Source organism: Rhinolophus ferrumequinum, chromosome 10 (genome assembly GCF_004115265.2).
Source record: "Rhinolophus ferrumequinum isolate MPI-CBG mRhiFer1 chromosome 10, mRhiFer1_v1.p, whole genome shotgun sequence".
In the NCBI taxonomy this organism is placed as follows: domain Eukaryota; kingdom Metazoa; phylum Chordata; class Mammalia; order Chiroptera; family Rhinolophidae; genus Rhinolophus; species Rhinolophus ferrumequinum.
Window position 1 is genome coordinate 88,155,412 of NC_046293.1, and position 117,403 is coordinate 88,272,814.

Here is a 117,403-nt window from a genome sequence, read left to right on the forward strand (position 1 = left end):
AAAAGATCTATACTCAGAAAATTATAAGACACTGATGAAAGGAATGAAGGAAGATATAAATAGATGGAAACACATATCATGTTCATGGATAGGAAGAATTAATATAATTAAAATGTCCATACTGCCTAAGGCAATATACATATTCAATGCAATTCCTATCAAACTGCCAACGTCGTTTTTCACAGAAATAGAACATATAATCCTAAAATTTATATGGGACCATAAAAGACCCCGAATAGCAAAGGCAATCTTGAGAAATAAGAACAAAGTGGGAGGTATAACAATACCTGACTTCAAATTATACTACAAGGCTACAGTAATCAAAACAGCATGGTACTGGCATAAAAACAGACACATAGATCAATGGAACAGAATAGAGAGTCCAGAAATAAATCCACGCCTATATGGCCATTTAATCTACGACAAGGGAAGCAAGAATGTACGATGGAGTAATGACAGTCTATTCAATAAATGGTGCTGGGAAACCTGGACAGACACATGCAAAAAAATGAAGTTGGACCACCTCCTTACACCATATACAAAAATAAATTCAAAATGGCTTAAAGACTTAAATGTAAGGTCTGAAACCATAAAATACCTAGAAGAAAATATAGGAAGAAACTTCTCAGACATTACCCGGAGTAAGATTTTTACTGATATACACCCTCGCGCGAGGGAACTAAGAGAAAGAATAAACATGTGGGATTATATCAAACTAAAAAGTTTTTTCACAGCAAAGGAAACCATCAATAAAACAAGAAGGGATCCTACTGAATGGGAAAAGATATTTGCCAGTGATATATCTGATAAGGGATTAATATCACAAATCTATGGAAAACTTACTCAACCCAACTCCAAAAAAACAAACGATCCAATTAAAAAATGGGCAGAGGACTTGAAGAGACATTTTTCTGAAAAGGACATTCAGATGGCAAACAGACATATGAAGAAATGCTCAACCTCACTAACCATCAGAGAAATGCAAATAAAAACCACAATGAGATACCACCTCACCCCAGTCAGAATGGCTATCATCAATAAATCAACAAACAACAAGTGCTGGCGCGGATGTGGAGAAAAGGGAACGCTTGTGCACTGTTGGTGGGATTGCAGACTGGTGCAGCCGCTATGGAAAACAGTATGGAGGTATCTCAAAATTCTGAAAATGGAACTACCTTATGATCCAGTAATTCCACTCCTAGGTATCTATCCGGAGAAATCCAGAACTTCAATTCAAAAATCTCTATGCACTCCTATGTTTATTGCAGCACTATACACAATAGCTAAGACATGGAAACAACCAAAATGCCCATCGGTAGATGATTGGATTAAGAAACTGTGGTACATTTATACAATGGAGTATTATGCAGCCATAAGGAAGAAAGAAATCTTACCATTTGCAACAACATGGATGGATCTAGAGAACATTATGTTAAGTGAAATAAGTCAGACAGAGAAAGATAAGTTCCATATGATCTCACTTATTTGCGGATTCTAAAGAAAAGAATAAGTGAATGAACTAATCAGAAACTGGGAGACAATGAGGAAAAACTGAGGGTTGCTAGATGGGCGGGGGGAGTGGGGGGTGGGGGGGAGGGTGAGGGGATTGGAGGGCAGTCGGTGACCACAGGATGGCCACGGGGTTTGAAAATTAATCTGGGGAACGTAATTTGGTGGTTACCAGAGCGTAAGGGGGTTGGGGGGTGGGGGATGAGGGTGAGGGGGATCAAATGTACGGTGATGGAAGGGGAGCTGTCTCTGGGTGGTGAACACACAGTGTGATTTATGGATGATGTGATTCAGAATTGCACAACTGAAATCTATGTAATTCTACTAACAATTGTCACCCCAATAAATTAAAAAAATAAAAAAAAAAAAATAAAAAAAAAAAAAATAAATAAATAAATAAATAAATAAAAAAAAAAGAAAGAGGAGAAACCACTACACAGCCTACAGACATTAAAAGGCTAATAGAAAAATATTATGAACAACTTCATGCCAACAAGTTTAACAACTCGGATGAAACAGATACATTTATGAAAGATGTATCAATTTCCTATTGCTGCTATTAAATTACCATAAACTTAGTGACTTAAAAACAACACAAATGTATTATCTTACAGTTCCAGAAATCAGAAATCCAAAATGGATTTCACCTGGCAAAAATCAAGGTATTGGCGGGACTATATTGTTTTCTCTGCACTTGTTATGCTAGTATTGACAGGATTATATTGGTTTCTCTGCATTTCTGGAGGCTCTGTTGGAGGATCTGTTTCCCTCCGTTTTCTAGCTTCTGTAGGCTACCTAGATTCCTGGCTTCTGTTTCCCAGATGGCAATTACTTCACTCTGACCTCTGTTCTGTTGTCACATCTCCTCTCTGACACTCTCGCTTCACTCATAGACTCTTGTGATTACATTAGAACCATCCAGATAATTCAGGATAATCTTCCCATTTTAAGACCCTTAATTTAATCACACATTTAAAGTTGCTTTTGCCATGTAAGGTAATATATGCACAGGTTTTGGAGATTAGGACATAGACATCTTTGGAAGGTCATTCTGCTTACCAGAGATACAAATTACCAAAATGGATACACAAAGAAATACAATATGTAAATAGCCCCGTATTTGTGGGGTTTTTAAAAAATTTTTATTGAGGAATATTGGGGAACAGTGTGTTTTTCTAGGACCTATGAGCTCCAAGTCAAGTCATTGTTTTCGATCTAGTTGTGGAGGGCGCAGCTCACTGGCCCATGGGGGAATCGAACTGGTAACCTTGGAGTTGTGAGCACTGCACTCTAACCCACTGAGCCAACTGGCCGGCCCTAGCTCTGCATTTGTTAAAGAATTTGTAGTTAAAAATCTTCCCACAAAGAAAACTCCAGGCTGATGTGGCTTGAATGATGAATTTTGTCAAAGATTTAGGAAAGAAGTGAACTTTTTATACCAGACACAAAAATTAACCCCAAATGAATCATAGACCTAAACATAAAAACAAAAACTATAAAACTTCTAGAAGAAAACATAGGAGTATATGTTTTTAGCTTTGGAAAAGGCAAATAATTTTTGGATAGGACACAAAAAGCATAAAATATAAAAAGAAAAAATTGGTAAGTTTTTCTTTATCAGAATAAAAGCCTTTACTCTTCAAAAGACAATGTTAAGAAAATGAAAAAGCAAGCCACTGACTGGAGAAAATATTTGCAACACCTGACCAAAACTGCTTTCTAGAATATGTAAAGAACTCTTAAAGCTCAATAAGAAGACAAGCAGTTCAATAGAAACAGTGAGCAAAGAAGATCTACAAATAGCCAATCAGCGCATGAGAAGATGTTCAACAGCATTAGTCACCAGGGAAACACTTATTAAACCATATTAATATACTACTACTTATTCATTTGAGTTAATAAAATAAAAAAAAGTTTAAAAATACTAAGTGTTAGCACGGATAAGAAACACGTGAACCTCTCATACATTGATGATGAGAATAAAAAATAGTACAACCACTTTAGAAAACAATTTGGCAGTTTGTTATTAAGTTAAATATTTGCTTCGTATATGACTCAGCAATTCCAATTCTAGATTTTTCCTCCAGGTAAAACATATGGAAATATATGCCCATATAAAACATACGAAACAACATATTAGAACATATGTTCACACAAAAATCTTCTCCATTAATGATCATAGCAGCTTTATTCAAAATAACCAAAATGTGGAAACAATCAAAATGTCCATCAACTGGTGAAGAGATAAATTATGGTATATCCATCCATACCATAGAATACTACTCAGAAATAAAAAGGAACACACTATTTACACCTATACCAGAATAGACGAACTCAAGAGCATTATGCTGAGCGAAAAAGAAAGACACAAAAGAGTATATAGTGTATGGTTGCTGTTTATATAAAATTCTAAAATGGGCAGAACTAATTTATCTTGACAAAAAGTAGATCAGCAGTTGACTGGGGCTGAGGAGGAGAGTAATGGACTGCAAAATGGCATGAGGTTACCTTTTTTTAAACTTTGTTATTTATTTAAATGTGTTTTTCCAGGACCCATCAGCTCCAAGTCAAGTAATTGTTTCAATCTAGTTGTGGAGAGCGCAGCTCACAGTGGCCCATGCGAGGATTGAACCGGCAACCTGGTTGCGCTCTAACCAACTGAGCTAACCGGGGGCTCCATGAAGTTACTTTTTGTGGTAATGATAATTTTGACTACATGGGTGTATATATTTGTCAAAATTCACTGAACTGTGCTCACAAAGTGGGTGCATTTTATGACATGTACATTGTAATTCAATAAAGTTGATGTTTTTTAAATAAAAGAAAAAAGAGTTAGAAACGAAAACATTTGGGCCCCATTCCTAGTGATTCTATCACAATAGGACTTATATGGGGCCCAAGTATCTGCAATGTAAAGAAGCCCCATGGATAATTACGCTGCAGGTTGTTTCACTTACAGGAATATTACTGGTCTCTATGAGCATCCAACTCTTGGACAACTCAACCAAGCAAGCAAAGAACATTCAGAAGAAAAGTTTGATTTTTTTGTGTGCCCTCATTCCATCCCTCCAACCTCCACTCTTCAGCTGATTGTTATAAAGTATCCTCCTGGGTGCTCTGTTCTCCCAACTGGTGGCTCAGCTGTGGATAAGCTTTCTTCACTCATTCTTTACAAAAGGAAGACTGCTAGGAAAATAAATGGGAGAAAAGTAAAATAAAAACACATAACAAGTGCAGAGAAACCAATATATTTGCAGAGCACAGATCTCTTTCCCATAAGGTCATTCAAGTCTGGCACCAAATGGGTTTGTTTGGCTGGCCTCGCTCACTGGACACATGGTATTCACAGATATGCCAGCCATGGGGGAACAGCAGGTAGCCAGGGAGCCTAAAGGACCACCTGTGTGGAGAATGGAACAGTACAATAGATATGCTAAAAGCAGTCATAGCCCAGAGGAAAGGCTCATTTCCCTGTCAAATTAGATTAAACTAAGATGCTCTCTTTCCATTCCTTAATCTTTACCTGGTGTCTGACATATCTTCGCGATCTTCTGGCCCCTTTCTACTTGTTGAAATCCTCCCTATCCTTCATGGCCCAGCTTGGATAACACCTCCTCCTTATCAGATTGCCATAGTCAAACACAACTTCTACCCTCCACCCCAGAACTTCTATAGCACTTGGCTTGAAGAGCTCTTACAGAAATTTTGATTTGTATTTTAGTTATTTTTGTGCACACAATATCTACTCTACTAAATTGTAATCTTGTTGATTATAGAAACTATAATTTATTATCTATACTAGATGTAGCCTGCATAGTTCCTAGTACATAGCACTTAGTGGGTATTTTACATACATTTATTGTAGAAATTATTGAGTGCTTCAGTCCATGCTAATTCATGGCTCTGAGCTTTTGCTTATACTGCTCCCCTTTTCGGGAAAATCCTTCCCACTTCAAGTGTTATTTCCTCCAATAAGCCTCCCCAGATCCCCACGCTGTTGGGCCCCTACAGCACTCTGGGCGTATCCCTATTTTACCATTTACAACCACCACTGTATATTGAAATTAAATATTTATTACCTGTTTCACATACTTAATCATAAGCTTCAAGAAGCCAAAGATTCCATCCTAGTCATCCTTATCTTGCCACTACCTAGTCTGGTGTTTGGCAGTAGTATGAATTTTATAAACGTTTTTTTTCAAACAGAATGATCCCTTCAGAAGTTTCTGGAAGCAGTAGCCTCTGACACAGAAGGCCTGGTTTATTTACTTCGCGTTCCTATTAGAGTGGCCCCAACTGTCTTGAGCTCTAATTTCCAGAGAACACCCGGCATAAATGACGTTCCAATTCTAAGTTTCCTCTTCGCTGAACGAAGGAGGAGGACTAGGTGTTCTCTAAGGTCCCTTATAGTCTTATGACCCTTGTGTTCCAGAGAATTCCCCAGCAGAATAGATTGTTGAGTACAAAAGAGGCAAGGGCGGCCTCTCCTCAGAAGGACTTTAAGATGAGCTCCCCAGCCTCTGGACATAGGGAAAATAATTCGTGACCCTTTCAGAGCCCGTGACTTCCTCCTTTTAAATATATCTCTCTCTCCTTTTGCCACCTTCCTTTCTTCTGCTTCCTCGTTCTCCCAGCCTCTCCCTCTTCTTTCCCTCTTTCCTTATCTGCTTCTCTTCTTCTACCCGTCCCACAGCACTTCCCCAGTACCTCTACTTCCGCCTCGCCCGCTTTCCTTTTCTCTCTGGATTTATCTTATCCACCCCAGCTCTTCTTCGTTTATCCTGCTCCCCTGCCCACTCTCTCACTCGCCCCCCTCCTCTTCTGTCAGCCCTGCAGGAAGCCGAGACTCCTCACGAAGCCGGGAAGTGGGAGGACGAAGCCTGGAGTTGGGAGGGTGGGTAGGTGGGCCGTGGCGCCGCGGTCCCGCCCCTCAGTGCGTGTGTGAATGTGTGGCGGTGACGCGGCGCCGGCGGCGGGGAGGGCGGCTGGGCCCGCAGGAGAGGGAAGCGAGCGGATCGCTGGGGCTGCTCGGCTCCTGCGCGCCCTCGCGCTCCCCGCCGCCCGCCGAGGCGCAGGCAGGGCGCAGGAGGCGGCGGGCGGCATGGAGAGCCTGCTGGAGAATCCGGTGCGTGCCGTGCTCTACCTCAAGGAGCTCACGGCCATCGTGCAGAACCAGCAGAGCCTCATCCACACCCAGCGCCAGCGCATCGACGAGCTGGAGCGGCGGCTGGACGAGCTAAGCGCCGAGAACCGAAGCCTGTGGGAGCACCAGCAGCTGCTGCAAGCCCAGCCTCCGCCCGGGCTCGTCCCCCCGTCGCCAGCCCCGCTGCCGGCTATCCCAGTCACTGCTGCCACCGCCGCCGCCGGGGCCCAGGAACCGCTCCAGAACCACGGACAGCTCCTACCCGCTTCGCCACAGCCTGCGCCGGAGCAGCCACAGCTTCAGCACCACGGACAGATCCTGGTGCAACCCCCGCCGGGCCCCAGCAGCAGGGCTCACGCACCCCAGTCGCCCCACCAGCACCCGGTGGCGCCTGGGGCGGTCGCCGACAAGGAGAAGGAGCGTCCCCCGAGTTGTTGCGCTGCCACTGGAACCCTCCTTCAGCACAAATCCTCCGCTGCCCTCAGCAAGGGCGTCCTGAGCAGGAGACCCGAGTGAGTGGGGAAGAAGGGATGGGAACTGTTGTGGTAGGAGAAAGGGAAGCAGATGGGTATGACGAGGCAAGGGGGAGGTCGGGTGAACCTAAGAGTCTGCAGGACTAGGGTGATGTGGAGATGTCTGGGGTAGAAGTGTGTCAAGGAGATTTGGGGGCACGAAGGAAATGATATCCGTGTTTCAGGGTTTAGGGGGTGCTGGGGCAAAGTATCCAGACCATCTTTGGGGACAAAGGAGGAAATACATGGGGTTTAAGTGATTGGGGGTATTGGAAACTGGCCGTTTTTAAAGGAGACGAGATTGGGAGGAAGTTGGGGTGAAGATTAAACTGAAGAAAAGAGAACTGTTGAAGAATGCTTTTAAGTTAGGAAAATTTTGGAAGGGAGTTTGGGTAGTAAAATTATTTGAATGAAAAGTGAGATATGAAAAAGATGAATGCTTGGCAAAGAGGTATGTTAAGAGCGTTAGAAGGGCTATGGCCCAGGAAGAGTAGAATTGGGTTCCGAGGGAATTGAGGAGGCAGAGGAAGAGTCTGAAAAGCAGGAATGATGTGAGATGTCAGGGGGGCCTGGATGTAGAGAAAGATGAAGGGTGGGAGAAAGCATTTCCCAGAGGAACAAGCTGGCGCTTTAGTTGATGCAGTGGGAGTCAAGGGGGGGGGGCTCATTTAGGGACACTTACTCTGCTCTGACCTGAGTGGTGACTTTCTCATGAATCCACATAGAACCAAAGGGTGCAAGGTAACAACCCACCAAGACAATGGGAGACTCAGTTATCGTGTGAGGACTCAGTCTGGTCGGAGCCTTTTCCTCTGACTCAAGGAGGGTTTCTGTGCAGGGTGTTTGGCAGTCGTGGAAAGGGAACAATGATGACAGAGATAGCTGGCAAATGGAGTTGGTATTTGAACGTAATTCCTTTTTAAATCTCTCTATTATGGCTGGTGATTGCAAACCTTGTTTCCTTTTGGTTCTTTGGTGATAACTGGAGTCTCATGTTGAGTCCTGAGAGAAATATGCTAATTAACCTCCCTTAAGGGACTCTAGGACTGGAAGCTCTTTCTTCATTCCCAACGTCCCTGAACTAAGAATAAGGGAAGAAGAGATGAAAGGGGACTAGAATATTCTCTCCTCTGTATTGGGAAGGCGGTGACATGTCGGCTTCCTTTCTTTGGTTGGACAGGTGATGGGAGAGCTGCATGGAAGAGCAGCTCAGGGGAAATCAGTACCTGGTCAGCATCTGACCCTATCGATGCTGCTGCTGAAGGAGTTGGGTTAGAGGGGAGGACAGAGCGAGGAGAGTCAAGAATCTCAATTTCACCCATTCTTGGCGTGTGTTAGGTCTGGGGATACTTGTGAAGATTTGATGTACTTCTTAAAAACTCATTTTCTCCTCACATCTACTGTAGAGTTAGAGAAGTTGGGTCAGGACATGTTAGCTTCCTTGTTACCATGGGATCCTAGGGGGAAAGATCTAGGATGATCTGACTTAGCAGACCTAAAGCATTTCATTTAAGCCCCCAAAAGATGCAGTTTTCTCCCCCAGCTCCCTCAATGGCTCATTTACTCTTCCTTGAATTTCACCATTTTCTTTCCTTATCTAGCATAAAAGGCAGAAAGACAGTTTTCCCTCGTGCCCATAGCTCATCAAAAGGTCCAAGATACCATGTGGCTTTTTCCCCAGATAAGGGGAAAGAACTATGCCATTCCATTTCCCTGGGGGCAGCCACAGCTTCCTGGTAATGATGGTTCTTCACTTGATTCCTCTCTTCATGGTCTTTGGTGTCTCCTTTTCTTCCACTGCATCCCGCATTGTTTGCATCCCTTCAGAGGACTGTGCAGGCAAGAAGGGTTGAAGAAAGATTTTTTTCTTGGATAAGGACTTTGCTGTGACCCCCCCCCCAAGTGGCTTAGAGAGCCCCAACTCTCTTGCCCAAGTGCTCTTGCTAGGAATTCAGGGATTTAGGAATTACCTGGATTCCTATCCAGCCTCACATGGCAAAACCAGAAAGGAACCATCATCTTTCCTTCCCCCTTGTCCTGCTTCTGCTTCCCAAGAGAGAACAAAAATAAGAAATAATTAGAATGGTGGAGGAGAGTGGAAGTTGTTGGAAATCTCTCACTTAGGAAGTTGTACCAGGAACTAAGCAGTTAATACCACCAGTAGCTCCTTCATTTCTCCAGATTCTCCAGCTTTTTCTCCTGCTTCCCAAGTCTGGACACCCAGAGATTTAGAGCTTGGGCCTGGACATGCATGCCTCATTTCCTCCCTGCAGCTCTCTCTCCTCTTGGATGTGAAATTATGGGCATCTTGGCTTGCCCAATGCCTTTTGTGCCTTTTGGACCACCCATTTCTCCCCACTGTTTTGCCTAACTTCAACCCAAGTTTCCCCCACAGAACCTCAGGATGGAATCATCGTTGCTGACTACGTTTGGCCCCACCCTGCTCTCTACTGATGACCCCCATTTTGTATGTCTGTCCTTCTCTGCCCAGGCCTTTCAGTGGTGCAGGGCTAGATGCAGCCAGCAGGCAGGGAGAGCTCTCCATCGACAGGGTGAGGTGAGGAGAAGAGCAGAGGCAGCAGCCCTCTCCCTGGTGTTTCTCCTGGGGAACTCTGTGCTGAATCAGTTCTCTACTGGGGGGGCTGAAGTCGAAGGAAGAGATGGCAGAGGGGGTCTTCGGATTATAATTTCACTGAAATCTTTTCTCATTCCTTATTTTTCCTTCTCCAGCCTCATTATAGGGAGAACGCTACCCCGGTGAGATTGCTGAGGGGTGGTGAGAGTCCCAGGGGCCAGGCATGGTGTTACAGGGTTTGTCTCTCATCCCCAGAACTCTTCTTCCTGTCCAAATCCAGGAAAGGCAGGAACCCTGGGGAGCCAGGGACTGGGAAATAAAGGATTGTTTAATTGTCATCAGATCTGCATTACTATGCAGGCTGGCCTCTCTCCCTCCTTCAGCTGAGGGAGACAGAAAGGCCTTGGGGGTCAGGCCAAGGAAGCAACGGTGTGGAGATGGGTGAGTGCAGAGATACTACAGAAAAAAGACACTCGAGGGGTTAAAATTCTCTTTCTACATGCTTAGTGGCTCTTGCTAAGCTCCAGCCCCCACTGCTTTTCCCTCTTAATGAAAGCAGCAATCTTAGCTTCCTCCTCTTTATTTTTTCAATCAAGGCTCACAGCATCTACAGAATTGATGATCCCTTTCCTGGCTGGAGCCAGAGCCTCAGCTCGACCTGGCAAAGTCTCCTCCTTACCACGGAAGCACATGAGCCTACCTGAAGCTACTGGCTTCAGTGTGACCACAGCTTCTCTGTTTGAGCCCACCCAGCCAGCCATGCATTTAGAGCCTGCGGATACCAGGGCTTGCCCGTGTCCCCGAGCCCATGGGCAGAGCATTACTGGAGGCTGGGCAACATTCTTGCATCATAATACAAAGTTAGTTCCTACCTCAGACTCCTCACCTCCAAGTGGCCATGACGTCTGACCGGCTCAGTAACTCCTGTGCTCTTTTCTCTTCCTTCCTCTCTTGTTGCCTTCTATACACTTCCTCTTCCTCACTGTTTCCCCCTTTCCCTTTTTCCTGCCTTTTCCCTTCCCTTTCTCTTCCCTCTCCCCACACAATTTCTTGCTCCCATATTTTCTTCTTTCTGTCCTTTGCTTCTACATAAGCTGCATAAGGAAGTCTCCTCCTCTTTATCCTTTCAGCATAAAATAAATCTTGGGTCATCTTTTGAGCTTCATGGTCTCATAGTGACCGGGGCCTAGAAGATGGCTAGAAGATCATTGCATGTGCTTTTTACCCTGTTATCTAAGATGCTAATTGGAGTAGGTGTCTTTGCTTGGAAGTGCAGCTCATGACTGGGCCATCCTGGGAGCTGCGGAAAGAGTATGAAGGGTCTGTCGGTCAGTCAAGTCTATTGTATCAAGTGTCCAGCCCATTCAAGCCCCTGCACTCTGTGCTGTGGAAGGACAGAAAAGAAGCAAACAGTCCCGGCTTAACATATGGGAAACACATATCTGGAAACATCTAAACAGGTATAAGCAGATGGCAGTTGCCTAGAGCTACCCTCTATCAGAAAAGAACAGGCTGACAAGGGTGAGCATACAAATCACGTTCAGAGCACACACAGAAGGTTTTCTTGGTTGGAGTCAAGGGTTTCTGTCAAGAACAGTAAGAGCCCAGGTGAGCTGGACAGGGGACAGAGCCCGGAAGGTTCAATGCACAGAGATCCATGTGCATTTCATCCCACCTTCTGACTGCATAGCCCCCCATTACCCTAACCCAGCCCACCAGGCAAAACCCTATCAACAGGGTAAGGAGAGCCTCTGTCCTCAGGATCCTTTGCTACCTCGTGCCTGGAAAGCCTGGCTGCTGAAGAGACAGCATTATGGCCAATGCTCACCAACCCGCCTGTCCTTGCCTGCCCCTGTCCCCAGCAAAGAGAGGACTTTTAGCTGGGAAGCTGGAAAATGGGGCCAGAATGAAGGCTCACTGAGAGAAGGGCATGTGTGTCTTTTTGCTCACCTGGAAGCTCGCGTGGAGTAGGCACTTGTAAAGGTTTGCTGTCCCCTGCCTTTCCAAGGGCCCAAACTGCTGCTCTCCCCTCCCTTTCACCCAAAAAGAACACAATTCAAGAGAAACAAGTCACTCTTGGCTTTGGGGAAACTCTGGTCTTCCCCAACCAGCCCCTTGGCCATGCTCCAGCCCCACTCTCCTTCCTTACTCCGGAGCCCTTCCTAGACCCCCGGGCTGGCCTGAAACCAAGCAAGAGGAACAGCAGCTGGTCCTGCTGATTCAGCAAATCTCTGTGCAGCCTGAGTTTCAAAGGTCACTCATGAAAAAAAGGCAGATGGGGTCAGGTCTGGGTGGAGAGCCAATGAAAGATAGAGCGACATGAAAACGGAGGGGAGAGCTGGGCTACACAGCTCCACCCATGGTCTGGAAAGACACTTGGGTCCTGAATTTAAATCCTGTGTAAAGCTTTTTAGACAGATTGGTTCTGTTGGGGAGCCTGAACATTTCTTCACTGGGGCTCAAACATACTCTCAGTGACCCTGGACATAGGGCAGCAGCAGCTTAGTAAGAGGTTTCTTAGTAAGAGGTCCTGGGGACACTCTCATCGCAACTGGCAGATCCCCAAATGCAAAGCCATCTGGCAGGATTTTTGAGACTTGGGCCACTGCAGCTCCTTCCTCTGCTTCTGGAAAAGCACAAAGTGCAGGTTCCCACACAGGCTGCAAAGGGTTTCTTGTTTCCACGGAGGAAAAGGGTAGTCGTCTCCATTTCAAGCAATGAGGGAATTAACACACAAACATAAACAAAAAAGAATCAGGAGCACAGTGAGGGAGAAATTAGATTTTTAGGAACTTCAGGAAACCATAGAATCACAGAATTTTCCTGATCTGGGTGGTTAAGAACATGGGCTGGGTATGAGTCCTGTTCTACCAGCGACCGGCATGAGGTCTCACAGTCATTATTTATCTACTGTGAGCCTCTGTTTATTCTTTTATAAAATGAGAGGTAATATATACTTTGAAGGGTCATTGTCAAGTTTAAAAGTTAGACAGTATCATTTGCTTAGTACTGTTCCAGGCATAAAGAACGTGCTCAGTAGACTGCAGTATTTCTACAGGTAGCGAACCCAGGGCCCGGGGCTCCAACAGTCAGACCACAGCAATAGACAGGGATCCAGGTTCAGGATTCATTCGCTGCTTCCAGACCAGCTTTCTACCTGTGCCCTTTCCACAGCTGCCCCCTTCCTCAGGACAATGCGCATCTAGGCTATTCCACATACCTGAATGTGGAGCTCACACTGAAATGCAGCCAGGCAGGACAAATCCACCGTCCACTAGAGATCTGTGATGAGGGCTCACAACTTGATAGCTGGGGAATTTCTCCGAAGCCCAACTTAAATCTCATCTGTTGCATTTTAAGATGACTTGTACTCTTCTTAAGGACATCGAAAGGATCTGAGTTCCCAGGACTCCAGTGCCCCACAGTGATAAGCAAGATCTTCCCCATTTTCTAAATGGTGAAACTACAGTGTCATCTAGTAAATGGACTTGTCAAGGACAGAAGGGGAGGATGGGAGGAACGGAGCCTGAACCAGGAGAATGCCTCCCACTTGAAAAGAATGAAAGCTAAATCCATTTCCCCAAATTCTTCCATCCTGAGGACGGAAGGGTAGGCCTGCTGTGTGCGGGACTCTGAGGTCAGAAAGCTAGAAAGGACAGCAGAGAGGGACCAAGGAAAGAAGAGGCCTGATGCATGTTGTGGGGGTGTTGGTGTAGCTGGTGGGGCGCGTTAGGGGAAGACTCTGCTCTGTGTGGTCAAGCCTAGAGCACAGAAGGACTTTCTCAGATGAAACACCTTGTAGGAAAAACATAACAAATGGAAAAGAAAAGATGGGGGCTTCCAAACTTCTCTCCCAGGGCGTCTGTGGCTGTGAGACCACCGTAGGGAGACTGCGGTGTGCGCACATGTTGGGGCACGGGGAGTGTGGGGGAGGCGGGTTGTGTCGCTGTTGCTCTTTGGAATATCCCATCCGGAGGCTTATGTAACTGCACGGGGCCGGTGCTTGTGCTAAGCAGGGCCTCTTGTCCCCGGCAGGCGGGCGGCCTGTCCCAGTCCCTGTCCCTTTCTGTGCTGCCATCAAGCCATTTCCTCTAGGCTGCAGCTGCAGGGGCTGCAGGGCTTTAGGAGGTGGACTGTGGTCCCGCAGCCCCTCTGGGGAGTCAGGCAAAGGTCAAGACTGGAAAGGTCCTGTAGAAGGTCATTTGGTCCAAACTTCTCCTTTAGCAAATGAGAAAACTATGGCCTGAGACAGAAGTGACTGGTACTTCCAAACTAGTTAATGGCAGAACTAGAACTAGAATTCTTCACCCAGGGCGCTTAACAATCTACAGTGACAAACCAAGAGAACCAGTCAGGATGGCTCCATGGACGTGCAGGGCCAAACACACAACTAGCTATGGGGGTTCAGGGGACCCAGTCTCTCTGCCTTCCTTCTAGAATATCTTGCCTATGCCAGATATTCCACAATTAGGGATTCCTTTGGGTACTTCAAGGTTATCCCCTTGTTAAAATGCAAATTATCCCAGGACAGGAGGAAAACAACACATTTAGCTATATCATCCTCTTATATTTCAGCATGGAAGAGTTTATCTGAGCCATGTCTAAGAGCGGGTTTGCTAAACGGGGGAAGGGTGCCATGGAGACACTGGTGGACTAAGGGCAGAGCCCCCCAGGAAGACTGTCAAGAGCCTAAATGATCGTTATCTCTGCTATATGTACAGGGAATTGGAACTGCCTTGCCTGGATCTGGCAAGTAAAGCGGGGGGACCCAGGGCACTGTCATATTGGCTTCTTTTGGAAAAGTAATTATCTGGACTGTAGAAGGGACACTTTCCCAATGAGCTTCCTGTGTAAAAGGAATTTAGGGAGCATTCTGGTGCTTGGTAAGCTCTTTTGATCCTTTCTAGGATCTTAAAGTAATTTTCGGGGTGGAAAATTTCACACAACTCTCTTGGGGTTTGCTATGGGGCCGGAAGTTGTGGGCAGGAAGGGATAGCAGGCAGTAGAGGCTGGTGTTGCACGGGCCTCATCTCCCGATGAGACACTAACTCAACGTCTGGGAGGTGTTTGATAAATACTGCTTGTATGAATAGACTCTTAGGACGTAGGGCCCAGGCCAGCTCATCCGGGTGGAGGGAGAGGAGAGTGTCAGGGCTGAAGACGATCTCAGCTGACAGGGGGCCCCACCAGGCAGGTAGGGTGTGCTTAGGCCCCGCAGCACAGTTTCTGCAGCGGAGCCTGTGTGAAACCTGGATCAGAAGCTCAGCTCTAAGGCTGCTTGGGCAGTGAGGGTGATCCTCCCAGCTAACAGATCTGACCTCAACTCTATCCGTGAGCACGGACAGCCCTTCTCTCCCTCTGTGCTTGCCTCTGACCAGTCCAGTCTTCCTCCTGGGAAGCTATATTATTAAGCATGAAAAAGCACTCTGCGTGTTTCATCCCAGTCTCCCCCACCACACACACACACACACACACACACACACACACACACACACACGGCCTTGTCAGCGATTTGAACTAGAAATGGGCAATGGGTCTACGAGGATGGGAGGGAAAGGGAACGTAAATTGTGGCCATGTCTCCAGGTGGAAAGACACAGAGGAGAGAGAGCTGGATCCTGGGGTCACCATCTGGCCTGGATACTCTCCAGGAACCAACACCCAGGCTTCAGGTCTTTTCTTCCTATTTCTCTCCTAGGCAGTGTCAGCTCTGTTCAAGGAAATGTTAGGACACTGACAGGAGGGTGAGTAGGGTGTGTATGGTTTGGATGTGTGAGGGGGACCGAGTGGGTACGGCTGCGTATGGGTGAGTGCGTTCCTGACAGGTTGGGGGGGATGGATGACAACCCACACCACACAAAAGATGCGTGGGCCTCACAGCAAATCTCAGCATAGGCCTCCCCATGACACCCCGGTCTGTCACCCTGTCAGGACTCGGGATTCCCTTTTTCTGCATGGCTTGTTTCATCTTTCTTGGCTGGCCAGTTTCTCCCGAGTCTTCCCCTCTTTAAATGAGGTGAGTCTACAATGTCTGTACTCCAGGCTTTCTATCCCTTACTCTGTCTCAAGCAAGAAGGAGATGGGTTTCTGAAGGCTGTGAGCTCCTGGGAAGAAGGCTGCCTGGAGGCTGGGAGGGTGCAGGGGTGGGGCATCTGGGATTCTCTATTGAGCGATGGCCTTTGGAAGCTCGGCTACCTGACAGCAGGGAGATGCACTAGGTGTACCGCACACTGCAGTGTGGTGTCCCTGCACCTGACCTGGCCTAAATGTGGCCAGAGCCTGGCGCCACATGACCTCTCAGCACTCTGGACGATTCAGGTTAAACCAGCTGTCTCCCTGCCTCCAATCAGAAATGCACCCCTACCCCAGGCAGAAGCAAGGGAATTCCGTAATTTCTTCCTTGATAAATGAGACAATCGACCACAATTTTCATTATGTAAAAACAGCAACAGCAACAAAAAGTCTACAAAGCAGTTGGGACTCTCTTGCCTACGTCTAGTTTCAGTGATTCCTGTGTACAGCCTGGTCTTTACAGACAGATGCCCTGGAAGCTTCCAAACGGGCTCATGTGCATCTTTCACAGTCTTGGAGCTACTTAACTCATAAAAGCCCATCAAGGAAGGCCAGAGGGAATTCCACAGGCAGGGAAGGCACTCTTATCATTCCAAGCAGCTGGACGCCACCAAGAAGCCAGTTCTCCAGAGTCCCGTGCCACCCTCACAGACCCCAAAGTGTAAGCTTGGAGCAAACCCCTTCCCTTCTCTGGCCCAACGGGAATAAGCACTTTTTGCCTCTCTCTTCCCTCAGCTCACCAAGTCTGTGGCAAAGCAGAGCTGTTAAGAGGTTGCTGCAGCACGAAGGACCAAGCTTAGATGTGAAAAGTGACTTCCAAATGATGAGTCTCAGAAAGGAAGCTCAGGATGGGGGACCGAGGGAGATTTAATTTACTCTTTCTTTCAAGAAAAAAAAGAAAAAGACAGATCCCTGTGGGTCCGGTACTGGGTGGCGCTGCCCTGCAGGTCCAGGAAGGATGAGGTGAATTCTGCAGGGTCTTCCAACTCTAAATACTCTAGAGATTTCCACTGGGCTCCCTCGGGCCATTAATGAGTAAAATCCAGGAGCAGCTGGAAGGCAGAGCTCAGGATCCAGCCCCCTCCCGCCTCGAGTCTCCCCCCCCCCGCCCCGCCCTTTGCCCCCCAGACTCGCACAGAAAGCCTGGGGAAAGCCCTTCCTCCTCCGGCCGCGTCCCCGGGGGCTTCTCGGTGGGGAGGGATCGCGGAGTCAGGCTTGCGGCTGTGTGGGCGGGCTGGCGAGCCGCTGACAACCAGGATGGAATCTCCCGGCCCACGCGCCCCTCCGCACATCCCCGCGGGGCGGCCCCCAGCGCGGGGAAGCCTCACGCCACGGCCGCCCCGCCGCCCGGCGCTCGCGCTCCCGCACCCCCGCCGAGCGAGGCGGTGCTGAGTCACACGCTCTCAAGGCGCAGTCTTGGCGCGGTCCCCGCCTCGCGCCACACCTGGCCGTTCAGGCTCTGGTGGGGCTCCCGCGGCGCCTGTCGAGGGGGGTGCGGGGGCGGGAGGGAGAGGAGGGGCTGCGGCGCCCCTGCCTGGTCTGCGGCGCCCCTGCGCCCGGCGCGCTCCCTCCTCCCGCCGTTCCCCTGTGTCCCCCGCCCCCTCTCCCACCCGCGCGGCCGCGGACCCCGCACCCAGCCGGTCTCCGGAGTGTGGCTGTTCCCTCGGTCTTTTCCCGCCCCCGCGCCCTTGCAGGTTCAGCCTGGCGCGCACCCGCATACCCGCCCACGGCGTCTGGGAGCACCCCCGGCGCCGCCGCCCGCCCTCGCCCAGGAACGAGGGGAGGGGAGGAGGCTTCGGGGCTGTGTCACCAACCGGTCCTGTTGCTCCTGCCGCCGCTTGGCACCCTGGCGTCATCCCGGGCCCCAAACCAAGACCCTCTCACCCTCCTTTCAGGTTGCGGGCCTTCGGGGCTGATGTGCGCTTCTTTCCCAGGCCTTGCTCGGTCTCAGCCCTGGCTGCCTTTGAGGAAGAAAGGGAGAAGAAGGGGTCTGGGGGGGTCGTGACTAAGGATCAGGGATTAGGACGGTGTCACCGAGGTCCAGTTTTTACTCAGCATCCACCTCCCCTAGCCTTCCTTGTCCCAGGACACCTCAGCAAGAGGTGCCTTCCCATATTTGTATTCGTGTTTTATAGGATCACATAATCTTAGAATTCTGGGCCAACCTATGATGAAGCATAAGAGTTCAGAGTGTGGCACTGGGTTTGAATCCTGACTCGGTCATGCATTTGCTGTGTGATCTTGAGCAGGGACAGTGCCAACCTTGGTTTTCCCATCTGTAAAATGGGGATACAATTAGTACTAACTTCATAGGATTGCTGTGTAAACTAAGAGGTAATGCCAAAAAAATCACCAACCCAGCCAAGTGCCTGGTGCACAGTGAGGTCTGGAGTAGTTGCTGTTATTTTGGGAACCCTCTGGCAAAAACTGGGCCCCACAGTGCTTTTTGAAGGCAGAGTGCATCCTTACCTTCCTCTGTCTTCCAGAGGACTTAGAACAGGACTTCTCCTTCTCTCTTTGGCAGCCCCTTAAGTATCTGAAGACAGTCCTACCTCCTTCCCTGGCCTTTCTGTCCACTATTTCCCCCTCTCCCAGTCTTCTTGTCTTTCAGGGGAACACACCTACGCCTTGCTGCTCCACGTGGCTTTGTGGGTCTCTGATCTCATCTCATCACCGCTCTCTTAGGATCCAGGAGTGAGCTATGGGGTATGGCCAGGGGGTATGGCCAGATCCCTGCCCCCAAACTCCCTGCCCCAACCATGCAAATGCTGACCCTGCCTGGCTCTGGAGAGCAACTGGGAACCCAATGGTTTTCTCAGCCCTGGGCCACAGACAGGACAGATAGCTAATGCCCCTGGGCTCTTTCTACTTGAAGGATTCTGTCCTCTGACTTCAGGCCATGTGTACTTGGGCAGGTGGCCTTTGTTTTAACACCAAAAATGCCAAACTGTTCCCATGACCCTATTGGTTTTATTTTGTCAGCCTGGTTGTGTTCTTTTTTTCTTTTTCTTTTTTTTAACTCAGTGTACTCTTTTCAAATAGGTAGTACATTGACATAGTACAACATTTAAAAGATATAAGAGTTTACAGTGAAAAGTGTCTTCCCACCCATTTCCAACCCACTCACCCCCACTGCCACCCCACCAGCAACGACTGTTAGCAATTTTTCATGTATCCTTCCAGGGAATTCTGTGTACATTCAAGTGTGTGTGTGGGGGTGGGGGTGGGGCGTATGTGTGTGTATATATAATACATATTATATATATATATATTTTTTCTTTTTTCATTTTACACAAATGGTAGCATACTATATGCTGTTCTGCACCTTGCTTTTTTCCCCTAATAATCTACCTTGGTGATCTTTCCATCGTTAGTAGAAAAAATTGTCTCATTCTTTTTAATAGCTGCAAAATATTCCATTGTATGGCTGTGAATCTAGTTCCTTTCTTCTTGTCTGCTGAGAGTTTGGAAGGAAAGCTCTGGACAGCCTGCCTCTGTATGACCAGGGGTAGGAGTGGGCAAACATTATCGAGAGGCTCTATTTGAACTTGGCCGTGCAGGTGCTGACTTGCTGCTGTAGTACCCTACACATGTGTAAATTACAGTAGAAATAAGATTCATCCACTGTGCTTCCCAGCCTGAAAACCTTTCACCAATCTTCTAGCGTGGCTTACTTTTGTTCCCTTACTTAGGGGAGCTGGCAGGGTGTTATAATCTGGTGCAAAATGAGCTGAAGGTGAGTCCTAAAATCCCATCTCCTTCAGGAAGTCTTCCTGGTCTGAGAAATAAATTGAGATTCTCATGGCTTCTTCCCTTACTTAACCACCCCAGGCGGAGCATACGCCAGTCCTCGCTAAGAATGAGATTAATTCTTTATTGCCATGATTCAAAAGTGCTTGTTTTCTTCTCTGTTCAAATTTATGTTCATGGCATCTGTATCTTTTCTTTCACTTAGCAAATGTTGATTATCTACTGTGTACCAGTTACTATTTCAGGCACTGGGGTACAGCAATGAATCAAAACCCCCAAAACTCTTCATGAAGCATACAGACAAAAAATAAACAAGGTTAATAATTAATACATATAGAGCACCTGATGGGATAAGCGCTCTGGAGAAAACTAAAACAGAGAAGGGGGACTGGCAGTAAAGGGGTTTAAACAGTTTCAAACAGGATGCCCTGGGACGGCCTCACTGAGAAGGTAACACCTGAGCACAGATGGGAGGAGGCGGTGCTCTGCAAGGTGGAGGGCCTTCCTGGCAGAGCCAGCACCGGGGCCCAGTGAGGGGTGTGCAGGGAGAGTCGTCTGAGATCTGATGAAAGCCAACATGGGGGGTAGGCAGGGCAGGAGAGTGCAGGGATGCAGCAAATCTTGTAAGAGATTCTTAGCTGAGATTTCCAAACCCACCAGGTGGTGTGTGGAAATGTGTGGGGACGTTTTACTTTTCACAATGGCTGGCAGGGTTGAGGGGAGGTTCTAGGTACTTTCGTGGTAGCGAAACCACACGGACACGGGAGGGACAGTGTTGCTCCACTGGCATTGGGGTGGGGAGCAAGGACTGTGTCAGACATCCTATAATGCACGGGACAGTCCTGTGCCCAAATACCAGTGTTTCTTTTTGAGAGCCACTGAAGGGCCCTTGAGTCTGTTGTGAAGAGTTCGGCCTTTACTTAAGAAAAACGGAGAACAAATTGGATGGTTTTGAGCACAGAATGCTTAAAGGGACCTTCAGTGGCTCGATTGAATTTAAGTTGAGAATAGACTGAAGGTGGAAGAAAGCCAGAATCAGGTAGGAGGTTGTTGCAATGTCTAGGTAAGAGATAAAGCAGCAGCAAAAGTGGGGATAAGCAGTCAAAGCAACAGTACTTCTTGAGGGATTAATGTGGGGTGTGAGAGAAAGGCGAGCTGGGGGTGAGTCCTAGAGTTTGGGCCAAAGTTACTGGAAGGGTGAGATGGAGAAATCTGGGGGTGGGAGGTAAGATGACGGGTGGAGTTTTAGACATGTTAACTTTGAGATGCCTGTTAGACGTTCAAGTGGAGACGACCAGTAGGCATTTGGAAGGGACTGGAGTTATAAATTTGGGATGATTTTTAAAGCCTTGAGACCGAATGACATCACCTAGCAGTGAGTAAAAAAGACGGAAGAGGAACGGGGTGGAGCTTTGGAGCACACCAGTGTCAAGAGGTGGGGATGGAAGGTGAGAAGGAACCACCAGAGAAGGAGGGGCGAAGCTGGAGGACCACTCTGGCGTTTTAGCAAAGAGGTGTTTCAGCAAGGAGGGCAGGAACACGGAGTCAGACACTGGAGCAAGATGAGCAATGAGAACTGTCCATTCGCGTTAGCAGCACTGAAGTAATTGGTGACCTTGAAAAGCGTAGTTTTGGTAGAGCGATGGGGGTGGAAGCTTGGTTAGTGTGGGTTTAAGGGAGAAGGGAAAAGAGACTTAGGAGACAAATCAACCAAACACAATGATTAGGTCCTGATTCAGAAGCAACTGTAAAAGGCATTTACAAGGCAATCAGGGAAATTGGAACACAGATGATGTATTAGCTGATGTTGGCGAATGAAGGTGAGTTTCTGTAGTGGGTCACATCAGTCCCCTGCTCAAAGGTCTCACCCCCATGGCCTCCCATTATTATGCTATTGCTTCTCCCATCTTAACCAACAATCTTCAGTCTTGAACCCACTTCCCGCTGTAGCTATCATCCAATTTCTTTACTCCTTTTTGTAGCAAAACTCACCAAAGAGTTTTCTATACTCACTTTATACACTACCTCTCATTCTCTCATTTTTTAAACTTTTTATTAGAGAAATTTCAAACATACATTTTGCCAGTCTTCTACCCCCAACTTTTTTGCTGGAATATTTGAAAGCATACCCCAGAAATAACATAATTTCACCCAGAATGTATCTCTAACAAGTAGGAACTTTAAAAGGATATAACAGTATCATTATTACACCTAACTAAATGAACAATAATTCGGGTATGTTCATGAAGTGAGGTGTTCATGTTCGTGTGTGCGTGTGCCAAGGTGCATGTGTGTGCTCGTGTATGAATCTTTGCACACACCCAAGCAGGTGTACACAAATATGTTGAGTGTAGTTGGTTTACCAGAAGCAATAGGTGTTTCTGTAGGTGTGAGAGGTTGGTGGGCACACATGAGCAGATGGCTAGGAGTCAAATGAAGCTGTGGGATTGGCTGGATGAGATTTTATGATTCTATCCAACTCCAAGAGTCTGCCTGTGCTATAAGGGCAAGCTCAGGCTGTGTCTCCCTCGGCCCAGTGGCAGCGCCCTGCAGAGGCCTGCGTGAGGCTGAGCTGCAGTGAGAGGGCCGGGGGCTGTGAGCAGCAGCGGAAGGGCCTGGGGCTGGAGTCTCGGCTGTGGGTTACAGGAGGTACTCCACCCTCTCTTAGCCTAAGTTTACTCAGAAGTCAAATGGCGTTAATATTCACATTAGTTACAATTATATTATATAATACTGTTGTTCCTACTACCATCATCCACTGGGATTATTCTTAGGGCATCCAAAGTGTTTCATAAATCAGAACCACTGCACAGAGGCAGTTACTGTTATCGATTGGGATTTATCTTCACTATCCCTGGAAAAACAATGCATGCCCACGACTGATTAGCGTGGGAGAGTACGGCCACGAAGGCACGCTGCTCCAGCATTGTGAGGTAGGACGCAGCGCGAAGCAGCTCTGAGGCGGGCTTGGGCCGGATGGCCTTGATCCGTCCTCTCTAGCTGGCTTTGCCCAGCAGCCAGGCACCCGTCTGCCAGGTAATAAAATCTCCTGTGAGGGAGGCTGGCACTGTGCAGCCCAGCTCCCGGCTCTGTCATTCACACAGACTCCCTGCCTAGCTCTGGGCGCCCTCCTGGCTCCCTACAAAGGAGACTGGGCTTCACAGAAATAGACTCTGAGCTAGGCAACTGAATGGCTCTGGGGTTGCTGTCAGTACCACCGTATTGGGCAGGAAGCAGAGAGGGCAGCGTGCAGCTTGGGGACGGACAGGAAACCTGACAGTCTGGGACTGGGCTGGATGGTGAGCGTGGAGGAGGGGAGCTGGGGGCCTCTGGGCACACTCAAGTTACAGGCTGTTTCCCGGTCTGAGTTAGGCATCCCCAGACTGCTAAGGCGAAGCCAAGGCTGTGTGATGTTAAGCAAGTATCTTAGTCTCTCTGAGCCTCCTCATCTGTCAAATGAGGATTAGAATGAGGGAACATATGGAAAGGGCTTGCATATGGCCTTGCACAGATGATGGTGGTGGTGTCTCCGTGGTGCGTACGTGGACTTTTGTCTCCGTGCATGTGCACATTTCATGTATGTACAATTCCCCGTTTCACTCTAGCATCCTCAGTAACAGAGCCTTATTCACGTGTTTAGTCAATAAAAGGTATCTACTACATGCTACGAGCCAGGCTACATCCTGTATTGGATGTAGATACGAATTGGTCACAGTCGTGTGCTCTGTCCTGGAAAGTTCACTCTAGAATAGGGAGATGCAACATGTATGTACACACTGGCAATACAATGTGGAAAATGTCCATGTTGCAGCGTGCTAGTGTCACAAGGAGGCTGCTGTAGGAGTCCAGAAGTGAGTGCCACAGCCCAGGCAGGGGCAGAGGCCAGCAGGGGTGGGGGGCGGGCACGGGGATGAGCTAGGGAAGACTTTGCGGGGGAAATGTCTTTGGCGCTGGGCCCTGAAGGCCGGGTAGAATCTGGAGCTTGGCACTGCCTGGGGTATCCGGCTGAGGCTTCCATCCACTTCCGTCTGTTTCCTAATCACAAAACTCAGATATAGGTAGAAGCTATGCCACCCCCACGGTATGTTGTGAGGCTTTGAGGGTTCGGCTCCAGGGCTGAGGGTGAGGAACTCCGGGTCTAGGAGCAACAGGAGTGTCCTAACTGGGCCAGGTACAGTTTTCAGCACGTTAGAGATAGTCGCTCATTTACTCACAACACACTGAGGTGGTAGCCTATCTTACAGGTAAGGAAAGTGAGGCTTGGGCAGGCCAAACTGTTAACTGGAAAGTGGCAGAATGGGACTCTGAACACTGGCCTCCTGTATGGTCCAGGTACACATGTTCTAGGCTGCCCCTGCTACATGCTAAGCATTGCACGCTAAGCATGGCATGTGTTATCTTGTTTGACCTTCACACAACCCTGTGAAGTTGCTTCTTGTATGACCTTCCCTTCACAGCTGGGGAAACTGAGGCTGAAGAAGGTCAGATAATCTGCCTGAGATACCAGAGCCATTCTGGTGGCCCAACCTATAGCCTGCCGGCTTTCCATGGAACCATGCTACCTCCTGTGGTTTTAGAAAAGGCCTCGATGAGATTCCTCCTCCGAGTATTTGTGCCTTTCTCACTGTTCCACGTGGGAGCACTCCTAGGAACAGAGGACCTCAGCGCAATACTGGTTCCGTCCCTTACCAGCTGTGTGACCTCAGGAAAAGTAGGTCATATCTCTGTTTCTCATCTGCAAAGGAGAATAACTAGGCGTAACTCACAAGGTGGTGCAAAGATGAAAAGAAAATATGTGAGAAAATGCTGTATAAAGTGGGCAGTACCGTGACGAAAGAAAGAGGCAGCAGCACTGTGTGCCCACCGCTGCGGTAAATGTGATAAAGAAAGCACCAGGCAACAAAAGCAAAACTCAACCAGTGGGACTACAGTAAACTGAAAAGCTTCTGCGCAGCGAAGGAAACCATCAACAAAATAAGAAGGCAACTGAAGGAATGGGAGAAAATATTTGCAAATCATTAATTTTGGATGTGATAAGGGCTTCCTATCCAAAATATATAAAGAAATTAGATAACTCATTAGCAAGAAACAGTCCAATTAAAAAAATGTTTTTCCAAAGACATACAGATGGCCAACAGGTACATGAAAAGGTGCTCAGCATCACATAGGAAAATGCAAGTCAAAACCACAGTGAAGTACCACCTCACACCTGTTAGAATGGCTGTTATCGAAGACAAGAAATAACAAGTGTTGGCAACAGTGTAGAGAAAAGGGAACCCTTGGGCACTGTTGGTGGGAATGTAAATTGGTGCAGGCACAATGGAAAACAGTATGAAGTTCCTCAAAAACTTAAAAAATAGAACTACCAAGCAATCCCACTTCTGGATATACATCAAAGGCAATGAACACAGGATCCTGAAGGGATATCTGCACCCCCATGTTTATTGTGACGTTATTCACAATAGCCAAGACATGGAAACAACCTGAGCATTCATCAGTGGATGAACGGATAGAAGAAAATGTCATATATATATATATATATATATATATATATATATATATATATATATATATGCAATGGAATATTATGCAGCCACAAGAAGGAAAGAAATCCTGCTATTTGTGACAACATGGATGGACCTAGAGGGCATTATGTTAAGTCAAATAAGCCAGACAGAGAAAGACAAATACTGCATGATATCGGTTATATGTGGAATCTAAAAGAAAAAAAAAGTCAAACTCAGAAACAGAGAGTAGAAAATTGGTTGCCAGTGCCTGAGGGATGGTGGAATAGGGAAAGGTTTTGTAGAAGGGTACAGACTTTCAGCTATGAGATAAAAGGTCTGAGAATCTAATGTAAAACGTGGTGAGTATAGCTAAAACACTATACTGTGTAAGTGAAATTTTAAAAAGGAATGCACTTGACCCAGGCAGACTCTGCCCTTAGTTCAGCAACTGTTGACCAGGTAATTGGTGGCTGGCCTGGAGTTTGCCATTTGATTGGGAAGTATAGCAAGTAATTTAAGAACGGAGTGACTACCATTTATTATACACTGTTGTGGGCTGTGGGCTGAAGACCTAAGACACATTTCCTCATTTAATTTTTTAACTATCCGATTAAGGACTATAATCATTATGCCTATTTGAGAGATAATTGAAGAGCTCAGAGTGGTTAAGAAACTTTCCCAAAGTCACACAGCTATAAATGGCAAAGGTGCTACGTACATTCAGATCGGCCTGATTCCAAGCCAAGGTCATTCTGTGCCTGCCACCTCCATGAAATAAAATCACACTTTCAGAAGGGCATGGTGGAGATCCATGAGATGGGCTGGGAAGTAGGGGAGTCTGGGCTCAGGACTTGCAGTCAGGAGGCTACCGCAGTAACCACCAGCAATCCCATGCTGCCTCCACTCTGCATCGTCTACACAGAGTTTTTGTGCTGGTTACCTCTTATGACACAAAGCAACCTGGTGTGATGGTGGATTTCCAGACAAGGGAAAAAGCTCAGAGAGCTCGAGTGACTAGCCCCAAACCACTCAGCTGGATGCCGCTCTAGAACTGGCACCCAGGCTTCCTGTTCGGCCCACTGTACCCCGCAGCCTCCTCTGTGGAGTAGAATAATGCAGGGGGCTGGGACCAGGCCTGGGTACAAAGCCACCTTCAGCCTCTTCCTAGCACTGTGGCTTCAACCTTGTTACTAAACTTCTCTACTCATCTGTGAAATGGGCATGATAATATCTACCTCTTCAGTCTCTTGTTTTATAGTTACTGTGTGTTAAGTTCCTGGCAGGCAATATGTACTCAGTGAATAAATAAATGGACAAGTTATGGAGTGTTCATTGTCTTCTGAGCTCTGTGGGGAGACGCTGAGGAGAGGGGATCCTTTCTGTTGGGGAGAGGTTGGCTTGATAACTTCTTAAAGAAGTGTGAAAAGGGGGTGGGGTCCTCTGTTTGTAGTTTGAATTGCAAAATCTGCATATAAGTAAGTACAAGCCACTTCCTTTCTCTCAGCGCCAACTTTCTTATCTGTAAAATGGGAATCATGCAACAGTAGTGCCCATCTCACAGGACTAGCAGGTGTGAAGTTCTGTATTAATCCAATCAATACCTGATGCAGAGATGTGGTCTCTCCCGAAAGCAGCTTGTGAGGAGATGGGGAAGCCAACCATCAGAATCTGCTATGAGATACATAATAAATCACCCCAAACTTACTGTCTTGTAACCACCCCAAAACATGCAACACCTGTTTTGCTCACAAATCTGCTCGTTGGGGACAACTCTTTTCTGCCCATAGGACATCAGTTGGAGAGGCTTGACTAAGGCTGGAAGATTTGTTTTCAGGATGGTCATCACGTGGCTGGTGGGCTGGTGGTGGTTGTCGGATCCTTCCCACATGGGCCTCTCCAGCACGTCTGGGCTCTGTCCAGCACGGTGGCTGGTTTCCTCTTATGACCATGAAGACAAGGTGGTAGGAGTAGGAAGAGCAGCAGACCACTTCCCTGGAAGTTGAGGGAGGAGGGTATTTCTAGAAGGAGGGTTTGGCCAACAAATACTGCAGAAAAGCCAAGTAGGAACTGAGAAATTCCCAGTGGATTGGCCAACCAGGTCCTGGTCTCCCTGGTGAGAGTTCCTCTAGGAGGCTCTGGGGGGAGAACCACAGTCTAGCAAGTTGGCAGGAGATCCAGATGAAAGGCAGGCCCTGTAAGCAGACAGCTCTTCCTGGAAGGCTGGCTGTAGGAGGAAGAGGAGGAGTTGCAGGGGGGAAAATGTTTTTAGGACGAGAGATTTGAGCACGTTTATATGCCGAAGAGAAAAGGCCCATGAACATGACAGCATGAAGACTGGCAGGGTGGGGGGACAGAGGATGGAGAGCTGCAGGGCTGGTGGGGCTTGCAGAGGAGGGGACACCTCTCCCGAGATCAAAGGGAGAGAGGTGAGGGTGGCAGAAGGAGGGTGCATGAATGACAGCTGACACTTATTAAGTATTTACTTCAGTTCTAGTAAGTGCTTTACATGTTTTAACCCATTTCATCCTCCAAACAATGCTTTAAAGATATTCTGTTATTAACCCCATTTGACAGATGAGGAATCCAAGGCAAAGTTTGTGCAGAGGAGTTAGGGAGGATTACTCAGGACCTCTTCCTCCAGCAAGAAAGGGAGGGCCAAGAAGGGCCATTGCAGGGAGGGTGGCAAGCTGTTCCTCTCCCAGAGGATCTGCCACTGGACGAGACCAGCCAGCTGCAGTAGTTGCAGCAGGAGGGCTTTGGGTTAGATGAATGCTATCCTGGCTGTTTTTTTTAAATGAGGAAACTTTAAACTTAACGGGCCTCCCTAATATGTAAAGGAGACCAAAGCAGAGCTGCACGGGTTGCAGTGTAAGGTCCTATGCTCTCTGCCTTCTCCACTTTCCTCTGATCTCAGTGTGGCCCCCCGAGGCAGCCGGCAGGCGCTGAAGCTCCTTAGAACACAGGAGAGAAACAAAGGGCTGCCGAAGACCAAGCTCATTTTCTGCATATGAACATCTGAAGAGTCTGCAGCGTGTTTTCAGGGGAAGCTCTCTGCAAAGGAGAGGCAGACAGCTCTCTCTAGGACTCTGGAACCTTCTATTCCTTAGAGGAGTGGGGGACGGAGTAGATGACCTTTAAAACGCTCCCAATGGAAAGTGAGCAGAGAATGAAAGAGAAGCAAATCCTGGTGAGTGGGAGGTCCACACAGAGAGCTCAGACTTTGTCGGGACTGAACAGTGAACACCTAACCTGGTTGTACTTCCCAGACCTGGATGCCGCCAAGGTGGTACTTTTCGTAGCCCTTTGCCCCTCGCTGCTGGAATGTCTGTAATCACTTGCCTTATTAACAGCTTCCCAAAGCTTTCTGTGGGAGACTTTGCAGTGACACATTCTGCCAACGAGCAAAGGACATCTACCCCCATAAGCCCCAGGCCTGGAGGAGGGGGTAGGGGACTAGGGAGAAGGAAGTCAACATGGCATCCTGGGCGTTCTCTGCTTACGACAGAGCTGTGGTTGCTGAGTTCCTTGGTGGCAAAGACGAATAATATCAAAAATAGTCATTATAAGATTTTGCATCTGTGCATGGTTTATTATGTTTCTCCCACGGCAGTTTCACATCCAAAGTCTTACTGAATTCCCACAGCTCAGTGAGATACACCAGGCAGGAATAAGAGCCTCATTTACCATGCCTGCCCCTCTGAAGGAGTGGAGTCTGGCCCATCTGCCTCTCTGCACTGGTACTACTGCACTTCCAGGGATTCTCAGCCCCTGGGCCCAGGTCCACAATTTTCCCCATTCAACCATCCCCACCCCCGATTCTCTCATTGTCCTAGTTTCTGGCCCCCTGGACTCCTTTGGCTCAGTCACGAACCATCTGGTCTCTGAAAATCCAATCTAGCAGTTGAAAGGAGGGGAAAATACAGTGGTATTTTCCTGCTGCTTGGGGGGTGGGGGTGTTAATAATTAGGTTATCTGTGGGTAATGGGAGGAGGGAAATTAGAAAAGAAATGATTCTAAAGCCTGTTGATGAAGTGTCAAGAAGTGAGAAGGAAAACAAAAAGATTTTGGTTTTCATAAAATATCAGCTGTATTAAGGTATTCTTATACATAGTAAAATTGAACCAATTTTAAGTGTGTAATTTGATAAGTTTTGACAGACGTCTACTGTTGTATAACCACAATCTCAATCAAGCTATAGAAATTTTCCATCACCCTAAATGACCCCTTGCTCCGTTTTATAGTTTAACCTCCCCTGCCACATTGCTGAAACTGGTCTGCTTTCTGTCACTATATATAGTTTTGCCTTTTTCTGAATGTCATATACATGGAATCATACAGTGTGTAGACTTTTGTGTCTAGCTTCCTTCACTTAGTATAATGCTTTTGAAATTCATCCACGTTGGTGCATGTATGAATAAGCTCGTTCCTTTGTATTATTTGAATAGTATTCCATTTAGATTATTTTGCTTAGGATGTCTTCAAATGTCATCCATACGGTGACATATTGCAGGACTTCCTTCTTTCTTTAAGGCTGAATAATATTCCATAGCATTCGTGTATGTTTTCTTCATTCATTCATCCGTCACTGGATGTTTATTTGGTTTGTGAACCTTGGTTATTGTGAACAGTGCAGCAACGATATTGGGATGCTAACATCTTGAGATCCCGATTTCAATTATTTTGGATAAATACCCAGAAGTGGGATTTCTGGATCATATGGTAGCTTTATTTTTAATTTTTGAGGATCTCTATACTGTTTTTCAGAGCACCACTTTGCATTCCCCTCAACAGTGTGTAAGGGTTCCAATTTCTCCACCTCCTTGCCAATACTTGTCTTTTTTTTTTTTTTGATACTAGCATCCTAACAGGTGATCCCTCATTGTGATTTTGATTTGCATTTCCCTGATCAGTAGTGACTTTGAGCACCTTTCATATAACTGTTCACCGTTTGTGTATCTTCTTTGGAGAAATGTTTATTCAAATCTTTTAGCCCAGTTTTAATTATGTTATTAGTTTTTTTGCTATTGAGTTGAGGGAGTTTATGTATTTTTGAAATTAACCTCTCATCTGATATATAATCTTGTGAACATTTTCTCCCGTTCCATCGATTGTCTCCTCACTCTGTTGATTGTTTCCTTTGCTGTGTAAGAGCTTTTTAGCTTAATGTAGCCTCACTTATCTATTTTTTGCTTATGTTGCCTGTGTTTTTGGTGTCACATCCATGAAATCATTGCCAAGACCAATGTCATGAAACTTTTCCTCTAGGTTTTCTTTTAGGAGTTTTATAGTTTCAGGTCTGATGTTTAAGTCTTTATTCCATTTTGAGTTGCTCTTTGTGTGTAGTAAGACATGGGCCCCCAATTCTTCTTCATGTGAGTATAGTTTCCCCAGCACCATTTGTTGAAGAGACTATCTTTTCCCCCTTGTGCACTGTTGGCATCCTTTTCAAAGACCAATTGACAGTATGTATGTAGAGTTGCTGTTCTCTGACTGCTATGAACATTTGCTGCTATGAATAGTTTTGTTTCAATATTTTTATTTATCTTGGGTAAATGCCTAGGAATGCAATTGCAGGGGCATATGGTAAGAGTATGTTTAACTTTATAAGAAACTGTCATATTGCTTTCCAAAGTATTGCAACATTCTACATTCCCACCAAAAGGGTATGCGAGTTTCAAATGCTCCACATCTTTTTCAGCACTTGGTGTTGTCAGACTTTTTAATTTCAGTCATTCCAGTGGTTGTGTAGTGGTATCAGTGGTGATTTTAATTTACATTTCCCTAATGACTAATAATGTCATTAGTATATTTTCTTTGGTGAAGTACCTGTTCAAATCTTTTGTACATCTTTCTATAAAGCTTTGTCGTTTTCTTAGTGAGTCTTCAGAATTATCTATTTTTCTTAATAGTCTTTCAAAGAGAACATTTTAAAAATCTATGATGAAGTCTAATTTATGATTTATTTTCTTTTATGGTTTGTGCATTTTGTGTCCTATCTAGGAAATCTCTGCGTATTCTAGAGTCACGGATTTTCTCCTACGTTTTCTTTGAGAAGTTCTATCTGTTATTTTTGACCTATGATCTATTTTGTATTAATTTTTATATACGGTGTAAACTGTGGATTAAAGTCCTTTTTTGCCTATGGGTATTATCTAGTTGTTAAAGCACTGTCTGTTAAAAAGGCTATCGTTTTCTATTGAACTCTCTTGGTTCCTTTTCCAAGAATCAATACAAGTTTGATTCTATTTCCGGTCCCTCTATTTGATCCAATCAATCTGTATGTCTATCCTTACGCCAACACCAAACTGTCGTAATTCTGGTAGCTTTATTTTAAGTCTTGAAAGCATACATTGTAAGTCCTACAACTTGTTCTTGTGTTTCAAAGTGGTTTTGGATATTCAGCCTCCACCCACGTCCCTGCCCACTCCCAGGGATAGGAATGACTTTTGAGGAAATAAGGGTATCTTTTCCTACTATTCATCACATTTAGATAAAGAAGCCTTCCTGTAAGAGGTGAGAAAGTTAAGAGAAAGTGGGAAAAAAAAGAAAAAGGAAGCTAGTCTTCCGGCTGTATGAGCACTAGTGATGGTGGTACCGGGTTGAGTGGGGGTAGGGGAGATTCCTGGAAATGATTTTATGATTTCTTCCTTTTCTTGCAGCTCAAAACAGCTCCCTTAGAGGGGTTCCCTGGCTGCTTCCTTCCAAATACTGGGGGTTAAATCTGCTGTATTCAGCTTGGTGAAGGGGAGGGGGATTTCTCCCTTCAAAGTTGCCACTCGAGATCCTGGCTTTTCCTTCTTGATTCTTCTGCTGGGAGTCCTGCTTCTTCATCCGTCCGCCAGCTTCCTGCACTGCAGAACTGCACATATCAGTTACTCTAAACCACTCAACTATTTTTATGGCCTTGCAGTGGAATCCTGAGTCTGAAACTAAATATAGATGTGGGAAGTTATAGGTGCACAACCTCCCATAATTTCAAGTGCCTGGCCCTGGCTGAAGCTTTAATTAGTTCCTTGCAGCACTTGATGTTTTCTTCTCCTTCCAGCCAGCCAGCTGGCCCCTTGGGTCTCTGTTTTTTCTCTGGCAGCACCACCACTCACTTCTTGGCTTCCTAGTTAAGAAACCAGGTCCTTTTCTGGCTAAGCCCTAGGTTCCTCTTCCTTCAGGTCCACACTGTCTTCTTTGATGACCCTTAACCCCTATCTTGCTTGGGTGATGCCTGAAATTCCCTGAGCTAGCTGCTCCTCTCGTTCCCCAGAACCCCAAGCTCCTTCTCAGCCCTGCCTCCCAGCATGACCAGGGATAAGCAACACATCAAAACCCTCATTCTGGGTCCAGACTGCCTCACATTTAGGTTTTCTCACATCCACCCACAATCCGGCTATCCCTCAATACTCATCAATTTGGGGCACTTGGGAATCGCTAAAGCCAGGAAGGGCTGAGTTCTGCCTGAAGTCATGGGCCCTGGAATTAAGAATCCAAGAAATGAGATTTGGCCTGGATACCACAAACTTCCCTCTTGGAATTTCAAGAGCCAACGACTGAGAATGGGTCATGTTCCCTTTTCAGATGGGCCCTTCCCATTGCCAATTCCCTAGGATCCCCTCTAGCTCCAGAACTCGTAGGGCCACAGCATTAGGCTCTGAAACCCACAGACTGAAATGTGAATGATGCCTCCGGGACGTGCTGACATGGAGGCTCTGAGAAAGGCCTTCCCAGGCTCACACTCCAGGGTGAGTTTGCGGCTGTTTGATTCCAAAGCCTGACTGGGCTTTAGGCTCTCCTACTAACCAGCTGTGTGACGTTGGGCAGCTCACTTACCTCCTCTGAGTCTTGGTTTTCTTATTTGTTAGAAAAAGGGGGGATGATAAAACACACCATAAGAGTTGTCATAAGGAATGAGGGATATGTCGAATGCATATTTCATCAGCGGTTCACACACTCACTCTGCCTCAGTTTCCTCTTCTGGAGAGTGATGAGAAAGTTTTGTTGGATGTTTTATGAGAATTAACAAGTTAATACGTGGCGTGCTTAGAACAGAATTACCACATAGTAAACACTATAAAGTACTAACACAATTATTAGTATTTTGCTGCCCCGATTTTATCGTCTGTCATCTATCTGCTATCTAACTATCTATCATCTATCATCTCTATCTACAAAACTCAAGCCTTTATTTGTATTTTACTAGTTTCCCACTAATCTCCTCTTCTTATTCCAGGATCCCATTCAGGTTACCACACAACAGTTGCCATGTCTCCTTAGTTTTTCTCTGATCTGTGACAGTTCTATCTTTTTGGTTTTCATGACCTTGACCCTTTTGAGCAGTACTGGTCAGATATTTTGTAGAATGTGCTCAATTTGGGTTGGTCTGATATTTTTCTCAGTTAGACAGGGGTTAAACGTTTTACGAAGGATACTACAGAGATGAGGTACCCGTCTCATCACGTCTCCAGTTTTATTTTTAATGGGAATGAATTCTTTGGGCCCCTTTGTTCGGATTCTCCTTTGAAGCAGAGGGAAGGGAAGTCTGGGAGGCTGAAAGCAGCATTCAGCCAATGTAAGCTAAGACCTGCCCAGGTCAGAGGCCTTGGACCAGGCCTGTGGGCAGGGGAGGTGGCCAGGCTGGTTAGAGGCGGGCGGAGCAGGACTTATGATTCATTGTGAACTAAAGCCCCAGAGAAAACAAGAAGGGAGGTTCTAATGGGGAGCCCCCGGGCCAGGCTTAGGAGGCCCGTGGGGTTGGAGGTGGACAGAAGGGGTAGGGGAGAAGGGCTAAAGGCAAGCTTCCCCTCTCAGCTGGACTGTCCTGAGGGACCCCATCAGCAGGAACCCCGAAAGAGACTGCAACCCCAGTAGCACTGCCATCCCGAGCCTGAGGTGTAGAAGGACTTGGGAACATGCAGGCTTATGCTGCCCATTGCATGGGCCAATGCAACTGAGACTGGGGACTTGGGAAAACCCCCGGGAGCCTGCCTCGGCGCGGGTCAGAGGAGCAGCTCCCAGCCCTGCGAGGCCGCCTCTGGGAAACAGAGGCCCCAGGTAACACAGGCAGCCGGTGACTGTGTCTGGGTACACTCTCCTTCCTGAAATGCGAGTGCCGCCTGTGGTGAACCAGCTGTGGCTCTTTGCCTAGGCTCTCGGGGCTTTTGTCAGAATTCTGAACCAGCACTAGGGCACAGGCGCACCTGGTGGCAGGAACTGGGGGGTAAGTTCCCTGCTTTATTGACACACCTGGGTCCACCTGCTCCTCCATTGTTTGGGCTCTGAGGTCTTCTGCCTTGCCTCCTCCTCCCTTCTTCCCCTTCTTCTCCTGCCAGGCAGCCCTAGGGGCTATCACAAGACGTTGAGATCGAGACAATTCTCTAAGGGCTCTGATTTGCCCGTAGAAACCTGGGTCTGGGGTGAGGACGATGGGGATGACGGGAAGACTGACCTGGGACTTTGGTCAGAGAACAACTCTAGACAAAGCTCTTCCCCACTCTAGGCTCAGCTTTCTCATCTGTAAAATGAGGGGTCAGATTCAATTATTTGCTTCATTGCCCTTTAAAAATGCTGTATTAGTTGCATTAAATATTAATCTATAATCTGTAGATTATACTTAATCAATAATCTATTAAATTAATAAAAATCCAACACAAAAATTGACCATGATCCATCCTGAAATGACATTAATATTGGTGTAGGTTCCTGACATGATCTAGTCCTTCCAGGTACATATTCAATTTTAATGTATTGAATAAGTAGGGATTTATATTTAACATTTTCAGTTAACATTACATCAAACCTATTTATTCCTTTTCCTGTTCTTACCTATCTCTCTTTTTTCCCATTCTCATCTTGCTGAGGTAACTAATGTTAACTGCTTAGTTATGTATGCTTTCATATAGGAATATAGTATGATACAATGTATAGAATTTGCATTGGGGGAGAGAGGTCATTGTTTATTTTACAAAACTATATACATTTCTCTGCAACTAGCTTTTCTCGTTTAGCCCTATGATGTAGAAATCCAACCAGGCCAAGAGCAGCAGTACATAACTTCATTTTAAGAACCAAGGACTGAGAATGGGTCCTATATAGAGGCATAGCACATAATTCCATATAGAGACATAGTGCATAATTCTGTGGTATGAATAAAGCTATCACAGTTTACTCTTTCTTACCCCTCACCAGCACTTGTGGTTACTAGTCTTTTTAATGTTTGCCATCTGGTGGACGCGCAGTGGCGTCTCAGCGATGCTTCAATCTGCATTTTCCTGTTTAGTACAAGGTGGAGCATCTTTCCATATATTTATCTGCTCTTTGGATTTCCTTTTCTGTCAGCTGGAATTCATATGCTCTGCCCATTTTTTCTATTGGGTTTGTCTTTGTGGGAGTTCAATGTAGGATATTAATGTGCCTTCTGTCATATATGTTGCAAATATCTTTTCCCATTCTATCATTTGTGTTTTGACTTAATAGGGTATCTTTTTCCATACTAAATGTTTTTCTTTTATGTCTTCAGATATGTTTATTTTTTTTCCTACTGGCTTTTCAGTTTCCTATTTTGTTTTGTCTCAACGACACATAGGCTACATTCCTAAGTTTCCATCTATATTTTCCCTCATTTTATTTTTCTCATTTAAACATGCAATCTCTCTGGAATTTATTTTTCTCAAATTAAGGTAGGCTCCAATGTAATTTTCTTCCATGGAGATAGTCAAACTCAGCAGCTTCCAGTAAATATTGGGTTTGAACAAAGTGTTCTGAAGCTAAAGAAGTTAATAGTCCCTTTCAGGTGATCTTTGGGGGCCCTTCCAGATCTGACACTCTCTGACTCCATAATGCCCAGTATGGCGACTGCTTGCTAAGGGAGAGAAGGCAACAGACAGCATTGCTTTGTGCAAAAGTAATTTCAATATTAAATCCCAAGTTGGCTCAAAGTGGATATTAGAATTGCAGCGTTTTAGAGGTGGAAGGGACCTTGGAAATTATCTAGTCTAATTGCTCTCAATGCTGGCTGCCTTTAGAATCACCTGGGAGCATATAAAAAGTCCTGGTGCCTCCGAGCCAAGTCAGACCAAGTGAATCAGTCCCTGAGGGTAAGGGCCCAGGCAGGGCTAGTTTGGAAAATCTCCTGGTGATTCTAATAAGCACCTACCGTGTTTCCCGAAAATAAGACCTAGCTGGGCCGTCAGCTCTAATGCATCTTTTGGAGCAAAAATTAATATAAGACCCGGTATTATTACTCCAAAAGCCGCATTACAGTTGATGGTCCGGCTTGGTCGTATTTTCGGGAAACATGGTAGGGTTAAGAACCAACCACTTCTGTAGTTCAACTCCCTCATTTCATCAGTCAGTAAGTTGAGACCCAGAAAAGGTGAGCTGGGTATCACAGAGCTGGCTGGCTGGCTGGCTGGCACAGGAACCCAGATGTCTGCTTCCTGGATTGGCTTTTTCCTCTGCATCAAACAAATCCATCGCGCACCATGCCTTGGATTTTCAGCTGGCCACACTCAAGTCTCTGTATGAGCGCTTTGTGTCTTTGTATCTGATCAGCTTTATGTTTCCTGCGTGCAATTCTCACCAAGGAATAGATCTAGTTCTGTTTTGCCAGGACTTAGGGAGGTACAGGGTTATAAAGAACTGTCATAATGATGAAACGTGAGGGGATCGATGGTCCATACATGTAGAGGAGCCTGCTGAGGGTGGGGTGCAGACGTAGGACTAGAACCGTTGACGGGAGGTGGTGTTTGCCTTGGGCTACATTGGATCAGTGCTGGCCACTTCGGTGACACAGGGGCAAGGTTTCAGGGCAGAAGTGCCTTGGTGTCAGCCTGCCTCCCCGCGCCCTGACCTTCTCCCTCTGCTCTGCCCTCAGGAATGAGACCGTGCTGCACCAGTTCTGCTGCCCAGCCGCGGACACCGAGCAGAAGCCCGCCTGCTCTGACCTGGCCTCCCAAAGGTGGGAAGTGACTGGTGGATGCTCCTCCTTTCCCCACCCCCACTGTCCTTCCCCCAGAGCAAAGCACACTCCGCTGTGCCATTTGGCCTCTTGCTCTTAGTCTTGTGTTTTTGTTTTTATCTCCTTCCTCATACTTCCAGTTCTCTTTCCTTCCTCTGAACCCCAGATGAGCCATTCCCAACTTTTGAGGTCATTATGCAGTTTCGTTCAAATGCCAAACCTATCTTCCTCCCCTGTAAACGGCCTATATGAAATACATTTTTAAACATTAAGGGAAATTAACACACACATATATATATATATTCACACACATGTACATGCATGGCACGTAGTAGGTTGTCTGGCACTCAGTAGTTGCACAACCAATGACAGTGCCCCCCCTTCCTCTTATATCAAATATTTACGTTTTTCTTTCTAATCTTTCTCCTTCGATAAAGTAGCCAAGATGACGGACTTTAATTTTAGGGGCTTTTTAACCTTTGTTGAGTTAGCTGACAACCTGGGAAGGAAAGGCAGCGTTTGGTGTTAGTGTCTCAGGCTTCCTTATTTCTCTTGTTTTGGGTTATTCATATGCCCTTTTTCTTCCTGTCTCCTTTCCCTGTAGTCTCTCTCCATCATGTTTTCATCTTTCTCCTTCCACATTCATCTGTCTCTCTGCCCTTCTGTTCCTCCATTTCTCCTCTTCCTCGCCCACATCAATTTCCTCTCCCTCTCCAGCAAACTGTGTGTGCTGTCAGTTTCTGTCTCTTACTACACTTTGCTTTCTTCTCTTTTCCACCAATTTTTCTCACAGTTCTGCACATTTCTCTTGTTCTTTACTTCACTTGGAGTAAGATACTCTGGTTCTGGACTGAAATTTGCCCCATCCACATTCTCCTGTTGTCAGAATGAATTTGGTCAAGTTACTTCATGCCCCTGGCCTCAGTTTCCCTGTCTGTATGTGAAGGGATTGGTCTATCTAGAAAATAACATTTACATATAACCTCACTGAGCCTCTCGACTGCTTAGGGAAATAAGACCAGGCAGGTTTTATAATCCCTGTCTTCCGAGAGACAAGTGGGTTTCAGGGCCCTCAAGGGACTTGCTCACAGCCACACAGCCAGTTAGTGTCCACGCTCAGAAGCACACGGGGGTGTTTGACTCCCATTGCTCGCCACTTCCAGGTTTAAGATTTAACAATTCCCTTAATGATCTTTCCCTCTCGTTCTTGGAAAATAACTAGATAGTAATCAGAGATGGTGGCTATCGAGCTTGGGGACAGAAAACCACCCCCGAAATGCACTACTATTGGTTTTCCCTTAAAGGGAAGTTGGAGGGGGTCTGGGACGAGGTAGGACGCTGAGGAGGAAGCAATGAGAGTTGGGCCACAATAACACCTCCAGACCCTGAATTCAGTCAAGAGCTGTGGGAGGCATGGTTGTTCCCTGCAGCTGACCAGGTTGGAGGATGGAAGGCAAAGGGAAGGCACAAGCTCTGTGCGATGCCCTGAGAGGTGTTTGGGTCAAGTTCTGTGTCAGGACATAAGGACAATTAGGACCCTGGATCCTTGAGGAGCTCCCCATCGAGTGGGGCATAGCGATGCCTCCAAATTGAAAATGGCTCACCTGGAAACTGGAAGGAAAGAAAGGCATGGGAGCATGAGACAGCGGGAGAGAAGGGAGAGAGGACAGATTGTGGAGTAACATGAGGGTGGTCTGAGAGGAAAGAGACGGGGGCCTGGCTCCTCCCATGAGCTGTCCCTGTTCAGACACATGGCTGTCTTCCTCCTAAAAATGTCCTCCCTGCCAGGGGATGAGAAGCAAGGAAAACTGTCTACCCTGCCTCCCACCCCATCAATCCAACTCAATTCAGTGAACATTTAATAGCTGCCACCCAAGCACCAGGCACTGGTGAGAATAGGTAACATTGTGCCCTCACAGAGCTCAGTCCTGGGGGGCCCAGCAACAGAAACCCTCTCTTGTGTTTTCCTCGGTCTTTTTGCTCTGTCATACCCACCCCTCCCACTCTTTCACCTGCCAACACTCCTCTGGCAACCCTGCAGCCTGGCTCCTGGTGGGATGGGGTGGGAGAGAGGTGGGTGTAGGAAGGGTGCTGCTCTCTCGTGCGAGCCGGGCTCCAAGGGAATAGGGTTCTTTTCCAAGATTCAGGGTGGGATGGTAGGAAACCTGTTATCTCAGTTTCCCTTTGAAGGGCAGGTGCCAAGGTTGGTGCAGAGGTGCTCTGGGGAGGGAGGAGGGTGGGGTGGGTGGTTTCCTTTAACTGGTTCATGGAGGGACCTGTAAGCCCTGCCAACTGCAGCGCTCCCCTTTGGGGAGGCAGGGAGACTTGCACCCGAGTTTGCAAGCTGTTGTCCAGCTGTTGTCTGTGTCTGTTCCCAGTTATTCCAAGTTGTCCTATCTGTCTGGTTTGTAGTTTTCTAGAGTGTGTTTCTGTCTGTCTATCTATCTGTCTGTCTGTTTTTCTGATGACAGTTTCTCTGCTTCTCTGGGAGGAGACCATGTGGATGTTTTCTGACAGTGTATGTGTGTCGGTCGGTCTGTCTATTCGTGGCCTCTTGGGGGAATTCCATCCTGAGATACCTTTTCTCCCATCAGACTCCCAACAGCCCTGCTCCCAACCCTACATGTGGCCCCTTCATAACCTTTAATCCCTTCCCTTTAGCCAGGTTTCCCGCCTCCAGAGAATGTAGCCCAAACCTTCCCTGTGGGTTTCTCTCCGAGGATGTAGGGGTGAGAGACCAGCACAAGGTGGGTGACACAGAGCCCTGTACGACAGGCCAGGCTCCTTCCCACTGCTCAGTCTAGTTTCCCCCCAGCTCAGCCGGGCTCCAGCCGGATCAGCCTCCTCTGAAGCTTTCTAGGCATAAGCCAATGGGTCTCTATAGGTGACCCCAATAAGATCCAAATTAATCCATCCGCTCTCAGGATCGATTACTGGGGCAGTTGGTGTGTGATCTCAGAGCTGGCTGCAGAGGCCCCTCACCTTCTCTCTCTGCACCACAGCTGAAGCCAATGGTGACCAAGGTCAGCACAAGTTTGAGGGGCCTGTCCCCTCCCTACTCCCATCCCAAACTGTGGGGCTGAGCAAGAATCCCTTTCCTTGAGCCTCTGGGCTCATCCTTGGGGGCTGCAGTGGCAGCTGATCTGTATAAGCGGATTACCAGTGGTCCCCACTGATCACACGAGTGACAGGAGCTGCTGCTGCAGCCTGAGGCAAAGCCTCAGCCCAGGGGAGAGCCCCGGGGGACCAAGAGAGAGCCTGAACCCCTCCCAAAGAGACAAGGAAGCCTCAGCCCTGTGAGTGTGTGCTAGGACAGCCTTCCCCGGCCACTTGGGAGGGAGAGGGGGTCAGGAGAAATCTGTCTCGGAACCTGGAGCCTGCCCGAGAGGATGCGCCCAGAAATGGGAAATCCTGAAGTGAAGCAAATCTGGAAACTGCGTACCTGTGAGAGAAGAGGCTGCGTGGTAGGCATTAGGGACGGAACAGCAGTGGGGCTGGCAGAGGGTTGTCACCGCCTCCGTTGTCCCTGGGTTCACATATCCCTACGCTTACCAGGGTAACAGGCCTTTAGGTGAGAGCTGGGAGCGGGGGCTCAGAGCCAGCCAGGGGACAGCAGGTGTGTGCCAGGCCCGTCCCCACCCCCCCGCTGCTAATGGCAGGGCTTTATTCTGGGCAGCTGAATAGGCCAGTAATTGCAGCCCTATTTCCAATGCCATGGGCTCCCCTCCCTCTCAGGCTCTCAGTGACATTTGGAACAATGACCCTGGCGCTGGCCAGCTGCTCCCCAGCATCCAGTAGAATGGCAGCCCATTTGTCTCCATGGGTGGCACTGGGGTAAGATGAGGAAGATTGGCTTCTGTTAGGGTAATGACAGGAGGCTGGGGTGGAGGGGTGTCCGGGAAGGGGGGGCAGTAGGGAGGAAACAGGATAATCTCCAGCTCTGGGGAGGAAGAAGGGATGGGGGTGAGGGTGGGGGTCACCCCCAATATTTGGTCCTTCCTCCTCAACCGCCCTGCCCTACTCCAGGATGGAAGAGACACTAATATTTATTGGACACAACACTTACTGAACACTCCAGGGATGTTGCATTAAGTACTCTCAATATTATATCTCACTTAATTCTGTGAGATGGCCGCTACGTACTCCCGTTGGCAGCTAAGGCGTCGGGGTGGAGAGAAGTTCAGTATCTTGATAGAGGGACCCCTGCTAATCAGTTTGGAGCTGGCAGGTAGGCCCAGGTCTAACTCCCAAACACAACCTCTTTCCATGGAGCTGCTGCTATGACTTTTTTATTAGTAGCACAGGAGAAATCCTTTGAGACATTTCATTTAATCTTAAGTAACATTATTTTCTCTGATTATAAGTTATGCTTGCTAGTTGTTGGAAATGTGGAAAATACAAGACTATAAAGAAGAAAATAAAAATTGAATCCAGTCATTTAGAATTAATCATTGTTATTATGTTAGTGTGCAAACTTCTGGGGTTTTATTTTTCTATGAACTGGGTTTTACATGTTCCCCCACTTTAAAAAAGGATGCTGTAGCCTGTATTTCCCACCGCGTGCATTGAGAGCGCCTCCTGCCTTAACCAGACCCTCCTAGTGCCTCCACCGCTCTTGTGGGACACGCAGCTCTCTGTCACCCGCAAACCAGCCCGCAGGTGTGTATGGCAGTGGCTGCGGGCTCTGCTGGACGCTGCACTCCTGGATGCCCTAGAGGAAGGGACACCCTTCCAAGAATGGCTGTCCAGGAGAGCCCTGCCTCAGCACTGCCCCTGCACCCGGCTCTCCTTTCCTCTCTCCCCACCGGCATGAGGCATGATCAATGGACCAGCCAGTGTTTACTCAGCAATTATGGAGCAATTAAATTCTCAATCAATACAGTTTAGTCTTCAAACCGCTGGGCTTGGGAGCTTTGGCGTCAGTGCTTACTCCATTTGTCACGTCCGAGGCTCAGAGGCTGCTGGGAAACCTGCTTCACCCACCAGTGGACCGGGTGGGGGCATTCTGGGGCTGCAGAACTGCATCCAAGAATGGAAAAGCCTCAGCTTCCCTCACAGGCCTGGGGGTGTGTGTGTGGGGTGGGGGACAGGTCCACCCAGCCTGCCCTGCTCCCAGGCTCTGGGGTCTCTGCATCTTCACCCCAGGAAGGCAGTAGGTGACAGGTGAGGCCAAGGGGCGAGTTGTCTGGTCGCCTTCAGGGTCCAGTGGTTAGTTCCTGGAGGCCTTTGCAAGAGTTGGGATCACGTGACCTGGCCCAGGGCTGTAAAAATCCCCACAGTGCCCTGCCCTGGAGTGGAGCATCCTGCCTGCCGTCTTTGCCCAGGTGAGACTCCTGGCACTGAGGACCGTTTGGTGTGGGCACAGCCAACTTGCACCGAAGTGCAGAGCAGCAGGCAGAGGGGCAGGCTGCTCCTTCCTGTGTGGGCTTTGTGAGCAGGTTTGCTCACTGGTCTTCTGAGGGTCTTGCGTAGTTACAGCAGGGTCCACCTCGACTGGGTTCCACACCTGAGGCTGACCACAACAAGATGGCAGGAGAATTTGGTCCTGGAGCCAGTGACATCTGGCCCCTGATGAACGTGTAGCCTGTCACCTTTCCTCTCTGTGATTGTTGCTCCGCCTGTGTCTTCCCTGCCAGACTCAGTAGGCACAAAAACAAAATAGATGTCAAATTACTGTGCTACCTTGGCAGTGGGTATCCCCCACTAATTCCAGAAAGTGTTAGGAAAGCTTTGTCTTGTCATGACGTTTGACTTTCTGCTCAGAGGACTTTCCTCAGCTGGGATGTGAAACTCATGTTTGGAGTCCAGTATTTGTCCAGGTCAATTTCCTTGTGTATTTGCCCCCCAGGCCTTGAGCCGTCCTTTTATACTGGTCTCTTCATGAGACCGTCCTATCCTATCACCAGAGGGTACGTAGGAAACTTACCTGTCCATGGAGCTGTGCTGGGGGCTGCGCCGTGAGTGAGGCCAGGCGGGGGCCCACCTCCAAAGAGCTGCTCATTGAGACCGACAGCTTCCTGTCAGCAGCCTTTAGAGATGATCAGAGAATTCCTCCTCACTCAGGGTTTCTATTTTATGTCCCCCGCCCATGAGAGACGGAAGGAATACTAGTTGTCATGTACTGAGCACTGGCTATGTATTACACAAGTATTACTTATTTAATTCTTACTAAAAGCTTATAAAATGTTGTTAATCCCATGTTACAACAAAGAAAATAAGGAGCAGAGATGATGAATGACTTGTTCAAGGTCCGCATAGCTGGTAAATGGCAGAGCAAGGCTTTGAACGAAGCATCTGTTGCAGCTTTTACCACTGAAGTCAGATAACAAAAAGGATGTGTGTTCAAGTACAGGAAGTGAAAATGTGGCCGGGGGAGTGAACAGCCAGCTCCCACTGCCCAGCCGCAGGCAGCCGTCTGCTTCGGGTCAGCTCCTCTCAGAGGACCTGGCTTGTAGTTCAAGGACTGAGAAGGCGGCACCTCCCTTTCTGCCCCTACACCTTATGCGTGAGGCTGTTTGCAGATTCCAGGCAGATTCGGTAAACACATCGGGGCAACCAAGCTGAAGAGAGAGATGACCCAGAGAATATTTTTAGGGGTGGAAAAAGCACTAGGCTGTATTATTTAAAGAGGTAAACATAACTAAAGATAACACTTCCAGAACAACAAAATTAAATATACCACAAGGAATGTCTGGCCATTTCTGTTCAGTTGGCATTCATTAATGCAGAGTTTTGTCCAATTTTCTGGGAAATACATTGTTGTTTCATTTACCGAAAACTTCTCGATTGAGTCTTTTGGATGTTGTTTTTTCCATTCCCAGAAAGAGTCACCTCTCTTAGCAGGCCTAGAGATTTTTCTAACCTCACTATCTCCTGTGCTTTTTGTTTTGTTTTGTTTCTCCTCTGAAAGGACATCTTTACCTATTCATTTATCTTTTGACCAATAATATGACCGTGAAAATAATTTATAATTCCAATGTGTTTCTGATGGATGACAAAAAGGGTTTTAAATTGGTTTTATAAAATCAAAAAAGGAAATAATCTTAATCTGTAGCAAGAGTGACTTAATCAGGTCATTAAAAATTTTGAGAGGCCTTGGGATGACTCAAGAAAGGAGATTTTTAGAGATTTCTTTTGTGACAATTAAAAAACAAAACGGGAAAGACAGCGTCTGTGAAGGAAGATTGGCACGAGCTGCAGTCTCCAGCAGGGACAAGTGTCAGCGGGAGCTAAGAGAAAGGGTCTGTTGATTTAGAACCACAGGATGTCATGGCTGGAAGCAAGCCAAGGCATGCATACATCGGCCTTGATTGAACAGACAGGAGACTGAGCATGGGATGAAGGTGCCTTGCCCAGGGTTTCCCAGCTGGTGAAATGCAGAACAAGGAGAGGTCAGGCTTCCCGAAGAAGCTGGTGCTCGCAACCCCTGACTCAGACCAGGCACTGCCCTGCTCCCGGCCTCAGTGTCCTCAGCTGTAACGGGGAGGGGGGGGGGGAGCTGTCGAACCCTAAGGGCCTCTAGCAGTGAGCCTGTAAGAAGGCACTCGGCCTTGGTCAGGGATGGACGTGCACCTGGAAAGACCAGGAGCATTCACAAAGCAAAACAAATGGACAGTGGACCCAAGAGGAGGAGGGAAAGGCAATGTTTGAACTAGTATGAGCATATGTAAGACAAAGAAGCTTTGGACAGGCCAGTGCACATGTTTTTTCTTTCTCCATTTCTCTTATTGTTAAAACACAACAGGAAGTTCTAACACGGAGAAAACCCTCACCTCACGCATAATCCTACAGTCTGCCCAGCCACGCCCTCTCCTTTTCCTGTTCCCCATGCATCTGGGCAGTGCTGTGTGCGGGGAATGCTACAGGGAAGAGCCGGAGCCCCGCTTCCCTTCCTCCACGCTGGCAGGCTCCAGCACTGCTGCTAGACTTGGATGCAGTTTTGACAGTCCAAGGACAGCAATGATGGGAAATGAAGGAGGCTTAAGTGGAAAGTCAGCCATAACCTTAACTCATGTGTGTACAGCCTTTTCCAGGTTACAGAACTCCTTCCCAACTTTTTACTCATTTGATCCTCATCACACACACCTGTTAAAGGTCACAGGGCAAGAATGATTGTGTCCATTTTACAGCCGAGGAAATACTCAGAGAAGAGGAGCAGCTTGCTCAGGGTCCGAAGGTGGAAGCTGGCAGAGCTTAAGATGAGCGCCTACACCAAGAACAGGCCGCCTGAGCCGTGATGTTGAGGCTTGCTTCCTCCTTGTCACGGCTGGAATGTGTCATGCCCCACGTGCCACCACCCACACAAACTAGAGGGATCTTGGTTCGTCACCATGTTCTAAGTCTAGGCCGCAGTTTTGCAGCTTTGGAGATCAACTGGGCTAGCCCAAGGTCCTCTGATTCCAGGGGAACGGACTCCCCAGAAACCAATTCATAAGAGAATGATAGATCATATTAGTATGAATTTACTAATTTATAATGAGAAATGATCCTGGTGAACAGGATACTCTTAATTACTGATCAATAAAGAACTTAAAAGTATAAAAGTCCTGTTTTTTCTCCAATGGCGGAGAGAGGGCTGAGCACCAGATGATTTTTGTGGATTTCCTTCCAGGTTGGAAAGGAAGAGAGAGGTGAGGAAGGTGAGAAAGGAGAGCCCTGGGCTAGAAGACCCATTTGCGAAGACTTCAAGGAAGCACTGGGATGCGAAGCAGTTGAGAGCATAGACAGAGCAATTCAAATCCAGATTCAAGTCCTGGCTTGGCCACTTACAAATTCTGTGACCTTGGTTAAATTACTTAAGTGTTCTAATCCTCAATTTACTTATCTGTAAAATGGGGGTCACAATGCACTTTCCTCTTAGGGTGGTTGGGAGGATTACATGAGATGATGCAACGGCAAGGTGTCTGGTATAGAGTAAGCACCCCAGAAATGCTAGCGATTTTAAAGCTGGATTTTTCAAGAGCAGGAAGAGAGGAATCAGTCAAGATCCAGGAGTCCCAGGAGAAGGGGTCTAGAAACGCAGGTATGACTGGGAATTGTTTAGAAAGAATGGACTGACCCCTTCAGGGAATGGGGTCCTAGTGGCAGAGCCTCTGGTGTGGCAAGCAGCAGGGGATACACCACCTTGCATTTGTTCCAGGTCATTGAGCCGTGTCCTTCAGGGAGAGGGTCCATCTCTCCTTTGGACGGCAGGTGATGGGCATGGAGCAGGAGGCAGTCTTTCAGATGTTTCTATTCAATCCTAGCCCCTGACATGCAGAGTGTTGGCTGGAAAGTGCCTGATATGGGTGGGGGGAGCGGAGGGGGATGGGGAGGAGGGAGAGAGAGAGACAGACAGACAGACTGTGAGAACTGAGGTACAAATTTGGGGGGAAATGTTAAAGAAGCTGTGGGGACAGAGCCCCAAAAAGCAGTTTCCAGGCTCTCGGCCTCACATAGAAAGGTGCTGGCTCAGGTAGTAAATGGCCGTCGACTGTGATCAAATGGCCATCAGCTGTGGCTAGTTGGCCGTCAGCTGTAACCCGTGAGCCATTGGCCACTAATATAACTGCCGTGGCTAGGCTAGCAGAAAATGGGGGCTAGCAAGAAGATGGTGGCTGAGCCTGCAAGCGGCGCAGTGAGGGTTTAGAATTGTGTGGCTCCTGGTTCCTGTGTCTCCAACCCAGCCGCCAGCGAGAGTATAGTGGTGTGACTCCCCTACCTATGGCTCCGTGGGTGTTCATTTTTGGCCTCACCATGTCCTGCGTTCTTGTGTGGGGAGCGGGAGCAGAGACCCCGCAGGCCGCCCCGTGTGACAGAAGCTAAAGGCCCAGATGAATGCCAACCAAGGAAGTGATTTAACCCAGCGCCAGGCTGTAACAGCACAGGCTAGCTTGAGATTAAGAGCAGAGGCATCTCATCAGGAAAATCTTGCCAGTTTGACTGCCTGTTCTCCTAAGAGGAGGAACAGTTTAAGCCCCTCAGGGAAAGTTTTATGGCCTGGCACTGACTCCTGGCCTGCCTGTGGGGGGCTTCCCAAGCTGGGCTTTCTGAGGTTTCTTCCCAAAGCCGGTGTGTGCTGCGTTGTCCCTTCCTCCTAAATACTTTGGTAGATGACTCATGAAACCCACAGACATGTGGGAAACGGCATGGCCATTCTGATACTATAAGCTTGTGAGTGGTTTCTACTGCAGCAAGGAAGACTGAAGGTAGACATTAAGAAGGACTTCCAATAGGAAAGGTGAAGATAAGGAAGGTGACTATAGGGAAACAGGTAGGGACTCTTCCTCCATAGTGATGTGATGGATGTCCAGAGCAATGTCCTACGCTACTGTAAATCTGCCATTTCCATCTCTTGTGTCACAATACTCCTGTTTTGGCAAGCACACCCCTGACTGCCATAGCACCTGAGAGCCATCAGAGACCTTTTCCTTGGCAGGTGGTGAAGTTGAACCTGTGAGGAGCTGGAAGAATATCCTTCCCTGGAAATGGCTCAGGACCAAAGAAACATCTGCTCTGCTGGGGTGAGGTAGGGCTGGTCTGAGTTGGACCAGGAGGAGGAAATGAAGGGACTTTAGAGTCACAAGAACACAAAACCCAGGCAGGCATGGTCTCATGCCCTGCCGCTGGGATGGGCTGTGTGCACACATGGTTTGTGTAGGTCACATCGCAGGGCTGCCCGAGGGGTCCAAGAAGAACAAAAGGAGATCTTTGTTCCCCAGTGAGCAATTGCTCATGAGCCAGGACCTGGGGAAGCACAAAAGGTCCAGATTAGGGTAAATGGAGAAAGAGAGAGACTCTGAGAACTGAGGTACAAATTGGGGGATTAGGGTAAATGTAGAAACCTACATTTACTGAGCATCAAGTAGGTGCCAGAGGCTTATTGGACATTATTTCCTTAACTCTTCCCCCAAAAAATCATGGAGTTGTTATGCTCACTTTACATATGAGGAAATAGGCTCAGAGAAGTTAAGAAACTAGCCCAACACCACATAGCTAGTGAGTAGCTGGATTTTCACCATGGTCAGTGTCTGGTTCTCCATCTCACACTTGTTACAGGCTGCTGCCTCCCACCCCTTACTTTTCTGGTAAGCTTTTCTTGGTATCATCTCTTACACAGATCTTCAGAAATTACACCATACAGAAAAGCCCAATACTTCTCTGTTTAAAGAATTCTAGCACAAGAAACCAAAAACATTAAAAAATGATAGTTAAGTTAAAGGACTATTCTTTATCCTGAAATCACATCTTTCCTATGTTTCATAGTCTTTTATAATGTTAAAGGGAAACTGAAGGGTGCTTTGGAATTTAAATTTTACTGGGGAATACTGGGGGACAGTGTGTTTCTCCAGGGAGTTGTCCTTCAATCTAGTTGTGGAGGGTGCAGCTCAGCTCCAAGTCCAGTCGCCGTTTTCAATCTTAGTTGCAGGGGGTGCAGCCCACCCTCCCATGCGGGAATTGAACCGGCAACCTTGTTAAGAGCTCATGCTCTAACCAACTGAGCCATCCGGCTGCCCTGGAATTTTTTTCTTATCTGGCAAAATAGCATGTTGGAAATCCTAAAAAGGAAAAAAGAAAAAAGACAGTTGCTACATATCTAGGGCTTACTGAGCGTTTGACATATATCACTACCTAATTCTTTCGTGGAGTGGGAAGTGAGGCACAAGGACCTTAAGCAACTTGCCCAGGCCACGCGGCAGGGGCAAGGCAGGGCAGACCGCGTGCAGACCCAGGCACTCAGGCCCTGAGCCCACACTTGTACCTGCCACATGCTGCCCGATTATGAGTTGGCCGACCCGGCCTGCAGCCTCGTGTGCCCCCTCCTCTCAGGGACCCCGAAGGCACCCACACCCTGGGCCTGGCTCCCAGCTGGCACACAGGCTGTCTTGAGTACACCTCTCCCAGCATCACCTGTGTGGCTTCTGACAGTCACCATGTTCCATCTGGAGATTATCACACATGCAGGCCACAAAGGGCCATAGGGGGTGGTCCTCAAGGGACACGTCCATTCTCTCTCCTAAAAGTCTCCTTGCTGAAATAATGGGCACACTCAGCTGCGGTCAGACCCCTTGCCATCTGTGCAGCCCTGCCAGCATCGCCCTTGGAGGGGCTTCCTGACCCCTCTGGGGTCTGCAAGACCTTGAGTGTTGCTGAGCCTGTCCATCAAGCATGCTCTGCAGACTTGGTGCTCCAGCCAGGCAGACACCATTGCTTATGTAAAGACAGGAGGAAATTCGCCCCCAAGGAGGAGGTGGGGAGTGATAAGCACAAATTCAGGACGGGGTTCCCTCTGAGGAGGGAAGGAAGAATACAAAGTATTAAAAGCTTCTGATGTGCTGTTTCTTGAGCTGGGTACAAGGTGTGTGGTTTTCTTTATACCCCACATGTTATTCATATCTGCATAGATAAAATAGTTCATAATAAAAGGGAAAAATTAAATACAAACCAGAGTTCACTGGGCCGTAAACAGTAATTGCTATCTGTATGGTGGGATGACTTCAGGTTGTGTGTTGGGGGTGGTTTGCAGGGGAGGTTTTGAGCTTGTTCTTCAGGTTGGTGACATGAGAACATTAAAGGGACGAAATACTTTCTCTTAGGGGTAATAATGCAAGCAGACATAAAAGGGGAGAAAATCCAAGGTGTATTCAGGCGCACAGTTAGTTCTACCTGCCGGGCGTAAGGGAGCACGCACTTGTGAAATTGTGTGCTGTGTGTTGGGGAGGAGCAGGGGACAGGAAACTCCTAGAGCTTGATCTTGCTACGAGCTCCACGCCTCTCTGTGAGAAAATAAAATGCTCAAAAATATTCGGGTAGATGGCATTAGTCAGTGTGGCCCGCTTGGGAACCTATGAGGGAGGAAGCTTCTAGATAAGGCCTCTCTGGAGCGCAACAGGTTCTGACACGCCCAGGTGCTAACGTTCCCTGTGGGCTGGGCCAAGCAGGGGAGTTTTACACATGGGACATCTGGGGGCAGGCAGGCTGAGTTGCTCCTATGCCCCGTCTTGAGCCAGTGTCCTGGGGAGTGTGGGCCTAGGTGTGGGGAGGGCGCAACCCAGAGAAGTGCTGTATCCCTGTTACAGGAAACCCTTGCAGACAAACCAAACTGGCCAGCACCTTTTGGAACAGCTGTGAGACCGAAGTCTGGAGCCTCCAAGGAGCCGGCAGGAGAGAGAATAACTTACTCTCTCAGGGCCCTTGGGAGATGGGAGGGAGAAGCATCTGTCACAACCAATGAAGTCAGGGCAGCGTCTGCAAGTGGATGAGCCTGGAAAGCCACAGCTGCCCTCCTCCAGGGGTTTCTATTCTGAGACTTGGCTTCCAGCTTGGATAATGGAGGTCAAGGAGCCACGGCTGGGGGAGGTGCTTGCCGTGGATTAAATGACGTAAGGGAGGCAAGGGGAGGCTTATGCTGTGTCCTTGGGTGTTGAGAGCTGACTGGTGGGTGTAAGCAGCGATGGTGCAGTGTGGGCCTTGGGCTCATGCAGAAAGAAGGGGAGAGGGAGGAGGCTGGGCCTCTCCTTCCTTCCAGACGTCACAGCATCTTGCGTGAATTGTTCATTTCATGATGAGAAAACAGAGGTCCAGAAAGAAGCAACGTGCCTGAGGTTATACCAAACGCTGCAGACAGGGGTAAAATGGGGCCCTGACTCCCAGTGCTCTTCCTACCACCTCGAGCAGCTTTCCAGCCTGTTCTTTGAATCAGCACTGAGTGAATTTTTCTAACACTGGCCCTCTGTTCACCTCAACCCTCCCCAGTACTACTTGGAACCCCAAAGGATGCTTGGCTTTCCTTGTTCGGTGACTTTACTTTGACCATCTAAGATCCCTTTATTGATTCAGACGAGGGAGGGAAAGAAGAGTTTTAGTAAAGGCTGAAAAATCTTGAGATGTAAGGTGTATTGTTAGCTTTTGTCTGGAAAATGCCTCGTTGTCTTTGTCCCAGAAGAGCTTTAAGAAAGGCCGGCAGAGTCGGGGGTAATCTAGTGCGATTGGTCAGGCCCTGGCGGGGAATCTTCCAGCCTGAGGAGTCCCGCAGTCTTCAAAACACTCCAGCAAGCTTTCTAGTAATTACTGTTCTCGCCACCGCACACATGGGGAGACAGCCCCCCCTTTACCTCCACCCCACCCCACAAGCCACCCACCACCACCAGCACCAACAAGCTCAGGGACTGGGCCTCTACCTTTCTCTACTTTTGTGCCCAGGGCCAGCTCCCACGCCAGCCTACAGTATGGGGGCGTGAGGCTGGGTGCCCCCCCCCGTAGTCCTCTCCTCTCCCAGAGGAGCCCACAGCCTCTCCCCATCCTCACACAGCTCTTCTGTTGCTCCTGTCCCCTCCGGGTCCTCACAGGGACTCAGCTTCCTGGCAGGGCCTGCATGACACAGGTGCCTCGGTCCTGTCACGTGCCCTCTCTGCTCACTCATTCCTCCCGTGGAAAGGCTGAATTTCCTATGGTGGCCAGCACACCAGTCTATGAGGTCGTTTCATCTTCACCATTCCCTGGGGAGGATATATGCACACCCCCATTTTGCTAATGAGGAAACTGAGGTGCAGGAAAGTTAGGTATCGTGCTCACGATCACCTGACTCATAAGTTGCAGAGCCAGGGGCCTCGCTCCATTCCAGCTTTGCTACTGGTGAATGAAGATGCCATCAGTGTGGAGGACAACAGTGGCCGGTGTCAGAAAGCCCTGTCGTGTGTGGTACCCAAACGTTTTCTGTGACCAGAGCTGTCTACAGCCCTTGGTGCTGTCCTCAGCATATGGAAATAACCCGTGATCATTTCTCCAGAATAGTGTTTTTAACCTGGGTCCATGGAGTCTGTAAAGCCTCTGAACGCGGAAGTAGAATTTGGCATGTATGATATAACATGCATTTTTCTGGGAAGAGAGCCTGGAGCTCTTACCAAAGGTGCTAGCACCCAGAAAGGTTCTACAGGTCTGGGGGGTAGGGAGACCAGGGTAATGCTGGCTGGCAAGAAAAAGGAAGGAAAAAGAAAAGTTCGGTATCCATCGCTGATTGCGTTCTCCGGGGAGCAGACTCTGAGTTCAGGGCGCTGAATGTTTACTAGGGGATGCACTTGGAGTGAACACCCATGGAAGGGAGGGCAGGAGCACAGCATGAGGCAGAGGGAGACGTCAAATGCAATGGAGGTAAACAAAAGCCTTGGCCAATCCCATGGCGAGCTCTGACCTGAGAATGACCTGTCAGCTCACCCCATGTTGGGTCAAAATGACTGAGCCTTTATATCACCACCTCAATTAGTCACTGGATGCGGACAGCCCTGGGAAGGCTGTGAGTTTGGGCCGAGTCGCTGTCTGCAGCTGAGACAGTCCCTGAAGTGGCTGATGGGGCTGACCACTAATGGCAGCCTCCAACAGCATTCCCAGAGCGAGGCGAGTCAGTCCCGGAGGGAGGGGCTGGGTGTACATCACCAAACCCACCCCAGTATTTCTGCCCTTGAGGAAGCTCTACAGATTAAATGATACCCACCCACCCTGCCCTCTGCCCACATGTCCATCCATCCATCCATCCATCTGTCCATTGAACAGTTATTAAACATGCTTCATGAGCCAGCCCACTGTCATAGGCACCTGTGAGAAGAAGGTGTACATGGAACAATCTGGTGGAGAAGAGAAACACATCCGTGAATAATTCGAGCACAAAGTGGTCATTGCTGAAATAGAGGCAAGTGCCCAGAATTATTAGAGCACATAGGAGGCTGGGACTGACTTCCTGGGGGCAATGAATGAGTCTTGGAAGTGTTGACAAGATAGAAAGGAGTGGGTAGAAGAGTAGGGGCATGGAAAGGAGAAGGCAGCGCAGCCAGAAGGAAGTCATGTGACCGGCATCGTGGTCTGAGAGGCAGTTTTGGTGTGGACAGAGTGGTTAGATCAATCAGAGGAGAGGAGGCTGGAAAGGGAGTACGATCGTGGGGTACGGTCACGAAGGGTCTTGAGTGCCACACTGGTGGACTTTATCCCCACAGTACTGGACAGTCACTGATGGGTTTTGAACAGAGAACGGGCATTAAAGCATCTACATTTTAGGAAGTCAACTCTAACAGCACACATGATAGTCTGGAGTGGTCACTGGAACCCCCAAGGGGCATATATGTGCCAGGCCCAGGTGTGCTCAGGAGGCACCTAGCATCCTTCTGAGCGCAAGCTGCTTTCCACCTGAGTGACCCTCCCCTGGTGAGATGTGCAGTCCCAGCACACTGGTCATTCTGCTCCTGGGCGCATGTAATACTCCTCTGAGCAACTCTTGTTCCCTCAACTTCTAAAAGACTTTCATTTCTCATACTCACACCCTGTGTTCTTGTGTGTGGAGTAACTTCCGTGGACGGCCTGCGCCCATATGTGTATCAGCCCAATGTCTTGTGGGCACAACCAAGCCTTCTAAGAACCTCTCCCTTTGATGCCACCCACACCCTTATTTTTACCTTCTCAACCCAGGGAAGACTCTTGTGGCTAGCATTTCCCGTATGTCAGCCGTGGCCCCAAGTTTTTCCAGGCTAGTGGGCTGCCATTTAAGGAATCGTTTTTGTAGCTGGATATCAAGCCCAGGACAGCTAAGATCACCAGAATCCCTCTCCAGGAGCTCAAGGGAGGGGCTTACAAGAAGCTCAGCAGGTCACACAGGGGACCCATCCACATGATTCCTGTCCCAACACCAGGCTGCCTGAACTCTCACTAAGGACGGCAGCTTCATGATGTGAGGTGAGCCCAGCAAACTCTGGAAACTTAAGCAACACAGACTGTGTCTTGGAAGGAGTCATGTTCCAAGCGCTGGGACAATGGGCCTCTAGTTATATAAGAGACTGTGGATTGAAAGAGATGGTCCTTCCAGCTATGACACCTAGGCTGAAGAGTTGAACCTCTTTCCTCGGACCATTTTTATAGATGGAGTGCAGAGAGGGAAACAGGTTGGGAACATTCTGTTGATGCTCAGCCACCAAATAGAGGTGCTGAGCTCTCAGGCCTCTGTCGCTCCCTGACAAAGTGCCCAAAGCACAAATCTGCACAACGGGCCCTGGACAAATGCCTCCCTAGAGATGCCCACATTGCAGTGGCTACAGTTAAAGGCATTTCCTGTAGGTAGTGAATACACACAGATTCCTCAGAGGCCATGGATTCCGTGACTTGGTGATACCATAGACCAAGGCCCTTCGCTGTGTTCTTGCTCCTCCAGATGGAGAACTGGGGTGGGAGGAAGCCTCAAGGAAATCAATCCATCTTTAGTCTTCTCCCTAAAGACCTTGGCAGTTAGTCTGGAGGGCTGGGAAAGGCCAGGAGGTATGATGAAAAAAACCCTATTTTTTCTGTTTTGTGAAGGTTGACAGGAAGGCTAAATGTTAGAACAATTTCCACTTAGGAAGTCTCCGTGCTATTTTCTGGAGATTCCTTTATGACTCCTTGCTGTGCGGTTCCAGCTCAGAATATAGCCACCAGTGCCATCACCATTTATCAAGGACCATTGTGTGCCAGGCAATGTACTAGGTGCTTTGCAAGCTATAGGCACCGTGCAAAGGAGTTACTAGGACGCCTGTTTTGTAAATGAGGAAATAGAGCTACAAGGAGGCTAGGTAACTTCCCCAAGGTCACGTAGTATGTAGCAGAACCGTGCTTCTACCCAGGTCTTCCCAAAATGAAGCCCCATGTTCTGTGCCCTATACTATATGACCTTGAACTTCGCCGTAGTGATGGCAGCAGTCCTGGGTTTCCACAACCACCTTCTACCACACAAGTCTGCAGCAAACTCTAAAGCAGGAAGGCAGGGACAGGGTTCCTCTTTCCAACACTTCCACTTTTAATCATATACCTGGAAGGGCTGCAGTCTCGCAGGTCCCCACATACAGAGGTGGGCAAAGGTAGAGTTGACTCCAACAGCCAGAGAGCCTGGAAACTTGGGGTTGGTGGGCTTTGGTGGACTGGCATTGGCACTGCCATCCAAGCTCCCAGAACATTTGAGTTGGAAGGGTCCTTAAAGATGAGTAAGCTCCTGCCATGTGACCAGTGACGAAACTGACCAGGTAGAGGACATGAATTACCCAATGCCATACAGTGATTTAGAAGCATTGTATATATGTGCGTGTGTGAGAAAGAGAGAGATCGCCCATGTACACACACACACATGCATGTATGTGCACGTGCTGGAGATGGCAGTGGGGCCTCCTGACTCACGAGCCTTCTGAATAAGTTCAGGTGAGAAGGCCGTGGAGCTTTTGTCTGTATCCAGAGGGGTGGTCCACAAAGAATGCTCTTTTGAAATTTTGTTTTGTTTTAACACAAGTAGTTTATTTGGGATGGTGGGATGGTAAGAAGCGTCGGTGAGGAGTTGGGAATGAGATACCGAAGAGAAGGAAGTGGATACAGCTTCATTAGCAATCAGGTCACTGCTACGGCCGACTGCGGCTCCATTCTACTGGGCGCTTGTGGCAGAGGGTGGAGAAGGCACGTCGGCGTTGTTCTGCCCAAGGGACGAGGGAGCTGGTACCTATCCTCCAGCCTCCGTTGTCGCTGGTTGGGCACTGCTATGGGGCAGCATCAACTCCCCAGGACCTCTTTCCAAACACCCTCCGGCCATCAAAGAAAACAAGGGGCTAGTTAAAAGGTGTTTGTAGCCCTGAGTAGCCACCAGTTCCCTAACGAGTCTTGAAAGCTTTTGGGGTGGAGAGGCCTTGGGCGTCTGTACCAAGGACGGTTGGAGAGGAGATGGGTGAGACTGAATATCAGCCTGAACGCCAGGGCTGGGAGGCAAGCTGTGCTCACAGAGGGTAGTAAGGGCTTATTCCAAGTGCCCTGCCGGAAGAATGCGCATGTACTTTAGCAAGAGGAGTTGAAGTTAGAGTTCAGAAAGAACCTCCTGGTGATACTGGTTAAAAGCATATCAGATATCCAGAGCTCATCCAGCTCTGCAGCTTCATTGGTGGCTGCACAAGAAATGATGGAGCAAAGGAATATGCGGCAGCAAGGAGGGTCGCCTTAGGCAACTTGAGGCCCCTGGTTCTAAGGCTGACCAGTGAGCTCTCCTTTATCTGGTGCGGAGGGGGCAGGGGGTGAGGGAGCCAGGGGAATGCTGGGAGGACAGGTGGAGGTTTAGTGAAGAGAGAATCCTTCACCCTGCCCTTGTTTATTCTAGCACCAGGAGGCTCCAAACTTGGGTGGAAGCAATAGGAAGAGGTCTCCTCTCTGGTACAATTTGGGGCATCTTATGTGGAGGCAAAGCCTTGGAAGAAATAAGTTAAGTCCCGAGGTTGCCCAGCTCTCTGATTAGGTCCACCCCACCTCCCTGGGCTCCTGCTTCTCATCTGTAAGAAAGGGAGATTGGAAGGCTGAACCAGATGACCCCAGGGTCCCTTCCAGTCTTGACCGTCTGTCACTGTCCACTGAAGAGGTTATCCTCTGGCCCTTGAGTCCTCTTTGATTTTTTTCGTTCTGTCATCAGCAAGTATTTATTGAGCACTCATCTTTGCCCAGCACTCAGTGAGGAGAAGGGAATCAAATGGAATATACGTCCTGGCCTCTAGGAGGGGACAGACAGAAGAAACAAGAATTAAGGTTAACTGAGCACTTTGTGTCAGACACTGTGCTAAACACCTTACATATACTGACTCCTTTACCCGCGCCCCCACCCAATAACCCTGTAGGGTGGGTACTAGTACCTTCACTATACAGATGAGGAAACCAGGACTCAGAGAAATAGCATTGACCAAAGCCACACAGTGGCAGAGCTTGGACTTGAGACCACACTGTGAGACTTGATGCTTCTCCTCCTATGTGGAATAGCCACTGACTCTCTAAGCACAGCTCCTAGTATCCCAGCAGAGAGAGCAATGAAAGCTGGAGTCATCTGGGAAGGCTTCATGGAGGAGGCGGCTTATCACCGGGCCTTGAGGGAAGGGTAGAACTTGGAGCTGACAGGAGTAACCTGAATGCACTAATGTCCCAGGGCAGGCTGGATTGTATAGTAGGCAGGTGAGCAGCAGCTACAACACAGCCTCCTGGTGGCTCCATGGGAGAAGAGAAGGGGCCAGGGAAAAACAGGTGTTTCCCTAAACCTATCAGGGCAAGAACCTTCCTCTTCACAGACCCATACCCAAAAAAACTGGGGTTCACCCACCCTGGACGGGCTTTATGCTTAAGCCAGACCTATAAGCATCACTCTTTCCCCCAGATTCATTTGGGCAGTCTAAAGATGGAGCTGGTTCAGTGTGCTTCAGCTTCCTCCCAGCTAGCCCACTGATAATTATGATAGTTAATGCTTATACATAGCAGTGACCATGAACCAGACACTGGTTGAAGAACTTTAACTAACTTAAGCCTGCCAATGTCTATGAGGTATTATAGATACTATTATTATGCCCATTTTATAGATGGGGAAACAGAGGTACAGTTAGGTTAAGCAACCTGCTCAGAGTCCAGAGCTAATAAGAAGCAGAGCCTAGATTTTAACCCAGTCTACTCTTAACCACTCTGCTCTAGTGCTTCTAACCAGAGTTTCATAAGCTCTAGCCATAGTTGCCTCTTCCCTCTGCGTGGGATAAGTTCAGGTTCTCCTTACCAGAGGCTATTCCCTGCCAAGATAGCCCCTCCCTAGAGGGGACTGTAGGAGATAGACCCGCCAGCCCCACCACTAGGAAGGCCCAGCACTGCCAGAGTGCCTAGTTTCTCCCCACCCCACACCCACACGCACCCTGTCCCCTTTTCCCCCAACCAAGCACCGAGCACCGTTACCTTTTGTTTACAGTGACGGCTCCTGCGCCCAGGCCGGTGGGGGCATGGAGGACTCCATGGTAGCAGCGGCGGTGGTGGCAGCCTGCAGACCCAGTGCCCATGCCCCGAAGGCTCAAGCCCAGGAGATGCAGGAGGAGGAGGTGCGGCTGGGGGCAGGGGGTGCCTCCCCGCGGGCTGGCCCCCACCGCGAGGCCTCCCCAGGCCAGCAGCAGCCTGCCCTGGCGACGGCGCTCTGCTCCCACGCCCCTGCCGCCTCCGATTACGAACTCTCCCTTGACCTAAAGAATAAACAGGTACCCTGGGCCTCTAATGGGGGGTGGGAAGGGTGGTGAAGGGACCCTGCCTTTGGGAGCTGTCCAGGGTACCAGGTATCTCCCCATCTGAGCCCATCTCTGCTATAGCAATAATTCTCCCAAAATTAGCTAAGTAATCTGCCCTTCGCTGCAGCCTAGTCCCTCAGGCAACCAGCCCCTACATGGAAGGGTCACACTCTTTCGATACCAGGCCCTTAGGCAATGGGTTCAGGGCTCTGCTCCTCTCACCACGTGCAGGAAACCTAAACTGCCCCACAAAGCTCTAGGCAAACGGTCCATTGTTCTCTGGGGAAGTCCCACCACCACTCATTACTTAGAAAAGATAGCCCAGCTTACATGCCCACTCAAGGGACAAACCCATGTCTAGGCACACACAAGCTCAAACGAGCTTCAAAGATAGTGGTCTCCTCCCAGTAGACTGAGGAGTCCCAAGAATGACCGGAATTGGGGAAATTCAAAGCTCCCCTATTGGAAAACAAGTACCATTGAGAGGTTCTAGGCCTCCATCTTCTATTCTGTGATGCCTTAGGAAAAGTGGTCAGTCATGGGTTTCCCATTGAAACCCCTCCGCCCCAAGGATAATGCCACAGTTTGTCTTGGTGGACAATTAAGAGACTTGAAGGAAGTCTGTGAGTGTGTGTGTATGTGTGTGTGTGTGTGTGTGTGTGTGTGTGTGTCACTGTCAATGTGCTTCGAGAAAGACATTTGACTTGACGCTGTTAAGAAAGAACATTGAACACTGAGCCAGAGACAGAGCACCCAATCTTTGTTCTTCCTCTAGTTAACTCTGGACTTTGGGAATGCCATTGAAGCACTCTGGGCATTGATTTCTCATCAACAAAATTGGGAATCAGAGCTTGAAGCATCTCCTAGGTCCCTTTTGCTCTGAAATGCGTAGGTTCTAAAGAACCAATCTTTAACCCAGTAAAGAAGGTTAGTCTTGGGAAGGGTGGGTGGTAGAAGGGTCACTAAGACTCACCCAATCTAAGCCAACCTCCTCGCTTTCTTCAGACATCAATGCCAAGCTAGTATCCTGGGTCAGGGGCCCGCTGCTGTTCGGTGTGTCTGGCTCTAGAAAAGTACTTGACATAGATACTCTCTCTCATGGTAGCTTGTAGACAGGATTAGATCACATCATAGTCAGGTGGGTTGTTCTCAAACAGAATTCTCAAAAAGGTTTGTTTTTCTACCAGTGCTAATTCCAGGGTCATTGAGTGGGTCGCTATCCTTGGTGCTGTCCAGTTCAGTCATTTTAACTGCTTTCTGATGACACAGCTAATAGTGGACAGCTAATACCTTGATGATAGAATCCAAGATTTTAAAAATATCTCATCAGGATAGAAAGATGGTATAAATGAAAAGAGTCAAATGAAATAGGGAAAAATCTAAAGTTCTGCTCTTAACTTTGAAAAGCCCATGGCACTAGTATAAGACGGGAAGGCTTGGTCCTGGGAGAAAGGCCTTAGGGCTTCAGTTCATTATAAGCTTAAGATGAATCAACAGCCAGTGAAGCGGCTGCCAGAGAAGCCAGCGCCGCAGGCTCCACAGAAGGCTAGACAAGGCCCCAGAATAAGGGAACAGCCAACCAGAGCCCTACACTAGCTACTGGCCAGGCCTGTCTGGAGCCTGTGCTTTGTTCTGGGAGCTCCGTTTAAGGGTGGAGATGAGAATCCTGAGGTTCTGAGTTTCTCCTAAGAGGGAAAACAGGATTGGCTGGTGTCATATAGAGAAACTGTACACATGAAAGCAAGCTCTAAATACAGAAGAGCTGGCATGTGAAAAAGGGATTAGATGTATTTTCTATCATTCCAGGCAACAATAGTGGTTCTAATGTATGAAAGCTATAGGACAGGAAGACTTTAGCTCAATTAACAATTAGAGCTGTTCAAAATATAGACTGTCCTGCTTGTGAGGTAGTAAGTTCTGCATTGCTGGGAATGGCCATGCAGGGGCTAGACCACAGCCTGTCTGGACACTTGTCCCAGGTGAAAGCGGTCCCTCAATTCCCCATGACTCTGCTCCTTGAGGACAGAGACTGTCTCTTACTCATCTTTGTATCCTTCCCCCAGCATCTAGCAGAGTGTCTTGGACAGGGTAAGAGCTCATTAAGTGAATACTTTTTGAATAACTCTGATGTGCAAAGCAGCAAGGCATGGTCCCTACCTGCTCCTCACAGAGATTACGTTCAATTTAAGGAGGATCCAGTTAGTAACAGCAAAGGAAACTCATGCTTCGCCTTGGGCAGGAGAATTACTTTAATTCTGACTTACTAGGTGGGATATGGAGAGTTGTATAGGATTCTGATTAACACATGGACCTTTTTTTTATAGTGGACATAATTCTAATAGATGGGTTTACATGTAAGGTCAGCAGGAGTGGGGCGGGAAAGGTGAGAGTTAGTGGAGGGTGGTGCGGCCCTCATGCTGAGTGGATCCAGCCCTGCAGAGGAGCTCCCCTCGCCTGCCTCATGTACCTCTCTGCGCCAAATGTAGGTTGCGGGTGGGAGGAAGGAGGAAGGGGAAAAGAGGGTTGAGGGGCTGGAGAAAAGTGATTAAAATGGCACACATATATAGGAGGCTAAACTCTGCTCCTCTCTTCTGCAAATGAACTGTGTGACCTTGGGTAAGTTGCTTAACTTCCCTGGGCCTCATTGTGGCATATCTTTTTGGGTCTTTGTACATACTATTCCCTTTGCCTCCATTACTGATGTTCCTACTCCTTCACTTGCTTTGGGATGCACTTTTGGTGCTCTTTCCTCCCCCTTGGCAGCTTCCCATGCCCTTCCATGGCCACACGTGAATGAATGAATGAATGAATGAATGAATGAATGAATGAATAAATGAATAAGTGAATGAATGAATGAAGCCTGCCTGTTCTCTGTGACCCCAGTCTCCTCCCTGCAGTCTCACAGTGAGGAGGTCCTCCTGCACAGCTTCTCTCGCCCTCTGCTCCCTTTGTCCTCAACTCTCACTTCACCTCAGTGATCCTTGGGGTTAAAACCTTGGGGAACAGGGAGGGAACATGCAGGTCCCTTTGGGAGCCCCTTCAGGAAAGTGGCTGTGGCAAGGACACAGAGAGCACAGGAGGGATTTCCCAATTCATTCAGGCTCTCTAGGGAGGTGTGTCCTGTTCTCTGTCACCATGGAGGAGCAGCCCATGTGAGCCCATGGGCTATGGAGCTGCGGACAGTGGCATCCACGTCCTTCTCCTCAAGTGAGGATCCTGGGTGGAAGCCATGTTCTCCTTCTGGAGAGCCGCCCCTTCTCCGACCGATCTCCCATACCCAAGCCTCAGGGTCCAGCCTCACCATGGGGTACCTCTCAAGGGGAGAAGTGGTGGCTGTGTTTCCAACTCTCTGGGCCTCCGTATCCTCATTTGCGAAACAAGGGGTTGTAGCAGAGGTGTCTGTGGACCTGCCCACTCTGAAGGTGAGAGCTCCACGTGGCACAGAGGGCCCCAGGGACCAGCCGCCAGGACGGTGGTGGAGGCACAGCTGCTCTGTCGGGCCCTGTGTGAAACCTGAGGCCTCCATGATGTAAAAGACACAGCCTCAGTCCTCAGGGAGCCTACATTCCAGCGGCGGGGGCCGACGTGTGACCAGTACTAGGGGACACAAACAGCACTCTGTGTCGGCACAGTCCTGGACATCTTCCATGCATTAGCTCCTCAGATCTGCACCATATCCCAGCGAGCTGGGTCCTGCTACTGTCCCCATGGAAGAGTGAGAAGACTGAGGCTCAGGAATATGAGGTAACCTGCCCCAGGGCAGGTCCCAGGTGTGCATCCCCCATGTAGCCAACACTTGGACTCCACAGTCCAAGACTTTAACCCAGCGCCTGCCACCATCTCCTCCATTACACTGAAGGGTAGTTCCATGAAGCGGTGCCCAGGGCACAGGGGGGACCCCAAAGAGGGCAGCAGCCCGACCTGCGGTTCAAAGTAGGCTTCTTGGAGCAGCTCCCCTGAGGGAGCGTCTGTGACCTCAGAGCAGCTGAGCTGCAGCACCCCAGCCCTACCTGGCTGTGGGCAGGGAAGGTTGCCGGGGCGTCCCTGCTCCCAGCCAGACCTCAGTGCCCTGCCGTCTTGAGCTTTTCTGTATCTCGGACAATGGACAGGGAGGTGGACACACAGAGAAGACACAGGGTACACGCTTCCCAGTCGGGCCGAGCTCTCCTGCGGGCTGCCCCGAGCATCTCCTAAGCTCCTCTGCTCTCCCACACTCTGCTCCTCAGCCTCGTGTGAGGTTTGCTTTGCCTCGTCCTGCAGGCTCCTACCATGTCATGCTTTAATGTTCTCAGTTGAGAATCCTTGGATCAGAGGAAATCCTCGCTCACATGTGAAAGCCCTGCATGCTTACCCAGGCCTGGCTCCCCCACGTTTTCCAGCACTGTGGCCCCCAGCTAGCTGCTCTCCCTCCCCGACCCTGCCATGGCAGCCGTCTCTCAGTGGCAACCTGAAAAGAGGGAGCACGTTCTAATTAACACTGAGAGGCTCATTAGAGAGACAGAGCCCCCGAGCCTCCCTCCACTGCTTCTTCTGGCAGAAGCTGAGAGATTGCTCTCTTGGGAGGAGGCGAGGCCACAATTACCCATCATTCATGGGGTTTAGAGGGAAGTGAGCAGAGCGGCTCCTTGGCCAGTGGGCCCAGAAGCTTCTCCCTCCCTGGGGCCGGCCCTGCCTTCCACATCCATCTCTCTCAGTTCTCTGACCTGGCCCTGGTTAAGAACAGGGTTACAGTGGCTAGGGGGGCCTGGCTGGAGAGGGAGCTGACCTGGGGCACTGCCAAGTCCCCAAGCCCTACGGGAAGTGGGGCGGGGGGTGGGGGCAGTGGGTGTGCAGCCTTTGACTCTAAGCCCGGATCCAGAAGAGAGCCTGCATTGTTATTTCTCCGGGACATAGGAGAGAGTTCAGTTTAGTTCGTGTCTGCAAACAGTATTATGCCCCCACCATGGCTCTGGCTCAGCGCTGGGCACCAGGGATACAGAGACAGGTAATACTGTAGGTATGGTCTGTGTGTGTGAAAGCATTGAGGGTGGGAAGAAAGCAATGGGCACACGCAGGCTCAGGGTGGAAGCAGCAGCAGGCAAGGCTGGAATAAATGGGGGGTGCTTGCATTAAACGCACTGCAACCAATGGAGAAGATCCAGCAACTGAATTCACATACCACCGGGAGCAGCGGCTCTGTGCCAGGCTCTGTGCTGGGTGCTATACATGGATGTCTACGACATACTGAGGCCTTGAATATCGTATGCTCTGTGGGAGTCCGGGGAGGGAAGGGGGGCTAGGTCAATATCACAAAGAGTAGTGGAGAAAGCTGAGTGTCAAAGAGATATGTGAAACAACATTGTACACGAGGGCCCAAGACAGGGAGACCTGGTCTGATTGAGGGACTGAGAAGGCTTCATGGATGAAGCACAGTTGAGACAAGTCATTTTTTTGAGATTTTTTTTTTTTAATTGTGGAAGGGGAAAAGTGTGTATTTCCAGGACTTTATCGGGGAACAGTGTGTTTCTCCAGGGCCCATCAGCTCCAAGTCGTTGTCCTTCAATCTAGTTGTGGAGGGCGCAGCTCAGCTCCAAGTCCAGTCGCCGTTTTCAATCTAGTTGCAGGGGGTGCAGCCCACCCTCCCATGAGGGAGTTGAACCTGGCAACTTTATTGTTAAGAGCACGCGTTCCAACTGAGCCATTCGGCCGCCCACTGGGAGCTCAGCGACCACTCAGCTCAAGTCGTTGTTTTCAGTCTAGTTGCAGAGCGTGCAGCTCACTGGCCCATGTGGGGATCGAACCAGCAACCCTGCTGCTCAGAGCTCACGCTCTAACCAACTGAACCATCGTCGCCCCCAAGACAGGTCTTGAAGAAAGGAGACAAGTTTTACCTGGAGGGAAGGGGATAAGAGCAGGAGTTGAGGGTGGGGAGAACACTGCAGGCTGAGCAAGTGCTCGAAGTGAGAGAGCCCCGGGTGGGGGTGGGGGGGAAGAGCAGACTAGGGCTGGTGTGTTCACGGACTTTGTGTAGCAGAGGCTGGAGGCAGACTGCTCAGCATCAGAGTGTCAGGAGGAAGCATTGCTTCTTCTTTTGGGCACTGGTCTCACGCAGCAGAGGGCCTCTGCTCTCATCTGCTCCTGGAGAGCACTGATCGGGGTCATAACGTGTAAGGTGGGGGGGGGGGAAGGTGAGATGGAAGCAGGAGGCCATGAGGCAGCTGGAATGGTCCAGGTGGGAGTCAAAGAGCCCCATGTGGCAACAATCTGGTGGAAAGGTCAGCATGATGGCAAAAGGCCTGGGGGGGTGTGACTATAGGACTTTGAGGTTGAATATGTGGAGGATGGGGCAAAGGGGGACCGAGGACAAATGAAAGGTTCCCAGATTGGATGGTAAAACACTGTAAGGCAAATAAGGAAGTCAGTGAGAGCTGGTTTGGGAGAGGTGGGGAAAGACAATAGCTCTGCGTAGGTGGACGGGGAACCTGATTTAAGGTCTGTTGGAAACGCAGGATCAAGGCTCCGAATGGAGATCTGAGAGTTATTGATAATCATCATTGTCGTTATCAATTAGGTACCACTTATTGATCACCTTCAATGTGCCACATGCTATGTGAAATAATTTAAGCCTCACAACCAGCCACAGAGTCAGCAGGATTAGCCTCATTTAACAGATAAGAAAACTGAGAGTGAGAGATGTTAAAAAACTGTCCAGGGTCAACCTGCAGGGAAGAAGCAGATCTGGGACTGGATATGTGCCCTAAGGCTTGTTCATCCTTAAGCATTAAAGTGGAGTGAAGTTAGAACACTGTGGTCAAGGTTCTCAGACAAGAGGTAAGAACACCTTTAGAGTTGCCACAAAGACTCTGCCTGAGACGGTTTCCCTCTTAATTACTTGCTAATTGTCAGCTACCAGAGGCTGCTCTAATGACTTCCAACAAGAAGTCATGGAAGATGTCCAGAAATGCATAGAAAAATAATTAAAATGTGTCTGGAGAATGGAAGACGGCGCACATGTGACTTGTAACTAGCATGCTTAGGAATTTGGTGGTCAAAATATAGGATTAAGGAGCTGTACGGAGGTGGGAGAACCGAGGACAGAGTTTCAAGGTGATAAAAATATCAAGAGCTGCAGAAAAGAGGGAGGAGGAAGGTTGAGGATGGGCCACTGGATTTAGTGATTAAACATCATTGGCGATCTTCCTGGGAGTCATTTTAGAAGATTGGTAAGAGCAGGCGGCAGGCTGAAAGACATCTGGGCATGTGGGCTTGGGTCAGCCTTTTGGCATTTGCCCGTGGAGTGAGGCAGAGGGTGTAGACTGCCCCTCCAAAGAGTTCAGTGGAATTAGAAAGTGCTCCAGAGCAGGGGAGATGAGCAGAGTTGTGTTTTAGCCTGGGGAGATCTGGGAGAATCTACAGGCAGGTGAAAATGGGCCAATGGAAGGGCTAGTGTTGGAAATGCAAGTCAAAAGAAGAGTAGAGAAGCAAGTGAACTTACAAAAGAGGCAAGAGAGGGTGAGATCACCAGCTCCAGGAGAGGAAAGTTACACGTCAGATTAGGAAGGGTTTTGAGAGTCACAAAGATACCTTTGGAATTAATTCTTTAATTTATTCAAAAAATATTCATTGAAGGATACTTCCTATGTGCTAAGCATTGGAGATAGAGCAGTGAACATGGCAGGCAAAGTCTCTGCCTTCATGGGGCTTATAGTCTAGTGGAGGACTTGATGGAACAGATTCGAGAATTTAAAATCTGGTTTTCTTCTCTGCTCAGAGGAAGCATGGACAGTGGGTAGAAGACGTCTCCTAGGCTGATCTCAGCCAGCCTTCTGCCTCATAGCAGGATGGTACCGTGACAGGGGGATGGACCCCTGTACTGTTTTGGAAACATTTCAGACAATGGGATTCATAGTTTCCCTCTGTTGCCAATAGCATCTCATAACCTGAAAAGAATGCTCTTGGGCCTGGGGTTTCCCTAGAAGTATGACTAGGCCAGGTAGGAACGAGGTATGAATTCCTGCCTGATGTCAGTTTCTCATGGTGTTTGGGGAGGGGTAAGACGGAAACAGAAATTGAGAGAGAAGGAGGACGTTTATTGGTTAGTTCCCCTCACTCCACACTTCCCCTTGGAGGATTTTCCTGCGTAAGCCACGCCCATCTCCATGCCAGGCCTGGGGACCCCTCCAGAGTTCCGCAGGGAGAACGCCTGAGCTGCAGTGCTCTCTCCCTTCTGGCATGATTTCCACAAAAGCAGGAACGGAATGCCTGGAAGGCAGGTACAGGAGCCCATACCTAGACAAAGACCCAGTAGGCGACTGTCCAGTTGGTATGGTGGCAGAATTCTCAGCGGGCTCCCGAGGTGCCTGCCCCTTTGTGTAAACGTCCTGCATAACACCCCCTCCCACTTGGGCAGGACTGGAGAATGTGAAGAGAGGTCACTCCCATGATTACGTTACCAATCAGTTGACCGAGTTCATCAAAAAGGAGGTCACCCGGGATGGCCTGACCTGATCAGGTGAATCCTTTAAAAGAAGATCAAGTATCTGAGAGACACTGTCCTAGTGGCCTTGAGGGGCCAAACTACCCCGTTGTGAAGAGGGCCATGTGGCTGAGAACAGCAGGCAGCTTCTAGAAACTGAGGCCCTCAGTCTTACAATCTCAAGGAACTGAATTCTGCCAACAGCAGTGCACTTGGAAGAGGACCCCAAGCCTTATGTGAGATTGCCACCTTGATTTCAGCCTGGTGAGACCCCAAGGAGAGAACTGTGCGCAGACCACTGACCTACAGAATTGTGAGGGCATGAATGGGTGTTGCTGTAAGCTGCTACGTTTGGGGTAACTTGCTAGGCAGCAAGAGATACGTGACACACTTGGTATGGTTTTCTCAGAGCAGCTTGCAGGTCCCTGCAATATGGTGACCGTGAGGACTGGGAGAGCTTCCTGCCTTCTGCTTAACACCTTGTACCTTGTGAAATGCAAATACTTTTGGGAGGAGTCATGTAGGAAGCCATTTGGGCCATCCAAACCTTAATATGAATAAGTTTTCCAACTATCTTCAGAGAGGAGGGTTGGGTGTGGGGAGAGAGACACCATAACGCCACAAGGTGTGAAGATGGGGAAGGATACCGAATGGTGAGACTAGGAGAACTGAAGTCAGGATTGAAGAGGACACTTGATTTACCAGGGATTGTCGCTGGGGACTGGGATTGTGTCAGTGAGGTCTCCTGGGCGAGGAGGGTGCCTCTGCTGGTCCAGCTGTGGGGCACCCACGGGGAGGGAATTGCTGGGGTTGTGAGGAGGCAGTCACTCCAGCTGCAGTCCCTGCTGGGACAAGTGGGACAGGAAGTGGGCAGACGGGTTCGTTCTATTTCAGAATGAAATGTGGCCTTCCTATCTGTACCCCTTCCCACCCATGATCCTAGGGGTAAGGGAGGGATGATGTTCTTGCCTTTAGTTGTTTATCTCAGCCCACTTATCCTGATGGTTAGTTCCGGAATGACACCATGTGTAAATGGAGTGTACGGCTGTGAATAGGACATCAGTGCAGGAATGCTTTCTCACATGCCAAACTTCCCCAAGGACTGAGCAGAGCCCACAATGCGATTATTTCTCGATCCCCTCAGCACAAGATTTGTCCCTTATTTAAATGAAAAAAAATCTCCAGAAAGGGGCATGGTTAAATGTTATTGGCCATTCACATTTCAGGAGGAATATCTTTCTAGTCCTTTCCCGAGAGGTTCAGATAAGAGAGAAAAAGTAAAAGCGTAGTAACCTGAGGGGCAGAAAGGACCGTAGACACCGGACAGAGCTGAGAGGAGGTGACTAGAGGCCTTGAAGACAAACTGGGGCCACGCCAGACATTTTCCTGGGTTCAGATCTCCCTGGTGAGGCAGCACGCCTGCACCAGTCAGCCCCACCAAGCTGGGCCCTGGTTGTACAGCTCCCACTATTGAGAAGAAAGGCGACTTGAATTGTAGAGCATGGTAACCTGGAGGATTCCCACTCTTGAAACAGCCGTCCATCGTCCGGCCATCCACCCAGCCATCCACTTTTTTTGTTAAATTCACGTTTATTGAGCACCTACCATTTACCAGCCCTTGGGCTGGGTACTGGGAACACAGAGATGATCAAACCCCAAGCCCAATTCCCATGATGCCCCTCGCGGCAGGGATCTCCCCGATGCACTGACATGAAAGCTGAGAGGGAAAGCAGGTGAACAGGAGTAGTAGCAACGTTTCTTTTTTAAAGCATTTCTGTTTAATTTTTTTTAGTTTTAAATGTACACAAAAGTCGAAAGACTAGTGTAATAAACTTTCTTAAAAGCATCACCCAGCTCCAACAATTTTTATTAACATTGTTTCATTGAAACCTTCCACGTTTTTGATGGAGTATTTTAATACAAATTCAAGATATCATGCATTTCACCCATAAGTACTTCATATGCATCTCTGATAGGAACATTTTCAAATCACCACGAAACCAGCAATATCTGACCACCATCAGCCACCCCTCGCTCCCCTGCCTGGGCCTCACCAAGCCCTGGAATCCAATCCTACATCCTACACTTCTAGGGGTCTTGCCAAGGACCTGGTATCTCCTGCCGTGACGTGCGTGCTAGTTTTCAGCCATGAGCGCCTCGTGCCCCCCCCCCCCCCCGCTGTGCAGTCCTGCAAAGGTTAGCCAGGTGGCTCCCTGCACTGATGGACAGCCAACAGCACTGGGGTTTTTTTTTGTAAGGGCAGTAAAACCCCTTCCCTAACTTCCCTCTTCCTCCTCTGTGTCCTTGTTGCAGATTGAAATGCTAGAACATAAGTACGGGGGCCACTTGGTGTCCCGGCGCGCCGCTTGCACCATCCAAACCGCCTTCCGCCAGTACCAGCTCAGCAAGAACTTCGAGAAGATCCGCAACTCCCTGCTGGAGAGCCGCCTGCCGCGGCGGATCTCGCTGCGCAAGGTGCGTGCGCCCACGGCCGAGAGCCTGGCGGCTGAGAAGGCGCTCATGGAGGGCTATGGCCTCCTGGGACTACCGCTGGTGCGCTCGCCCTCCCTGCCGCCCACCTTCGCGGGCACGCTCACCGAGCTGGAGGACTCCTTCACCGAGCAGGTGCAGTCCCTCGCCAAGTCCATCGACGATGCCCTCAGCACCTGGAGCCTCAAGACCATGTGCTCCCTGCAGGAGAGCGGCGCTTACCAGATCCATCAGGCCCTGCACGCGGGCGCGGGGCCGCCAGGCCTGGAGGCGGAGATGCGCGAGCCGGAGAGTGCCTGCCCGCGGCCGGGGGAAGAAGCCGCCGAGGCCGCCGGTCTGCCCCAGGGCCACAGCAGCACCCTCATGATGGCTTTCCGGGACGTCACCGTGCAGATCGCCAACCAAAACATCTCCGTCTCCTCCGCCACCGCTCTGTCGGTGGCCAACTGCCTGGGGGCACAGACATCCCAGCCCTCCGCACAGTCTGCGGCGGGCCAAGCCGAGCAGGACGCGGCCCGGGGCCAGGAGGCTCCGGTGGCCCCCGCCGCGGGCCAGGGGGGTGAGCCCGCTGAGATCGCGTGCGCCGAGGCCGAAGCCGGCGGGGCCCTGAGCGCCAACCCGCCTGGGGCCGCGGAGGCGGTGGCGCAGGAGGCCGGGGCCGCACAGGCAGAGGAGGAAGAAGAGGAGGCAGGGGGAGTGGGGAAAGGGGCCGGGGCCGAGGCCGGCGACAACTCGGAGCAGCTGAGCAGCAGCAGCACGTCCACCAAGTCCGCCAAGTCCGGATCGGAAGTGTCCGCCTCGGCCTCCAAGGAGGCCCTGCAGGCCATGATCCTGAGCCTGCCGCGTTACCACTGCGAGAACCCCGCCAGCTGCAGGTCGCCCACGCTCTCCACCGACACCCTGCGCAAACGCCTCTACCGCATTGGGCTCAACCTCTTCAACATGTAAGTGAGCTCAGGCTCCGGAACTGGAGCTGTGGTGCTTCCTGGGAGGTCGGGGGGGGGGGGGGGGAGAAAAGGCGGGACCTGGCCTGACAGCTTAGCAGGCTGCCAGGTGATTTAGCACGTCATCCCCGTGTCCTCCCAGGTGGCGGCTGAGCTGTGCCAGCTTCTGGAGATACTGTGTACGAATACACATTTTAGTTTTAATTGTTAATTTATTTTAAGAAGGATGAGTGACAAAATAACATTCCAAATCCATGCTTTCACCCCTATCACTGCTTAACATGAAGCGAGGGTTTGAAAAGTGAGAGAAAATACAGCATTAAGTGCGTAATAGTACAGGTAATATGAGGCTTGAGCAAAAGGATATGAAGTTAGGGCAACACAGCAATCTTGCGGGGTTGATGAAGATGAGAAACAGTGAGCCAAGGAGAAATGAGGGAAAGTAGACGAGGGACGGGGTGGGGGAGAAGAGAAGAGTCCTTTGTAAGGAGTACAGGTGGAAAGCACAGGTGGGAGAAAGAGGGAAGAAGGAGACAGGGAGAGAGTGTGGAGCAAGCAGAGGTGGAGTACAAAGACAGGGGAACTGAAGGAGAGAAACGAATGGCTGCCAGAGCCCAGAGCCTGCAGAGTCCCCAACCGGACCTCCCCTTGCAATCAGAATGTATACCGCCAGTGGCAAGCAGAGGGCACACACATGCCCCTCCCACAGAAATTTCAAGTATACGAGGCGCTGATCTCCACCCTCACTCACCCCTTTCTTCATAGCCCTCAGCCAGGAAACACAGCATCCCTCCCACCCACGTGCATGAGTGCCAGGCACTGTGGCTACAGAGATGCCTAAGACACATCCTCTGGTCTCAGGAAGCTTATATCCTAGGAAGAAAAGCCACTGTTCATAAAGCATCCACAATCTTCCCGTCAATATTAGAGATAGCATTATTACGCGGTTTTACAGAAAAGGAAACACGCTCACACAAGAAAGGTGAGTTGCAAACTGTGAAACAGCTAGTAAGCAGCAGGCTTGGATGAAGCCAGATTTGTCTGACTCCCAGTCCATTGCTCTTTCTTCTCCATCAGGCCCCCATCCTGGTGAGCACAGCCCCACCCGACACATGCATGGCATCACTCTGGTATGCACACAGATGCTCCCACAGACACTGCGATCCCTCAAGACAGTGGTTCTCAAACTATCGTTAGTGAAGGACAACTTTGGGTTTTCACCCAATGCATTGTGGGCCAATGCTTTTGGGAAATACAATAAAAATGAACTGCTAGCAAAACAATCACATGCTTAGCTGTCCTGAAAATGTCAAACTGCTATAAAAGGTCCCAAATGCTTACCCTCTATCTCTGTACTTATCTTCTCATGGACCAGGAAGACACAGTTCAGGGGGCAGCCTGAATTTGCTCGCCACACTGTGAGTGCATTTGCCTTAAGACATAGCACCTACACACACACAGTCAAGCCTGAGAAAGTAAATGCTGGAGAGCAGGATTCTTGAGTGTCCACCATCGACAGGAAAGAAGGGGTGTGGGTGAGATCTCACCTCTGTTTTCTAATCTCCTCCTCTCCAGATTCGGGGTGGGGCGGGGTACTGCGTATAGACAATAGGATGCAGGCAGAAAGGACCTGGGGTAACTCTTGGCAGGCCTTGGGAACCTCAGGGTGAGATCCAGAGGGAGTGAGGCAGGAAGAGAGAAGGGACACCTCTTCACCTGCTCTGGAATTCTCTTTGCTTGGACGGACCTCCCTTTCCGTCTTCTGACTCCACACTATCGTCACTCCTGTGTGGGGAGGTTCAGGAGAGTGAGGCTCTGATGAGAGGTGCTTCTGGTGGGGAACCCCTCTGCAACAGAAGGAATCCTGGCATTTCCTGGGCATTCATTCCAAGGAGCTCCACGCACTTTTATGGGTTCCATGGGCTGGAAGAAGAGGAGGAAAGAAGTCATGCATGGCCTTGGCTCACTCTCTACTCCTTTTTCCCACCCCCACCCCACCCCCAGAAACCCGGACAAGGGCATCCAGTTCCTAATCTCGCGTGGCTTCATCCCTGACACCCCCATTGGAGTGGCCCATTTCCTGCTCCAGCGTAAGGGCCTCAGCCGGCAGATGATTGGCGAATTCCTGGGCAATAGCAAGAAGCAGTTCAACCGCGACGTGCTGGAGTGAGTACTCCACCCTGCAGGCCCCCTCCTGCTCCCTCCATCACAACTCACCTGCCCAGGATCTCCTAGGCGTCCTGGGACCTCAGCCGGGACAGGAGCGGGACCTGGGAAGTCTTGGCCGTTTCCCAGAAAGCCTCACTCCAGCCCTAGCCGCTTCCTAATTGGCTCCAGGAACCAGAATCCCCATGGCCACTAGCTGATCACCTCATCCTGACCAGCCTCTGTTTCCCAGGGAAGGTCATTCATTTATTGAGTTCCCTGGTACAGGAATAGTCAAGGGAGACAAAAAGGCCTCCCTCTCTGCGGCTCTCAGCGGAGCCTGTCAGTGCCGGGGCCATCTCCTCCTGGTGAACAGGTCCCTCAGCCCACCCTCTCCCTGCCACCTTCCCGGCCCCAGAACGCCCACAAGCGTCTGTCTGCCTCTTTGCCCCTGGCCCCCAGGCTCTTCTTCATATTGGTGGTGGCAGACATGAGGCAGAAAAAAGGTGTTAGACTGAGGGGTTTTAAAGCAAGAAAATACTATGATTCCACAAAGATAGGATGACCACCAAAATCACAACAGTCGAAGAGAATTGTTTTAGAGTCTAGTAGATGGGGGGTGGGGTTAGAGGGCTACGGCTCAGCTTTGACAGTGTGGACAGGCGAGAGTCTTCACATTCACTCCCCAGCTGGAGCTGCAGGGCGGGGGGCCTTGGAGCTACCCCCCCCCCTGGCAACGAGGGAGTGAGGCCCCAGGAGGTCTGCCTCAGGCCCCCGCCACTCCCCTGATGTTCCTTCTCTCTTCGTCCAGGCCCCCTAGGCTCAGTCCTTCTTGAAGGTCACCATTCTGTAGGGAGCCACCCCCACTTCTCTCCCCTCTTTCTCCTGGGATCTGGTCAGCAGAAATGTTTCCCCAGAGGTCCTGGGAGAACCTCTCCTTTTTGTCCTTGCTTTTGGAGAAGCAAGGGCCTGCGACGAAGGGGCAGAGGGCTCCTGATCAAGAGTACGGACGCGTGGGAGTCACCCTGCCTGACTGGCAAGGTTGTCGATGTCCCTGGAGTGGGAGCTCAGAGACCTGGCTTCATTGCAGGAGCAGTCTTGGTGCTGTGTCTTTGCCTGCATTTCCACGACTGTAGACTGGGGATATTAGATGACGAGGGCTGGACCAGTTGCCCTCTGGAATCCCTGTTACATTCCTAACCAACAATCAAAAGAGAAGGGGCCTACCTGGTTCGGTACCCAAGCTCATCCTAATATTCCAGGGAGCAAGTTATAAGCCTGGTTTCTCTCTTACCGGCTATACGATGCCTGGGCAAATTGCTTAAGTTCTCTCTCAACTTGTTTTGTTCTCTGTAATGAAGGATTAGTGATATTTAAACAGAGTTGTTTTAGGAATTAAATTAGACCTTTCACAATGTTTGATACATTGTAAGAAATCACTAAATTCATTTCCCCTTTTCCAAAAAAAAAAAAAAAAGAGTGGGGGCTTGGAGCATCTGAGGGAACTTGAAACCCCCGAATGGCCCTTAGATGGCAGAACCCAGTTCCTGCCTCTGCCTCTCAGTGGCTTTGGACAATGTGCTGTCCCTCCCAGAACTGGTGGTTGGGACGCTCTGAGAGCCTCGCAAAGGAGAGCAAACAGATAAATGTGCAGTATGTCCCTTTCACCCTCCTTTCTTCTCCCTCTGCCTCTGGCGCCCCTTTCCCTTTCCCACCACCCCTGCTATGTAGGGTGCCCTGAAGAATGGGTAGAAAGAGGAGAAAGATCAAATTTTCCAGCCTCCTTCCTTTCCGTTTTTCCTTCATCTGGTTCCCCTCTCTGGCCTTTTCATTGGCTTTGTCCCCTTCTGTTCTTAGGACAGTGAATGGAAATGCTGTGTCCTGTGGCTTCGTTCTTTCGGACTGCTCCACACTCCCTGGGTGACCCTGGGGACAGGGGTGACTGTCTGCTCTGTTCTCTTCTGCCCCCCCAGTCCCCATGCCACCTGGCCCTGGAATCCTAACCTGCCAGGCCCACAGTGGCTGGAAGTGCTGGGAACACAGGGTCTTTCTCCAGCCCAGGTCGTGCTGAGCTACACAATGAAAACTAATTGCCATCCTCCCTGGGAGACTGATGTGTGGGCTGGAGGCTCAGACCAGCCGCAGCCTGTGCTGGAAAGGGAGCGAGGCTGGGGAAATGGCTAGCGCCTGAGGCAGGGGCAGGCCTGGCCTGAGGCAGCAGTGTGGTGGGAGAGGAGAAATGGCTGGACCGGAGAGAAAGGGCCCACCTCTGAACCTGGCTCTGCTCCTAACATGCTGTGTAGCTTTTGCGAGTCACTTCTCTAGGCCTTGGTTTCCTCATCTGTAAAGCAAGAGGGTTGGGCTGCGTGATCTCCGACGTCCTTCCAACTCCTGCGAAACTGTCATCTTTCCCATTCCGGAGTGATTTGTAGCACACTGGCATCGTGCAGAATCATTTGCCCTAAACATGGAGGCCATGCTTCGTCATCCTGCCCAAGCATCCCCTCAGGGTCCAGGGCAGTGCTGAGGCTCCTGAGCTCATGCAGGAACAAGGTGACCATTTGTCTTCAGTCAGTAAACACTGACTGCCTACCATGTGTTTGGAATGGGGCTGGACTGGCCATCCTGTGTGTGTCTGTGGGATGTGGGACAGGAATAGGCACAGCTTGTGGCCTCCGGGAACTTACAGACCCAGTTGTCAACTGGGGGAAAACAATGGGGAAGCACGGAAAGGGAGGCAAAGAGCCGAGGAAGCTCCAGCGGGCATTGTGGCTTTGGGGCCCAGTACAGAGCTGAGCCCTGATACTGCCGCAGTGCAAGCCTTGGTCCCTCGGGCTTTATTCTGTAGCCACACAAGCCCTGGGCTGCGAGGTCCTGGCACATTCAGCTTCTGCACACAACAGGTCCACACAGAAAGGAGCCTTCCTCCCCCAAGTCCTCAGTTTGCTAACCTCCTGGTTTGTCTCTGCAAAGTGCCAGGAGAAAAAAGATGGAGAAGAGGGAAGAGGCAGGCACTAGCAGGGGAGCCAGATGCTGGGAGTTTGTCACTCAAGGCAACCGTCCTGGAACCTTTCAGGATCCTCTGCCTCTTCCTTACTCCCACCAGAGAAAGTACACAATAGCAAAGTCACCCGGGGCCATTTTGCCCAAGCCTGGAAGGCTTCATTGGGATGCTACACGGCTCCCCTGCCCCCGCCTGGTACATTCAGCAAGTCGCATCCATTCTGTACAAAGCTGTTTGCTGAATAAAAGGACATAAATCACCCATCCCCTTGGAGACTGAGACAACGCAAGCCACAGTGCTCTCCAAGAAGAAACCAGACAGGAAGGGGAGAGGCTGAAAGCCTCTGGAAGGGGAAAGGGTGGGACCCCTGCACCCCACAGCTCTTGTGCCATGGGGGACAGGAAGGGGGGGCAAGCAGAATCCGCCTCAGGGCTGAGCTGTGATCATCACAGATGTGGTGACATTTGCCTCTAGAATCAGCTCCTCGGTCCCTTAGAACCTGACCTCTCCATCCATTTGTGTCCTCCTTCCATAGAAGACACATCCCAAGAAGAATGTGTTCAACCAGGATTTATTCAAATAATAATAGAAGGCATTCTGAGCTCAAAGGGCCATGTCCATTTGTGTTTACCTGGAAAGAGTGTTTGTTTAAAGAGAAACCAGCCTCAGTTTCCTCATTTGTCAAATGGGGATAATAGTACCTACCTCATATGAATTAAAATTTTGAAATATATACAAAGTGCTTAACTCAGCACCTGATGAACCGGAAGTTCTTTAAAACTGTTAGCTATTTCTATTATTATCTTCCCTCCTTGAAATCACAAGGCATTAGATACACCACCACCCCTCCCTGCCCACAACACAGGGAAACCTTAGACTGTTCAGGTCAGGTTTGAGATTGAGTCTACTCCCCAGGAAATGAGAACTTCTGGGCTTCTGGGGAAGGAAGGGAGCTGTTTGGGGACTGGCTGTGCTCTCAGGAAGTCTTCTTGGTGCTGAGGAGAGAAGGACAGTGGCCAGCCTGGCCCAGGAGCTGGACACAGCCAGGATTAGGGTCGTTGGGCGCTGGAAGCTTCTCCTTCTCGATTTTCACATGGCTGGGGAATTTGGCTCTGCTCTATTTCCTTTCTGAAATGTTTGCTTCAGCAGGTGTGAAAACCAGTGGATGGGGAACTGTTCCATGCTGGCTGTGAGCGGTCTCTTTCCTGGCCTGGGTGATCTTTTCCAGTATGGATTTTTACATGGAGTGCATTGGTATTTGTCATATCCACAGAAATGCACAAAAGGCAGCTTTTGGGTTGAGCTGCCAGGAGAAAGTTTCCTAGGTGTTCCTTCTCTCTGTGTCTACTCCATTCTTTGGTGGATATGAGAGTTTGGCATTTTAGTCAGCTTTCGTTATTTCATTTCCATAGAAATGTGTTGGCCAGAGTGTAGCAGATTTGTTCTTAGAGGACATTCAGAAATGCAGGCAGATTTTCAAGCTCAACGGGCTGGAAAGCTCTGGCCTTTCATCACTAGGAGGAAATTATTTGCGAACATCCTGCCCGTTGGGCCATGTGTAACCCCAGAACAGTTACCTTACTCTTGGGGAATTCCACAGGAAGAAGAAAGCTGGCTTTGGGGTCTGGAGGAAGGTGGGAAGAGGCCCAGGGCAGAAGGGACTTGGGGTTATTTCCACTGACCTGAAAACTTGACGCTGCCTCTACGCAGTGGACTGGAAGGAGAGGGTCTCTTCTGAAATGATGTCTTGGGGTTTTATGGCCTAGCCCTCTTACCTCTCCAGTGCTCTTCCCCCATCCCCAACCACCCACCACACACACACACACACACACACACACACACACACACACACACACACAGCTAAATGCTAGAAACAAGATTCAAACCCAAGGGCGTCTGACACCAAAGGCCTGACTCCTCATTCCGCCCACTGCTGCTGACATAAAGCAGTGGTTCTCTAAAAGTGGTCCACAGAACAGCAGCAGCACCTGGAAACTTGTTAGCAATATCAATTCTCAGACTCCAACCCAAACCCACTAAATCAGACACTCCGGGGGCAGCGTTTTGTGTGTTCATAAACCTGCCAGGAGACTCTGATGGCTGCTCAAGTTTGAGATCCACGGGCAAGTAGGGATGCCACAAGGTCCAGCAAAAGGAAAGTCATCTCAGGCATCCACGTTGACTTCTAATGTGTTTGGGTGGTTTAAACTTAGTTCTCTTGGTTTTTTCACCCTCACGGTATGACTGGCAGGCATCCCTTCTGAGGCCCCCTCAAACGAGATTTCCTTTCTCCTCGTCATCACCAGGAACTGCCAGCCCCTACTGCGTCAGCTTCCTTCTGCTCTCGTCTCTTAGCCATATTGCACTTTTCCAGAAAGCCTTGACCTTTGTTGGGCACCATATGAGTTCCAACTAACAAAAATAACTCTGGCGGATGGGGATATTTTTAATTGAATTGTATGAGCCAAGAACTGCAGAAATAAAACCAGGGTTTCTACATTCCGCAGCAGTGGGCAGTTTCATTTTCCACCCTCATCCTGAAACCTGGGCTCAGTCTTTGCCCGGAAACAAGTCCCACGTCTGCTACGCCCATACCTCTTCTGACCTTGGCCTGCAGCTTCTAGATCTCCGCTGTCCCTTCTGGCCAATTAGAAATCCCTGCAGCTATCATTACCTAGTTTTAGCTCTGCTAGACACTGTCTTGCTATAAGAAAGAAAGAGAGAGAGAAAGAGAAAGAGAAAGAAAGAGTGAAAGAAAGAAAGAAAAGTTGAGATGACGAAATTCATTTTGATCACAGATCATTTTGATTTCCCTGTGGCACAAACCGATTCCAAGTACAGATCAGTGCTAAGCCATTTTATGCAACATTGTACCTGTTTATACAGATGCAGGGAACGCCTGTGTGATGTGTTCCCCGCCCTAGTGAGGCACTTGCTGCAGCCCCTGCAGACACCCACAGCAAAGCGGGAAGCCTGAGCAGAAGCCACACCACACCATTGATGACTCACTCACCCATCGGCGGCACCTGCTGAGGCAGGTCCAGACATGCTGGGCTGGCAACTGTCTAATCAGCCCGTTTGCCCAGATCTCATCACTGCTCACTTGCACATGCCGCTGAAGGAAGAAGAAGCATGTGCACTCCATCCTGCCTGCTCGAGGTCTGGAATCCCCAGGGCTATTTCCCCAGCAGCTTGTCCAGCTCTCGGGGTCAGTGCCAGGTGATCCTGAAGAACAGGCAGGCAGGCCCTGCAATCCAGGGCTGCCGAGCAGAGAGCTTCCAAAGGCGCAGGCCACTGGGCTCCTTCCCCCACTGACCACATTGCTTAAGGTTTCATTCATTCACTCAGCTGGTCTCTCACTCATTCATGCATCCTACAGATGTTTATTGAATTCATATATGCACCAGGGATGCAGAGATTAAAAGAACTGCCTCTCCCTGAGGGAGTACATAGCCTCACGGGAAGACAGACCTGTAAACGTTAGGACACGTGAGACAACCGCCATGGTACACAGAACGCATGCCCAGGGTTCAGTGGAGGTCGAGGAAGACTCCTGGAAAGACTGGTAACTCAGCAGAGACCTATAAGGTTGGGGTTGGGGGGTAAGAAGAAAGGACAACATATACAAAGGTGTGGAGGTGTGTTAGGGAGACTGCAGGCGGGGAAGCAGTATGCCGAAGGCACAGGAGAAGCTGGGAGGCTCATAGGGCCTGGCTCACTTTGCCGAGGAATTCGAGTTCCTACAAGGGATGTGGGAAGCTCTGGAAAGAATATAAGCAGAGGAGTGAGTGACAGGACCAAATGGGTGGGTGTCTTAGAAGGATTGTTCTAGAGGATGATTTGGAGGCAGTGAGGCTGGAGAGGAGGCTACTGTAATCACATCGTAGAGAAATGATGCGCTAAATCTCAGCAGTGGCCCCAGGGAGGGTAGAGTCCGTGGAACCCAGGGGCATGGAGAAGCCGCAGCGCCTGGTGACCCTGCGGGGAGGAGAACAGGGGGCCAGTTCACAGTGGACCCCCTGAGCTGCTGAGAATTCAGAACACTCAGTCTTTGCATGTGAATATGTTTGTGTTTCAGGCCCAGTACAGTAACTTGCGCAAATTATACTAAATAAACAACATGCATATATTTTCAGTTTTGTGGGGGAGACAGATGCTGGGTTTGGGGACATTTAATCTGAAGAATTTCTCAAACCAGACAGTGTCAAGTATTTACTGAGGACAAGTTAAAATATTAAATACCAGGTAAAGCATAAACTATATGCAACCTGACTTCTCTGCCAGAGATGCTAGCACAACCTGTGTTCGTGTGAATATTGCCCAGGACCCACGTTCAGACTGGAGCGCCCAGATGAATTCAGCAGGCAGAACCCAGAAGGGCTGGTTACGTTCCAATCGAACAATAGTTTACATGAGCACTCCACACTCAGCCACACCATCGCTTAGTATTGTCTTTTATAAACAGTACAGCTCAACCAAAAAGAAAATTAACTAGTTAGTGACTTATAATAAATTAATAAGGGTGAACTCATCGCAAGAAATACACGCACGAGTTGTCAGCATGCAGTCAGACTTTAGAGCCACTGGAATGGGTGAGGCCACCTAGAGAAAAGTTGTTAAGAGGGAGAAGGGGGCCTAGTGGCCAGCCCTAAGTTAGAGGTCAAGTAGAGGAGGAAGAAGAGAAGGAGACCCATGATGGCGGAGGGGCACCTCCAGAGAAGAAAAAGTAACCTAGGGGAAGATGGTGCGATGGAAGCAAGAGAGAGGAGTGTTTCAAGAAGGGAGTGATTAACCGTGTTCATGCTGCCAAGAAGCTGGTGGGATGAGGACAGAAGCTGGTGCCCTTGGACTTGGCAACATGGTGGCCAGTGGTGACCTTGACAAGAGAAGTGTTAATGACATGCTGGGAGTAGATACTTGGCTGGAGTGGGTTGAAAAGTGATTGGGATTGAGAAAGTAGAGACAGCATGCTATGCCTTCTAGAAGTTTGGCTATAAAGAGGAACAGAGAAAAGAGGTAGTTACTAGAAAGCAAAGAAGGGTCAAAGCAGGGTTTTAGTTTGAAAAATAGAAATGACAAGAATTTAGGTGCTAATGAGAATAATTGAGTAGAGAGGGAAAAATTGATACTATATGAAAGGACATCTCACACTCAGTGTGTCCAAAACTGAAGTCTCTTTCTCTCCTCCAGCATCTGTGTCCACTCCATATTGTCTCATCTTAATAAACGAGCACCAGGCCCCCAGGTGCCCAGGTCAGAGCTCGGAGACTCACTTCCCACGTCCCCTCCATCACCCAGTCCCATCTTTGCTTCCCCCGAGATGTAGCTCAGATTGTCTGTTCGGTGTGTCTCCGCGGCTGCCACTGTAGCCCGGGCCCGTCCTCTCTAACTTGGACCTCTGCAGTAGCATCCTAACTGGGCCCTGCTCCATTCTTGTTTCCTGCCCTCCTTTTTCCATCCACTCTCTCCCCAACAGCCAGAGGTGCCTTCTTAAAACAAACTGGATCATATCAGTCCTCTGAGCGAACCTTTCTATTGTCTCCCACTGTGTTCAGGACAAACTCACAGAGCTCTGAATGGTCTAGCCCCTGCCCACCTGCTTCGCCCCACAGCCCGCCATTCTCCATTCTCCCCCTTTACTCTCTGCGTTGCAGCCTCATTGACCCTTTCTGGGTCCTTGAAAGTTCTTTCCTACCACAGGACCTTGGCATATGCTCCCCCCCTCCTCCACCGGGCCTGAAAGCTCTCCCCCACCCCAACTCTTCCCTTGGTCAGCCCCTACTCATCTTTCAGCTCAAATGTCACATCCCCAAAGAGGCCTTTCTAAACACATCAATGTAAAATCTTTGTCCTCTCATGGAACCCTGTCCTTTGCCTACATAGGACTCGTCACAATGAAAATGAAATAATTATTTTTAACCCTGTGTTTAATGTTTATCTCTCTCATCAGGACAGGGTCGGTGTTTTGTTGTTTACACTTATACCAGGTCCTGAGCATAAGTCTTGCACACAGGAGGCGTTCAATTCATGTTTGTTGGAAAGAAAGAAGGGAGGCTGGGGGGGAAGGAAGGAAGGACAGGCAGGCAGGCCAGAAAGGGGGAGGTAGGAGGTCAGGGGTTTGGTCCCCTGCTGTGGACTCGGTGTGCCCAGGCCAGCTCTGAAACTGCAGGGTAGCCACACGGCCTCATACGGACTGCTGACAGTGAAACGGCTGTATGATTGTGTCCACTTGTCCCCCCTTGGACCCTAACAGACTCCCATCAGGCATCTGGGTAAGGTGCTAACATGTCTCTCCCATCCCAGGGAGAGACATGTTAGCACCAGGCACAGAGAGCGGAGCTGTGATTCCCCCAAGGAATGTGATGTATGCAGTCGCCCTGCAGGGGGAGCTCTCTTGTGAGCTTCAGTTTCCTCATATGTAATTTAAAAATAACATGATAATGGTTAATATCACACAGGATTGAGAAGATCAAGTCACTGCACGCTTATTGAGGCACTAAGAACAATATCAGGCAATGAGAGTGCAGAAGGAGCTTCCCCCACTGGTGTTAGAGCCCCACACACACAGTGAAGTGGAGAGGGCCCAGAGTGGGGCAGAGGCCTCACAAGCAGGAAGCTGAAAACCTGCTCTTCCTAGTTGTGGGAACATGGAGGGAGCCCCTTTGTGGTCTCAGTTTTGCCTTCTGTAAAATGGGGAGATTACACACCAGAAAATACCACCGAGAAACATGTGATGTTTTCTCACCTTCAAGATAATCAAAAAGGAGAAATGGTTGTTGGTTGTCTTGAGCGGAGGCCTCTGGATGGATTTGGAAAACTGTCGGCAATCTGCTCCCCACAAAGATTCCAGGGTAGCAAAGAAGGATGGGGAGATTTTAAGTGCTGCTAGATACTGCAAAGTAAGAGAAGCAATGGGCAAGGGTGAGAGGAGAGGAGAGATAGAAGAGGTCAAGGTGTAGGCCTAAGTTTATATGTAAGGGGTAGAAAACAATCGTGCTGTGGGGAGGCGGCACTGATTGTAGGTGAGTCCAGGATGATGGAGACCCCTGAGGTGCGGTCCCACCAGAGCAGGCTTCTTAGAGAACATAGCCTCGGCCCCGCCACCTGCCCCAGCAGGCACAGGCCCCTCCAGGAAGGCACATGATGGTTCTCTGGGAGGCGTGGGGAAAGCAGTCATCGTGAGCTGTGTTCCGAAGCCAGCCAGGAATCATGCTTGGTCTCTTGCCATCTGAGAAGCCATCTAAGAGCCTTTAGAGACTGACTGCAGGCCTTCTCTGCTTCAGGGCCCTTGTCAGAGACTGTCGAGGTCAGGGAAGTCCTGGGGGTCACCTGGCCCCACCCCAACTCTACAGAGAGGAAGAGATTTGTCTCCCAGGGGTACTAGTGCCTTTCCACCATTCAGCACCGTTTCTTCCGTTCCATCTGGGGGTTCTGCAGAAAACAGTGAGATTTTATTCCTGTAGGATCTGAGAACCCCAGGATGTCAGCTGCCCATCACACATTGCTGCCCCAAGGTGGCATTTGCAGGGAGGAAGCCATGAAATTGTGTGTGGGGGGGCGAGGGGGTGAGGGACTGCACTGTCTGTACCTCCATCCATCCGTCCCTCACCACCTCCACCACAAAAGCAGCCCTTGAGAGCTGACGGAGACACATGTGTCCCCATAAGCTGCTGCCCAGGTGGCTCATGAGTTGCTGGAGTCACATTTAAAAAGCCTCCATGTGGGCTGATCCCCTCCTGCCCTTGCACTCAGCTCAGCTATTGGTTTTCAAGTTTTAAGCATCACCTCGAGAGCTTGTGAAGAATGCTGACTTCCGGGCCTCGCCTCCAGGTATTCTAGTCGGGAGATCTGGGGTGGGGCTTGGGGGTCCACATTTTAACAAGCTTTCTTGCACCTCTTCCGTGGGGTCCACACAGATGTGAGAAGTAGACTTTCCTGCCCCACGGCCCAGGTGTCCTCCCCTGAAGCCCTCCCCAATCCCGTGGTCATGACTGACTTCTTCAGCTCTCCCCGTCCTGCGTGTGGGTTGGCATTTCCACCTGGCTGCATCTTTCGTCCCAGTCCTCGACTCTCAGGCTCTGGGCTCATTACTGGAGCTTTTATCCGCAGCCCGATGAGCGAGTGAGCGGGCTGCATGTCACCTGAGTGAAAGGCTGGAAAGTAGGCCATCGTGCTTGGCTGAGCAGATCCCCCCTCGCCCAGCTGCTGCACCGCCTCCTCCTGTCGTCTCCCCACACTGCCCGGGCCTCCGGGCTCCCACCCCCTCATCGTGGAGCGAGGCCTGGTCTAGAGCACTGGGGCAGAGGGTACATGCACAGAGGCTCTGGGAGGGACGCCGGTGAGGGGCGCAGGGTGCCAGGACCTCCAGGACCTGCAGGAAGAGGGTGGGGGCCAGGAGGGAGTAGTTAGACAGACCAATAGGGGCAACTCCTGGGGGGGCAGCTGGACGCCAGACCACAGGACCCAGGAGCCACTCTGGGGTCCACGAGGGAGGCAGGCCTCTTGGTCAGGGTTGGCCAGACTGGGGTCCATTGCCCTCCCCGTTGGCCTTGCAGGAGTCAGGGTGGGAGACCCTGGGGTGAGAGGCTGCGATGTGTCTCCATGCCCAGGCGCACCCAGCCCAGTCTTTGGGGTTGTCCTCCCTCATTGCCTGTCATCTTCGTCTTCGTGTTGTTCTTCTCCTCCTCCTTGTTTCTCTCCTCACCCCCCGCCCCACCCCACTTTTGTCGGTCTCTCTCTCTCTTCTTGTCTTTGCCTTCTTACCTCTCTTTCCCTCTTTTTGTCTCTCCTTGTTTTCTCTGTCTCTCTCACGTGACTCTCTGTGTCCTGTGTCTCTCACTGTCTGCGTGTCTCTGTCCCCTCCCTCCCTCTCCTGTCTCCCCGGCTCCTGAATGACTGTACTGGTTTACTCCTCCAGACGGACAGTGTCCCTGTGTGGCTCAGCCGTGCTGGACGCATAACGCCTCCGACAGGGACATGCAGGTGTGGGCCCCGAGATGCTGCTCTCAGAGCTCAGGTGCCACTGGGGAGGGGCTCAGGGAGAAGGTGATAGGAACTGCCAAGAAATCAGGCTGGACCTGGGGCCCTACGACCCAGCTGTCCGTCTCAAATGCTCAGACACTGACATTGCCAGTTCTCATGCTTGGGCTACATTCTTGCTGCCCTCCAGGCCAGGCCACTCACCCACTCACTGTCTCATCCTGAGAGAAGGCTGGGTGTGACCAAGCCCAGGCCAGGATCCCAGCCTGACGATGCTCACCCTCCCTGCCTTGGGGAGTAGGGGAAGCAGAGCCCCTTCCAGCCCTTCCCTCTCTAGGAGTTCTCAGTGATGCTCTCTGCCCTTTGGTCTCCCCGAAAGGAGCGGGGGAGGCAGAAGACCAGGCCCAAGACCACCACCATGTGGGCGTCTCCCCTTGCTTTCTCCTAAAAATTGCGAACAGAGCCAGGGTTGAGTTGAGATCTCTGCACAGGAGCTGGCATGATGGCAGAAGTGGGGCCTGCTCAGGGCTCACCCCTCTGCTCAGGCAGCCACTCAGCAAATGTTTCCTGAGTCCCTTGGTGTGCTGGGCCCTGAGCCACAGGCTGGGCTGTGCCTTCCGTGGGCTGGCAGTGAACAGGCCAGTGCTGCCTGGGGGTCATCATGCTGTGGCAGAGTCTCCAGGAGCTGTAGGAGTGGAGAGGGGGCTGCTCTACCCCATATGGCAGTGAGAGGCTGGGTCTGAAATGACCAGGAGAGAGGAGATTGGAATAGAGCATGGGTGCAGAAAGGAAGGAATCAGCCCTGACAGCCTTGTTGGCACGTGTGAGCTTCTGCAGTTCTCAGGGAGAATTAGGTCTGCGGCTTTGCCGGGCCTACATTCCTGCCTTCCTCACAATCCTGGGGAACAGTCATCTCAACGTAGGGTAAGACAGGATGAGGTGGGGGCTGGAAGGGTCCTGGCCCCAGACCCGGTGGAAGGGGGGCCCCCAGGAGCAGGGCAAGCCAGATGAGTGAGGCTGCCCGGTGAGGGTGACTGGTATGTGCCCCCCACTTCCTCCTCCCCTCACACACTGAAAGGGGACATTCAGAGGCAAACTCTCCAGGGTTACAGGTGGCATTTCAGGGGCAGAAGAGACTCGGAGAGCAGGACTCTGACCTCCTTCCTTCTCAGAAAAGGAAAATGAGGCTCCAAGCTCAAGTGAGGCAGTCACAAGTGATTCAGTGGTTGGCCCAGGCCCAGAATCTGGCAGTGTTTTTCACACTGTCCCCTCCTATGTTAAGCTGATTTGTCATTTCCTCTCCATGGCCACAGCTTCCCCTGAGAGCTGGGGATCCTTGGCTGCGAATGCAGGACCTGAGAATCTATAGCAGAACCGGGAGGGCTGTGCGGGAGGCCGTCCTAGACCCCAGAATTGGAGCAGGAAAGGGAAGCTAGGGAAACCTGCAGGCTCCTAACAGGTCTTTGAAAGGACAGAAGAGTAAGTTGTATTTATGCACATCTTAAATCTTTGCTTGACTCTGAGAGGCTCTGAGGCTGGAAGAAAGAACTGGGCTTTGGAAGTTCAGCCTCCTCCCAGCTCTGTGGACTTGGGCTACCAGCCAGCCTCTCTGGGCCTGGGTTCTTACGGAGACATCAGCCATCTGCCTCACGGCCTTTGTGTTAGAGGAGAGGTGTGAGAAATGGTCTCTTAGGTTGTTAAAGGGAGACCCCTGGGGGGTGAGTAAGGCCTGGGGTGGGGGGATGCAGTCCCCTCCTAGGTGGTCCCAAGGACTAAAAGTCCCGGCCCCAGCCCAGCAGGGTGGGGCCTTCACCCAGCGTCGGTTGCCCCTTGCTCTCAGCCCTGGTGAGTTGGGAGAAGCTTAGGGGCCGGCCTCTCCTGACCCTCCTCCACCACCCTCAGCTGTGTGGTGGACGAGATGGATTTCTCCAGCATGGAGCTGGATGAAGCCCTGCGCAAGTTCCAGGCGCACATCCGCGTACAGGGGGAAGCCCAGAAGGTGGAGCGGCTCATAGAGGCCTTCAGGTAGGACCCCCTGCTGAACCCCTTCCTTCAAACACCCCTCCAAACACATACCTAGGGCATGGGGGAGGCAGAGCTGCTGTTGGGCCTGGGGAACACAGATGCTGGAGGCTCTGTCAGGGGCTGGGAGGAGCCCTCCTGGGGAGGCGGGAGGGGGGGCTGGGCTGCATAGAAAGGAGGAAAGGAAAGCAAAGGGACAGGACCCCTCGAGCTCTCCAGGCTGGAGCAGTACTGGGCCCTTAGGTGGTCTGCATGCATCTCACTTATCCCCACCAACGAGTAGATTTTTATGGAGCATCTGTGCAAGGCTGGTGCTGTAGGGGTTCCGTGGGTGTGTGACACCTGCCCTGTCCCCTCAGTGAGGAAGAGGACCAGGCTGCGGGCAGATCAGGGTGCGAGGGGAACCTCCCTGGACCTACATCCTGCAGAGAGCAGGGACACCTCCCCCCACTACCCCCATTGCGGGAACTGGGAGGGTGGGAGGGGCCTCAGCCTCCGCTCTGTGCACCCACAGCCAGCGCTACTGCATGTGCAACCCCGAGGTGGTACAACAGTTCCACAACCCCGACACCATCTTCATCCTGGCCTTCGCCATCATCCTCCTCAACACTGACATGTACAGCCCCAATATTAAGCCTGACCGGAAGATGATGCTGGAGGACTTCATCCGAAACCTGCGAGGTGAGGAGGTGGGGGCAGGAGGGCACGGCCCGGTCTGTTCAGTGACTTCTGTCTGAGCCCAATCGTAGATTGTCAGCCCAGCGGCCAACAGCACTGGTCATGCATAGCGGCCTGGGAAAGTTGCTTGCACGCCAGGCATCTGGGGGGTTTCCAGGAGCCACTGCCACGGCCCTGCATCAAGCGGCAAGGGCCCTTAGGCAATGCCCTCAGCCTCCATGGAACGTCCCCCACCGGCTGACCTGTAGGCCCCTGGCTCCCAAGCTGCTGCCTACGTGGTACCAGCCCTTCCCACTCCACAAGTCATGGGAGCTCTTAGGTCTTGCGTCCATGTAAGTCAGCCTTGCAGATAACTGGGCATCTCCCAGCCAAGTCCTGGTCTAACTAATATGGTGCACCACCTGGCAGGGACCAAAGAAAACTGTCAGCGTGTGATGTGCGCTCATTTTTTTTTCTTTTTTAGCACTTTAAAAATGAAAGTTATGCATGAACGTAATTTAATGAAGTCAAGTAATTCTACAAGGCTTACTACAAAAAGATTGGTTCCTGCCCTTCTCACCACTTTCCTCTCTCAGAGGCAACCACTTTCAACTTTTTTTTCTCTTTATTGTGTTTCCTCTATATGACTAAATAACATGCTTCTGTTTCTTCTTTTTCCTATTCCTTTTTTTTATTGGTACAAAAATACATGCTGTATATATACATACGGTGTATACATCGGAGAGCTTGATGAATGTTTATATTCGTATGCACCTGTGTAATCACACCCAGGCCTGGATATAGATCATGTCCGTCACCTCAGGACATTCACTCATGTTCTGTCCCATTCGATACCCCTGCCCTGGCAGTAACAACTCTTCCGGGCTTCCATCACCATTGCTTAGTTGTGCCCATCTTGAGTTTCTTTCATACACTGTTACTTGTTCCTTTAAAAAATTTGAAGTATTATCTCTATTAATTTCTGTCTTACTCTGTTCGGGCTGCTATAACAAAATACCACAGCCTGGGTAACTTATAAAACAATAGACACACGTTTCTCACAATTTTGGAGGCTGCAAGTTCAAGAGCAAGGCAGATTTGGTGTCTGGTGAGAGCCTGCTTCTTGGTTCTCGCTAACACCTTCTTGCTGTGCCCTCATGGTGGAAAGTGGGGAACTCTGTGGGGCCTCTTTCGTAAATGCACTAATCCCATTCATGAGAACTCCACCTTTATGACTTAAACACCTTCTACAAGCCCTACCTCCTAATACCAGCACCTTTGGGCATTAGGATTTCAACATATGAATTTGGCAGGGACACAAACATTCACACCACAGCAATTCCCCTTATGGAATATAAGGGTTTAACTCTCAGCCACCTTCCCCCCCATCCCCACTAAAAGTGTGTCGCAGCCCCATTCTCAGTCTAACACCGTTTCTGTGACCTCAGTGTTTATGTTTTTAAGACTAGGTAAACACAATCCAAAGCTGAATCTTAAAGTATACAATGATGATAGATCTTTTCTATTTCTATTTTCCTTGGAATGAATACTTGTGTTCTTTGTCCATCTGCTTAGCTCTATGTACCCGCCATTAATTCATCTGCAAACTCTCCACTCTGTGTCAAGTTCCTCTCAACACATCGAGCCCCAGGAGGGATTCCGTGAGTTCATCTTCTTGGAGCTGTCTCTAGTTCTGCTCTGATCCGGACAGATGCACAGCTGTCATCCTGGTATCTCCCTCCACCGTCATCCGGGGCGCTCCTTCACCTTGCTCCTGTTAGATTCCTGTTTCTTAGATTTCATAGCTTCCTCTTTAAGAGAGAAACTGTAGACTTCCTTTTCCCAGAAAAAAGGTACACTGGAGGCAAATGTTTTGAAACCTTGTGTGTTTAAATGTATCTTTTTCTGTCATCACTCTTGATTGGGAGTTTGGCTGGAAACAGAAGTCTAGATTGGAGACATTCAACTCAGAACTGTGAAGGCATTGTCTTTTAGCTGACAATGCTCAAGAATGCTCTGTCATTCCAGTTCCCGACCTTTTGCTATTATTTTTTTCTTACTCTCTCTGAAAATTTATAGATTCTTCTCTTGTCCTTTGTGTTCTGAATTTTTGTGATGATGTGCCTTGCTATGGTTCTTTTCTCATCTATAGTGCTTGGCACTGGGTAGGTCCTTGAGTCTAAAAACACAAGGAAAGTTTTCTAAATATTGTATTTGTTCATTTTTCCCCCTCCATTTTCTCTGTAGTCTCTTTCTGAAACTCCTATTATTCAGATGTTAGATCTCCTAGTTTGATCCTCTAATTTTTATTGTTTTATATCTGCCATCTTTGTCTTCTTGTTGACTTTCTTGAAGATGTCCCTCAGCTTTATCATTCAAGTCTCCTACTAAGTTTTTCATTTCTGTTGTCATAGTTTTCATTTTCAGTAATTCTTCTTTTGTTCTCGAAATGTTCTTCTTTTATAGCATTTTACTCTTGTTTTGTAGATGCAATATCTTATACATCTCTGAAGATATTAATGTGTTTTCATTTGTTTGTTTTAGCTTTTTCTGCTTGCCTCTATTTCTTCTGGTTTCTTTTTTCTGTTTTTCCATACTTCTTTCTCTTTTATGTTATAGATTTTTCATATGTAGTTGCTCAAACTTGGTTGTTCATTCACGTTTCAGAGTGAGCCACTACACAGCTGATTTAAAACTCTGAGTATGGATAGGACTTCTTGACAGGTAGGCTTTCTCAAAGGGTGGTTTAGTTGAGCTGTTTCATTGAGGGACCCCCTACTACAATATCTTTAGATATTTTCTCTTGTGCTGGTTGATTCCCAGAAGACAAATGTCCAATCTGTTGCCCAGAGGATATAAGTCTGGCTGCCAACATTCTGAGATCTTTGTGGGTAAACAGGGTTGGGGGGGGGGGTCTCTTAATGCATAGACATAGCTCCATCTCTCAATTTGCAGCCCAGACTCCCACCTTTGGCTGGGCTTGGGGGTCCCAGCCCAGAATTCCTGGTTCATCCCTTCCAGAGGATAAACCCTCAATGTTCTACTGGAATGGAAGAAGGGATAGAGAGATTTCAATGCTTTCTAGACTGCTTTTCAACCTATTTTCTTGTTTCTAGCCCACCTTCACCTCCACTTTAAGTGATTCCCATTCCAAAGCCCTTTGGTGGTTCTCTGGTGGCTTGAGTGGCTTCAGCCTCTCTGTTGGTTTCACCGTCTACTTTCTCAGCTTTGTTAATCATCCACTCGTTCATCCACTTTCCAGGCCCCATGGTGCCATTGCCTCTTCCCCTGTTCTCTTTGTCTTTGTGGGTGTAGTTTCTTTTAAAAACTCCTTTTTACCAGGATATTCAGAAAGAGCAGGTATGCGACCTGCCATCTTTACCTGGGAGCCTCTGAATATTCAGTCTTGATCCCTGCTTTTTTTTGCCCCCAGCCTGATTTCTTTAAGGCCCCCAGGGGTGCTGCATCACTCATTTCCCCACCTTTAAGAACCAAGTATAGATGTGGAAGAAACAGGGTTGCTTATAAAAGGTGAATGTCCTCTCAGTCGTTAGGAAAACTCCTTTGAGGACATTTGCCAAAGTTGTTTTATTTTTCATTTTTCCCCTCTTATCAAAGCTTATAGTCATTAAAAAAAGATTTAGAAAAAGTAGAAAATTTTAATGACCTCTGTTTCTGCTTCCAAAGAAATTTGTTTTCGTGTTGGTATATTTCCTGCTAGTAATTTTTGTTACCAGAGTTTTGTCCTTACTATGAAGTAGGAGATGGGTAGAGGGTCTCCTTACCTGCATTGCCACAGAGGACAGCCCGGCTCCTCTTTACTCCACATCTACACCCCCATGCTCCCAGTGAGGGAGACTCTTGTCAGCCATTCAACAACCAATCACTGAGCACCATGCTCCCTACTGGAGGGGCCTGAGAAGGGGCAGATCCGAAAGAGAACAAGAGAGAATATTGGACTTCAAGATGCTCTCATGGTGGGGTGGGGGATGGGAGGTTAGACCACTAAATGGAGGGCTAGCGATCTGAAGAAGCACAGGCCTGCAGCAGGAACATGGAGGCTGTATTTGGAGATGAGGAAAAAGGCCTGGGAGGTGGGAGTGGAGGTGCTGGTTATGGAACAGCAGGAGATGAGGCTAGAAATGTGTGATGGGGCCATATTATAGTAGGTCTTGTGTCTGGCTAAGGAGTTTGCCCGTAATTTAATGGATATGGGGAGCCAGCCATTGAAGGCTTTGGAACAGGGATAGGGCAAAATCGAGGCCACTCTTTAGGACCATCAGTCTGAGAGGGAGCTTCCCCTTTCTGGCTCCAGGCCTCTAACACCTCCTTCCTCCACCTCCCCACCTCCCTTCCCACACTCTAGGTGTGGATGATGGCGCTGACATCCCTAGGGAGCTGGTGGTAGGTATCTATGAAAGGATACAGCAGAAGGAGCTCAAGTCCAATGAGGACCACGTCACGTATGTCACCAAGGTGGAGAAGTCCATCGTCGGCATGAAGACAGTAAGTGCCCACTGCAGAACAATACTCACTCTGGGTGTCACTTCCTCTCCTGTGGCTGCTAAGCACCCCCATATCCCACCTCCTTTCATTTCTCTTTTCCTGACATCTCCCATTGTCCTCCTTGCCTTTCAAAAACATTTTTCCATTACCTGTGCACTTAATAGTTATTGAGTTCCTACTTTGTGTCGGGCACCGCACCCTGTTTTTTCCCCTTGCCTGCTTTCCTCATTGCCTCTTGCTCCCAGATACCGCAGCAGGAGAGACTGAGGTGAGATGTCAGGGTTGCAGCATCTGGCCAGATGGGGAGGTTTATTTAGTGCGGGATGCATACTGGGCATTCCTGGATGGTCCTCCTGAATAGAAGACAGGAAGTGGGTTAAAGTGGGCTCAGACTGTGGCGTCTCAAACCATTAGGGCACCCTTAGTATTGCCTGTGTTGCAGGCAGTATGTTCAAGATTGCAGTGCATTTTAAGGTGATCATTCTCTACAGTGTACTACTCTACCTGTACGCCGGCAGAAGCTCTTTATGAAGCTCTGTCTCCATTTCCTCCTCCCTGGGTTGCTGACACAGGGACAGTTTGGGGACCTCACCTGAGGCCGTGCACTGGCTGGTCAGCCCAGCCTGCACAGGGAAGGCCCTTTTCTGCCCAGAGCTTGAATTGCTGAGGTGTCTGTCTGGTTTGCAGACACCACTGGAGTAGATTGTTTTACACCCTGGAGCAGATTTGAGGTGTTCCTGTGCTCCCCTCCTTCTTGCATACTTGTGTTTAGGTGTGTCATGGAGAAAGGGGTCGGGGTGACATCCTGCAGGCCGTGCCTGGGATGTGGGTTGCCCTCAAGAAGGTCTTGGAGGGAAACAGATTGACAGTGACTGGACGTGAAGTGTCTGAAAGTGCTTATCAACCATCTCCCATCCCTTTATCTCCTCATTTACTCCAGCATAATGAGCCCTTCTCCCCAGCCTTGCTCCCTGACAAGCATGATGAAGGGGCCAGAGCGCCAATGAGGAGAGAGGAGGTTTAGGGTCAAGTTCAGGTCCTGAGAAGGGCAGCTACCTGCTCTTCTGGGAAATGGGTGCTGTGGGGCGGGGCGGCCGGCGTGAGCTCTGGGGCACTTCCTGCTGAGCACATGTCTCTGTCCAGGTGTTGTCAGTGCCCCATCGTCGCCTGGTCTGCTGCAGCCGGCTCTTTGAGGTGACGGACGTGAACAAACTGCAGAAGCAGGCCGCACACCAGAGGGAGGTGTTCCTCTTCAACGACCTGCTGGTGGTGAGCGGGCTGGCCATGGGGGTGCCTGCTGCCCTGCTCAGCCTTAGCAGGCACCCCGAAAAGGGACGGGGAGGGGCCCTCCCAGATTTCACACCGAATGCTGTATACTTAGTGGATGATTTACCTTTTTCACGGCACTTTCACATCATGGGGCGTGAGGCAGCTCAGGCAGAGAGGATCATTCTTACTTAATAAGTTATGAAACTGAGGCACAGAGAGGTTAAGTGATCTGTCCATGGTTCCACAGTCATGGTGGAAATGAACTACCGTGTTTCCCCGAAAATAAGACCTAGCCAGACAGTCAGCTCTAAAGTATTTTTTAGAGCAAAAATTAATATAAGACCTGGTCTTACTTTACTATAAGACCGGGTCTTTAATATAATATAATATAACATAATAATATAATATATATATAATACCGGGTCTAATATAATATAATATAATATAATACTGGGTCTTATATTAATTTTTGCTCCAAAAGATTCATTACAGTTGATTGTCTGGCTAGGTCTTACTTTCAGGGAAACAGGGTAGACCCCAGATCGTCCTCCCATGACATCGGAACATGGGGCAGGGAGGGCCCAGGGAGGCACTTCATGTCCCGCAGCTGGGGAAGGGGGTACGTGGGCCTGAGCAGAGCACGCGCTGTCCCCAGGCTGGGAGGATACTGGGGGGGAGGGGCGTGTGTGCGTGCGTGCATGTAGCACATCTGTGTGGTGCTCCTTTGCTCTTGAATCCATTCCACACGTGTTTAATGAGTATGCACTGTGTGCCAGGCAATGTTCTAAGTCCTGGGAAACAGTGGTGAACAGGATCTGGTTTCTGTCTTTCCCTTGTACCCCACACCCTCTCTATCCATGAGTCATATTGGCACCACCTCTAAAATTATCCCAAATCTATCGAGCCCACACTAAGGGCCATCTTCCGCAGAGCCAGGAGTGAGCCTTCTAGAGTGCAAATCAGGCCTGTCTGCCACGCTTCAGACCTGACCCTGGCTTCCGGCCGCCGCCGAGGGGCCTGCAGGACCTCTGACCTCATTCCCTGGCTGCTGTCCCTGTTGCTCTGGCACCTTGCCCCAGAGCTGCCTCGCATGAGCCAGGCCGGTCTGTCTCCGGCCTTTGTTCTTGCAGCTCCTTCTGCTTAAACACCCCGCCCCCCACGCCCCACTTTTGCCCCACTGCCTCCCGCCTTCATTCAGGCCTCAATTCAAACATCCCCTTTGCACGCAGGCCCTCCCTGTCCACCTACTAAGGAAGCCTGCCCCGTCACTGTCCAGCCCTTACCCTATTCTATTTTCTTCAAAACACTTCTCAGTTTCTGGAATTACCTTCTTTATTTATCCATTTCTTCACTTTTTTTTCCTCATTATGTTTTCCTGACTCTGATGGTCTTCCTCCACCATAGCGCAAGCACCCTGAGGGCAGGGCTGTCTCTGTCTCCCATTCTCCTGTACCCAGAGTCCAGCTCATAGAAGGTGCTGGAGAAATATTGGTGTATTGAGCACCTGGCTGATGGAGCTTTCATTTTAGTAGGGGAGGGAGAGTAAAAACAAGAATTGCCAAGATAAACAAGGTGATATCATCCTGAGAGGAAGATGCTATGAAGACAAGAAAACAGGGTGAGAGGATAGAGAGTGACTGGAGTTAAGGTGGACGTTTCTGTTTACTTCGTTTTTGTTTGCTTTTAAATAGGATGGTCAAAGAAGGAATCTCTCAGAAGGTAGCATCTGAGTTAAGATCTAAGTAATGAGAGTAATCCCACCATGAAAAAAGCTGCAGGGAGAGTTGTGGAAAGGGAAAAGCATGTGCAAAGGGCCTGCGGTGGACTGAGCCTGCCTTGTTCAATCTACAGAAAGGAGGGAAGCGTGGCTTGAGCATAAGCCATAGTAAGGCAGGGACCAGATCGGGGGGCAGGAAGTATGGACTGGCTTCTTCTAAGTGCAGTGGGAGTCGCCACTGCAGGGTTTTATGCAGTGGAAAAAAAAATTGATACAGTGGGTGTTTATATGTGTGTGTGTGTACACGTATACGTATGTGTGTGTGCATGTATCATAAGTATATAAGTGTGCATGTATCTGCGTGTGTGTTTGCTGTGTGTTCATGGTTATCCCGGGGAGTTCACACATTCACGTGTGCACATGCATGTGAATACCCACCAGTGCGTCTCTGTCTCCCTCTTGGACAGATTCTCAAACTTTGCCCGAAGAAGAAGAGCTCCTCCACATACACCTTCTGCAAGTCGGTTGGCCTGCTGGGCATGCAGTTCCACCTCTTTGAGAATGAATGTAAGTCTCAGTGGGCCCCAGAGACATGGCAGACGGTGGTCGGAAGGAAGCTGAGGATTGTAGGACGGTGGAGGGGCAAGCACGCTGGGCTGGCTCCAGCCTCATGCCTCACCCGCTGCTACTCACGGCCCGTGGGCCTGGGCTCTGGTTTCCAGATTACTCTCATGGCATCACCCTGGTGACCCCGCTCTCGGGCTCCGAGAAGAAGCAGGTGTTGCATTTCTGTGCCCTGGGCTCGGACGAGATGCAGAAGTTTGTGGAGGACCTGAAGGAGTCCATTGCCGAAGTGACCGAGCTGGAGCAGATCCGGATAGAGTGTAAGGACACGGAGCTCCCCAGGGTCGTGAGGTGGTGGGCAGGGAGAGGGCCAGCTGCCCGTCAGTTGGCTGGCAGACAGACATGATTCTGACTCCTTCCCCCACTTTGGGGTGAGTGTGAGGTAAGCCGAGGACCCTCCTGCCATCCAAACCCTCACACATCCCCAGCCCACGGTACCATCACGGCCCCATGTGGGTGCCCTGCTCTTCATGTTTCTTCACAATTTATTTCATTTCTTTCATCTCTTTAATCTTGAATCGTTCCCTCCCCGCCACACACACTTTATTTTTCATAACGTTGTCTTTTTGAAGAGCCCGGGCTGATTTTCTGACTATCCCTTATCTTAGAGTTGGCTTTCTGTTCCTCTGAGGAATGCCTTCATGCTGGATTGTTCCAATTCAGGCATTTTGATACATCTAGTGGTTACTGGTTGCTTTTTGGGTTAAGAAAAGAACAGTGATGACCTGCAACCTATGCCCATTTGCAAGCTCTTACTGTTTAAGCAGTGCAATGGCTTCAGATAGCCTTTAAGACAAACAAATAAGGATGGATTCAGAAAGTAAAACAAAAAATAAAAATCGACTTCAGGTCTGCCTCATCTGGCCACTTAGTGGAAAAGGGTTTCCAAATTCACATAAATCCATTAGGCAACAGGAAAGGCAGTGGGAGTTTCTGAGCAGGCGTCCAGTATGACCAAGTGGTGGTTTTTAATCAGCATCTTGGGTCACCTACTATGTACCAGGCAGTTTGTTTATATTCCACTGATCCTAACAGTGGTGCTGCAAAGTAGGTGCGTTCATCCCCATTTGACAGATGAGACTCAGAGAAGTTACGGGGTGTGTCCAAAGTCATGCAGCTCAGAAGCAGAGGAGCTGGAATTTGCATGTAAGTCTGATACCCAGCCAGGTTCATGGCCTTTGTACTCTGATAGTGCGAGAAGAGGTTTTGTTGATAGTTTCCTAAGAAAACAACTAAATCAGGTTAAAACAAAAACCCACCAGAACAGAGTATAAAGCAGGTAACTGTTTGGGTGGAGGAGTGTATAAATTCCCTTTCTGTACTCCGTTGGCCTACCTGAGTTCCGCAGTCTAACAAACAGAGTCTTTGCAAGGGCTGGGCTGGATACTCAGAGATGCCACCTCGGCTGTTGACTTTGAACATTCTCAAGGGGACACCCTGAAATGGCTTCTCTTCTCTCATTGTCAAAATGTCACAGATGGCTCCACACAGCCCTGGGGGGCCAGACTGGGCCAATGGGCACCAGCATTGCTGGAAGAGGCACCTTTCCCCCATCAGCCAGGGAACAGCACATCATATCTCTCCCCAAAGTACAAAGGGGTCGATATTGCCAGAATCTGTATGTGCAAGGGTACATGTCCTCTCCTGCTGTTTAGAGGGCAGGAGAGCAGGGAGAGAGGCTCACATCGGGCTCTTATTCTTCAAATGGAGAGGTACCGTATTTCCCTGAAAATAAGATCTAGCCGGACCATCAGCTCTAATATGGCTTTTGGAGCAAACCTTAATATAAGACCTGGTCTTATTTTCGGGGAAACACGGTAATTCTTGCCACAGAGGTGAGTAGTAGTGTCCTCATTTTACAAATAAGGAAACTGAGTCTAACAGAGCTTAAGGAAGTTGTCCAAGTTCACAGTCAGTGACAAAACAAGATCTGCTCCCAGGCTCGTTGGACTCCCTACCTATAACTACGATGCTGATTCCTCCAAAGCCAAGAGAGCCCCACTGCAGGGAGAGAGAGGACTCTCGGTTCAGTAAAAACTCCTTCGTATTGATTGATGGTGTGGGCCAGGCAAATCAGGACAAATTGTTTTGGTTTTGGGGTTTGCAGACTGGTGTCCCTGGATTGTAGACAACCAGAGAAGCAGAAAATGGGACCCAGGAGAGTTGCTTTAATAAAAGGAACTTGAGTTATGTCTCCTGGAAGAGAGAAGCTGAAGGAGTGATTTAATAATGCCTGTCAAATCTCCAAGGATGGTAACTGGCAGGTCTCTAGTAGCACTGAGAGAAGAACAGGAAGGAACGGGTTTGCAGTCTAGTGAGAGAATTTCAAGTGGAGTCCCAAGACAGCCGCCCTGCCATGCGGGCTGTGTGGCACCAGCAAGCCCCCGGGCACTTGTGGTCTCCTCCTGGGGAGACCTCTGAAAACCCCAGGAAGCGCAGCGGGCTAGGGCGGCTCAGTCGTGGGGGAAGCACGGTGGGCAGGCTAGCTTAGCTGTCTCCAGCCACTGCTGAGTTCTGCTGTGCCAAGTGCTTCTCGCGCATTGTCCTAAAAGCTACTATTTATTGAGCACTTGCCGCAAGCCAGGCCTTGTTCTAAGTGCCTCAGTGTATTTCCTCATGTAATCCTTTTAATGACACTGAAGTGGTCTCTGCTGCCCCTCAAATGAGACACGGAGAAGTTGACTAACTTGCCTACACAGCTAGGAAATATCAGAACCAGGATTCAAACCCACACAGCCTACCGTCTTCTTCTTAACGTCTTCTACTGCCTCTCTGACATTCAAGCTCTGACAGTTCATCCCCACATACAGATGAAGAAACGGAGATGCTAGAGGGCATTTAACTTGCCGTGAAGTGGGGTGCCAGATTCTGAGGCCCATGTTTTGCAGCATGTGTTAGGGATTTGTCCTCTTCCTACTCTCCTTGTCCCCTCATTTCTTCTTCCCCTCTGTGTGGTGGACGTTAGGGTTTCTCCCTGTTCATAAGCCTCTCCATTCCCTAGGGGAGCTGGAGAAACAGCAGGGAGCAAAGACGCTCTCCTTCAAGTCCGGAGGAGCCCAGGTGGACCCACAGTCGAAGCAGGGATCCCCTACAGGTGAGCCTGGGCTCTGCTCCAGACTTCCAGACCCCAGGCCTGAGTGGCCAGGGCCTGGGCCACGTGGAAGCCACTCGCCGCCCCGGGCTTGGGTTCCTGGGAGATTCGGGTGAGGGAAGTGCTCATTTCCATGGCCGTCTATTCCTGCTGAGGGGCTCCAGGCTTAACCTCACGGGGCCTTAGGAGTGGGAGTAAGGAGGAAGCGGAGAGACTGCACTAAGGCGGGTCCACGTGAGACAGCCAGGCTGAGTGCTAATCACCTGGCCCAGGGCGGATGTGTCCTACCCTCCCACACCTGGGCTCTCTGAAGACTGCTGGCTCACTGGGGGTGACTGAACTCTTCACTCCCCATGAAAGAATCCAGCTTCAGGCTTTGTACTCCCTTAGCCACTTTCTCTAGACTTGCTTCCTTCCTCCCACTGACAGCTGGCTACCTCCCTTCTCCTTGTTCTCCCCTACCCCTCCCTGCAGGGAGCACGGGAGGACTCACCTCCACCTTCGCTCCACCAGGCCCAAATGAAAAAGAATTTGAAGGAGAGGTGGCATGAGAGTTAAATCCCATCCCAATAGAAGCCCAGCACAGTGCACTCATTCATTCACTCAGGCATTTATTCTTACACTGAACATTGACCAAGAACCTGCTCTGTGCCCCGTGCTAAGCCCGGTAAAGCCAGGGTCCAGCAAGACATCAGCTTTGAGCTGAGAAACTCCAGTGGGTTTCATGCTGGTCCACAGCCCTCAGTGACGGCCAGGATGCCGCGATGCTGTGACAGACAGCACCACAAGATGGGTCATACCAGCTGGGAGATGGGATTCATCTTCCAAGCATGACTTAGGGCTCTTTTAGCTGCGTGGAGATTCTCACTGTGATGTCATCTCCGTGAATGGGTTTGCGAACCATCATGCATTCATAATTCTCCCTCCTGCCTGATTTTCAGCTGGCCCCTTCATTTCTATCAGGTCACAGTACTTGGGTCGCTGCTTGTGTTCGCAGCTGTTTAAACTCCAGAGCCGAATCTCAGCTGTGACTGATTCCCTGACAGCCCACCACACAGCCTGCACCCCAACCTGCCTCTTTTAAGCTGCAGCCCCCGGTCAGACCAGGATGTGTGTCTCTCGAGGCCTGTCTATCAGGTGCCTCCATATGGGGTGCTTCTTGGTCCCAAACATGGCACACCTCCCTCTTGTGCTGCTGAAAGCAGAAGGATGAGCACAGCTTGGGAATTGGCACCCCCACATCCCGGGGGTGTGAGAAATCAGAGGAGCCCCGGGATGCATGCTGGGCAGGGGGTGATGGAGCCAGAAAAAGTCATCAACCTGTCCCTGGGGGTCCAAAGGGTCCCCGGTGCTGAGCCTGTCCAGCCAGAACACCCGTGTAGCAATTACAGAGCTCTGGTGAGCGCCAGACCCTGTGGTGAGTGCCGTACAGGTCTCAGCTCACCGAATCCTCACCAGTCAGCTAAGCAGCAGGGATGGGAATAAAAAAAGAAACATGGCCCCTCCCTCAAGGAGCCTGTACTTGAAGGAGACTGATTAATGCAGTGCTATGACCAGGAGAGCCTTCCTTGTGTTTCTGGGAGCTAAGAACCAATGCCAGCTCATAACCAACTTGCACAGTCCACGTTGGGAAGGCTTCGACTGTGAGTGAATTAGGCTCAACAATGCCCACGTCAGGAGGAATGTCAGAGATCTTCTGCTCTGTGGAGGCCCAGAGAGGGGTAGCATCTTGCCCGAAGCCACACAGCTGTTAAGTGTAGGAATTGGGCTCCAAGTGCCAGTCCACTGCCCCGGGGGTGCATCTCAGTCAGGAGTGAGTCTTACTCCCCACACCCTATAATTGCAGGCATGCTCAGTTTGGGAGTGTGGCAGGGGGCAGGGGCTTGTACTGGGACGGGTGGAGAATGAGCCCTGTGCTCTTTGCATTCAAAGCCAAAAGGGAAGCTGCCCTGGGGGAGAGGCCTACAGAGAGCACGGTGGAGGTAAGTGGAGGCCTGGTTGCCCAGGTGAGTGATTCTGTGCCCCCGCTTGTCCTTCTTCTCACCGTCTCTGTTGTTTCTCTTCTCAGGTATTAATCAATGCCTCCCCAGCCCGACTCACCACTTTACCAATTTCAAGAGATACAATTAAAAGTTACTGCTAGCATGAGTAATGCCATGGTCCCAGCGCCTAATTAAACTGCAGCGCTTTCTCCCAGCCCGCCAGGCTGGCTTGCCCCAGCTGATTGCCCTCCAAGGCCCAGGACCCAGACTAACGCCATGCAGATGGAGCCCATGTGCCTCCACTGCAATCCCTCCCACACACCCCCAAACCCACGTCCTCCGCACACTGCTCACGGATCCCCTAAAACCTGCTAGATCAGAGAACCCAGCATTCCCTCTCCCTCAAGGCCTCCCACCCTCCGTGAGGGAGCCTGGACCCCTCCGTAGAGTCACCTTCCAGGATGGACGCTGCCCTCCCAGGTGCCTCTTAGGGAAGTTGGAGACTTGAGAGTGGGGGGCAGCTGGGAAGGTGGAGCTTCTCCCTGGAAGAGCGGGTCCATCTGGAAAGCTGGCCATGGGGTAGGGATGTGTGCAGCTGAAAATGAGAAAGAGTAGGATTGCATTGTCTTAGGGTTTTTCTGGGGGACGAGCTTATCTATCTGAAGACTATCCCTGTTGGAGGGAAGGGAAGCCGTCCTCAAGCCACGTAGGAAGACACTGGGGAAGTAACAGCAGCAGCCAGTCCTTCTCAGGCCCCAAAAGTTTCACCTGGGAGACATGCAGTTGCCCCTGCAAGCCTTGCTGGGCGCCAGTCCTCCTGCACTGGCTCCCCTTGAACCCCAGTGAGCCCCTCATTCCTTTTCTGCCATGCCTCCAGGGACCACTAGCTGCTCACACAGACACCTCCTTTCCCAACCCCCTCTCCAAGTGGAGGAGCCTCCACTTAGAGGTCTGAGGGAGGAGCCCTGCCCACCAGCCTAAACTGGGGGAAGCCCCAGAATACCCCAGGGGAGCCCAGGTCCTTCTCTCTCCTCATGGTCCCCCACCCCCCACACACCTGTGTCTGGAGGAGGCACCTTTACACGGAGGAGCTTCCTGCCCCAGCAGCTGACAAGCCCCCAGGGTGGGTATTCCATCCCCTGCCCTCTCCTCTCCCCATCTTCCTGCAGCTGCCCATTCTCTAGCCTTGCAGATAAACACACAATTACCAGCCCTCCCATTGGTTCTGCCAGCCCTGCCCTTGCCTTAGCCTGTCCTGCATAGGGAGGACAAGCAATCTGATGGCCCGTTCTCCCCTCCCGCCCTGCCCAGAGGGCCATGTGGCTATCTGCAAGGCTGCCACTCCCAGCTAGCCCCAGGGCCCTGCCAGCCTCTGCTCCCCTGCACAGAGGGCAGCCTCCCTGCCCTGGCCTCTCAGCTGAACCCCCAGCTCTCTTGTCCTCTGCCCTCTCTCTGTCATTCTGTCGTTGCCGTGCCAGGCCCCTCCGGCAGGTGCTTCTCCATCTTCTCTGAGCTGTTCTGACCTGCTACTCATGTTCCATCGTCAATCTCTTCTCTCTCTCTCTCTCTCTCTCTCTCTCTCTCTCTCTCTCTCTCTCTCCTTTCTCTCATCAGCAGGGAGGTGAGAAGGGGGTCAGAATGAGAGAATGTCTTGCTGTCATTTCCTGCTTTTCACATACTATTAAAGATAAGTGAGCAGGCTGAGGTGAGGAGGCAGGTGGGACAGTGGAGGTGGACTCCGAAAGCAGGAGGTGAAGAGGAGGAGCAGGATGAAACCAGGAGCTGTGGGCCACGTGGGGGGCAGCTGGGAGAGGAGAGAGGAGGTTCAGTGAGTCTGAACTGGGGCAGCCGGGCGTCTGCCTACAGAGGGGCAGCTGTAGTGTCTGGGGAGAGAGAGCAGCAGGGACACAAGCCCATGTCTGCTCTCAGCCACTTTTCTCTGGGGGAATAACTCAGAATACAAGCAAGTGGGGAAAGGAGCCGGTCCCCTCCCGCAGCGATGGACAGAGGCCTTCTGCCTGAATGAGGACCACAGAGGGCTCCCCAGGAGGAAGGTGGGCCCCAGCCACGCTCTCAGCCTGCCCTGTGTCTTGGCAAGGCAGTGAGCGGCCTAGAGGCTCCGTCATTAGTTTGGGGGAATCTCAGTGCTGCCAAAACTGTAGGTTGAGAATGAAGAGCAAAGCTTGTAGCAAGCTGAGCATGGCACAGGGGGCTTGTGAATATTGAAGAGAAGAGAAAGAAGGGGGCTTGGGGAGCTGTGGAGAGGGAAGCAGCCCACTGGGAGTGCACAGACCTGGGAATGGGGGGGAGTCCCCACAATTGCACCTTCTGCCAACAGATAGGGTTCGGAGCTGCTGGTTTAAGGCTCTGAGATAGTTTTGGGCTGGGCCATCCTGGTCTAGGCCTGAGGATAAGGTCCCCTCCCTGTAGCCTGGGTCCTCACCCCCATGCTCTGAGCAGCTGGTCCTGGGTTGTGGTACCAAGGAAAGTAGGAAGCATCCTCAGAGAGAAGGGCCACCCCCCAAAGGGCTCAGGCGTCAAAAGGAGGTTGTGGTATTGACATACCACATATCTACAGCCTGGGAGCTTGGGGTAAGGAATTAACCCCTCTCCTTCCAGAATCCTTTAGCCTCCCTTCCACCCATTTTTTACCCCTCCCCTGTTAGCAAGAGGAGGCCAGGCTGGTCCACAGTGACCTCCACGGTCAGAGGGAGGGGGCCCCCTCCTCATGCCCCACCTAGGGGATAAAGATTAGAGTCCTTTCTGGGTACCCTTCCTGCAGCAGAACAAATTTAGCCAAGACCCAGGTTGGGCCAGAAAGGCAGCTGGGGACCTGACTCTGGCCTTGGCTCTCTGGACTGCTCTTGAATGTGTGGTTGTAGCCTTGGGGAGTCTGAGAAGAGGGGGTAGGTCTGGATCACCCCTCCAGTGTCCCCGGCATTCTGGAGTTTGGGTGCCTTCCTGGTGTCAATGATAACAATGAGGCTTCCCCTCTAACAAAGACAGGGGAGGAGAGGGGCTGCTGGGCCCTGTTCCTGTGTCCTCCCTTTGTCCTCCAGTCACCCCTGGGAGGCGGGGAGGGAGCAAATACCCTGCTTTTCAAGCTCAAAGGAGAGAGGAAGGTGGGGAGAAGTTTCCCATGGCCCAAAGCCACCCAGCAGGTCCCTGAAGTCAGAGTGCAGAGCTCCTGACGGTCATCTGGTCCAACGGCCCCTCTCACAGATGAGCTGAGCCTGCTCGCGGCCGCGGGCGGAGCACGCCAGTCTCTTGACTGTACCCAGAGTCGGAGCCTCTGTCAGCAACCATTTTTCTCCGAGTGGAGAGATGGGGTGTGGGTGAAGGTGAGGGCTGAGAGCCCCTAATGGGCACAGGAGCCAGGGAAGGGGAGCAGGGAGGCTCAGGGTAGCCAGTCCTAGTAGCTGGGAATTAGTCTTGTAACATTTCATGCTTCTTTGGCTGTTTCTAAACTAGGTGTCAATTCACAACAGGCTTCAAACGTCCCAGCACAACTCCGGGCTGGGGGCCGAGAGGGGAGCTCCGGCGCCACTGCCAGACCCGCAGCCTAGCCCCCTGAGAGAGCAGCCCCCGCCGCCGTTGCCACCACCGCCACCCACACCCCCAGGGACCCTGGTGCAGTGCCAGCAAATTGTCAAGGTCATTGTCCTGGACAAGCCCTGCTTGGCACGCATGGAGCCCCTGCTAAGCCAGGCTCTCTCCTGCTACGCCTCCTCCTCCTCCGACTCCTGTGGCTCCACACCCCTGGGTGGCCCAGGCTCCCCAGTCAAGGTCATCCACCAGCCCCCGCTGCCCCCACCCCCGCCCCCCTACAACCACCCTCACCAGTACTGTCCACCCGGCTCCCTGCTGCACCGGCGCCGCTACTCCAGCGGCTCCAGGAGCCTGGTGTAGACTCTGCCTCCATGCTGCTGTCCCAGGAGAGCTGTCACCAGGGTCCCTGGACTGCACCCAGCGCCCCTTCGCTGCTCCTCACACCCTGGCACACTGCGTTCCTGGTCACCATCACCGTCGTTTTGGGAAGAGAACCCCAGTCCCTGGCACCTGGGTTTGCCTCACCCGACCATGCTTCCCTTATTTAGTTGAGCACCTTGCCCCCAAATCTGGAGACACCACCGCACTGTCCCGGACCCTACGCAGCCAGGCACGGCCAGGCCTCCTCATCTTCCTGCCACCCCTCACCACATGGACCGTGGACTGAGAGAACAGGAGCTGAGGGCCTACCCAGCTTCTGGGTCGAGTCTGTTGGGCCCTAGGCCTCAGGCCGGAAGGGTGGCGCGAGGGGCTGGGAGCCAGTGCCTGAGCACTGGACAGAAGGTGGCTGGGCTCCCTGCTCAGCTTTAGGGGCTGCACTGGGTAGAGGAGGGGCACCATGGATCCCTGGAAGGACTAGGGGGTGGGAGTGTGAGGAGCGGGGCTTTCTCTGCTGCCCCTGCCCCCTCCCCAATCTTGGCAGTCTCGTGAGGCTGCTCATCTGTCCCCAAGGATGTTGGCTGTCCTGACCATGTCCTCCCCCTCTTCCCAGGGCCTTCTCTTTCTCAGAGAAGCCCAGGGCTCCCTAGACTCCAGGAAAGTTGTGAGAGAGAGAGGAGAGAAGGCAGACCACTCTCAGCTTCTTTGGTTCAATTTCAACAAGGCTGTGGAATCATGAGGTCATATCTCTACAAAATGCACCTTCCTGGAATTTTAGTTCCCTAGCCCCAAATAACACCCAGCCAACATAAGGTGTGCACCGCCGTAAACAAACACGTGTGCGAACCAGGTTAACGTCTCCCACTGTGGAAGTGGGAATAGGGAGAAGGGGCCGTGGTCTGTCCAGGGGCAAATGCCACCTGGTACGCCCTGTGGACGTAGACTTGGGACTGAGACAGGGCTCCTTCTTGCATGCCTTCCGTGGCCTCCGAGAGGGGTTTGGATGCAGGAGTGGGCGAGAGACGCGGGTGCTCCACAGGCACTTGCATTTCCCTTGCTGTCATCCCAAACTCACCTCTCAGCCTTTACATCTCCCCCATCCGCCTCCCTAGGGAGGCACCAGACCTGCCTCCTGCAGGAGCTGCTCAAAGAGTCCCTCCACCCTTAAAATGGCAAAGGAGAGCTAAGTGGGGCTCGCTGACCTACGGGGGCCAAGCAGAATCAGGGAGTCAGCCTTCCTGTGACTCCACGGAGCCTGTGCAACCCCCGTCAAAGGCCTCCGGAGGTACCAGGCCCCCAGGCATGTACAAGCCAGCCTGGACCGGTCCTGGGCCATCGGCCCATTGCTGTCCTTCAGTGAGACACCCCCTCCTACTGGGAGCCTGTTATCAAAGCGTCCCAAGAGCTGACAGTGGATGTGGGCCGAGTCTAAAGTGAATTTGCCTCTCCTCGACCCACACCCCACTGCAGTCCCGTGGGCTAGCCAGGAGGCCCCGATGCTTCTCCCGCGCTCAGAGCTTCCAGATGACCTAGTTTTGTCCATTTGTGTGTGGTCACCAGACGTCATTATGATGTCACCCAGTGAGTTTATTTCTGGCCCTGTCTTTGTCAGCCCGGTTTCCATAACTTGTGACCAATTTACAGTCTCCTCCCCTGTGGCTCCCCAGACGACCTGCTTTTCTCCTCGTTGCCTTTCCTGTGTGTCTTCTGTGACAAGGACACACCAATCCGAGCCTTTTGGAACGGAGTGGCTGACAGATGGTTGCACGAAGTCAGACACCTCTGATGCCCTTGGCCAGGGCAGGGATTGTCCCTGAAGAGTGACAGCGGGGCAGCAGGAGCAGAGTGGTGGCAATGGGAGTGAATGAGGGGGGCTGGAAACAGAGTGGAAGTTACAGATGGGCATCGGGGAGTATGAGTTATGAAGGAAGAGACGTTCTGAGGTGGCTAACCATGTTTATGGGGTGCGGACCATGAATGCCAGGGGATGGTGAGAAGGGGCACAGTCCCAGCCAGCAGGCCTTGTCACCTGCTCACATCATGCTTCTAGCTGACACAGTGCCCCCCACCCGTGTCAATGGGCACAGCCCTGGCCCCTCCCCCCACCTCTGCTGCAGCCCTGACTTTCCAGACGGGGACCAGCAGAGGTCTTAAGGCTGGCACGCGGAACCTCTCTCTGAAGACCCAGATGCTCGGGTAGTGGGGTTTACCCCCAGCTGCTGCGGGGGCTGCCCTGGGCCCCACTGTCAGCACTGGGAGTCCTGGCCTAGGATGCAGACCAGCCTGTGCTTGTAGAACACAGGGCAAGCCTGAGCTGTGAGTGGCCTGGGGCGGGACGCAGCGGGCCGCCACCACTGTCAGGGAAGCAAGAGTTCCCAGTGTCTGCATCCTCCCTCTCCTGGTCAGCAGGCAGGCTAAGGTTGAGACCCTCTCTGTCACCATCCCCAGAGCCTAACCCTCAGAGACTAGGACCAGCCTCCTGCCCCCCAGTCCTTGCAGAGGGTCCAGCTGGACATGTTCACAGGCCCTCCTGCTCTTCCAAGGCTGAGGGGCAGTGCAGTGCAGACTGCATCCCCGGACACAGCCCCCTGGATACGTGTCCAATTACCCCAACATGGCCTCACTCTATCTACTCTCTAGGCCTTATTTTGGGGGACCTGTGCCCCTCTCTCAATTTTATCCATTTAGCTCCAGCTCCAGAATCAGGAGTGGAAATGAAACAAGCTTTCCCACCCACTTTTGAGCAAGTCCCACCTCTAGATCTGGAGCGAGGCTCTGCCCGGGCAGCTTGACCTAGAAGCCTGCCTGTATCCAAAGGCACACACATTTGTCAGCCCTGGGCCCTTCACCCTTAAAATCCTTAACCGCCACCCCACCTGTTCCCCATAGCCTGCCAGAATGTCTCTTTGTACCCAATAGGCTTCCCTGATAACCATCTATCCGTCTGTCCCTGTGTTCTGCTGTACATACCTTCTTGCTGCACCCTTCCTCCCTGCATACACCCCTTCGCTCCGCTGGAGAGAAACCTCTCTAGGGAAAAGCAGGGTGGCTGCACCCAGCAACTAAGCCAAATGGCAAATATTTTGTAACAAAATAGCCCAGAGGTATTTTATCTGTTCAATTCATAGTTTTAGAGATTATATTGAAATATGTCACTTGAACAAACTGTCAGTTGTGTGTCTTTTGTTCTCCAAGAGGGAGGGCCCACCTTAAATCTGAAGCAAGAGGACATTCCAATGCCCTCAGCCCTGGGGTCTTTAAGCGGCAGCTGGGCAGCCAGGCTGCTCTTCTCTGACCATGGTGACGTCATCCCTTCTCCCAGGGTAAGGTCCTTCTGAGCCACCATGTGATGGGACAAGGAAGTGCTGTCTTATATTAGATGAAGCTTGGGTACGGGGCTCATCTGATGGGTGGGCAGTGGGTCCAAGCTGGGGGTGCAGGGCCAAGGAGTTCACACACACTCACACTGAGCCAATCGAGAGGGCAGGTTACAGTGGAGAGCAGGGGCAACTTTGGAGGGGAAGCTCCGTGACCGCCAGTGTGCACCCAGCACGGCGAGAGGCGATGGGCTAGAATCCCACCTGCCCCGCTTGACTTCCTGTAACGGAGAGCGAGGGTGTGTTGGGGGGCCTGGGTCCCACTGACCGTGGGGGATCATCTGCCTCTGGTTGTTTTCCCCAGACGTCAGCTCCTGAAGCCCTACCTTGTAATCACAAGGTCTGATTTGACAGTCCCTGGGGTGTACTCTTCCTGCCATGCAGGGGGAGTCAGACTCAGGTGGAAAGATTGGGGAAATATTGCTGAGAAAAGTGCAGGGAGCCAGAGAGTGCAATGGAGCAAACGTTTACCAAGCCCCACAGTGTGCCAGGTCCCCTGTTGGGTGCTGGAGGGGATACCAAGATTCTGCAGAGGGCGATGACAACAGCCAAGTGTCTGTAATGCAGGAGAGAAGACTGAAATCAGGGCTAGAGAGCGACACAAAGTGCTTGGCGAGCGTTCACAGTCACGTGCCATGCTCAGATCAGGCTCCACAATAGGGACTTGACACGGAGTGACTTCTCCTGGCCAGGGAGAGAGGAGAGAGCCTTCCAGCAACGCTGAGGCATCAGAGACACTGCGCTGTGGGAGAAAAGCAACTGGCCAGGAAGGCTGGTCCAAGGACACTGGAAGAGAATCCAGCTCTTCTGGTACCCAGAACTCTGAACAGCCAGAAGTCTTGACGGTTCCTCAGGCTGCGTCCCCTTATCCCCTGTTAAAGTGAAAGGCAACGTGACTTAACCCTCCTTCAAGGAAATGGGAAATTCCAGGGAAAGAAGGGGCCAGCTATGACCTGTCCCGTCCTGGGAACTCTTTGACCCAGGAAGCTGAGAACTGGCCCCTTGAGAACTCAGCTCAGCCCAGGCCTGGGAGAGGGCTGAGGGCCAAAAGGGCCTGCTGCTGTCTGTGTGGGGACGTGGGGCAGTGCCACCATTCTCCGAGTCTTCTGGCCTCTGAGGTCATCTAGGAGGAATGACCATCCGTGCAGTAAGAGAAGGAGGCCGTTCTGTTCTGATAGAGCCTGCTGGTGTTTCAGGCCCCTCTGGGTCCATCTGCCATATGATGGAGAGCTGTGCTCAGTGCTGCTCCCTTGTAGTGACCGTTTAGATGGGGAAACTCAAAGTCATCAGCCATTGACTTGGAATGTTTCCAGTAAGGGGCCCTGGATTTGCGGGATTCTGCCTGAGAGCAATGGGCCAGAACAAGATGCCAATGCTAGAAGTCAGGGAGAATTCAACAAGCTCATGAACACCTGGCATGCCCCAGGTAATGGTCTGGATGCTGGGATGTACAGTGAACGGGACAGACAACGCTCCTGCTAGCCAGGTGTTCCCATTGGGTGGTTCCGTCAGAAGTCAACAACTGGACCAACTATTTTCACATAGCAAACGGTGGGTGGTGCAATAGAGGTGATGGGGCTATTTTAGAGTGAACATTCAAGGAGGCCCTCCAAGAAGGCAGATTCAACAAGGTCAAGGTGAGGTCTGAGGGCAGGTGAGCCAGTCAGAGACCACCCCTACAGGGAGAGTCTGCAAAGGACTATTTCCTGATATATGAATTTACTTACATGAAAATTCTTACTAAATCTTACTTAGATGCATTTAAAAATCACCTTTGTTGAGAAAATGATAAAACTGGGCTTCTAGAAAACCCAGGACAGATGGTCGCCATTACCTGTGGGAAAGGAAGTGGGTTGAAAGCAGGCATCCAGGCCGCTGCAGAAGACAGGGTGGGTAAGGGGAACATTAAGGGCTGGGTCCTTAGTCAGACCCCGGCAACCAGTGCAGACCCCAGAAGACAAACAGCGGCAGGAAAATCTGTCTTGAGCAGCTCCTGAGGAGCAGGCGCCCACCCAGGGCTGGCCAGCCTGTAGGCTCTTGGTCCACCTCCTCCCCATTCCCCCAATCCAAACGGACTCAGGTTTGCTATTTAAAATGATAACAGGATGGACCGTAGCCTATTACCCGCCACTCCTGGGGTTGAAAACCCTTCACACCCCAGCGTGACTACATAAAACTGTAGTAAGATTGATTTCTCCTACATCAGGGCTGGCAGAACACCACTGCGGGCCTTGGCACACCTCCTCTCCTTTCCCCAGCTTTGACAGACGTGCCTAATTGATCAGAGCTGTCCAGAAGTCACCATCAATCAACATACGTCGACACCAGGATGAAATTAACTTGCCACCCAGCCCTGTTGTCCTCATTGAGCCGCCTTGAAGGACGCATTTCAGATGGAGGTGGTTCTAGAGCAGGAGGCCTGAGCTCAAGCTGTGGGCTGTGAGCTCCTGGGCCCAGGGAGAAAGGCTTCACGGCAGGGGCTGCTGACCCTTGGCTTCCTGTTCTCAGATTGCTCATGGAAACAAGCTCTGGGAGGGAATCCTGCTTTGTTCCTTAGCTCACTAATGCTCTGCCACAACCATGCTCAGGGCTGCTTTTTTCAAGGACTCCCTACTCGGGCAGCCTGTCAACTCCCTGTACAGTGGGTCCCCTTACTTGCTCCAGATACCTCCCACCAATTCCCTCTCCTCTGACCCACAGATTTAACAACTGAGGCACAAGATGTCAGCCGGGGCACAGATGCAGATCGGGAATTCCGGGGAGACGGCACTCAAAGGGACCCTCTTCCCCAGGGCAAAGCATGGCCTAGAGAGGCCACCACCAGGCACTGCTGGCCTGGGAGAGACCCTTCAGGGGGCAGGTGAGATGTTCCCTCTAGGGAAGGTGAGGCCCAGACAGAGCCCCGTGGCCTGGAGTCGAAGGCTGAGTCCTCGTCTGCTCCTCAGACGAAGGCAGCCAGGCCCAGAGATAGGCCCCACACCCCAACTTGGAGCCAGAACTGGTCCTACTGGGGAAATTCCATTCTGGAAGAGGCTGGAGGATGAGGGAGCTGGGCTGAGATGAGGAGGAGGGATGGAACACTTTCTTCACACCCGCCCCCCAGGCCCCCTGCAGGCCCAGATGGTTTCTTTCCCCAGAGAACCAGGCGCCCTACCCCACTAGCCAGCCCCTAGCACCTCAGCGCTTCCTGCTCCCATGACCCTAAAAAACGTCAAGGCAGGCCCTGGAAAAACTGTGGGAACCAGCCACAGGGCAGGAGGGACATCACCGGGAGATCTGGCTCCTGTTCCGTATTCCCAGCTTCCCTGGACAGACATGCACATGCTGCCCGCTCCCGCCGTGAGCCCCAACCCCCTTTCCTTCCAAGACCTCTGGGCTAGGAAGTAGCCTCCCTCCCTAACCCCACGGGAACAGAAGGCAGGTGTGCAGGAGCCATCTGTGTCCACTGTCACAGGGAACCACAGAGTCCCTGAACGTCAGACCTGGAAGCAGAAGGCCAGTGAGTCCAGCTGTTTCCTTTTATGGATAAGGAGACTATTTAAGCAGTTACAAAAAGCACAGCCGAATAATCCCAAAGTAAACAGAAGGAAGGAAATCAAGATGAAAGCAGACATAATGAAATAGAAAATGCATATACAATAGAAATGATTAACAAAGCCAAAAGTTAGTTCTAAGAAATGACTGATGAACTTACAAATCTCTGATAAGACTAATCATAAAAGAGAGTCAGCACACACACATAATCACGAGGACATGCTACCTATACTGCAAATGTTTTTTAAATAGAATACTACAAATAAACGATAAACCTATGACAGGAAATTTTAAAACCTTCATAGGATGAACACTATCCTGGAAAAATATCTTACCAAAACTCACTCAAGAATAAATAGAGGCGGGGACAGCCGGGTGCCTCAGGTGGTTGGAGCTCCATGCTCCTAACTCTGAAGGCTGCCGGTTCAATTCCCACATGGGCCAGTGGGCTCTCAACCACAAGGTTACCGGTTCAACTCCTCGAGTCCCGCAAGGGATGGTGGGCTCCGCCCCCTGCAAGTAAGAGTGAACTCAGCACCTTGAGCTGAGCTGCCGCTGAGCTCCCAGATGGCTCAGTTGGTTGGAGCGCGTCCTCTCAACTACAAGGTTGCAGGTTCGACTCCCGCAAGGGATGGTGGGCTGTGCCCCCTGCAACTAGCAACGGCAACTGGAGCTGGAGCTGAGCTGCGCCCTCCACAACTATGATTGAAAGGACAACAACTTGACTTGGAAAAAATCCTGGACACTGTTTCCCCCAAAATAGTCCTATTCCCTTTCCCCAATTAAAAAAAAAAAAAAGAATAAATAGAGGGGCAACTGGCTAGCTCAGTTTGTTAGAGCGCAGTGCTCTTAACAACAAGGTTGCCGGTTTGATCCCCACCTGAGCCACTGTGAGCTGCGCCCTCCACAACTAGATTGAAACAACTACTTGACTTGAAGCTGATGGGTCCTGGAAAAACACACTTAAATAAATAAAAGTTTACAAAAATAATAATAAATAGCAATTTTGAGGTGTATACCCCTTCAAGAAATTTAAATGTGAAGTTAAAAATCTAGCCACACCCATCCCCTAAAAAAAACACAAGGCCAGATAATTTTATAAAGTTCTACTGTACATTCAAAAAGCAGGTAGTTTCAATCTCTTATTAACTCTTTCAGAGGAAAGAAAAAGAAAGAAAATTCCCAAACTCCCTTTTATAGATTTAATGTAACCTTATAAACAAAAACTAAGCCAAACAAAAACAATGTGGGAAAGGAAAACTACAGGACACTCTTGCTTATGAGCATAAATACAAAATTCTAAGCAAATTGTAAAGAAAGTGAATCAAGCATTGACCGACTAACAAAAAAAAATGATGCACCATAACCAAGTTAGGTTTGTCCCAGGAATGAAAAGATAGTTAAATATCAGAAAAATCTGTTAATGTAATTCACCACATTAACAGATTAAAGGAGAAAAACTATATGATCATCACAATAAATGCAGAAAAGCAATCAATAAAATTCAACACTTATTCTTTTTTAATTGAGATGTAATTGACATGTAACATTATATTAGTTTCAGGTGTGCAACATAATTAGTATTTGTATATGTTGTGAAATGATCACCACAATGAGTCTAGTCAACATCCAATCAACACTTATTCTTGATTTTTTGAAAAAAAACAATCTTGGAACAGAAGAAAACTTTGTAGCCTAATAAATGGTATCTTTCAAAAATCTACATCAACTGTTATACTTAACAGCGAAATGTTAGAAATCCTTTCAAGGTGAGGAAGGAGAAGAGGATGCGTCCTACCACCACTTCTAGTTACCAAGTAAAGGTAGACAAGAAAAAAGCACGAAAGGAATGATGGTCAGAGAAATAAAATTGTCATTATGTCCAGACATGAAAAGCTCCAAAGAATCAACAGGAAAAAGACATTAGAATAAATACAGATGAAAACCTGCAGCTGCTTAGGGTCTGTTCCTCCTCCACCCCACATGCCTGATCTGGCTGCTCTGTCCTCATCCTCACCCTCCTCCTGGGACCCAGATGACAGAGGCACTTGCTCAGGGCAGAGTGAGCCAGGGAGGGTGCAGGCCCCCTTCCGACGTCCACACTTAGGAGTCTGAGTGGAGGTGAGGAAACTGAGTGGCGCTGGTGGGACTTGTCACCTGCTACTGTGTTTCCCTGAAAACAAGACCTAGCCGGACAATTAGCTCTAATGCATCTTTTGGAGCAAAAATTAATATAAGACCCAGTATTATGTTTATTATATTTTATTATATTATATTATATTATATTATATTATATTATATTATATTATATTAAAGACCGGGTCTTATCTTATAGTAAAATAAGACTGAGTCTTATATTAATTTTTGCTCCAAAAGATGCATTAGAATTGATTATCTGGCTAGGTCTTATTTTCAGGGAAACACGGTAGTAACGTGTTGCTGACGTGGCACACGGGAGTTCTGGCCTCAGGACCGGGGCCCTTTCAGCTCCACTGCAGTGGGCTGGCGACATGATGTGGGCAGAGAAAGCCTCCGATTGTGATTGCATCAGGAATTTTGGCAGAACTCCTGCTACCTTGTGGGGCTGGGCACTGACCCTGCAGAGGGACCCGAGCCATCAAGGGCCCTCCTCTCTCTGTCTATTGCATCATCTGGCAATTCTGTGCTCACCTCCACGACCTGTCGAGGGCCAGAGGGCACCTCAGACCACACGAGCAGCGACCTGACCTCTGGTGGTCACACTGGAAGCAGAACGTGCTGCAATGCAAGGTGCCAGGGCCCAGGGCACCAACCCACTTCAGCCCCATGTGACCTGCCAGCCTGGGCCCACGTCAGCCTCTCTGTATTGATGGGTGGTTAACAAGCTTTTCATCCCTGTCAAGTCCAATCAGCCCTCACTACTTCCCTGAGCAGCTAAATCTGCCGGGAAACCACCGGTGCTGGGTCACCAGGGAGCGGGCATGTGAGGACTAGAGTGGAGGAAGAGAGACAGGCAGTCCTCACCTGCCTCAGAGCAGGACAGGAGGGCAAGGCCAGGGTTGGGAAGGCTCTGGAGGGGTCAGAGTGGTGAGGACGTGGGAGCTCAGGCAGGAAGGACGCCCACGAACCCATCCATTTCGAGTGCTGAGACGACGCTCTGAAAGGGGCCATGCCTGACCCTAAAAGGGTGATTCTCGAACTCAGCGGAGCCAAGGGCCTATATCAGTTACCTACCACTGCCTAACAAGTGATTCCAAAACTCCGTGGCTTAAACAACACCATAAATTTATTCTCTCTCACTGTGGGCCAGTAATGCAGGGCCCACCTGGCTGGGTGTTTCGGACCGGGGCCGGGCCCCTCATAAGATCGCAGTCAATGTCAGCCGGGCCTGCAGTCATCTGAAGGCTTGACCGGGGCTGGAGGGTCCACTTCCACAGGGGCCATTCAGCTGGCTGACCAGCCGGGGATGGCTCACGGCCAGGCCTCTGGTCCTTCTGCGTAGGCCTCTCCATTGGGAGGCTTGAGTGTCCACATGGCGTGGTGATGGCTTCCTCCAGAGCAAGTGACCCAAGAGATCAAGGTGGAAGCCTTAGTGCTCTCTGTGACCTACCTGCAAAAGTCCCTCATCATATATACTGGGGGTCGAGGGCACAAATACCAACAGGTGAGGATCACGGGGCCCTGAGGAGAGAAGGAAGGAGGAGGTGGGCTGAAAGGTTTATCCAGGGAGCTCCATCTGTGCCCCTGGTTTTTTCAAACAAGGTGCTAGCCTTTCCAGTGAGCTGAGCTTTAGCTCTCTGATTATGCTATTTCCCTACAAACCCCAGTCCTGGCTCCTTCCTCCCAAATCCATACCTCTCTCCTCCAGGGCCCCTAAGCCATGTCCCTCTGGCCCCTGTATGACTGTTCCTTTCTCCTGCCCTTCACCTCGGCAGCTAAGGGCTTACAAGGCTGACTGGCTGGGTGCCTTACATCCTCTCTCTCTCTGATTGGGGTGGGAGGAGTTCTGATCTGAGGACCAAGGCCTGCAGCCCTGGGCAGCACTGGGATGGAAGAGAAAGGCATAGCTGTCGCGGACACGGGAGCAGCGGATACATGGGACTCTGACCCATGTCAGGGTCAAGGTCCTGGGTGAGCCTTGGACCTTGGTGAGTCCCAGGGTGAGCCACAAGGTGGCCTGAACCTGGAGGATAATTTGGGAGGTCAGCCGGAGGTGGAGCCCAGGCAATTCCTGGAAGCCCCAAACCCGAGCCAGGCTCTCTCCTGTGGGACCCTGCATGGACTCGGGTGGGAGAAGCTATAAGAGTGGGACGCCAGGCTAGGCAGGGAGCAATTTCCCCTGGTCAAGTACCCTTCCAACCGAACACCACAACCTTACACATGGGAAGTCTGCTTATCAGGGCGTGGGGTTCCAGTCACAGCAGAGTTCAGGGCCCTTTTCAGCTCCCAGCCTGGGGCAGGGGGTGGAGGGGACCGATCATGCCTTGGCCCACTCCTCAGTCCCCACACAGGCAACCCACACCCTGGTCGGGGGAGGAGTTCCCAGATGAGGCAGGAGGGGGAGAGTCCAAGCCTAGGCCAGCACCGAGGCCTGGCCTTTCAAGGGGACACAAGGAGAACCAGGGTGAATGGTTGGGGAACAGCAAACCCCAAGGCACCAGCAGCCTTGGAGAGCCAGCAACACAGGAAGCCCAGCCTGGGGGAAAGGGGTGGAGGCAAGGAAATCCCAAGGAGGAACTCAGGGTGCCCAGAAAACAGGACAGTCTTAGCCTCCCAGATGGAGGAGTGCCACCGTCAGATTAAACGCTTTTGCACAACATGAGGAGAAGAGGGGGTGATGCCTAAACACTTCTGGAGGAACTGTTGGGGTCGGGAGGCAGAAGTGACCCCAAACATTAGAAAATCCAACCAAGTTCTTCGTGACTTTAGCGTCCACTCTTGCATGGGGAGCCGCTGTGAACTGACACTGCAGATCTAGCTTTGAACGTAAACTTGGCCACCACCCTTCTTTGGGAAAGGGAAGAGCCTGGATGGGAGGGGGAGCATTGACCAGGATTAAATAAACAGCCTCAGAGGGCCTACCGAGTGGGAAGCCCACACATGAATAAGCCGGAGTTGGTGGCTGTCCCCTTCCGAGGCACTGGGACTCCTGAGACCGCTGGCCTTCGGTTCCTCTTCTGCTCAAGCAAAGGTTCTGGTTACCTCCCTTGTCCAAAAGTTCTCAGTCCCTCCCCTAGGGCACAGGTCATGAATTCAAATGCCTTCAAACCTGAATGTGTGAAAAGTCGGTATGGGTAACGGGGAGCGGTGGGGCCCTCCTGCAGCAAACTGGAGAGTGCCTAACGGCATGCACTTAAAGAAATTTTTTAAATACACTGGTCAAACAAATCATAGCTACCAGATCAGGCCTGGTGTGAAACTCCAACAGCCTAGGAGACGAGATGAGAACAGACCTGCACCTGCTCTTTATGTACGCCTGTACACACACACACACACACACACACACACACACACACACACACACACTGGTATCAGTGCTCTGGGTACTTTAAAGAGTCGAATTGCTGCTTCCAGTCCATGTTGTGGACCCAGTATGAGTGGGTTCCCATGAGCTGTGAAGTTGGCCGGAGTCCCTCTCCCTGCTGCCCTGTTTCCTCCAGCCCCAACCGCCCCCTCCAGATCCATTGGACCCACAGGCCACAGAGGCTGTATACTGAGTGCTGGACCGGAAGGGGCACAGAGAGAGGAACCGCTGCAGACACGCTGCCTGCAGCACTCCCCTGTGCCAGGGCAGAGACCACCTTAGACAGGCTGTGAGTTTAAAGCCTGAGGGTCTCAGGCAGCTGAGGGTACTGGTGAATTTATGTGGGGAGAGAAAGATGGGAGAGGCTGATGGGTGTCTGTGAATAGTCTGCAGAAACAGAGAGACTAAGATCCCGGGCCCAGTGAGCTGGAGAGAGCTCGTGCCCGCCAATGTACAGAACTGCCTACAACAGAAAACACTGTTCTCCAGGCTGAAAGGACCAAGGTTATACAGCACGGAGCATTCTGGGGAGGCGACAGGCAGCTGAGAAGCCAGGCTGGCTGCCCCCATGTCCTCCACAGCTGGGCTGCCCCAAAGCAAGCTGACTTTCTCGAGGAGCCCCACCAGAACCGTGGGGAGAAGGCTGAGGGAAATATTTGGGTTCCAGAGGATGAACGCTCACACAAGGAAGAAGAGCTGCTCAGCTTGTTCATCCATCCTGAGGGCAGGGGTGAGGGCGCTTTCCTCCTGATTGTAAAGGGTGCTCGAGGTCCCAGGCAGGGGCCCGGGGAAGCAGCACTGCTGCTATCTGCCACCAGGAGGCAGCAGAGAGCACTATGCCGGACCCAACCATGCTCCCCCGTCTCGTTGAGAGCAATCTGACTGAAGCAGTTTCTCTCCATCCCTTTCTCCTCTACCTGCTTCTTTACCCACTAACTAGTCCAAGAAGGGTGAACACAGGTGCATCGGGGCATTCCGGGGAGAGGCATAAGGGGACTGCCAGAACCCAGGAATCTGGACATCTGCTTGTGCCCAGTGTGCCAACGTACTTGTTCTCACAAGCTGAAAAGCACCTACATTTCTGAGCAAAGCATGGTGGGTGCCCTGAGGATGGCTTAGGACTTTGGG

General features: G+C 50.3%; 1 protein-coding gene across 6 annotated transcripts; it reads left to right on the top strand.

The window, feature by feature from the left end:
• Positions 1-6,474: 6,474 nt before the first annotated feature.
• On the top strand, positions 6,475-107,017 carry IQSEC3 (IQ motif and Sec7 domain ArfGEF 3). 6 transcript variants are annotated; one of them, XR_004424146.1, is made up of 15 exons: positions 6,475-7,164; positions 36,931-37,014; positions 57,743-58,022; positions 68,818-69,938; positions 71,943-72,104; positions 85,969-86,091; positions 86,603-86,769; positions 91,112-91,251; positions 92,395-92,520; positions 94,705-94,804; positions 94,960-95,121; positions 97,863-97,955; positions 99,885-99,934; positions 100,021-101,057; positions 103,423-103,546. XR_004424146.1 is itself a non-coding variant. In XM_033117365.1 (14 exons), the coding sequence occupies exons 1-14, from the start codon at positions 6,611-6,613 to the stop codon at positions 103,841-103,843; spliced, it is 3,600 nt and encodes a 1,199-aa protein (XP_032973256.1). In that variant the 5' UTR covers positions 6,475-6,610; the 3' UTR covers positions 103,844-107,017. The 6 variants fall into 6 exon arrangements, 3 of the variants coding, with proteins under 3 accessions (XP_032973256.1, XP_032973257.1, XP_032973259.1); XR_004424145.1 differs by having other exon boundaries at positions 103,406-103,538; XR_004424147.1 differs by lacking the exon at positions 99,885-99,934 and having other exon boundaries at positions 103,406-103,538.
• Positions 107,018-117,403: the final 10,386 nt, after the last annotated feature.

Bases quoted from the DNA above. Each gene is read 5' to 3' on its own strand.
- IQSEC3 (XM_033117365.1), top strand. From the start codon at position 6,611: ATGGAGAGCCTGCTGGAGAATCCGGTGCGTGCCGTGCTCTACCTCAAG. The intron at 58,023-68,817 runs GTACCCTGGGCC...TCCTTGTTGCAG, and splicing joins TTGACCTAAAGAATAAACAG to ATTGAAATGCTAGAACATAA. The intron at 99,935-103,405 runs GTAAGTGGAGGC...TTTCTAAACTAG, and splicing joins CTACAGAGAGCACGGTGGAG to GTGTCAATTCACAACAGGCT.